This window comes from Neolamprologus brichardi, chromosome 3, assembly GCF_056152115.1.
Source record: "Neolamprologus brichardi isolate AB-2024 chromosome 3, ASM5615211v1, whole genome shotgun sequence".
NCBI classification, from domain to species: Eukaryota; Metazoa; Chordata; class Actinopteri; order Cichliformes; family Cichlidae; genus Neolamprologus; species Neolamprologus brichardi.
This window is the reverse complement of record NC_142106.1, coordinates 34,835,771-34,951,862: the sequence shown is the minus strand read 5'-3', so window position 1 is coordinate 34,951,862 and position 116,092 is coordinate 34,835,771. Positions and strand designations below refer to the sequence as shown.

At 42.6% G+C, this 116,092-nt stretch overlaps 2 protein-coding genes across 2 annotated transcripts; both read right to left on the bottom strand.

Annotated features, from left to right (window-relative positions):
* Nucleotides 1–9,460: 9,460 nt before the first annotated feature.
* zgc:194930 (uncharacterized) lies at nt 9,461–36,416 on the bottom strand. Its single transcript, XM_006801776.2, has 3 exons — nt 36,159–36,416; nt 17,635–17,687; nt 9,461–11,336 (listed from the first exon to the last, which is right to left on the bottom strand). Exons 2-3 carry the CDS (start codon nt 17,664–17,666, stop codon nt 10,619–10,621), a joined length of 750 nt encoding a protein of 249 aa, XP_006801839.1. The 5' UTR covers nt 17,667–17,687; nt 36,159–36,416; the 3' UTR covers nt 9,461–10,618.
* A 5,358-nt stretch (nt 36,417–41,774) lies between these two features.
* On the bottom strand, nt 41,775–98,405 carry nwd2 (NACHT and WD repeat domain containing 2). Its single transcript, XM_006801721.2, has 8 exons — nt 97,919–98,405; nt 97,080–97,251; nt 84,719–84,807; nt 72,938–73,054; nt 58,019–58,222; nt 56,588–56,738; nt 54,159–54,748; nt 41,775–49,374 (listed from the first exon to the last, which is right to left on the bottom strand). Exons 2-8 carry the CDS (start codon nt 97,228–97,230, stop codon nt 45,478–45,480), a joined length of 5,199 nt encoding a protein of 1,732 aa, XP_006801784.1. The 5' UTR covers nt 97,231–97,251; nt 97,919–98,405; the 3' UTR covers nt 41,775–45,477.
* Between the last annotated feature and the right edge of the window lie 17,687 nt (nt 98,406–116,092).

The window sequence follows — 116,092 nt, the reverse complement described above, 5'->3', positions numbered from 1 at the left end:
AACCCGGGGAGAAGCTGAACTACTGAAGGATGTGTTAAGTTATTCTTTTTACCCCATAAAGACATTTTATAAGCTCTCCTATACCTTTTAATGATAACGTCTGACACCTCAGTGTGCAACAATAAAGATGTAGTTTGATGACATTTAGAATAGTTTCCAAGGGTCGCTGCAGAGGCAGAGAACACTCTCGCTATCTTCTGATGAAGATGAACTTCAAAGGTTATTCCTAGAAGATCTTAAACAGAAATAAAGGTTGTAAATTTTTTACTTTTTCTACGATTACCACGTAACAGCTGATTTATGTGGTGGTTTAAGCACATTTTAAAGGGTAATTCCACTAGTTGTAGACATAAAAGTTTGTTTGCCTACTTGCGCAAAGTTGTCCCTGATGTTGTCGGTGTGACGTCATCTTTCAGTTTTCAGACCGTGACGAAAACCAAAAAGTTCCATCCCTCCCCAGAGTGGAGAGCCATGCAGATGTGTCACCCATTTCATTTTTTATTTATTTATTTTTTTAAACATGCATGCACTTTTTGTTCTTGATATTATGGGTCTGTCTTTTTCCCTCAATGTACAAAGACAAAAATAAAATCGACTAACACATTTTAAAGCATGAAGTCGCCTCTTTTTGTGTTGCCCTGCACTGCATCGCCGCCGCATTGCAATGATTAAAGCCAGTGTCCGCTGACCTGCAGGCTGACTTCTCCCTCCCCTTCCCTCGTGCGACTGAACCATCCGTCTTCATATCCTATTCTGTCTCATTTCCTTCTTTGCTCACTGCCCCTCTCTCTCTCTCTTTTTCGGCGCCGTAATGAAAAGATGATTTGTCTTATTCATCTCAAGGAGGTAGTCTGTCGACCTCCGGCTCTCTATCATATTATTTCCACATAATGGAGATGAGATGGAGATGGAGGGGTGTTTTGAGCACTAGACGGAGGATTAACAATGCCCGACTCCTTTTTTTTTTTTTTTTTTGTCTCCTCTTGACCTTCTGAGTCTTATCGGGTTAGGTCATGCAAAAAAGGCACAAAGGATGCCCGAGCTGGTGACCTTAAAAGAAAGGGCACAAGAGAGCTGAGGAAAAAGATACAAATCTGTTAATTCAGGTTATAACTTCACTCCGAACAACAGCCAGGATGTGATTAAACGAGGCTTCTGGGTGACACGTTGTTGCCGCTCGACAGCGCTGGATTGACGACTGACTTTCTGGCTGTTGACAGCGACCGGAGATGTTTACAGTGTGGTTGTGGGAAGGAACTAGAGTCATGGCTCAAAGCTATCCCGCCCTTGATAAACGCAAAGCACAAAGATGCCTTCAGAGTTAAACCTGTCAGGAAGGTTGTGCATGACGGTGCAAAATGCGAGTAAGCTGCACAAGAGCGCAAATATGGACTCCTGTTGCATGTGTGTTTACTTTTGCTATTAGAGTCGAGGTTCGGTCTCTGCGAGGTTTTCACACCAACAAAACAAACAAAAAAAGGAAATCTCCTAATTAGGTATTCAAATAAGAGAGTAAAGGTAATAATGCTGCTCTGATATGTCTTTTCTGCATGACTTCATGAGCGGTAAATTTATCTTAGGCGCTGAATTATTCAGGCCTCCGGGCGACAGGGCTCCCATGCTGATGCCAGGCTAAGTGCCCTACATCTTATCTTTGTCTCTGGCTATCAGCCAAGAGGACGGAGCTCAGGGGGGAGAAACTTCTTTTATTTCCTTTCCTTTTTAAAAAAATTTTGGGGGGAAACAGATGGGACTAAAGGGAGGAAGTCACGTCGATGTTTCACAGCGTTTGAACTGCATCAGGGCTTTAACTTTAAAAAGATGATTCAACTGTCTTCATAAGTGTGCAGATGGCAGAAATGACCATTTGAAACTTCAGAGCTGTTTAAATGCACAGAAAGTGGAAAAAAAAACATTAATGCTCCAATATATCATTCCAGTATCTGAATCATCAAATATATCAGCGAGATGACAGCCGCTGATGTGAAGATCAAGTCTTCAAAATATAGTTGGAAAAGCTGAAAGACGGTTCAGTTGTTTGGGTTTGTTATTATAAATACTCACCAGCCACTTTAGATATTTGCAGGTTATCTAAATAATCAGCCAATCACATGAAAACAATTCAGTACATTTAGGTTTGTAGACATGATCAAGACAACCTGCTGAAGTTCAAGCCAAGAATCTCAAAGGGGACTAAAGGTGATTTATGTTGATCGTTGTTCACAGACAGGCTGGTCTGCTGGGTTTTTCCCACACAACCATCTCAAAGGTTTTTTAAGAGAATATGAGAAAAAGAGAAAATATCCAGTGAGCGGCAGGTGTGTGGGTGAAAATGTCTTCTTGATGTTAGAGTTTAGAGGAGAAAGGCTGATGGGAATGCAGCAGTAACTCAAATATCCACTCATTACATCCAAAGTATGCAGAAGAGCATCTTTGAATGGACTACAGCAGCAGAAGACCACACTTAGGGCCACTCCTGTCAGCTACGAAAGGGAAACCAAAGCTACATTTAACACAGAATCACCAGAATTCGACAACAGAAGATTAGAAAAATGTTGCCTTAATTTCTGTTGTGACATTCAGATGGGAGGGTCAGAATCTGAAAGCATGGATCCATCCTGATGTTTATGAACAGTTCAGGCTGCTGCTGGTGTGATGGTGTGGGGGATGTTTTCTTGGCACGCTTTGGGCCTCTTAGGACTAACTGAGCATCATTCAAACACCACAGCCTACCTGAGTATTGCTGATGACCCCATCCCTTTATGACCACAGTGTACACATCGTCTGATGTCTCCTTGTAGCAGGAGACCAGTAGAGCCGATCCAGTAGAGCACCGTGGGGAACAAGTGGTGGAGCAGGAGGTTCATATCATGGATGTGAAGCAGGCAAATCTGCAGCTACTGTGTGATGCCGTCATGCCGTTATGTCAACATGGTCCAAATTCTCAGAGGATTGTTTCCAGCACCTTGTTGAATCTGTATATCTGAATAATTAAGGACGCCAAAGAGGGTCAAACATGGTAGTAGCAAGGTGTCGGTAAGAAAGTGTGCGGTGAGTGTAGAACAGCGGTCCCCGACCTTTTTTGCACCACGGACCGGTTTATGCCCAACAATATTTTCACGGACCGGCCTTTAAGGTGTTGCAGATAAATACAACAAAATAAAACTAGTACCGGTACCAAAAAAATAAGATTTATTCATAACACACATGAAACGACCCAGAAAAATCGAGTAAACGACAAAAACGATATCAAAATAACGCTAAAAACCAATAAAAACCCTGAAAACCATACATTTCACACTCGAACCTCAACTCTCGGGGCCCGGTACCAAACGACTCACGGACCGGTACTGGTCCGTGGCCCGGGGGTTGGGGACCGCTGGTGTAGAGGACAAAAAAAAAAGCCAGATTTTTTTTTAATTTCCAACAGTTTCTACAAGTAAATCAGCTGCTTTTTAAGAAATAAAAACCTAAAGCTGGAAAACCTTACATTGGATCTCTTTATGAAAACCTCCAGGTTGGTTTTCTAATGAAAGAGTTCATATTTAACTTTGGTGAAACATTAGCAGGTTTCCCAGGATGGGGGGAGGTGGAGTATTTTTGGGCTGTTTTCTCAGACGTTTAAAAGGTTAAAGATTACATTCAGTGTTGACACTAATTTAGCAGGTTTATAGTTTGTTCACTGGGTTTCCAAGAGCGTGGGAGGATAAATCAACAGACTCCCAGCTGGATGACCGACGAAATCCTACCTTAACAAAAGCGAGACCAAAAAAGAGAAAATTCCTCTTTGTGCTGTTTAGTGCGGCTCCAGAAACACTCATTGTGCTTGTAGCTGCTGATAAGTAAAGCACATCTAACTTTTGTTTAAACTCTTATCTCGACTCATGTTCATACAAGCCTAAAGACGGAAAGAATAAAACCTTCAAACCGTGAAACAAACATGAACGATGCTTTTATTTTGTCCAGTGCATTTTCCTTTAAGCTAATACTAAATACAACAATAGCAACAGTTTTTTCTCTTTACTGCGAGGTGGATATTTTCTCTTTAAGTATAAATTTTCCTCTGAGATGAGGAAGTGTGTTTGTGTGCCGCAATAAAGGCTGACATCATTAACGCCAACAGAGCCTTGAGAAAAACAAACACGCTAACTGAGCGCGCACACCTCAGGGACTCTACAGCCGGCTGCCTAATGGACCTGATAAAAACAACGCAGAGGAATCCGACACGCCGGTGCTTTTTATTTGTCCGCACTCGCTGTGTGGATGTACAGCACAAATTAACTCGTTGTGAAGCTACTTTTGAGCCATTATCTCGAGTCGCTCTGATGACAGGGAAGAGACGGTGAACACTACAGAGATGCGAGCTTGGCTTACAGCGTGTAGAAGACTAGGTGGTAGAAAAGTGACGTTCATTCATAGAAATTAACAACAATTATTTATGGTTCTGGAGGAGAAGTTCAAAAACAGGCTCCACGAAAAAGACTTTTTTCTTTCTGCTCCTGCTAAATGGGAGAAAAGACCTTCATCGGGATGAATGTTTGACTAAAGGAAAACCATTGAATGCACCTGCCTCTGCTTTACAGGCAGATGGGAAATGTTGTTCACAAAGTGTAAATGCACATGTGCAAAACAGGAGATATACCTGTAATAAAAAAATGTATGTCTTGGCCCTGAGAGGTCAAACACACCAGCAACTAGAAAAGACAATAGCAGGAAGCTAATAGTAAACTTGTTTTGCTGTTATATACAGCAAGAATCATGTGACATGTTGTGTTTTCTAAGGTTTTTGTCCAACTTGGGTTATGTTTTTCTCGCTTTTGTGGCTTTTTTCTATTTGCTGACATCTAATTAAGTTGCAGTGCGTTTGACCTCTCAGGGCCGCTGTGCTGTTTTCTTGAAAATAATCTTTTTAACTCCTAATAACAAACCAGACAGTATTGGAAAGGATCCTGTGTAGTAACTATGTGGTTGACTTTGTGGACGTGGACGACTGGAGAAACATGAAGTCACTCCTGTTGTACTTCTCTGAAGTCCAATACGTAGGCTGCATGCATAGTTTGTGTGTTGTCAGTGTAGATTACCCACCTTGACCTTTTGAAGCTGAACACAAAGAGCAAAAGGTGGATCTGACTGAAACTGAGGACACTGCACAGTCGCTGGCTAACAACTTGAAAATGAACCTTCGTTAACAATGAGTGTACATCCCAAAACGTTGATTCTGCTCCTCTGGACGTAGCGTTTTCAGTCAGAGAAACGTTTTGTCAGTCAAACAAGTGATGAACAGAATCAACCTTTTGGGATTTACTTAGCTGGATGACTGAGCATACATCAAGACAAATGAGTGTGCACACATTCAGCCTCCTTTTTTGACTCAAACAGGGCGATTTGACAGCATTTTATTCAGTTTTGAAACTGCTGATTGAGTCAATGAAATCCTCTGAACAAGAGATGCACCAGGAAGTCATTTGTAGTCATTCACTGGCCATCCTTTGCATACAGTCTGTAGCCCAGATATCCAGATAACCAGCTGCAGCTGTCTCGATTGGGACTTCCTGTTCTGCCCTCTGCTCGTAGCTGTGGATATGCTTATTTAAAGCCTGTTAAACCGAAACTAGAAAGCTTCCTGAACCAAAGATCAACAGATTGTACGAGGAAATACATGCATACGCATACAAATGTTGCTTTGTTTTTAGTTTTTAATTTTTGCAAGAGCAAAAAAAAAAAAAGATTTAGAAATCTAGTAATTGCTAAAGACTGGAGAATTTAAAAAAAAAAAGATGATTTTAGTAGTTTTGAGATGGTCACTACATTTAAAAAAGTAAAAGCATGGATGTGGAATAAAACAAGCAGTGCGTTAGAAGTTAATTTGGTCCATCGCTGATCCAAAGGATGATATAAGTACATAATCCTGTTATTAAGGAGATGAGTCAGTCTCAGTGAGAAAACTCAGAACTATGCCCTTCATAAAGTCCTGTTTATGTTTGCTTGTTTTTATCCTGATTATCTTTTTTACTTTTTGCTTATGTGTTAAAAGATTTGGATTTCCAACTATAGGTGAACTTGGAAATTTTGGGATATTATGAAATGGGAAAAGTTCATAGGATCCTAGGAGCTCTCACTAAAAACTGTTTCGATGAGAGAAATGATCAGGTTGAAATTCACAAACTGCGCGCTTGACTTGTAGATGGAGGTGATGTTAAACTTACTGAAAGGAGCACTTACTGTGGAGAGCTGGCTGGTCAACATAAATCTAAAGCAGTTCTCCTCCTCTGCTCCGATGTCATGTGATTTTTGTTTGCTTTCCAACACCTCAAAGGCTTCTACCCTCCTCTGCTCGTCGATGCCTCTTCTCAGCTGACAGCAGCTCACATGTTCCCTTTCTGCACAAACAATAACACGTAGCTTGTGCTGATGTTACGCTCGCCGATAAGAGTTGCTCACACCGACACGTGTCTCTTTTCAAACTTCGTGCTCTGCTGTTTGTGTGCAGGTAAAGCCTCAGCTGTTATTTATCTGCCTGTGCAGTGTATAATCTACCTTTCTGTGTATCCTTGAACCGAGTGAAAGGATCAAAGTGAGGCGGTGACGCACTAGGCGAGCTCAGCTCTGATGGAAAGATGAGTCACTGGTTTGATTAAGCAGATCCTGCTGTCATCACGCTGCACGGGAACATTTTTTGTCTTTAATGTCTTTGATCGTAACGTTGAGAAGCAGGGTGTACGTTCAGAAGTTCATAAAGAAAACGGCTCTTTTTGATTTCTTAAAAACAACAACAACTCAAAACAGCCCGCCAACGAGCTTTTGTGCTCATTTATGCTCCGCTTGTGATTTCACCTGGTAGCTGAACAGCCGCCCACTGCAATACACAAATTATGTTGTCCATGGGGGGAAAAGTAAAAATAAAAACATAACAGGCTGTACTGTTCGCTCGCTCCGAGGCATTTTTGGATCAAAGCTTTGGCTAAACTGTGAATGCATTCGCACACAGGCCTCAGTGTGGATTGTAGTCTGGTAGTCTATCCCGCTGAGGTGCAGCACGCCGTATGTGACATGAAACCGCCTCTGGTCTTCTGTGGTTTTCCTGCAACGTCTCAAACTCAGCGGTGAGTGGGACGTGCTAAGGGATTTTAGTGAAAAGTCAGAGAGGGAGAGATAGAGTCTGAAAGACCCACGGGATCGTGGTGAGCGGGTAAAAAACTAGCGACGTGCTAACAGCAACTTCACCTGCTCGAAACAGGCGTATCTTAATAAACCAATGAATTTAAAAGTTGAACATTTCATGTAAAACCAATGAACTAGCCAGAAATCCAAAGGTTTAAATAAAGAGCCCACTATAACACGAAGAGGAGCACAGAGGGATGAAGATGGAAAGGCGGCGGCTGAGAGTAGATAAATCACCAAAGAAAGAGCTATTTTGGGCGGCTCTGTTCCACCTCTTGTGCTCACACAGACACCGAGAGCCTCTCAGTCAGCCAGTCGATCAGGATTATTGGCTGCTGTGGAAGTTCCTGAGGTGTGTACGTGAGCTGTGTGGGGTTCAAGCAAACACCCACAGGTGTTCATTAGCCGAGGCCCCGAGGCCCTGGACGCTGCCCGCTGAGGCTCTAACTGCTGCGATGGCGAGGTTTAAACACCCGAGTCCCACGGTGATCACACTTATTATGAAGACGGGAGCGAAGCGGCATTCATAAACAAACGCTTAGATGTTGTGGTGAATGGCGAACACCGAAAAGTGACTTTAAAAATGTGTTCGGTATGTCATCTGTTCGTCACTGGTATACGTTTATTGGATGTTTTAATTGTGTAACAGAATTGGTGCGGAGGAAAATCACGAGTAGTGACTGGAGCAGTATTTTTCCATGCCCTTAGGTTGGCAAAAAACTGCCTCCTTAGGGAAACGACCACTTTCCCTTTGGCAACCAAGCTGTTATCTGGCAAGTCTTCTGACATAAGAAGAGCTTCTGTGAGGATGATTTTATGTCTTATTTTGTGAGCATTCGGTGATGGAGAATATTTTTGAAAGAACTGAGCTGTTTGAACTGTCGGTCCCCAGCAGAGCAGTTTTTAACATCATAGTTAGAAACCTGCTGGGTTACTTACAGGAGCTGTGCTACTTGTGTTACGCCTGTAAAATTACAGCCACTGGACTATTCATTTACAACTTTTGAATACTAGACCCTAAAGGGAAATTACAGTTCATTCCACTACAGTCAGGATCTGGAATTAAATAAAAATAACTTGTTTTTAGTGCTCAGAATCATCACGGGGACAAGAAGCTAGTGCTCATCACATATTTGCATAGATTTCTATGTAAAAGTTAGATCACACCTCAGTCACACTAGACTAAAAATAGGACGGCAACTTCCTTGTGACTAGGACAGAAATGGTGGTTTCCCCGTGAGTGTGTTTAATTTCTTTTGCATACGACGACAACAACAAAAAGTTTCACAGGTCCAGTATGCATCAGTCCTCTTTGCAACTGCTTTCGATTGCTAGACCATGACACCCATCGGGAGGTGGGAGGCAACCTGTGGGGTCCTGTCTGCAATCACATTGGAGAAGATCTACAAATAACTGCAGAATAATTTATAAACAGCCAGATTACCAACATGCTGCAATCAATCTGAGGCAGTCGACACTGATGAGCACAACTTATATTCCTATATAGATGCACAGTTAACAAGTGCCTTTGTCAGACTGACTCCGTTTTATTCCTGTTTTACTCATGGCCATTGATCAGTGGTTGTTGATCAATGGTCATGAGATTTTGCATAATTATATTGAAGGAACTGACCTCCCAGCCCATTGTTCCTTCAGTGGGCATCGACTTTTGAATCAGAATCAACTTTTGGAGAACACAGCAGAGTCATTTTCAGACATTCATTCACTCAAAGTCCAAAAGTCTGCTTGCTGCTAATCTCAGTAGCGTTTGGCTCTTTCTCTGTCCAGAGATCTGCAGATGCAGGTCAAGGAGGGGCAGCCACAACAGATGAGGCCTCCACAGGAAAGCAGAGGCTTACTTTGACATGCAGGAATCTACTGTAGCGGAATATTTATCCTTTATTAAACCAGCAGCACGCTGAGTGCAAGCGGGGCTTTAATTCAGGCACATTAAAGTAGCAGTTATTTGTTTGTATTCTTTAAAATTTAATGTCTGCAACAGGAAGTTGTGAAACTTTAAATACTGTGATTATCCATTTACATTGTTGTTAACGTAGCGATTACAAGAAGTTCAAGTACTGAACTTGTTTAGTTTATAATTCTATAAACGTTCAATCAACATGCAGATCTCTCCAGGTCCAAAAACTCCGTGAGAGAAAGATAAAATCTTATGACTATGTCCTCTTTCAGCTAGCTGTCAAGTGTAGCGTTAAATCCACAAGATACACAAATTAGACACAATTTTTCAAGTACTTTTATTTTAATTTATAATACAAACAAATAGAAATCATTTGGCAGCCAAACCATGACTGAAATGGGGGCAAATAGGGAAAATAAAATTAAAACAACTGATCAGAACAGCTTATTTATTATTTGTGATTAATCAACATTACTTGAGTGTGGTTCCAAAACCAAAGTACTGATAAAGATAGCTATAAGACCTTCGAGAGCTGGATTTGGCTTACATTTGTATGAGATTCAGTGAATAGAGACAGAAGCGTGTACTTGGTTATGGAGCTATGGTGAACACTGAGCAGCCATCGGGGAGGCTGGAGTTAAAAAAAGCACTCTGTACTGCCGCCCAGCCTCAGTTAGGTCATCACCGAGCTGAGCTAACGTCACAGGCTGGACGAGAAGCGCAAAGCCTTAAAGTGGAATAAAAATTAAAAGTAAAAAGCTAAGAGGGTGAAGCTATGACCCCTCTGAGGTTCACTCAGCAGCAGTTTGACCTTAGCTGATCTTACATTCACATTGACTAGAATAAATGGTCTTGTTTATGAAATGTTTTCACACAGTCATAACGTGCATAATAGCGACGATCAGCGAATGAATAAGCCTCGATTAAAAGACTGCTCCTCATCCTTCATTTACGGAATATTCAGTAGATCAATTTTAGAAAGCAGTGAGATTTTATAAATAACAGCAGAACAAAATATAAGGAACAAAACCATGATGACCTCTGATTATCCACGTGCTCGGTTCCTGTACAGGCTATGGCAGGGACTGTGTTTGCAGAAGAAACACTAAGATCCAAACATGATAAAAGCAACATGTGGTGTATCGCTAACTGTGTGTGTGTGTGTGTGTGTGGACGAGGCAAAGCAGGGAGCGAGCACATCCAGGCTTATTGGGACTGTGCGGAGTGTTGGGTGCACTGCAGGTCAAACTCAGCGTGCACTCTGACGTCTCTTTGGTTGTGGCTTCATGCAAAACTTGCAGCTTTGAAAATGTAGCCTCCTTCACAAGGCACACATTATCTTCTGTCAGTATAACCACAGCTTAAAAAAATATCCAAGGGTTCAAAAATATAGCTTTGTTGTAAACAGAGTTTCCATTCATTCCCGTGTTCTTAGATATGAGCGTTATTCTCCAGAAGCGTGGCAACGTCTCATCGTGGTTTCGATGCTCTTTTGAGTCCTCAGAGTTTTTTTATGTGGTGGGTGAGCGCATTCGCCCTTCACTCATAGTCCTCTCCTGCCGTGGCGGCCTCCAGAGCAGCGAGAGCCTCTGCCACCATCAAGTCCGTGACGCTCTGCACCTCCTGCTCCTCGTCCTCGCTCTTTGACACCGAGATCCCGCTCTCCATCGTGGAGACGTCGGGAGTCTTTGTCAGCGTGAGCTCGTCCCTCGTGCCCCCTGAGGACAAGCTGGTGTTGCTGGTTTGGATGTCCACTGACAAGACGCTGCCCTCGTCCCCCGTGTCACACAGGTACTCCGGGGTCCCTCCCACACCCTCGTCTATCTCGTCTGCTGAAAGCTCTGTGCTGCTGAGCCGGTGCTCGGAGCTGGTCCACCCGTTACTCGTCGCCTGGCTCCTCTGGATCTCGTAATTCTCTACGCTGGGGTACACGGGCACCTGGCTCAGACCTTTTTCCTGCGTCATCCATTGCTGCCCCACCCCTTGTGGCTGGATGATGTAGAGCCCTCCCTCTGTCGGTGGTATACTCCCCTGACGGTGTAGTCTTTGGTTGACATGGTTGTTGTCAACTTCTAGTTTTAGTGTGCTCTCATTGGACTTGCTGTAAGCCATGTTATGAAAGCCATGCTTCTGCTTGGCCTCACCATAAAGGTCCCTGTTTGGGGCCCCGCCCGGGCGGCGATGGGGCTGGTAGAGCGAGCTGCCTGTGGAGTCGCTCTTCCTCACGTCCACTGGAGCTGAGGGGTCGTAGACGTAGCTGTGAGAGAGCAAGACCAGAAAAGTCACTGCTAGAGTTACAATGATCATAGACTGCTCAAAAAAATATAACTACAACTTGATCATGAGGGTAAAGAACATGCTCAGGTAAAGTTCAGGGGTATCAGTCTTTATTGTTAGGAAGGAGAAACCACTGAAACCACTTCACCTGTAAATCACTTTGCAGAGGAAACAAGACAAGCCCCAAAAGCGAATGGCACATCAGTATGCATAACTGCAGGGAGGTTCGCTTTGTCTTAATGCTATGGAGGCTATACAGTCAGGCGCGGAGAGCTGGACATGGCCGCAGAAGGGCATCAAACCCATCAGCAGGACCAGTGTCTGCTCTTTTGTGTAAACAGAAGCAGGAGGAGCACTGACAGAGCCTTTCTGACCAAACAGACTCCATGAGGGAGGCATGAAGTCCCCTTTAATAGGATGTATGCTCAGATTAGCATGATACAGCTCAACTGGCATCCCCCAACCCAGTCATGCTGGGTTATGCTGCAGGCAGCAGCACGTTCGCCACGGCATCTCCAGACTTTTTCACTTCTGTGCTCGGTGTGAACCTGCTGTCGTCCGTGGAGAGCGCAGCAACCACACCTGGCTGTTCAAAGCCAATGAGTCAGTCGGTAGAAAGTTGGCTTAACAGGAGTGGTGAGGGAAGCAACATGGCTTGTTTTGGACATGTCAGGGAATTAATAACACAAAGCTAATAAATATGCTAATAATAATTTCACATTAAAAGCACAGGTGAAAGGATGGAAGTACTGCCTAGTCAATCAACCATTTTGAAGCCTGACAGATGAAGGCTGATGGTAAACTTGAACAAGTGTAAACAGTACAGTATCTCGGTCTGACACGAAGTGCTGTAGAAGTATTAAATATAAATTTGTACTTAGGAACAGTACTTGCGTGTACTTTAGTGAGCTGCTTTTTGCCGCTGGGTTTTAAATTGCTAATGTGACAAACTAAGTGTTTTAAAGAGGTCACTGTGGGCTACAGACACACGTGAGAGACATCTTTTGTAAACCTTCAACGACTAGATGTAGTGAAAACACACCCCACAGTATTTAAAATGCAAGCTCACATTCAGTGTCATTTTAACTTCTTATTTAAGCACAGATGACTTCTGACTGCTACAAACTGAAGATGAATTTCAAACTTCTAGAAGAGTGACTCCTCGTTTTTAGCCTGCGGATCACCATGGCGACAGACGAAGAGGGCTTTCCGTCAGTCTGACGGGGCTCCTCGGGTCAGATGTGCCGACGACCACATACTGTACACTGACAATGACAAGGGTACTTTATTGTGCGGCCGCTGCACATTTTCAAATCCAATGTGATGTCCGGGGCGTGCATGCTCTCGATGTTTACAGAGGCTGCCTAGAGCCTCAGCGGCGGTAAGTTCTGCACTGCTCTTGTAAATGTCAGATATATTATGCAGAGCGTTGTAGGAAGGAAATGTGCACAGGCCTGACTGCACTCTTCTTTTGGGTTTAAAATGTTTGTACTCCCTTTTACTTCCAGATGTTGGTTTATGAGAGGCGAACAGTGGAAGACACAGATGTTTAGTCTTTCTGTTTGACTGTAAGCTTAAAGCTAACCTTAGCATAAAAGAAGTGTTTCTTATACAATTAGCTTCCATTCAAATAACACATCAGGCTGAAAAGTAAAATGAAGAAATTGTTTTAGGGGAAATAATGTTTGCTTTCTAAAGGTTAGCTCGGCCGGAGGATGCTACTTTAAGGTCTGTCTGTTCAGTACGAAGGTAAAGTCACAAGGCAATTAGCCTAGCTTAGCTTAAAAAGCAAAACCCAAGTTAAACAGTCAATTAGGCCAACTTCAGAGACCACAGTAAACAAATTCCTCACAAATCAAAGCAGTCGCTTTAAATTAAGTATAAAGTAAATTAAATTTAACTATAATCAAATGTTTTTTTTGCTAATGCTAGATTTTACAAGATGCTAACTGTTAGCTAACTTCTTATATGCAAGGAAATGTATTATTATGAATTTTATTCCAAGTACATACAAATAAAGTCAAGTGTTTTAGAAAAACCTTTTTGTTTTAGAAAAAGGTGCTCAATTGGCTCTTTGGGATGAGTGATACTGAGTTAAACAGTGACATTGTGACAAATCAATTTAACGAGTGTCTGTTTTCAATCAGAATAAGAAAATGCCATGAAAAGTAACACCGACGCATTACATCGCCCTTATGTGTCGCTGCCTCATTTGATGTTTCTGCTGAACCTCTGCTCTCACCTGCTTTGTTATCCCTGCTGTGAAATGACTTTCACTGTGTACATGGCAGCGATACGCGTGGCCAGAGATTCGTTGATGTCGTCCCAATTCCTCAAAAGATGCTAGAGGTCAGCAAAGGTCTGAGACTAATTAAAGCTCATTTATGGCACAGTAAGTATCCCCTCGCGGACATAACAACAACCTGATACCTCCACTTTGAAGGATGTTCTTACAAGGACACGAGACGAAGTAGTAAACGCAGTACAAGTACAAGACGGCTTGCTATCACACGCTCACGCACACGCCTCGACAGGTATTACAAGTGTTGGCGAGGGTGGGGGGTTTGCGGTGGGGATGGCGCAACAGTCTGTCAGACATCGCCTGCTGCGAGCAGCTTGTGTTTTTCACGCCCATATTTTCTTCATTTCATGTGTTTTTTCCTCCACCCCGCCAGCCTCCATCTTTCACCTCTCCAGGAGCTCCTGTTCCAAAACAACCTCCTCCTCCTCGCGTCTCCTTCAGCGTCACCGTTGTGTAGCTGCAGCTCACTAATCTTCTACAGCTTCGCACTTGACTTCTCCTTCATTTCAGCATCTTCCCTCAAGCTTTTCTCACCTCCCGCCTGCTTCGTCTTAAGTTGTCATGTTCACTTGTCTCTGTTTTTTTTTTAAAATCTAACCCTCCTTTGGCTTCACTTTTCACTGTTCAGTATTCAACATGAGCTCGAGAAGTCCTTAGAATTAAGAAGATAACTTTCAAACGTGCAGATCGATTAAATTGCAGCATTCTGTCTTCCCTCCCAGTACGCAGACACACAAAGCCACCTGCCTACGCGGTTACAGTCACACACACATGCGCTCACCCACCGACTTAAGCACCTCTCTCTCACCCTGCATCCTTTCCTTCTGTCTCCCCTCTCAGTGGAAAGCTGAGAAAATGAATGTTTTCCATTTCTTTTGCTCCTGGGCAGCACCGCTGCCAAGGTGAAATTTGAGGTGTACTTTCAGAAAAGTGAGAGATGCACAGGGCGTTTTACTACAGAAAAAAATATAATTCATAAAGCTGGACAAAAAGACTTGCGGGGGGGACAACAGGACGCCTATCACCTGAGAGCAAAACTAAATAAATGACACATTGCTCCAACTTTCTGGTTTTGGTCTTTTGCTGGAGTGGACGGACCAAAAAAAAATAAGAGGCAACATATTCTTTGCATACATGTTGCTCAAGTTGATTCTTCAGGGCGCTCGCTTTAGAGCCGATGGCAATCATTCACAGGCAGTTCAGTGATTAGACACGTGCACAAGCACAATACTACTTTCCCTCATGTGCTACAGAAATTTAAGCTGATTGCATCTGTTCTGAAATACAATGGTGCAGAGGTGCCTATAGATTTTATGCCAGTGAAACCATTAGAGCTGTGATGAACATCCTAATCTTTTCAATGTGAGGCACTTTGTCCTCTTAAGTGGATGAGAACTTCCACCTTGCACTGTGAAGTTCAAAGGAAATACTCCAGCGAAGGGTTCGCAAAAGGTGCACTCCCAAGATACCCCGATCAAAGATTTCTCCATTCATGCCGACTCCATCTACCACAATAAGTCGGACTTGTTTGTGATTGTTCCTCTTAGATTTGATGCATCACTCCTACTGCTGATCCAGTAATCTAAAGGCCCAGCCATGCCAGCCCCCCTCCCCAATCCTGTTAATCCCAGAAATGTGACACTCCAGACAATTACAGAGGAATGCGTGCTTGTCACAAGCATTCACATATGTATCTTTTGACATGGGAAAGACAAAAAAAAAAACAGCTGTGTAGCGGGATTATGACTCTGGTATGTGAATAGCTGTGTGCACATTCATTAATCTGCAATCAAGGCCTTGTTTCTCTGCCCTATTCTGTCTCCTCGATTGCCTCACAAAGCACGGTGATGTTGAGCCCTGACAATGATGTCGTGTAGGCTTTAATGACTAGGCAGCCCTGCAAAAAATAAATTAAAAAATACAGTAACATGGAGGTGAAGGCTATCGGCATATCGACTCACAGTTTGTACTAAGTATCCACATGGGGCTTGCAAAGCAGACGTATTATAAATAGGCCTCTCACTATCGCCATGAAACAGACAAGAAATCATTAAGTGGCCAAGAAGACATTAGAAGTGGCACTGACGAGTAACATTGGGAAATCAACAGTGAGAGGTTGTTATTGAGGAGCTGTTTAATGGGTCTCCATATACCTCTAGAGTGAGTAAAAAATTAATACTGTATTTTTTGGACCATAAGGCACATTAAGTGAAACAAAACAGTCAGACAAGTCAAACTTTACTCAACTCATTCTTCTTGCTTCCTCCACTTCCCTACCATTGATTCATTAATGTTGAATTCTCTCGCAGCTGCTCTATTCCCATGTTGTTGCAGTATATTAATAACTAACCTCGTATTGTGGATGAATAATCTCAGTTGTTCTCCCGACTGAAGTTTGGTCCGTTTACAGCATCCTGCCAAGCGATTGCATTTGTCTCTAACCATCAGGAAACCTCACATTAACTTTTGTCGAGTGGAAAGAAGTTAGCGTTCATCCTCCAGTTTTACTGTGCTAATGTTATGCTAACATAGCTGTGTCACTAGCAATCACGTAGCACATCATTATACACCAGCTAGTCCAACTTCAGTAACCCTGCAAACATCGCTGCTGTTTAGTTTTCTGTCTTTATTTATGTTGGAACTGACAGCAGAGCTGTACGTTTGAATTTTTTCTGAAATCTCTCAGTCAGAACATGCTGTATCATGTTTAGGTGGAAGCTAGCGAGCTAACTTCCGGCTAACTTCTAACTCCGCTAAATTGAATAAATTCTGTTTTCATGGATGCCTGGATGTTAAACTTAATTGTTACACCTGGTAGAGCAGCAACACTGATCATTTTATTACAGATGAAATAATTTAGACAGTTTTAACTCTCAGTGATGCTGCAGTGTTCGTTTGACTTTGGGACCTGAAGCGGACTGAGTTTTGGACCCAGATTACTCCGTGAGGCTCCTGACTACGGTAGCCATAATGCTCCGACAATTTATCAAGCGGCGCGGCTCCGTAGCTTAGCAAGCTTACTAAAACAGTTTTTGACAGATTTTTGATCGCCATGTATCAAGTAAAATTGGTTCAAGGTCAGTAAGCACAACCAGAATTCATACATAAGGCACACCGGATTATTAGGCGCACTGTCGATTTTTGAGAAAATTAAAGTATTTTAAGTGTGCCTTATAGTGCGGAAAATACGGTATATCATATATGTGGGGGTTGTTTTCCTAGCTGTTCTGCAAGAAAAGATCAGGCAATCCCCGTTCAGCTAGCGGTTACACCAAGACAGAGTGAGGAAAAAAGTGGGAGACAATTATCTGAGTGAGCATTTTATATAGCTATAAATACAGCTAAAAATCACAGCGCAGGCATGATTAACTTGTAAATAGGGATTCTTTTAAGTGATACTGCAGTTGTGAAACCTGACTTTATAACCCCAGATGAAAACCTTGAACATTGATCAACCCTTTTAATAAACGGAAACAATCAGCTTTAAGATAAAATGTACCCACTGGAAAACCCTGTGCCAACACCAAACTCTGTCTAAAATAACATTTTGGCCTATTCCAAAATCAAAACTCCTCTTTTTACTTTAGTCAAATCATCTTTTTGGGAAGAAAAACAAATTCCTACTTGTATGAAAGTCTTTTAGTTTTGTAGCTGCATGACACTACTTATAAACCCTTAGCAAACTCAAAGTGACCCAACAGGTAAATATGGAGGTGGTGTGACATCTTTATATAGTTTTCTTGTAATTCTTTACACACAGCCCTTCCTGGTAGAGCAACCCTTCCTCTTTCTCCCCCCTCCTCCCTCCTCCTTTTCTCCGTAACAAGAGTTCTTGAGGGAGTTCTTCTTGATTACTGTGGGGTTTTACTGAGCATCAGTGTTGTGACAATATACAAAAAGGACGATGATTGCGTAAGACGGAGAAGTGGCGCACAAAGAAAAGAACAGACACACAACAAGAGGAAACACTTCTCACCTTTTAATCATCCGGCAGCATTGGCACCCCATTTGGCTAGCTGTGTCGTGGAGCTGCAGAGAGACATGAACAAAGTTATCAAAGTTTAATCGCACAAACACCCTTCAACTAAACTGAGCACGCAAACTCTCAGGTGTCAAAACGTGCACAGATCGTTTTCACCGCAAGGAAAGGTTGCAGTTTACTGTACTGGACACACACGCACACACGCACACTGCTGTGGATTGGACCGTTTACCACCTCTGACATACCGATGGGTTTAGGAACCAGAGCTTTTTCAGGGCTCTCCTGAAGATTTCACCCCATCACTCAAGTTTTTTTTGCCTTGCCCTTGCTTTTGGATGCTATTAGAACATCGGCATGAAAACTCTGTCTGCCTGAAGTGCCGATAGAGATGTTATTGCCATTTATCACTGTTGTGTGAGTGTGTTGTACCTATGTGCAGGATGAGAGTGACCTTTTCTCTCCTGGTGGTATGTTTCTTCAGGCTTTGGCATTTCATTGCCTGGGTAAATAATTAATCACCGAGTCTTGAACGGGCTTGTCTGAACGTGAAGGAGAGAGGCAGAGATCGAGGGAGGTAGAGGACACCCTGTCTCTTTGGCGAGGAAAAGGAAAGGCTGCGTGGCCACCTGAGAAAACAACTTCTCTTCCTAACCTTACCTCTCTGACCTTGCTGCGCTTTATTTTTGGTTCTAGCTGACTCCTTCAATCAGAATAAGCTCCACGAGTGTAATGTGGTGACAGAAATTATAGGGTGACACTGGCACAGAGACACATTGTCAACAAGGAATTAATTATAGGGGATAATGTCTTTGTCATTGCTGAAGAGAAAATTGTACACCATATCATGATGTTAGGGAGTAACATAAAAACACTGCTGGACTTCATTTAAACGATCTGTCTGGTGTTATAAATATCACGCGACAGGCTGGAGACCTGTCCGGGGTCTACCCCGCCTCCCTATGATAGCTGGGATAGACTCTAGCGCCATCCCGGGACCCTGAATTGGATAAGTGGAAGAGAATGGATGGATGGATGTTCCTGTTCAGCTTGGAAACCTCTGAGTAATTTTTGTAAACACAGAAAAAAAAGATAAATAATTTAACATGTACAGTAGATGCAGTTCATATAATTGGACTTAGATGGAGGTAAACTTAAATGAGTTGGTGGGATTCAGCTAAATAAGTTGGAAGTAGGCCTCATTGAAGCAACCACTTGATCCACTTTTACTGCTGTAATGGCAGCAATTCAAGGTTCCTGTTCTCAGCATTACTATGTGATAACATAGTATAACATAACATGATTACTCATCAACTCCAGGGATATCATTATTCATTATGTATTCAACGCCAAAACATTCTGCTATTCTTAGAGGAAACGTCCCTGAACGGGAAACCATAAAAAGATGTGGCATGAGGTCACCTGGCTAGGAGTTAGGCCCAGACTGGCAATTGTTTCTGACCTCAAAGTCTATCGTCCATTGGTTTGCAAAATAACTGCAATCTTATAATGAACGCAGAGACACTGCCAACACTTTGCAATCAGTCTGAGTTGGTCTGTGTCGATGAGCACAACTCATCTGCAACGCGCCTCTTTACAACAGGAGACTCGACTTAGCCGGTTGCCAACTGGTTGTATTCTGGTAGTGGTTTCAGATGCTGACGTCATTATGCTGTTCATTATAGAATCACAGATACCTTCGTGTAACTTTTACTTTCTCTATAAAGATTTTGCATCTTTGCTCAGGTAAATCTAAAGAGCGCGTGGGTGTTTGGGCTTTTAGTGATGGAGAAAAATGGGTGGTGCTGGATTTATAACCCAAGACAAAACCAGAGCATCGCTGTGAAATTAAATGCAGCACAGTAGTTTTAGTTTTACCTCAGTTATCTTGTTTTTATACATTAAAAGAAAGCTGAAAATAAAATCTGACTAATCACTCAGCACTAGTAGACGACCAACCTACAACAAGCATCACACTGGGATCAATTTATTGTTGTGCTGCGGTCATTTTATGATTTGTTCACCATTAGAAACCAGCGCAACTTATGGAACACATGCACGTGCCACCGCTCGGGCAATCTGTACCCATTACTCCTGAGTATTTTTAAGCTGCAGTAAGACCAGGCTTGTATGATGTAAAAGATCACAGGTGCTGTGGGACTCGATACATCTTTGTTCATAGTCCTGAAGGAAATGAGCCAAGACCTCAGGTGGACTCTGTTTGGGGTATTGCTTTGAAAAATGCTTGTGGGACCGGCAAATTTGCTTCTCGTGTTGGATCGATTGAAGAAAAGCAAACAAGGGTGTGTTGATTTATATAATGGTACAAGCTGCCATACAAGCAAGGCTATCACTCCATCACGGCTGGGTCACTCCTTTTTTTCATTCCCCCACCCCGTTTTTTAAGCATGCAAGCCGGCATTATTTGTGGAAAAGCAACAAAGCATGACTTAGCTCTCCCAAGACGTCTAATTATCCTCCTACAGGTCTGCTGCTGTGTGCAAAGACATATAAAGAATCCAGAGCCAGAGGCGGGTGTACGCACTGAGCACGCAGGAAAAAAAACCCAACATAAACCTCAGCATGCACACAGAATCAATCTCAGTAGCACGCTCTCATCTCAGAGTGGCCTCTGTCCTCTTCTCTCACGATTTGAGGTGGGCTTGACTTTAACATGGCTGAAGCAAACTCCTCAGCAGCAATTCATCTACATTTTCATGGGGACCTCTGACACATTCGCAGCTACTTATGAGAAAGCCAAGGGGGTGCAAAACGCTGAGTGCAATTCATAGCGGCAGAGAGGCCCAGCGGTTCGACAGGCTGCGCTTTAAATAGAGGACCCCGTTTCACACACTGTTGCTCTGGCGAGCACCCGCCCTGCCGAAGTGTCCCTTATCTTCTGGAAGGGGAGTGAGAGAAGAGGTAATTTCCCAGCGGGTTTCAGGAACTATCGCATTAATGGAGAGCCGAAGTCACTAGGAGCCGACTTTTACAATTACAAGTCACATTCAGGCAGGTCAATAATCATCTGACAAGCTCCTGCTCTCAACCCACCGATCGCTCAGGCTGCTGTGCAGCCTTCTCCCTCCTCCTCCTCCTGTTTTCTTGTTGTGCCGTGACATTTCTTTCCTTGTGCATTATGTATATTCCACATCTCAGAGACTTGTGTCTGCTGATTTCTGCTCTGTATGCCCTCGAGGATGTTTTAATGTGCTGCAGTCTTACAGGCTGCTGGGACTCTTTAGGGAGCATCCTCAAACTCGGGGCCTCCTCTGCCAAATACTGTATCTGTGCAATAAGTGGTCCTAAACCCTTTTGCATAATTGCATCTGTCTCAATTGTTAGAAATTCATTATGTCTATGAATAACTTTAGCACATTCTTGGCACCTCGTTTTCACTCCAGATTAAAAACAACAAAAAACACAACAATGTGGGAGCACATGGATTATAAAGTGCTGTGACAGTGGACTAATTAAGGTAATTACTAACTTCAATTTGACTCACTCCTCTGTGTTTTTCTTTATTAAAAAAATAAATAAAAGCCATATGTGGTAAAATGAAGATTTCAAACATATTTCAGTCAAAAGATCTTTTTTTTAACTGAACAAACAACAAGTGTTACCGTCCCTTGGCTTTGCGCCGTTTCGGATTCTTGTTTGACATTACTGAGTCTCTGATTACTGTTTTACTTCATGGTTATTCTAATGATGAAGGTGTGGTTTAAACATTCACCTAGTACGTAAAAAAGAAAAAAAATGCCAGATCACATGTCTCCCCCCCAGGATTGACCTGGAATTTAAAAATTAATTTCATTAAATACTAGATAGATAGTTTAGGTGAACGACTGTGTTAACTTTACATGTTGATGTTGGTAACCAGCTTTGTGTGACCCCTGTATGCTAAACTTGCTTTATAGTACCGGGCCTGGAGATTTTTTTGGTTCCTGTTTGGAGCCTTTTGCTGTTTAATAACAGGGGTTAATTATGGCGTCTTGTTTACATCGTGTTTTTTTGTATATTCTGGCCCAACCCTGTACAAACAGAAGGATAATTCAAGCAGATAATCCCATTTGAGAAACTGAAAGATGTATTTTTTCTTCTTCTTTACCTTTATCAGTCAGGATGTTTATGGTTTTGTTCCCTGACTGTCCAAAAGAGAAGCGTCACATATTACCTACTATATCTGACATTTCCCTACAACAGTGTTTATACACAGAGGGCTAATGTTTCATCGCTAGACAAAATCTGCTTACGCCAAATATTTGAATATGAACAAGGCAAAGTCTCCAAACAGAGCATTAAATGCTAATACTGCTGATACTTACTGCATGCTAAGTTTTTTGTACAATTGCATAACTTAATTCTGCTTTTTTGATCTGCTGCTCAAAAGATAATAATTTCCATTAAGTGCAATATTAAATTCACCACAAAGACAGGACAGCACAAGATCTCAAAAATATTTAGCCCTGCAGTCAATCTCATGACTTTCCCTCTCATGTGTCAAATCATGGGAATTGGAATAGGAAAACCTGAGAGCGTGATGCATGCCACACTATTTTTATGAGTATTATTTTATAAACTTGTGGCCATGGTGAGTCCAAACATTTTTTTATACTCCTATAGTTTGGTAACCTATAATCAAATACAATTACTCTGGTTTTGAGATGAGTTTTTATGAGAAGCCACACAAAACATAAAACATCCGAATCATTTAAAAAAAAAAAAACAACCTCAAATTAAGGTTTACAGTAGGTTATGTAAACTACTGAGGAAAGATGTTGAAATAAAGATTCAAACAAACAGTAGAAATTCTGACTATTTCTGTTTATTCTCTCCAGAGGAAACATACACCTGAGGGCCAGGTGCCTGTATATTTTGCTGTGTTTTGGTTTACATCCTGGGAGGACACACCGTCAGGCGGAATGACTAATGGCTGGCTGCCTTGGTCGGAAAAAGCTGTTTTGCATCAGAATGGAGTTGGGTTGCAAATTTGCAAGGCAAAAACTGGTTCTAGGTTGTGTCAGTGCTGACAATGTGATTGTAGTGTTACCTGCCTCTGGCTACTCCTTCTGCTGCTGGTCAGCACAAACGGCTCGCAGTCAGAGGGGAACTAGTCCTGCCGGCCAGAGATGACACAAATGCTTCTTAAAGCGGCAAAGGGCCGATGAGAAACTCAACGGTTACGTCACAGCTCCGATAACTAAGAGACATCAGCATTAAAGCCCAAGACAACTCCCAAAACCCCGGCTTACAGAAAACGACTAGACAAACACGATTAACAGGGCAGGCTCTTGTATGTTCAGGCTCCTCGGTGTCTAGTTGCCATGCTGTGTTTGCAGAGTAAATAGGCACTGATACGCAGGGAGAAGGGAACAAGTGCAGTGCACATCCGTGAGTTCCCATCACTATTATGTGTTATAAGATCAACCTTTGGTAAAGCAAATCGATTGTTTTTAACGTGGTGCACGTGACGGGCAGTCAGAGAGTCGATTCGACTGTTTTTCTTTTTTATGCAAAGATTTTGTGTATGTGAAAGTTGTCACTCGAAAAAGGATCGCCCGTCTCTTCTTCTCAAGGTTTAAGAAACTTTACGGCACGACTGAGGCCACGCTTTGGCTTCAGGGTCAGCCGAGGGCACTGGATTCATCTGGGAGGTGTGGGAACGACCAGCAACAAACACCAAGTCACTAAAGACAGGAACAGAGGTCAGACTGATGACCCAGCAACTCAAAGATACGCCCTCTTACTACACAAGCAACCGCTACCACAGTCACCTGTTCACACGCCGTGCAACATGTCTTTAAAAATGTTGAGCTAGAAATGAAAAATAGTGTTTCATGTTAGATAATGATTCCCTCCCATAAACAACACAAAGGACTGATTTTACAATATAGTTCAGGAGGAGCTATAATCATGATCTTCGTCTTTTTGGTGTTTAAAAAAGGTCAGTGCTAAAGAGCCAATCACTAACCAGGGTTAAACAGTGGAAAACGCAGCAAGTTATTTAGCCGCTATCGAGCTCAACTGTTGCCGTTTTAGACTATTTAAGGTTAGAATAAGCTGGCAAACGGCCATGTTGATTTCAATATTCACATCAATATGACCATGCTGTTTTAAAACTCCTTGATGTATATAAATATATCTGTGTGGTTATTTACAGAAGAGATTCCTAAGTGTCAATTTTACAACTGTAGTTTCTAGAAAATTCTTCAAATATTTTATTTTTGTCTTCAAATGAAATAAAACTGTGGTTAGCACTGTGACACCTTCATAGCAAGAAGGTTCCTGGTTTGAATACCAACATTGGCTGGGGCCTTCCTGTGTGTAATTTGCATGTTCTTCATGCCTTTGTGCCTCTGGGCTTAGTCTCACAGTCATGCAAGCAAGACATGCATGTCAGGTTAACTAAAATGTTAAAATGTGACTGGTGGTCAGCTGGCTCCAAAACCAAGTCAATCCCCACAGACTCGCAGGTTAAAATGCAGCAGAAAATGTGTTTATGGTCTAGTAGAAAAGTTAGTTTTCCTCTGTATAGCTTGTTACACCCTTTATTAATATTCATACAACTCATTTGTTTAAATTTAAATATTAAATTATAATAACTGATGCGTGGATGCTTTGGCTCAAAAATATGTGCAGCCACTGGTTGTTGTAGCTTTGAGTCATACAAGTATCTGAGATGGACCTCGAAATCTAGCTTTTTTTGTTGTTTTGCACCAATTTTCATTAATTTATTTGAAGAATAATCTGACTTGGTGTGCACTAAGAGTCCTTATACTTTTTTTTTTTTTTTTTTTTTTTAATAGTGAATGTTAGGTAATACTACTAAGCACGTGTCTTTGACTGTTGGCTTCAAATGAACCCCCGATACTCAAAATGCAAGAGCCGAAGTTTCCAAGCAAGAGTTCAAAAAGTAATAGGGAGGGTCTGTTCGTCTTTTCTATACATGTCCAAAACACACGAGCAGCATGAGAAGTACAAGTGATGGAGCTGAGGTACAAGCCCATCTGTAACGAGCCTTTAAACCCTCCACCAGGCTTTACAGTTAGTAACAGACTCATTTCAGAACATCCAAATGACCAATCATGTTCTCCTGGAGACTTTCCAAACTCATAATGAGACTGACGATTCAATCTGTGCATCAAATGACTATCATTCATTCAGATATTTGCCATTGTTGGCTGGCAATAATAGTCCTTTATCTGCTCTCTGGGCCACTCAATAGATTATATATTGCTCCTGTTTTTTATGATAGGGAAGATCGTCGGACAATTACTGAAGGGGAGAGATATTTCAGCTCAGGCAGCTTGGCTGGGCTCCCATTTTTTTCGCTTTCTGGGTTTTCTTCAGGGGAAATTGAAACATTTCATCTTGGAGAAACAGGTGCAATAAAGGTGAGATTGCTGTAGAGTGTCCTCTAAATGTGGAATGGATTGAAATCCAGGGGATACCTGAAGAACTGGCAGGCAGAGCCATTTGTGAAGGGTTGCTGGAGGTGGAAAAATCTAATCTGGAAAGATGAGGCTTGAAATAATTCTTCCTACAGAAAGAGTCGGGTTAAAGGTGATTTGACCTGTTCAGAGTTTTGTTTGGAAACGGAAGGTATCGTCTGTGGGTGGAGGAGTTATTTTTATAATAACACGAGATGAGTGGTTGATACAACAACTGAAAAGGTGACTTGTACTCTCTGTATATAGGGCAGCAATACAGCAGGTACCTTGATTACTTGGGTAAAAACAGCTAATACAATTTTAAACCAGTCAAGTCAGGAGTTAGAGATGAACTCTAAATGTCTGTTTTCATTCCAGCATTTATAAAAGAAGTAAATAATTACAACTCAAAAGTTTCAAGGGGCAGAAACACTAACATTACAAAGTTTACAAGCAGATGAGAAATAACATGAATGTTGATTTAATTTGATCTGATAACTCATTGCTCACGAGTCACACAGGCCTAGAGACCGGCTGGCGACTGTTAGGCAGCCATTGATACTGCTTTCTGTCCAGTTGGTGAGCAGTTGCTGGTAGTCCTTAGCTGAAACTGGTTGCACAGAGGTTCAGAGTGCTGCACTGAAAAACTCCTTGTGGAAGATAACTTGTCTGCAAACCTTCACCAACTGCTCATCGAGGAGTAGTGAAACCTGTAAGTGCAACACAGGCCAAAAACAGAGACAGTTTACCTTCACGAAAAAACATTTGAAACATGTTTGTTTCAAGTGCGTTCAACATTTCCAGTTTGCATAACGGGGAAAACATATTTTAGTGACCAGAGTTTGCCAGCTGGTAGCCGATCCACCGCCAGTCGATCGCTAAGCCTACGTGATGGAGGCATAATAAGTATAACCAAATTCACAACATATCTTATAATGTTTTAATGAATACTGTAGAATTGGTATGTTGCTAAGATATACAGGAAGCTTACAGCAACTCAGTTACATTTCATTCCGGAACCTTTTTCTTTAACAAATGAGGAACATTTTTTAGAAACAGCTACCAGATCAAATCATTGTTTCCATGTCTTAGTTTTTATTTGAATTGCACTATGCTATACGAGAGGCTCAATAAAATTTCATTTGAATGCTATTTCCACGTTAAAATCATCAGATGTGTTTAATACTATAAGACACAAACTTTAAAAGACAGACATGCAAAGGTGTCACTGTTGCTGAAACCCTACCTCAAAACACAAAAACCTCTTTGAGATAACCTTCCTTGAGTGTCATATATCTGATACCATCAGTTTATAACGTAGGGCTGAAATCCATCCACAAATCGTTTCTGTTTCAATGAGAGTTTAGTTGCTGCTCCAAATATTACACATACCAACACTATAGCCCTAAATACTGGTAGACAAGGGTTGGATACCAGAACAGGGAGCTGGAATAACAATAGGGGTTTGCTAATAGGCAAAGTAAACACCCTGTTTGCTTCTCTGCTGACAGTCTTTGAACAAAAATTCACAAAGGTACTGCCTGAGGTGCAGATATGAATATTTCTAAGGAAGGTTTCTAATGAACGCTCCAACAAAGAGGCCGAGTCTTTTACAGACAACATGCTTCTGTTGCTGTGTGAGTCCAGTCATCTGATAGAGCTCTGAAAAGTTTGCCTTATGTAACCTGTGTGTCACATTATAAAATCATAATATAATAATAATAATAATCTTGACACTTGCTCCGGGCTAGTTGAGTGTTTCTGTGCATTTAGGCTCAGTGAGAAGGGCGATCGTGTTCATGCTGGTGACACTGGTAAGGTGTGGTGATGGGAAAAGTGGGCCAACTGGTCTGACATTTATCTCTCTGACTGTTATTTCAGTTTCTTGTTTATTTTCTCTGTCTGCAGTGGATGTTGTCATTGTGCGCATTTCCATCACTACGATCCACGTATCCACGCCGCATGTTTTTCTCCTTTACTTTCACATGTGTAATAAAAGTAAACGATTATTTTATTATTTAGTGTATATATGAATGTCTCTCTATTTGTACTTCAAAATGTTGGAAACATTCATCTAAACTCAGAAGTCAACTGTGATGTTTTAATTCAGGGGTGTCATACATGGCAGCTTTTCCTATTGATTAGACCTCCTTCAGGGCCAATTATACTACAAAGTAATTAAGTATAGATGAACAATAAAATGACAGAAAAAGTTCCAGTTTCTTCCCTAGAGAAATGTTTTTTACACTGGTTCTTTTTAAATTTTTCACCAAACTTTTACCAAATCTGTTTTTAGGTTCTCTGATAGCTCACTTGGTTGAGCAGGTGACCCATGTGCTGAAAAGCTGTAGGGCAGCTGCATGTCATTCCCCTGTGCCCTGTCCTTGGTTTCCTGCCTAATAAAGGCTTAAAAAGCAATTTTATTGGATTTGACTGATGAGTTTTTATTTCTTGGATTGCGATGACCTTAAACACGGCTTGTACAGTTACAGCTCACACCCTGTTCAATGAGGCAGGCGTTTTAAAATAAAATGCTGATATGAAACAAGACAGCCACCCAGGTGTGAGTTGGCCTAAGGGGCCGGGGCATGGGACAGATATTCTTAGGTTTTACTTTCAAATATCAACAGAGACATTTAAAAACAAATGTTTTCACTTCTAAACAAATACAGGGCAACATTTGTTAGGTTTTCATCAGACAAATCGCAACAGCTCATTTCACATCATCCAATTAAATCTGAGTATACATGTCATGGTTCAGAGGTTGTTCAGCAGAGGAGTTAAACTTTTTTCTAACATTTACACCAGAAAAAGCCAGAGCTGAGAATTTCTGCTTGTTTTATATCTCCTTGAAAGCACGGTTGATTTCTATCTGGATTTCTTGATTAACCTATACAAGGATGCTGCATTCAAGAGCGTCTGTGGCCTTCGGCCTTGAGCTGATGTCATCAGATGGTGCCCAACTTTCCCTGGGTGTTTTGACCCTTTACTGTGACACCCTCCAGTTGGCGACTCAGCAGTGGTGGCCAAATCACTGCCAACCACCCCCAGGCTTCCAGCACTCCTCCTTCCATTTATACCAAACCAACAAAGGCTCTTTCTGCTGCTTCCCCAATCATGCACATAGTTGTATTTTGCTTATTCCATGAAACTCCGAGTGCAGGGAGCACCGCGCTGTGGATGCGGACTGGGAAACTTCTGCGGAAACAGCCACGGTTGCCACCTTTTGTCTGTACAAACCTGGAGGTCGTCTTGATATTTTAGGCTCTGCCTTTCATACGCTTCACAACCTTCACAACCACAAGCTGCTTAGACAGCTCTGTCCAGACGACTATGTCAGACTTGTCTGGATGATCATGTTCCATCTTACCAAGTTAATGATAAGCCAATAAAATTACAGCTCTCTCTGTTGATAGAAGTCAATGTAGCATCTTTCTCTCTCACCTATATGACAGTAATCATTCAAATAAGATGTTCTTTGTTTAATTACACTTTGGATCTCATGTTTACGTGAAAACAACAATGATATATCGGTCACTGTTCCCTCAACTTACAGACGTGCCCTGTAATAAACAGAAGCAGTTTGGTGATTTGGATGTTTGAGTGTTTTAAACTCTGGAAATATAAACTATGTCAGCTTGTATGCAGGAGTGTGGCTCTATTCATTCAGTGAGTGAGTGAGAGTGCCACAGAGCAGCTGAAACCCACCAAAAATGATACTGCCTGTGGACACTGAATGAATATCAGGGTATTCATATATTTGCGTATAGCTCTAAAGGAAATGTGTGACAGTGTGGCTGTTTTAATCAGTACACACGGGCACAGATAGAGAAGCTCTCTGGACATGCTGATTCAGTGTGGACAGTGTGTCAAAACCAAAACACCAGCAGCCATTTGCTGCAACCGCTCTTCCCGAACACAAAAAGCAAGAGATCTCAGAGGGATCGAGACAGGAGGAGTGCGGTCCTGTCATAAGACTGGACTGCTCATGACAACTGTGACTGCAGTGTCACCCTCGCTTTGGCAGTTTGAGCAGGTGTGGGGCAGTGAGATAAAAATGGCCATTTTATCACCTGAACTTTCAAGCTTCAGTCTGTGACATGAGATCATTTCCTTGCTGTAAAGCAGAATAACTCGTTAACTCAAATAGATGAATTTAAAATGTATACACAATATGGGTGCACCTGCTCGTTAACATAATTATCTTATCAGCAAATCACATGGCAGCAACTCAGTGCATTTAGACAGGTAGACATGGTTGAGACGACCTCATGAAATTCAACCTGAGCATCAGAAAGATGAAGAAAGGTTTGAGCTGATCTGAAGGCAACAATAACAAATAACCACTCGTTACATATTAAGACATGCAGAAGAGCATCTCTGAAGGAGGGGCAGCAGAAGACCACACCTGGTGCCACTCCTGTCAGCTAAGAATAGGAAACTTAGACTACAATTCTCTGATGTTCAAAGCATGAATCAAACCTGCCCTGTATCAGCAGTTCAGGCTGCTGCTGGTGTAATGCTGTGGGGGATAGTTCGTTGGCACACTTTGGACCCCTTATCGCCAACTGAGCATCGTGGCTTTTATGACCACAGTGTACCCATCTTCTGATGGCTGCTTCCAGCAGGATAACGGTTCATGTCACAAAACTCAGATCATCTCAAACTGGTTTCTTCAACATGATGATGAGATCACGGTGCTCAAAAGGCTGTGACGGCTTTAAATAAAATAAAAAAAAAACAATATCTCTGATAAGTAATGAACTAGTCATAATGGCACTAAAGCCGAAATAAGAACCACCTTGTAGATTTGGAGACTTAACCATCCTGTCAGATACCTGTATCACACACATTAGAGTTAAACTAAACTAAACTAAATTAAACCGGATCAACAACTGATTCCATTTTGCTGAGCTGCGAAGCTGCTGGCTTTTATCACACACATATGCGTGCACGCCTTAAAACAAACATACTCCCAAAGCAATACTGAAAACAAAGCAATTATTGACTGGATTTCCTCGTAATCACCAGCGACTGTTGTCACCCTCTGCATTTCCCCGCTGAAAGGAAACTGTAGCCTTCGATAAGGTGGTCAATTTAGGTCTCTTATCTGCTCGGAGGCTTTTAAAATCAAGCTGAAATGTCAATACGCTATTTTAAAGTCGGTGTAGTGTCCCATGGCTTTATCCTGCTTTTCATAACTTGCTATACAACGAAGATGAGATAACCTTGCACACCTGATAATGCTTCCCACAGAACTTTTGAGCATTTCATCAGTATTTTCTGCAGCTCGCACAAAGACGGGAAGAACTCTTCAATGTGTGGCACGAGACAGACAGAGTCTCTCCTTCAAAGTGACACTCTGGATTTTGTGTGTTTGACAAGTGAGCTCGGCTAGCTGACGCTGAGGTGGCTGATTTGAATGAGCCAGGTGTGATTAGGTGAGTGTATCCATGGTGAGTTGTCAGGGCAACCCATTTGCGTGAAGTCATTCCTCATTAGCGGACAATCTCGGGCATTCTTTTCACGTTAAACTCCACGTGCGGCCTGCTGTGTAAACAAGTGCGTGCACGATCACACAACGTGTTAGCGGTGTGTCATTGCAAAATATGAAAATATCTCCTCTAATTTTAGCTGCGAGTGCATGCGTGTGTGTTTGCGCATGTGTAATATGATGTGCTGTGTACAAACATCCTTTTTGTGATGGCCTTGGGCGGCAGTCTGATGAAAACAAGTCCTGTCTCCTCTCTAATACCCAGCAGCCCACACTGATCAATAGCTCTCCCTTCGCCTCGCTCTCTCATACTGCGCACAGACCTGCTGCTGTTTTTCCTCCCGTGGATCCTCCTGACCCAGGAGCCCTCCACAGCGCTTTAGCAAGTAAACAAGCCCACGAAGAGCCTGAGAAGAGTTCAGTTTTAAATAACGCACAGCCAGCCAGGCAGAACTGAATTTAAAGAAGTTCAGCTAATAAAAAAGTGGACCAAGCCCTGCAGCTAATATGAAGTGTTTTCATTTTCCCCACGGTGATGTCTTCAGATGTTATTCTTTTATCTGTAAACCACTACCAACCATAAAGTCAAGTTTTCACACTTTTTATTTACTTGGTTAAATCACAATAATCATTTGCCTGCTACCAAAACAGCTGCAGATGATTTTTTAAATCTGTTTTCATTAAGCGTTTCCCTGTCTCCTGATCTCTTTCTATGAATTTAGAACAGAAATAAACCTCTCAACTTCAAGGTGGTTGTTACACCTATAGGCCATTTGCTCGAGTCCAAATCAGTTGATGAGTTTCAAGTGAACTAGAAGGCGTCACTGCAAACCACGAGAGAACATTCTGTCTGCTTACTGGCCAGATGTGTACAAGGTCAGAGCAGGAAGAGCTTATACTGGAAGAAGGTGCTGTGTTCTGGACTATTGAACAATATGGAAGATGTACTACAGACATTCTCTGCTACATCCCAGAATGCAAAGCATACCTGGCTGCAGGAAGGTGTTAAGCTCAAACATGTGTACACCTAGTAGTTAGTAGTAACCCTCCTGGGGTTCGTTTGGACCCAGACTGCAAAAACCTCCTCTCAGCTGTCACTCTCTACACCCGAGTGCGACTACAGTGTTCACATCTGCATAAACCAACTGCACCATGGTGCACAACAGGAACACTTGAAGTGCTCTTTTTCTTTTGACTGATTTTTAAGTTGTTTTGTGTAGAAAAGTGAGAATTTCCTGGTGCCCAAGGTGACCCACTGTGGGTCAAACAAAACAAGTTAATAATTAAAAAGCAGGGACTGGCACATGTGGGATTTGTGGAGCTCCTGCTGCTGCTCCGTTCAGGTCCTGTGCCGGCGTTTTTGCCCTCTCCGTTCCTCGCAATCCTTCCATTTGTGTTATCATCATTTGCTTTTCGCGTGCACGATATCTCATATACTTGTGAGCTCGTGCAGGCACCCCTTTTAACCACTAATATGGACTTGGACATATTTAAAGTGACCAAGCAGTTGATTAATTATTCAGTATAATGAAGTATAATGAATCGTGGTCTTTGCAGCAGCCCGAAGTATCATCTTGAAATTAATTAATCAAAGCAAAACAGATAATTTTTCTAATAAATTTAAATGAATGTAAAATGCACACTGGTTCGTGTTTTCTTGATGATTGCTGACCTTAAAAAGAAGTCAAACATTTGAATAAAAATAACCCTCTTCTATAAAGAAAATAAAGGCCAGATGCACATCCAGTGACAGGGCGTTCAAAGGAAAGTCAGATTTACACAATAAATGTTAATGATAAACCAAAAACAAACAGACCACAAAGTACACAAACACTGCACTGCCTGCTATGGAACAAAGTTTTGCTGTATAGCTACTCTGACAATAAAGTCTTATCTCCTGAAGGCCAGATTTACATCAATGGTTTATTCATCACAGGGTCACTATCATTAAAGTAAAGGCTTCAGATCATCAGCTAGCAGGTAATAATAGATCAGCACGCTTTTATTTTGACTGTATAGTGGCAGAGCATGACAAACTGGCCTTACATAGTCCTGATACTCCCAAAATGTTCTTTCACTCACTGAACTTTAAGTGCTGCCAATGATCCTGATGACCCTTTTGATGGATTCTCTAAGGGCGTTTTCACACCTACAGTTAATTTACTGTGGTCTGAATCGGAAAAGAAAAAACTCCAAGTGAACAAAAACACATCACTTCAAACCTCGTGATCTTGGACAGTTAGTTAGCTCATTGGTCGGAAGCATAACAAAAGTAAAAACAGGAAGAAAGCAGTGTGGCCTGGTGGATAACGCAGCGAATTCTCATTAATTTTACGGCCAGTTGCTAGCCCATACTGACCGTGCATGTTCATTTATGTAGTCAGAAGGACTTTTTTATTACATCAGAAGTTAGCACGCTAGCTTCTATGCAAAGACGATATGCCAAGTTCTCTCTGAGAGATTTCTAAAATCTGCTAATACTTTAGACTTGAATAAAGACAGAAAACTGAACATCAGCAACTTTGGAGGGATATTGAGGTTGGGCTAGGTGCTATTTAATTGTGTGGTACTTGGTGGCTAGCTACAGAGCTAGTTAGGATAATATAAACACATTAGCACAGGGGTAGGGAACGTTAGTCCTCGAGAGCCGGTGTCCTGCTGGTTTTAGATCTCACCCTGGGTCACCACACCTGACTCAAATGATTAGGTCATTACCAGGCTTCTGGAGAACTTCAAGACATGTTGAGGAGCTAATTTAGCCATTTAAATCAGCTGTGTTGGATCAAGGACACATCTAAAAGCTGCAGGACACCGGCTCTCGAGGCCTGGAGTTCCCTACCCCTGCATTTAGCAGAATGAAGATGGAGGATGAACATTAAATTTGTTTCCCTCAGTAAAAGTCAATTTGAAGGACCCTGACAGTGAGCCACAAATTAAATCATATGGCAGGAAAAAGACGGCAAAAACTGAACCAACTTCAATCAAAAGAATGGTCGAGATGATCCATCCACAACATGAGGTTAGTCATCAATATGCTACTGCGTGGTCTGGATGACTCACTATGAAAAATTCCAGATCCTAAGCTTCGTATATCCACTCAAAATCTTAGTTAGGCTCAGAGTGATTTGTTTCTGAAGGGTTCAAATATTTGGTGCCTGTCACATCGCGAGCCGGGCTGTAGTTACATGGTGGGGTTTTAAAACATGACCTTAAAAATGTGCTGCGCATGAACAGGTAAAGTTGAAAAACAGAAAGGCCGAGAAAAACCACAGATTATTTTTAGAGACTTGTTTATATTAAATAAAACACGATAAAAGCCTCAATTAACGCAGTAGGAGCCTGGACACAGAAGCACGGTTGACACCTCATCACTTAACAAGTAGGCGGTACCCTGCCACGTCCCAGAACGCAAAGGTGTTTAAATTATACTTGTACACCTCAGTCCACAGCTTAGTGCAACTTCCGTGTTCACACCTGCACATATAAACCACACAGAGGGGGAAGAAAGAACCGGAATTCGATTTAAACAGACTGAACTTCAAAGGTGCGAAAACACGAAGAAAGTGAAAATTTTCACTGAACCTACACAGACTAAATTCCACTATTGCCACCATTAAAACATGCTTAGGTCAATCAGAACATGACTAACACCATTCTAAGAAACCTAAATTAATGTTTTTTAAAAATGTACTGATTTCACAATCGGTGGATGTCGAATATGCAGGTCGTCTATGACTCAGCAGCCCTACATTCACTGCCTCGTACAGTACGTCAGCCTTTATACGCTGAAGGCTTTTCATGTTGGTTTAAGCCTTTTCCCCTTCTTATTCTGGTCATTTTAGTGCTGCACCTCTTTGTTCTGTTATCTTATTGGGCTTTTAGTGATTTCTCTGCTCGTACACTTCAACACATCCAAGTAAAAGAGACACATTACCTGTGCCAGCTATTTTCTACACTGTAATGTAAACAGCAGCACTGAGTTGTTCTCATGTATGTGTCCTGATCCTGCAGCACAAAGCAAACTAGACCTGGGGCGAATGGTATTTGCATGCACTTTAAATGTCTGGGTTTGTGTAATAAGCTGCCACAGGGTTGAGTCAGCCACTAAAGGCAATGGGCTAATACAAACCACTGTTGATGGTAAATCACCAGCCAAGGCGTGGTGACTCGATCCTGCCTCACTCCACCAGTCTCCACGCTAATTTTTAGGGACATTATTTTACTCAACAAAGAAAATACTTTGAAAAGTTAAAGGAGCTTTTAGGGGTGGAGCTCACACACCTGAACATTTTGCACCTTGCTGTAATCGATGGCTTTCTTTATCAACAAATCTGTGGAATAATTTGCACAAAACTGCAAGTTGAAGGAATCTTGAAAGCGACTTAAGAGTCTTTAAAAAAAATACAAAATCACCACCAGGGGGCGACTTGTCTGGTTCTGAGAAACATTTTTGGTTGTCTAGGAGGAAGAAAAATCCCTTGCTTTCCTTTATTTGTGACTTTCATGATGGGTTTATGGTCTCAGTTGTGAGGTTTAGGTCATATTATGGTCACTTTTAAAGTCAAAAAATGCTCATCGGAAAGCTACTTGCCAAGATGGCGACAACTGGAGGCTTTCCAAGGTGACTTCCATAACCACTGGGTGATGTCACAGCGGGCCCCATCCATCTTTTATACTCTCTATAATAATCTAAACGCCATCACTGACATATAACAGCTGTACACGAGGGCACGGACCCAGAAACAAAGTCTCCATTGACCCTGGGTTCACTGAGCCAGCGTGTTAGATGTGCAAACACAGCCCAAGGCCATGTACATGAGTGAGTGAGTGAGTGAGTGTGTGTGTGTGTGTTCCTCTACCTGTCTACTCCAATTCAACAAACCTCAATAACAACAGTTTTCAACACTCTCATTCAGTTCACCTGAACATGACCAAAGCGCTCAGGGTGTTATGGAAATGTTTAGCCTGGCTTACATCCACCGAAGTATGCTTTAAATTTGAATTACAAACACTGTAGTTAAACTTCTTACACCCACATGCCAGGAAAAGACAGACAGATAATAAGAACAAGAATAATAACTATTTTTATTATTATAATTATTATAAAGGTTTTTCATAAATGGTGAGGGCTACATTGGGAAAATATCTTATAAAAGATTATATGAGATACATATATTTACTTTAGTTGTTTTAGCGCAGTAGGTTAAAGAGTCCTACGTGCAGCAGGTGCACTCACACCTCCACTGTCACTGTAAAAAATGCCTCACGTTGTAGCTATGCTAATCAAAATACTCTAAAACCCTGTGTGTGTTTTAAACTTTAAAGTTTGTTTTGCTGTGGCACAGCACGACTGTAACACACTTTTATTTTATTTTATTTTATTTTATTTGTGCCTGTGTTCTGTCTGCTGTGCTTTCTGATGTGGACACTTGCGCCATATGGCTGACATCACAGCACCGGTCCACCTGTTGACGGTGAACAACCGTCAAACAGCACTTTAATAACATCTCAGCAACACTTTTCAAATTCAGCTTTTTCAAACTCACTGTAAGCAGCAAACGAAGATTAGAAATAAAACAAACACTGTTTCAACCTACCTGTCTTGGTGAGCGAAGGTGTGGCACTTTGCCCCAGGTAATCAAAAATGCACGGATGTCATTTATCTAGCTTCTCTTCCGGTCCTTTTTTTTTTTTTTTAAAGTCACTGAGTTAAAGTTAAAAACTCAGGTAAGAAAATTAAGAGTCCGGACGACATGGTGAGCAACAGCTGCTTTCCTTAGTTTGGTTTGTTGTGTTGAGTCGCTGAAGAGTTTCCCCCTCGGTGACTCCTCAGTCCCATGTCTCCGGTGCGGGCAGGAGCGCGCTGATGGGGAGTTACTCCGGGAAACTAGTGGACCAAAGCGGAGCTACTTCCTGTTACACCCTTCACAGTAAAAGCTACAAAGCAACGGTCACTTTGCTAACTTGATTTTAATTTTATTTAATTTATTATAATAAAAAGACATAAAAGAGCTGCAACTATCTGCATATATAATGTTGAGTGATTGTATCCCACCTCATTAATTTACGTTCAGCTTCTTATAGCGTCTTTTTATCAGCTTTATTTTTATAGTTAATTCGGCTTCTTATATTTTGTAGTGTTTACCTTAGAGAGGTGTATATTGTATTTTATTTTATTGAGGTCTTGTAAAACCTATTTATTATTGGTAATTTTAGAGTAATTGTCATAATTGATGGATTACAAGAAAATGACACGAGATTTCCTAACATTTCGATTAAAGAAAGTATTCTTATATTTTTTAAAAAAAATATATCTATAAATTGGCATAGTGATTTCTTTCAGTGTCTTTTTTTAGCACTAATTTCCCTCCCTTGTTTTTGATTTAAATATCTATTTGCATGCCTGCCTTTGCATTTTTTTACACACGCTGACGTCAGTTTTTAAACATGCCCATAAAAGCAGTATTTGACCCCTGAAACAGTGTCTCAAGATCAAAACTTTTAAAATTAGAACACGTAAATAAAATAACTTTAGTAATGATATATTCACTATATACATGTATAATGTTTTGTGGATTGTGAATCTGTTGCCAGATAGCATATTTTCAAAATTGGAAATACATTTTCTTCTATTTTCCTTCTTCTTAATCCTCTCTTTCTTATCATTCCCATAATTCTTTTTCTTCTAGTTTTGACAGTTTATTAATTTACCTTTAAATAAAGACTCATAAAATAACAAGAATTATTTGCTTTAAGAGATCACAATCATGAACATATTGTAGTGATAAAGGCTATGTACTTCTGTTAAAAAGCACAGCATCACTGTAATTCAGATTAGTACCAGAATAAAGTCACCTCTGTTCAGATCATAACAGACATATTGATATCTGGCACAGTGGCTTAAGTTTGTATGAAGCTTTAATGAAGTGGCTCTAATCTGTGGGTGAAGGAATTAAAACTGAGTGGAATGAATGTGATTTACGTTTAATGTGACTTCCTGTCTTGACCACCTAACCCACGACCAGCTTGACAAGCCACCACCTGACCACAGTTGATCATATGACTTGGAAGTGATTAGAGTTGAGACTCCCTCTCCCCTTAAAGCAGCCTGGCAAATATCCAGAAAAGAAAGAAAAAGGAAGAAGTGCACTTCCTGGATGAGTTTGGCTTAAAAGTAACTCTCACATTACTTATTATTGTGCAAATGAATGAAATCTTAACTTTTTTTAGAGGAAATCTCAGGAAAATAACAACAAGAATGTATATGTGTGTTGGTCTGGATCCTTAAGCGACACTCTTATTAAATATTGATTTATTAGCAGGATGGACGAGCAACTTTTTACGGGACAAATTACTTTCCTGATAATGACATGCAACTAAAAAAAAGGTTTGAGTGTTTACAGATGCACAAAGTAAGTTCATCCTTGAAGGGATCAAAGGAAAAACTTTTTTTTAAAAAAACTTCATTGGAGCTGTGTTACAAAAGAAAGTAATGTAATAACAGGAACAAAGGGTCTTTTGGGTGTTCTCCTTTAATTGTGGAACAAGGCTTAAGTGGCAGCAGTCTAGTGTGTGTGTTTGTGTGTGTGTGTGTGCGCTTTTGGAAAAGAAAAACTTGGAGGCATTTTTCCACTCTGGCAGCTTTTGACAGGGTGACATCTAACATTCCGGTAAAGAGACAAAACATGACAACAATGTTACGCATTGGATGCAAAGTAGTCCCCTCCTAGACATTTTCAAAGATACAGCCTGTGGTGCCGCATAAATACTTTCCGTCTGTTTTCACTCCACTGCTTCCTTTCTGTTTTCTATGTTTAACTTTCATTCTTGAGCAGAATGAAGGTTTCATGCAGACGAAGGATGGACGGAGACTTTAAGTTGCTGAAAAAATACAAGTCGATAGTTTAAAGAATTTGGGGACATGAGTTCATTCATTATGCTGTATGGATCAGATGTATCTGCTAAATATGAAGCTGAACCGTAAAGAACTTCTTGTCATGTTTACACCTTTTTATTTCTTTAAAAAGTTTGATGCAGGCCGATTAATATCATTGCTGTGCTTCTTCTGTGTTGTTATTTTGTCATGGGGTTCTGAGAGATTCTCTTCTCAATGGACACTTTGATAGATACCCTTGTTCAACTGCTTGTTAATGCAAATGTCTAATCAGCCAAACACATAGCAATAAGTCAGTGCTTTTAGGTATGGTCAAGATGACGTGCTGAAGTTCAAACCGAGCATCAGAATGGGTGATTTAAGTTGCTTTATTAGTGCTGGTGTTCAAAAAACTGGTGATCTTCTGGCATTTTCCCACCCAACCATCTCTGTTTATAGAGAATGGTCTGAGAAAGAGGAAATATCCAGTGAGGGGCGGTTCTCTGGGAGAAAATACCTTGTTGATGTCAGAGGTCAGAGCAGAACGGCCAGACTGCTTTGAGCTGATAGGAATGAGACAGTCGAATAACCACTCCTATGCAGAGGAGCATCTGTGAATGCACAACATGTTGAACTCTGAAGCTGATTGGTTACAAAAAGCAGAAGACCACACGCTGCTCCTGTTAGCTAGGGAGAGAAAACTTGAAGCTACAGTTTGCACAGATTCAGCAAAATTGGACAACAGAAGTTTAGAAAAATGTCGCCTGGTCTGTTGAGTCTCAATTTCTGCTGCAACATCCAGGTAGAGTAAAGATTTGGCAACATGAAAGCATGGATCCATTCTGACTTGTATTAATGGTTCAGGCTGCTCGTGGTGTAAGGGTGTAGCCATGTTGTGATGGCTGCTGCCAGCAGGATAGCACGCTAAGTCACAAAAGTCAAACTGGTTTCTTAAACAGGACAATGAGTTCTCTGTACTTAAGTAACCTCCACAGTCACCAGATCCAACAGAGCATGTTTGTGCTGGGCTCACTGTTTGCAGACGGGAAGACTGGCATTAAAGATGATGCTATCATGTCAACGTGGACCAAAATCCCTGAACGTTTCCAGCATCTTGTTGAATCTATGCCACAAAGAATGAAGGTAGTCCTGAAGGAAAAAGGTCCCAACCCACTACTACCAAGATACACCTAAGACATGTATTTCTCTCAACTTTCAAATACTTTACGTAACATTTAAATGCCTATATTCTTACAGCAAGATTTTGTTTTAACCTAAAAAAAATACTTATGTTTCATTGCGTTTCTAAAATAGCTCATGCCACGCTATTAAAACTGTTCCACCACCTTTAGTATCTGCGTAAAAAGCTACTAAATGTGGTCCGATGTTTTTCTCCCTTGCTGTTTCCAAGGTCAAGGATTCAGCTTTGGGCTTTCTAAAGGCAAATATTCATGGTTTCAGAAACCCCGACTTTGTGGTCTTGACCTTTTCTCCTGCCAAAACAACAACACTTATTAAAGCTTAGTCACTTCTGCAGTTTCAGAAAGCTTTGATCCCATGTCAAACACTGTTGAATATCCTCATTGTTGGGCGTGACGTGTCAGTCTGCAGAAACGTACATGGACTTTGACATGAACTGAGTCACGGCTAGACCAGCGTTTGCCTCCTAAATTTTGTCACTGATCCAACTGATATAAAGCAAGAAAACAGAAGAAAAATAAGAACAATTAGTAAATGAAGATCGCTGTCCACCCCATATAATGTCTGACTTTCTCTTCTGTGATCACATCAACTCTCCCCTAAATGCTGCAGCACACGGCAGACACTGTAATCTCTTTAACCTGTCACGAGCAAACAGCTCCTCGAACATCTCCCATTTCCAGCTGTTCACCTGGAATGGAAACAGAGGTGCAGACTCGGAGAGGAGCACCTTCCTCACACGTCTCTGCTCCCGGCGTGCTTCAGAGGAACTAGGTCAGGGCTTGTTGGTAGTTGTAACTGAAGTTTGGCGCTTCTGCAACGGGCTGATGAGAGGAGAGAATACGAGATAATGAGAGATGAGCGGTCGCGCTCCATTGATGGGATTCATCGTAACTCTCCTCGCAGATACAATATTTGCCCGCAACTGGCACAAAATTGATGTGATCTCCCTGTGCAAACACCCCGTATTTGGCGAAAAGCTTTTAGTTAGGCAAATACAAAGCATCTTACAACCATAGGATTCAGGTTTTTTTTCTCTCTTTTCTTTTTAAGCAGAGTTTGCTTAAATTTCAGGTGCCCGTGGGGTTAAAGTGTTTAGTTGTGGCTGGTTTATCTGGTGTGCCACAGTGTACCTGTAGGGAGGGGGAGAGGGGAAGATATGGGTGAGTCACAGGCTTTCCCATCACAGGAAATACAGGTCACACTTGAAAAAATACAAGGATGACAAAAAGGAGGGCTCAATGCTGCTGACAGTGAAGTGGCTATTTATAGGGCTGGGCAAATAAAAGGTAATGACAAACTGTATCTACTGTAGGACACACATGCATGCACGCGCACACATCGGTGCACCATGTGACCTGCAGAGACCTCCCACTGAACAAACAAAGTGGTGTAATTATAGGCCTGTGTGGCTCTGCAGGTGGAATGTGCTAGCGATAGTCAAGCCCTTGTTGTCCTAATGACTGGAAGCAGCCCCAACAGCCAACAGACATGAGCTCACCGTCATTACAATAGGAGGCGTGGCCAAGCCTGTGACTGCTGTGGACCTGATGTTGCTGTGGAGACAGGACACACACACACAAAGTCACACACACGGATCTGCTTAGAGTTAGACCACTGGGAAATTAAAATGGTAGCCCAAAGCAACAGGATTTTATTGGCTAATCACGGGTTGATCCTGGATGTGTTTACGGTGCAGGTTTGTGTGCATGTGCAGGGCAGCGTACAGGTGCACCGCACACGCTTCGCCTAATTACAATGACAACGTCAGCCGGCGTTGGAGAGATATTCGCCACGCTTGTCTGGCATTGGGCATCGTGTGCAGAAGAGCAATTACTGACCTATCAAATGATTTTACAGCTCGGTTCCGTGTGTGTGTGTTTAAGGCTGTCAGCTCTGTCAATGTTTTCTGGCTCTCCGGGGGAAAAAAAAACCAAACCTTCATGAATTTCCTGTTTCACAGCATGCTCTGCAACTTCATTTACAGCACTTCAGGAATGAGCTGAGCAGAGAATCTCTCGACACACAAGAAGAACGCTTTCATTTCTAAAAGAAGAAACTCGATGACAATGTGGTCCAGCAACCTCTAGTTGCAGAAGGAAAAACGAAAGAAAAGGCCAGAGGCGGTGGCAGCGTGGAGGCAAAAAGTGAACCATTTTATTACATTAAAATTTTCATACAAACAATGCATACACACTAGGTTCATATTGCTTCAGACATAAGTTTCTTTTTCTCTTTGAATTTCCAGTTAAACAACTCTGTAACAAAATGTAAGTACAACATTTATGAAAATATAAATCTCTAAACAGGTAAGTCAGTCCTGACGATAAGAATACATAGAAACATTCATTACCAGTATGTCAACTATGAGTTGCAAACATGTAAGTTATTAAAAGTCATTCAAGTTACTTAACATACAATAATACCATTTTACTGGCTTCCATATGGACACATTCAAATATACTCTTAAACTGGCATTCCGATATATTTTATATTTTATTTTTTTTAAACTTCTTTAGCAAAGATAGCAAGTTTTTCTCTATCATAAACATAATCACAGTCGAACACTGAAACAATTTGGTAACAATATAATTACAGTACAAGCCTCAGAAACAACAAAAGTAAATCACAAACTATAATCGGGACTTTGGCAAATTACTTGAAAGAATATCTTTTTTTAAAGTCTTGAGTCGGAGGGAAATAAAGTGTTTTAAAGCTTGGTGCTGCTACTTAGTTTGAAATTATCCAAGGGCCTTTATCTTAACTCTTCAAAACTGGTAAACATAGAATAAGATGGAATAGCCCTTTAAAAAGTATATGTCAAAGTGAGAGTGTGTGTTTTTTGTTTCTGTCATGCCTCGGTAAAGTTTGGACTCACCACAGCTCAACACTGCTTGAGACAAATTCAATTACAGTCATGCTTTGAAAAGAGAAAAAAGAAAAACCACCCATGGCACCTGCAAGGTACGAGCTCAAAGATGTTCCAATATTCCTTCAGACTGTCAGCTGATCTCAACAGTTTTAACATGTCATAATGTTATCAGGGTTCCATTTATCGAGCAAGGGTCAAAAAGATCAGAGAGAGACACGAATGTTTAAAGATGGCCGTGCTTCCCACCTCTCCAACGAGCTGCAGCAGAAGCTGGAAATACGCTACGTGGACGAAAGTACTGAGCCAGCAACACGCTACAGCGACGGGAGCTGCTCAGCCATGCAAACCCATGCGAAGAAGCTCCCAGCACACAGTTTTTGTGCCGACGTTAATGCCAGAGGAGGTTTGGAGCTCAATTAACAACCATGCTTTTTATTGTTAGGTAGTCTGCCACTTCCTGCCTGTGCTGCTGGGGTTCCCTAAACTCCTCATTCCCGCCCACACTTACAACTGATGGTCTAATATCTAGGAAGTTTTACAGATTTTTTGAAACAGTGGAATCCTACTACAGCACCACACTCAAATTCAGTGAGCTCTTCAAGACTCAATCTTTCATAAATGCTGAAAATTAAGAGCTGCTGTCCAATACTTTTGTGTGTGCTCTCTCAGAATGATCCAGAGCTGTTGCTCATATTGGCACTCAAGACTGAGCCATAAAGTTGTGCAAACTTAGTAAAAGCAAAGTCACTAAACTTTGTAACTGCTGTTGCAGGTGATCACTGAAAATGGGCATAATTTGATGGATCAGCTGATTCTCTTCTGACCATCCTATGTGCAAAATTCAATAAGTGGCTCCATAGTGTGGTACTTTACACTTTTTTCTAACAAGCGAAAGACCCCTAGTTTGATCCTGGGAGGAGACAAAAATGCCTCAGCGGTTGCCAGTATAAAAATCTGCCAAATCAAATATGTGGAACTACACGCTGGGACCCCGTTTGAATAAAGGAGTGGCTGAAAGTAGCCTTCAGTTAGGGTGTGCTATTGCATCTGCAAGATTCTTTGCAACCCACTATTGGCCAACTCTGTTTAATGCCACTGGTGCTCAGTCTGCTCTGTTAAGGTGTTGCTGCTCCCCTCCCTGCTTTCAACATACGGGTTGGAAGGTCCCAGGCACCTTGGACCACATAAAAGTTACTGCAGACAGGATACAAATCCCATTTTGGCTGAAGTGGCTTCAACAGGATTAAAGTAATGGGTCTCTCTCCACTTACTTAGATAAGGGGTTGGTCTTGTTAGCACTTGTTTTAAGGGCCCGGAGGTGTTAGCAAGATGGCTGCTGAGTGGTGAGATTTTCTCCTAGAATGACTTTAATAGAGCTCAGAAACAATTTAGAAATCACCTTCTGAAAAGTTGTGGAAAAAAAACACAGCATGACAACTAAAGTTGGTGAATGTGTAAGAAAAATGTAACGGTGTCAACGTGGCACGCAATTTGAAATAAATGCAGGAAGTCCAACTTAAAAATGTACATTTAAAATGTAACTTCTGCTTTACATCTGTGCTGAAATATCCACCACAAGATACATTTTTCCTCCACATTCACAATCTTCAGTGTCTTGTCCAAAGTTTTTACACAGGGTGACAAACAATGTCAAATACCGACCCATATTTAATACCACTGATTACCAAAGCTGTTCCACTATGACGTCAGCTGCTAAAACGACAGCATCGACATTTGTAATGATACCAGGCACATATGAAGAGACTAGCATTTCAAGTGAGCCCGCTGTAGCCTGCAAGTGCCTGAATAGCTTGTGTCTTTCTGTAGATAAATCTTAAGACAAACCTAGATCACTTTCAACAATTTATACGTCTCATATGAATAAATCTAATAATTTCTCACAAAAACCACTTATAAAGTGCTTCCACCTACAGCCTACACTTCTAAATATATTCACACGGCCGAGCTGTTTCAGAGAAACATTGGGCTAATCACTCTTTTCTTTAACACTGAAACACTTGAACAAACGCCACTAAGCCTAAAGCAAATACACTGGTTAAGGCGTGAATGTGCATGGTGCTATGCTACTTTTATGCTCAATAGTGGTGTTTCCCTTAAAAAACGAACAGCAGACAAACTGATGGAACTGCAGGCAAATTCACATCCAATTTACGTAAACTGTTCCAAGAAATTTCTACAACTATCGTTACAGAGAGCAATGCCTTCCATCTCCCGCGTTGTTGACCAGTACACTGATCGTTCACATCTGGCGTCAATGCAAGTATTATGCAACGGTGCGTAGACTGTGTGTACAAATTCCCTGCATTTTCATAAATCTTGTAATCTGCACATAAAGAACATTTTAAATTCCAGGCACTCACTTTGATTGCATTAAGCACAACATAACTTTTTTGTTTAGTTTTTTTAAGGACAAATTGCAGCAGCCAAAAAGAGACATGTACATATGTTCATAGTTCTTCCATTTTGTACAGTACAGCCTGATATTAATACAAACATGAATATACTCTTTTACGAACAACAGTATGGCTTAATGTGCACAATATAAATAAAGATATGGTAGGATGATAGTGGCTAAGATCACTGGAATGGCTTTGTAAATGTTTGAACGAGACTTCTGAATCATAACTTTGTTCTTCAAATGCAAAAGGACACATAATGGCAAACTAATACTTCACACGATTTACATGTGTTTTCTTTTGAAAAAACAGTATCTTTTTTCTAACAGTCTTAATGCGTAAAACAAAGTGTGTCGTAAGTTGGAAGTAATTCATACATAACTTGAGTGCAGCGATAAAAACCGGTCGGCCCATTAACTACCCATAGGGCTGACATCTGCAGCTGAATCACGTGGCTGTAAACAAGAATCAACTGCGACCCCAGAGATTCTAAGCTTTGTCGCCTGTCTCTGCCCTCCCACCTTAGCTCCTCCCACTCCTCTGTTCTCCACCTGTCACTGCAGCAGTTCAGTCTTTTTCGTAGGTGTTGTCGACTCACCTTCTCCAGAGTCGGACACGTTGATGGGGCTGTCCCTGGAAAAGACCTCTGTTGACTCTCTCCAAATGCAGTCGGCAACAGTCTTAAAGGAATGATTGCTGCATTTGGGACGGACCTTCTGAGAGGCATTGTTGACAATCTGGCGGCTGTTGGAGGTGGCTATCTTTATTTTGAGGGCAGCATCCACACGATCCACTACTGTGTACGTGCCAATGCTGCCATCCTCAAAGCCGATGATGATGTTTAGTGCTCGCTGGGAGAGAGACAGGAAGGTGGGGGTCTTGTAAAGCGAGCATGTGCCAATGCTCTTGCCATCGGCAAGGCGCATCACGATCAGGTTGGACACAACGCCCGCGTCGTCGTCTTCGTCACAGTTCCGGAAACATATGTATACAAGGTAACGCCCATCTCTTGATAACTTCTGACGCCAAATTATACCGGCGGCATGAACAAGCCTGAGCTTCCCACTGTGAAGGTCCAAGACGTTAATATTCTCGTCACCTTTGGAGACAATCCCTAATTTCCCGTTGGGTGAGATTTGAAAGTCCTCTAGATTTTTGAGGAAATTGGCTGGCAACTGGACTCTCCTGCAAACGGACTCATCTGCAACGCTCCAGATGAAGACTGTCTCGGTGGACGTGATGAAGACTACACAGTCAGGGCAGTCGGGAATGAGTTTGAAGTTGACAATGGTAATGCCATCATCGCAGACAAACTTCTTTGATACGCTGCCTGACCACAGGCTGACAGCGAGAAGCTTGTTTTTTGACGTTCCCACAAGGAAAGTGTTCGCTGTGGTGATGAGTGCATTCTGGAGGGTAACTAAGATGTTGCAGACTTTGTGCCCCGTAGCAAGCCTCCACACTCTGGAGGCATTCTGCTCACAAAGGGACACCACAAACTGGTCATTGTGCGTAATTAACAATTGTGATATTCTCTGTCCATTGATGCGGAAGATGTTTTCTCCTGTGTTGGTTTGCCAGACATACTGACTGGACTTGTCATCCGAAGTCACCATGAGATCCCCTGAGGAGGTTAGGACACAGTTCTCTACTATGCCCTCGTGCTTAAAGACTGTCTCAATGAAGCCAGTGCTAAAGTTCCACTTGTGGACAGCTTCTGAGCCGTCCATGGTAAACACATAGTCCTCTCTGCCAGACAGCTGCAAGGTCTGGATCTTCTTCCCTGTTTTGTCAATGTTGGACATGGCGGTGATGATATCAATGTCCCAAACAGACAGAACTCCACTGCTGGCAACTGAAAGGAGCAAGTTGTGGTGGATTGATTTGATGAGTTTCACGATAGCCCCTGAGATCTCAATCAGGCTAGCCATGCACTGTCCACTGTCTCTCCTCCAGACAAAGATAGAGGAGGTATTTTCCATGGAGGCCACAATGCTTTGGCCATTCTTGGAGAGTACAGCAGCAACAAAGCGTTCACTACGTTTGGCTTTAAACTTTTCTACCATCTTCCATACTTTTGTGTCCAGCACCTCTATACTTCGAGCCTTGCAAATGAGAATGGAACGTTGGTCTTCCGCTAACTCAATGCCCACTACTTCGGTCTCATCCCCTCTACAATCATAATCCTCCATCAGCTTCGGGTTAGTGACCTCTTTGGTGTTCCACACGGACAAACTGCCTTCATTGTCAATCATCACCATTTGGCTGAGAGTGTCGAGTACAAGAATGGACTTGACAAACCCTCCAGAAAACTCAGACGTCACAGTGGCCAACTTGTCACCATTTCCAAGATGAAAGATGGAGACCGTGTTGAGGTACTGGCCACAGAAGGCATACATTCCATCTGGCGAGCACTGGACACAAGTCACCTCATACCAGCAGTGGAACTGGTACAAAGGCCAACCATAGAGGAGGTCAATGACGTTCACATCTTTACTAGCCTCAAGCCATGCCAAAGCATGATGGGTAGATAAAGTAAAACCGTTAATGAAAGCAACGCCACCAGTGATGCCAGCATGCTTGGATCCCTTGATTTCAACTTCAGATAAAAGGCAGGACTTGTGATTATCATAGATGAGCAGTGTGTTTTTAGTTGTGGCCACAACCAGATACTTCTCATCAGAGGTTAACCTGATTCCCAGCACAACAGATCTGGCTGTGTCGATCTGCCGTAGAAGTTGCCTGCTCTCTACATCCCAGGTGCTGACAGATCCATCTTCCAGTGCTACAAGGACTATGTTTGGGGCTAGAGTGGGCAGGATCTCCACAATCTGCATGTAGCTGGAGCAAAGAGGAAGCCTCTCTGGACTGTAAGTAACATCCATAGAGGAGTGGAGAGGCACAATAGAGCAGTACTTTGGGCCATCTTTGTCACACTCCAGAAGGAGGTGTCTGAGTTTAGGCAGGGAGGTGACAACTGGCAGAAGTCTTTGCTGCAGCTCTGCAGACAGCGACGCCGGATTCTTCAGCACTTTTACTTTGATGCTACGGAGAGTTGTGGCTAAAAACTTCAGCTCTTTCTCTTGGGTGTAACTGTAAGCTAGGTCAATGTCTGTTAGAGCCTTTTCAAACTGGCCAATCTTGATCATTGTGTAGAGCCAGCTGAAGTTCATTATGACACCAAACATGAGGTCATCTGTACGCCCACTCCTGGTAAGGTGGTAAACCAGCTCTGTCATTTTTCTGTGGTTGACAAAGAAAATGTCAGGCTCCAAAAGGTTGCACTGGAACACCCAAGGTTGTTCAGGAGTCTGTCTGTCATAGGAGTACTTATCAGAAGATGTCTTTTCATGGGACTGCTGATGGTGAGGGTTTTTGTGATGAGAAATGTTCAAGGAAGTGAAATGGTTGTTATCATAGGTAAAGATCTTCTTTCTGCCCCCTGACCATGCCCCTAGAAAATACTCAGCTAAGAGGCTATGCATCTGATGCACGTCCTCCTCATTGCTAAGGTACAGCTTCTGGGCAATAAGGTGCAGGTGCCTATTGGCCCAGACCATCAAAGTGACGTTCCGTACCTGACGTTCCACCAGATACCCCTCAAGCTCCTCTCTGAGCTTCGCAATCAAGTCATAGGCGATTCTCAATGGGTTTTTGAGGTAAGTTGCCACAATGACATCACCAAGAACTATGTTATCAAGGGACAGGATATCTTCCAGCTCAACTTCAGTTAGCCCAGCCTTGGCCATGGTGATATACCCTAGTGCTCTGAAGACAAATCGTTGGCCCAACTTGTTTTCCACAGAGTAGAACAACTGCTCTATGCTTTCGTGCACCGTCGAACAGAGCGACTTATCGTCCACATCTTTATGTGACCTCCAGTGAACTACTTCCCTGTAGATGAGGTTAACAAACATTGGCAAGGTACACTTGGCAAGTGCCTCATTGACATAGATCTGTTGGCCTGAGGTGACCTTTCTCTTCACCCCCAGCAGTTGCTGCTTTAATGTCTGACTGCAGACTTTGCGGTCTCTCTGGATTAATTCAACGTAATACCCCTCATCATGGATGAGGTGGCGAAGCTTCTGCAGGATGCCGTGTTTATTGGGCAACGTTGACACCACAATGCGGACCGTCCGAGGGAGGTGGATGGGGAGCCACCACAGCTTGCGAGCTTCATCGGCTTCAGAGAGCTGCTCCAGGGCATCTAGGACAATGACCAAGGGCCTGTGGAATGACGGTTCCCCTAAGAGGTTGATCAGGAGTTCCTTCATCTCCTGAATCTTGTTAGGCAAAAAGTGAATCAGGCAGCGGTAGTTTAATGCAATCTGTTCACAGATGCTCTGGAGGAGGGTTCGTAGGTCTGTGGAGAGCTGGCTGGAGCCGATATAACGAACAATGACCACTGGGTCGCTTTCAGGGCCCATCTCTTTCTGCAGCCACGTGTAGGCCTGAAAAACAGCATTGACAGATTATTACTGTGGATAAATCCAACATGCAAACCATTTTTAATCATTTTCTAGTTACTGGACATGTGTAATGTGTAACACTCAGTTAAAATATTCTGTGAATGAGAGCTACTCTAGTTTTGAAGCTATAGTGATCTTATAATTTCAGTCATGAATTCATTAAATGGCCCAGAAGAGATTTCATTTGACATTAAAAATGTTAACTGACATATTCAGGGCAACACGAAGACACTCCACATTTGACTTTCAGTGAGTTTGAGAGAGAGGGAGAGAAAAAGACAGACACACACAGACAGATTCGGTTTACTGCGTATTTAAAATGTTATGTTTTACATGTGTTTGCATCTCCATTCCTCATTCTGCGGGTAAGGAATGTGAGCAGACGCTGAATTTATAAAACTGTAAATATCAAAGACCAAACATATGTGTAGAAAAATCATTTAACATTTTTCCTCAAACAGTGTCTGGCACCTTTATTTAACTCAGCAGGCAGAAGATAACAGCCTTTATTCTCAGGCAGGTTTACATTAGAGCACGGCTTTTGTTTCTAAGACCTTCTGTTTGAATAGTATACTGTCAAATACAAAGTCTCAGTTTCCTGTGCTCAAAGATAAATATTTTTTAAAGTTACTGCATGACGCTAGCTGTACTTCAGCACATTATAATGATAGACATCATCACAACAGGCTGTCTTTGTGCACAATCGGTTTATTTTAGCAACGCTGCGTTCAAGGTGTCCAGGCTTTTATTACCAACATAGAAGTAAAAAAAATATGAGTTTAAAGGACTTGAAATGCAATAAAACAGCAAACTCATAACACTGTAGAAAATGTTTAAAAGCTTTGCTTCTGCAAACCTGGAACACCAGGTCAGTGCTGGGTGTTTATATGGTAATGTAAAGAGCCTACAATAATACAGAGAAATTATAAATAATCACATAACTCCCTACGAGCAAGCACTTGTTGACAGGGAGAAGAAAAAACTCCCTTTTAACAGGAAAACTTGCAGCAGAACCAGGATCAAGGAGAGGTGACATTCTGCTGCAAATGGTATTAACTGTGCACGCTTCTCGCTCACAGCTGTAATCACATGACTGACTTACATCAATGAAAGAAGACAGTTAACAGTAACACAGAAACTGTTCAGCAGAGCAAACAGCATGGCACACAAAATAAAGGATTTCTAACACTAGGAACTGCACATTTACAAACTTTCACCACTCAACTGTACGCAAGGTAATGTCAGTGAGCCAGGCAACACAGCGGTGTGTTAGCAGCTATGAGGAGCTATGTACACACAGATGCAGGATGAACAAAAGAGAGCAGCACACACACACACACACATAGAGAACCTGGGCACCAGGTGAGACAATGACAATGTGTTTCTCAAGGCTAACAGGCGTTTTCGTGATAGCAAAATAATCCGTTCTGTGAACTTATATAAAAGAGTTAATTTCTTATTGTTTCGGCTGTGTAGATTTTTCCAACTGCAAACCTATATAAAGGGCAACTTCATTGTTATACTCTTCGTTGGTGTTTGTTTCACATGTTACATTTCAGTAAGAGTATAACAACCATGTCCCAATGTCCCAAATGAAAACGTGTCAGCAAATTCCTCTCTTTTAACCCTTCGCCATAACCTTCAACACTGCTCAGTCGTCCTGGCGTGCACTGACCCTGCGTGTAGTTACATGTCCCGGGAAGTGCATGTCAGGTTACGTGGAAGGTTACGGCGTAGGTTTAAAAGGGGTTTCCAGTTCCATGTCCAACTGGAATGAGTCTAAATCGGCTGTTACAGGTTTGAAACGTGACACTGACGACGAGGTGCCTTCAGCCTGCATTCTTCTTAATGGTCACCAGGGGGCGAGAGCTGAAGAAGAAAGACTGTAAAGAAGTCTATGAGAAAGCGGCCAATCCAGTCTTTGATTATCCAGGATATGCTCATTGGCTAACAAGGTGATTGATAGAACTGAAGAAGCTTCTCGGATGAGAGGTGAAATGTCTTCAAGTAACTTAAAGAAGTCCAGACGCTTTTCTTTGCAAGCTCCTTTGACTACGATGACCTGGATGACTGAGAACCTTCACAGACAAGGTGATTGATAAGTGATTAACCAATGAGCACGCTGTTTCACTGTCATATCCACGCCTGACTTTTAAAATACCAATCAGACAGCGGGGAAAATGTTGAAAAAACAGGACTTCTGTAACCACTGAGCGTAGCTACATCCATCTTAATTACAACCAACTAATATAGCACATACATAAAATGCAACATAACCGCAACAGAAACACCACAGAACTATAAAACGCACATTTGTTTTGAAAGTGACTTGATTATAAATGTGCATAACTTTAATTAACCCAATCCTTAAGTACACTAAATGCTGACGATTATCACGAGCCGCAAACTCAGCAGCCTCTAAAGACTCATTTCTGCATAGCCAGTAATCTCTAACTGTGCCAAAGCAGCCATTCCACTGTTAGGAACCCATTACCTATTGCTGTGTATTACGCTATTAAAGTCCCCTTAACGGCTAGTTTAATTTATCATCCGATATATTTATCTTTATTCTGCAATTGTGTGTGGTTTGTGTGATGATATGAAAATCTGTTTTATTTCCTCGCACATCTGTTATCATCATAAAACACGACCGAGGCCTAAAGCTACTCTGAGATTTAAGCTCCAAATAAAAAATCCAGTCTTTGTCATTTCATTCTTTTCAGCTACTTCCTTAAAGTGTGCAAAGAAAATCAGTATTACTAGAAATAACACTTAATAAAACAGTCCAAACTCTAACACCAGTGTAGGTGTGTAGGATATTTTGACTGGGACTGGCTAAACACTACATTACACATCAAAGACATGGTTAAATAGATATGCAGTGCACCTCATCTTCAGATGGAAATGAAGATTGTGTGCTGGCTGCCCGGGTCTTCTCCACCACAGATGCTTTACGGAGAAGCAGGGTAATAAAATATGCTATTTAGAGGAAATAGCTGACGGTTATTAAATAATCATTTGTAGCGTTTACATTTCCGCTAAATTGTTTCGTAATAAAAATGCTCTTCTCTCCACAAACAAACCACAGTGTGGAGGAACACAGATCTATATTTTCCAGCAGACCCAGCTTTGCCTAAGCTTGGATTCAAATGAAACAAACCTAACAGGCCCAGTGTGAGTCGTGCACACCGGACTCGAGTGGCTGCAAGCTTCTACACCTTATTAAGCTCCTTGAATCTAACAGCATCCCTTTCTCATCAACCCCAGGCCCGCCGAACAGTTCAAATACATTTATTTTCTTACTAATTTGCTGTAAGTGACTGGAGACTAATACACGGGTTAATGCTGAAGTTCAAACTGAGCATTGTTGTTGGTACCAGAGATGCTGGTGTGAGTATTCCATAAACTGCCGATCTGCTGGGATTTTTGCACTAACCGTCTCTAGATTTAGAGAGAAAGATCTCTGTGCGAAAACGCCTTGTTGACATCAAAGGTCATCAGAGAAAGAGCAGACTGCTTTAAGCTGATAGGAAGGCAACAATAAGTCAAATAACCTCTCGTTACAGCTAAGATATGCAGAAAAACACCTGCGAATCCCAGAAGCAGATGAGCTGTGGCAGCAGAAAACCACACTGAGTGCCTCTCCTGTCAGCTAAGAACAGGAAACTGAGGGTAACATTTGAAAAAAGATTCACCAAAACTGGAAAATAGAAGATTGTAAAAATGTTGCCTGATCTCGTGAGTCTCGATTTCTGCCGCAACTTTCAGATGTTGGGCCAGAATTTGGTGTAAACAACGTGAAAGCAGTTCAGGCTTGCGGTGGTGTGATTGTGTATGACCACAGTGTACCATCTTCTGATGGCAACACAATCATCTCAAACTGGTGTCCTGAACACGACGAGTTCACTGTACTCGGACGGCGTCCACAGTCACCAGATCGTAGAAAACAGATAAGCAGTCCTATAGCAGTTAATGCTAAAACTGCTAATGATTAAAACTGTAGTTAAATTATTTAGAACCATAGATCGTATTAATGTTGCTGTTTAAACTGCAGCTTCTTCTTACACCCTCCCACTCATCCTTTTACTTTTAAGTTTAAAACTTTTCCTGTCGTCTCCCGGAAATCTTTACCGCTGAACTTTAGGCTTTCATCATCATTTTGTTGCACCTTGTAACATTTTTATACCACCTCTATAGCTCAGCTTTTGGGCAAATACTTGAATGGTGCTTAAAATAAATATGAGGTTTATTACAAAGGTTGGACAGGAGGGGTGGATGAGTGGGTGTCTGCTGTGTGATCTTGGCTACAGTGTGATCTTAATGTAGCCGGGCGGCCAGATGGCACACAAAAGCCGGAGAGTGAACAGAGAGTAGGGTGCGTGTGCACAAAGAGAAGTCCACACACACACACATTGGCTTCCACTGAACAATAAATGTACCCATTGCAACTGTTTTAATAAGCAAACTTTCCAGAAGTTCCACACAGATGTAGGCAAACGTGTACACACGCAGTTGCATGGCTTCGTGGGAAATTAGAAGCATGTGCATGGTGATGGACTGCCTCTTGGCAGACACACAGATGGTCAAGCAAGCGTTTGATGAGAAGAGATGAATAGTCGCACGCCCCCTCATGCTCTGTTGTACAAAGATGGACACATGCTTGGATCAGACAGACGAGCGCAAACGCACAGCAAGAGCCAAAATGAGAGGAAAACTGAGACGTGGGTGGCACAAAAAAAGACGAAGTTACCGCCTGCATGCCTCACCTGTTTTGCCACCTCAGACAGCAGCAGCGTCTTTCCGGTGCAGGGTCCCCCGTACACCACTAGAGGGCTCGTCCTGCTCCCCTTAGATGGCATCAGATACTCCTGCACGTAATCCAGAGACTCGGTCTTGTACTCGTAGAGGGCTGCGTAGGACTTACAGAGGGACAGGTGCTGCAGGATCTCGTCGTACAGTGGGTCAGACTCCGTGTCAAAGTTCTGCTGGACCGTGGCCTGGATGATGTCCACCATGTCCTCGTAGAACTGCTTGCACAGACCTTCTACATAGTGGCTTTCCACTTCTTGGGAGTAGCCTAACTTCATGTCGCAGTGGGTGACCGAAGAATAGACGCGGAGATTGGAGGCGGCCACAACCGTGGGGATGAACTCATCCCGCACCTTCAGGAGGCGTTCGTAGGCCTCCTGGTTGCGCATGACCCGATCGCTGCTGACCACGATGTCCATGTAGCGAGCCATGTCAGGGAGTTTGGCGAAGCGGTCAAAGTTGGAGATCTTGCGAATGTAGCAGACACATTTCCTGAGAAAGGCAGGCGTTTGTTTCCCAAGGGCAAAGTCTAATTCATCCTCCAAGGCTGAAAGAAGAAAAAAGACTTTTTTTAATTGATCATATTCGAGTAGCACACAAAACCCACGAGCAACCTGCAAAGGTAAAAATTCATGACATGACACGAGCAGAACGGAACAGGTTTAAGGAGCTTTTAGCCTCCCGTTATATTTCTCTTGAATCTTATTCACAAGAAGGTTTGTAAAAATCATACAATGCAGCTTTACTGAACTGTATCACAGGCTCGCCCACAAAGAGCCTGACTGAAACTCTGCTTTCAGCTGAGCTCACAGGGCAGTCTGCTAATGACGGAGGGGAAGAGACAAAGAGAGAAAGGAATGCTGGGAGTTCTGGGAGACGGCACAACTTCCTCCACAGACTCTTCAATTAAAGTGCATAAAGCTAGAAGCTTCCTTGTTATCTAAAATGATAAAACTCTAAGCGACACTCCTTAATTAGCTTGTATTATTCCCGATTTCCACAATTTAAACGACTAAATTGTGCCTGGTTGATAAGACTGTCATTAAAGTGTCATTAGTAGTGTGTTGCTTGCACTGTGACAGCATCAGAAAAGAAAAGCAGATGGACCGCCTTTTATAGAGGTGACTTTTAATACAGAGAGAGTCAGAAAATTAGATGCAACTTCAGCAAGTTGTAATGTTTTTAATTTCTTATTTTATTCATTTTAAACATGCACGAGGAAATATGGCTGCCCTGAGAGTTCATTTAGATTCATATTCTATTACTCCGAAAAACACCATGGTTGGAGACTGCAGCTGCAACTGACCAGAGCGGCTGCTGCAACTTTGTGCACTTAACTCGCAATCCTTGCCTTTGAAATAACTGCTTCTGAGACGGGGACCAGGTCTGCACCACTTGCAGTCAGTTGCTGCCTTCGAAGCAACTTTGATGCATCAAAGTGGCAATAAATAAGAAACAATCAGAAGCCAGTCTCTAGTATTCAGTCGATTTCTGATTGAACGCAGTCACGTTATCAACTGTGTGAAATCTGCTTGTGATGAATGAAATGCAAAAATCTGTTGCCGTCGACTTACAACCAGGGCAAGTGCCACCACATACATCTCCATTTAGACACACCCCTGCTGCTATGGGGCACAGACAACACAGAAAACAGATAATAATAATAATAAATAATAATAAAAAGTTGTGAAAGGCAACCATCAGCTTCTTTTTGATTAAAAGAAGGTTGTCTGACACTGCGACACGCTGCTTGGATAAATAACTCGGAAGAGAAGCGAATATGTGATCGATCAATCACTGTCGTCCGCTGAGGTGACTCTGATAGATCCTGATTGCATCTCATCTCTTGTTATCAATTTAGTTACAAGGTGACAGGCTCACTTATTAAATATATGGCCTTTGCTGTGTGATTTTCTGTTCCCTACAAAGGTTAATGTTGTTTTTATTCCAGCCAGTTGCAACCTTGGCATATAAGTGTTCTTTAATTGGGTATTTTATGTTGTGCGCATAAAACAACAACTTTTTAATTTATTGATTAGGAATAAACTCACTGTGTGTTTTATTTACTGTAGCAATCGAGGCTGCGACCAACAAACTTTTTTCATTATTGAAGAATTGTAAGGAGAAATTAGCTGGCTTTTATTGTAACATCATTGTAACAACCCCAAGCCGACTTTTTAAAACTTGAAAACATCCAGCGAGCTATCACAGAAGAAACAAATCAATTTTTTAAAATCTAAAATTCCAATAATTTTCAAAAACCAAATGAAAAGCCAGAAAGATAAAAGTGAGCAGCAGTCCAGCAGACAGAGAGACGTGATCCTACTTGAAAAGAAGGTACCGAGAAAAGTATGACACGAAAAGAAAAAGCAGACGTGAAATTTACCAGAGCAAAGGAATTTCTTGGCCTGAGCGCTCTTCATGGTCCCTTTCTCTTGCAGCTGCAGCACCGCCGTTCGGAAGATCCTCTTGATCTCCTCTGACACGTTCCTCCAGGCCTTGTCGTTCTTGGTCTTGACTGCGCTGCTTGACTCCATCTAAGCAGAAGAGGGGGCAGAGAGAGGACAGTCTGACTGCACAGCACGGACTCTTACCATGTACGGAGCGAGTGCTGTCACTTGCTTCTGTGCAAGAAGACTGCAAATATGTGCAGCGACACAGGAAACATTCAAGCGTTTCATATGAAACAAGCTCATCATAAAACTGACTTTAGCTCCTCTCCCTTTAGGTTCATTTTATTCCGATTGGTTGACACATGCAAACAGAAGGTTTGAAGAAAAGGGGGTGGGGCTTCTTTGCTCATAAAGATGAACATATTAGAGCTATTCCTCTAACTGAGAGTCACTCGAAAACTGTCTACAAAGAAGCATGGATGGTCTGAAGAGATTGCTTGGACTTATTATATATGCCTCACTAGTACATGATTAGACCCTGTTTTGCCTTCAGAACTGCTTTAATTCTTCATGGCACAGATTCAACGAGGTCCTGGAAACATTCCTCAGAGATTTTTGTCCATACTGACACCTTTGGGATCACACAGCTCCCATTCATCCCAAAAATGCTCTACTGGACTGAGATCTGATCACTGTGGAGATCATTTGAGTACAGTGAACTCATTGTCATGTTCAAAAAACCAGTGTGAGACATTCTGAGCTTTGTGTTATCAGAAGATGGGTTCACTTTGGTCATAAAGGGTTGGACATGGTCAGAAACAATACCTGGCTGTAGGCTGTGCTGTTTAAACGTTGCTCAGACTTTCAGATTTTTCCATGTTCAAAGTACCTAAAATGATCTTTCTTCCTCATTCTGATGCTCAGGTTGAAGTTTTTGACCCTACAAATATCTGTGTTAAAAAATGTGTGACGAAGTGTACCTAAAAAAGTGGCCGGTGTGTTTATATATGACTGCGAGTAAGGAAACGCAAAACGACTGGCTCTCTTTAATGCTTAAATCTTGAATTTTCTCTGTGATTATTTTTATCATCACAAAGTCTTTCACAGCACTTTTTTTTTTACTTCAGCGAAGCTCAAGGGAACATCAAGATGGTGTACTTAAGAAAACTGAGGCGTACTACCTCTTGAAAGTTAAAGGCAGACCTTGGACGTTTTATTTAAAATAAATGTTGCTAACAGATTCTTTAAGTGGCTTTTCAGGCTGATTTGCAAGGATGTGAAACATTTAAAAAGACAAAGTTCACTCATTGACCTCAAAGAAGAGCTGCTCTTCTTCTATTTAATTCATTCCACACAAAAATCAAGGACACGAACGGCTCGAGCCTCCTGTTAGTGTGTGAGTGCGATTGAAGCTCTGGACTCACAGAGTTCTGGTAGTTCTTGAGCATTTGGGCTTTGGGTTTGAGGTAGTATGCGGGTGGCACCGAGTTTTCATCCCTGCAGTACCACTCTTCCAGGATGTGTGTGTCCAGCCCCGCCTCCACCGCTGCATCCAAGATCATCTCAAACTCCGCCGATTCCACCTCCCCCGGCACTCGGATGCTGCCGTACTTTTCTCCCACCAGACCCTGATGGAAAGAGAAAGGAAGGAGAGAAAGGAAGAGGGCGTGCAAGGTGAGAAGGAGAGGCGGGAAATGCGTCTCGTCGCGACAGTTTCGGGGGCTCTATTTTTTGGATCAGTGGCGCGGGGTGAATGGCAAAGTCAATGATGCGCACAGCGTGACTTATTTAAAGCAATTTCAGAGCCACGGGCGCACACGCGGTGCGGTGGGCACATCAAGCAGCCACTTTGTGACGGCAGGGATGTAACTGCCGCTGCAATCCCCACTCCCGTGCGCACCGTGCTGAGCGATGACAGCTTTATCGAGGATGGAAATTGCTTTACGCGACAGTTACAGTAAGGAAATGATGCGCCTCTTTTCCCCACAAAGAAATCTTTAGGGTTCAGAAATAATGCTCACGAAAAGTTATTCACTATCACACAAATATCACAACATACAGCACTGTGAAAGAGAAACCTTTAGTTTACAGGAGACACAAGCTTTCCACCAGTTATTTATTTTATTAGTTACTGTTTGCTTAGCACTTCATACATGAGCCAGAAACACTCAAGACATTAAAAAAGCAGGTAAAGAACCATGAAAATGTCCTAATACTGTTTCACCTGTTCTGCTGACTTCTATACACTTATGTTCCCTAACAAGTCTGTCTTTTGTCCGATCTTCCTCACCTCACCCCCAACCAGTCGCAGCAGATGGGTCTGGTTCAGTCAGAGCTTTCTTCTGGTTAAAAGGGAGTTTTTGCCTCCCACTGTTGCCAAGCGCTTGCTCACAGGTGGCTGCCTGATTTTTGGGCTTTCTCTATGTTATTGTAGGATCTTTAACTTACATTTTGAGACCTCTGCTGTTGCAATTTGGCACTATTTTAATAAAACCTTTTTCAATTTATGAATGGATCCAAACGAGGTTAAAAAGGTAAATGGACTGGTTCTTATTTAGTGCCTTCTTACTATACATCATGCCTCATTAACAAGCATTTTTTTTCACAAGGAGCGATTTGGGTTTCGGTTTCTTGCCTATGGGTACTTTAGTATACAGACTAGAGCAAATCGTCAACCTTCTGATAAGTAGATGAGTTGCTTTACCTCCTGAGCATCGGTCAAGGCAGTGACTTTGAGTTGACTACTCATGTTTGTGTGTGTTCAGATGCTTGTTAATGCACATATGAGCTAATTACATGGCAGCAACTTGATGTTTTCAGCTGCTATATTGATGCTATATGCTAACCTGTCAGGTTGACTGATGATTACACCATGAGGTGGATAAGCAGGATACGCTTTTACCCACAGAGCTCAGAAATTTTTTTCGTGACAACTCAATCAAATTTTTGTCTTTTTACTCAAACAAAAATACTTTTTTACTTGTTATGCCAACCAAGTGCTAGCAACATGTTACTAATGAAGTGGCCGGCAGGTATGCATTATTTTCTCTTCATGCTGTAGAGAGGTGCAGACAGGCAACCCCTGGGAGTGATCTGTATTGCAGTGGGTGGGCAGTACAAAATGAATACCGTTGCAGTATTTTTAATATTTCCTAAACCTATGCTAACACGATGACATGAGAAAAATACACTTCAAATTCTTTTGGTGCCTGTTAAACAGTATTGTACGTGTCCAGAGGCAGGTTTCTGCACGCAAGCATGAAAACGAAAGTGCTCCGACTCTCCTGCAGGCACAAACACAGACCTGTCTGCATCCTGCTTTCAAACTGAAACCAACCCGGTGGCTAACATGCAAACATTCTTATATATTATGGAAATATATACACCTGAATGTATGTCATTTGAAGAGGGAAATAAGGCATGAAGCTGCCATATTACACGACCAATGGTCATTTTTCAGGAGTTTGCAGAGGCATCTGATTTAGGCTTCAGCTTCATGCAAATAAGCAGCTGCCAACTCGGCCCTTGTTGCTCGAAACTCAGTGTATAAGGCATGGTGAGGTAGATGTTTTTATTATAATACCTGTTCTGATTTTTCCTGAATCTTACCTCTGACATGTGCTTTCAATACAGTAACAATTAAAATGACTTAAAAACGGAACATTTTCAGAGGTTAGCGCTGTTGCCTTACAGCAGGGAATGGTCTGGGTTTAAATCCACCATCTGGCTGGACTGCGTTTGTGTGGTTTTACCACCTTAGGTATTCAGGTTTCCTTTCAGAATCCAAAGAGATGCAGGCTGTACCCCGTCTCCTGCTGTCTCCGTGCAGCTGGAATAGGCTCCAGCCCACCTGCAACCATGAGGGTGATCGAAGTCAAATAAAGCAGAGTGCACCCTTAAACATAAGCGACGATCTGAAGAAACAGATTTGTTCTGCTGGTGCACAAAAACATTTGAATGACAAGCGGCTGTAAAATGCACAGACATGGGCCAAATTTTCTAATTCTCAGTAATAAGCAGTATTAGGGAAAATAAGCAGATTTGCTTTTCATATAGAGCAGACGGGGCTGTTTTGAAGGAAAGGAACTGAATGCACTAATTAAAGGGAAGTGTGCCGATTTTGAAGTTAGGATTGTGAAATTGAATTTGTGTGCTATAAGTAAAGGTTATTATCACCACCATCATACGCCAAGCCAATACCCACAATCTCATCCACAATCTTCTAAATCAGATGCAAGAACGTGCAAAGAGTGGATGAATAATTAGGCGGCATCGAATCAAATCACAGCCTCTTCATCCCGCTATTATCTCGAACTCCGCGTGGCATATCTGCCAAGAGTTCCAGTGAGCCGTTGAGCTTTCCGTCAGCTTTGGAGTGACAGCACATTCAATACCACTAGAAATCCTCTGGGCCATTTTCTGGCACCTTTCTCGCTGCTCTCTATCAGCCTCATCTGAGGACAATGAGAGCAAAAATAAATAAGACACTAGAAGAAATCCTTTGTAAAACCAGCTGATCTTTACTCCCCGTGTCATGACACAGACCGTGCGAGGTACAAGCCAAATGACAGCGAGCTCCGATGAGCGGGAAAGCCACGGCGACAGTACACCCCGCTCTTCAATGACGATTCAAAGCCGTTCCACGCTGGACTTCTTGTTCTCTTGCCAGTTGCAGTGGGAGCAGATGCAGAGAACGATCAGATCAGTAGGACGGCCTACCGTCGCCTGTGTGAGATTCATTTACATTCAACCAGTTTTGTGTCCATATAGAGAGCGTTTGTTTGAACGTACAAGATGGTTGTGTCAGTTGCTTCGGAGGAGGAGGTGTGCCGTGTTTGAGTGCAACAGCAGATTAAAGATGGTGCTCTGGCAACAAAAAGCAAAGCTAAGGGCTTTTATGAAACAACAGGCTTAGCGCTACTGTGACTTTATTTCCAATAAAGCAAGAAGCCTGTTAAGACAAGAATGCCAATGTAAGAGCAAAATAAGTGCCAGGCAAATTTAAAAGACAGACACAATACAAGCAAGAAATGTCAGGAGAAGGCTGGGATTCCCCCCGTGTGCGCGACTCCCCGCCTGCTCTTCCTGCCAAAATAAAGAGTTTCACAGAAAAGTAGGGCAGGCTGCTCGCTATCTTCAGTTGTGTCATGAGCTGGATTCAAGCCCAAAATGTTTCAAGTAACGGATGAACTATTTGGCTCAGAGTGCTCCAAATAAGAGAGAATGAAGAAACCCATGTGGTTTCTTGTCTTTTTTAACATTTGCACTCCAAAAACAAAGACAAAAATATCGCATTTTCTTTTGTTACTTAAACCAACAAACAGCCTGAAACCTCGCTGAGATCAATGTGATAAAACAGGTTTTGTGTTCTGTATAAGCAGCAACATCTGAGACTGAGCTACTGAGACAGCATGAAGATACAAGTGCAGGAAGGAAGTGTGCAAACTTTCAGCCACCAAACTGGATCTGTGCTCTGGTGTTGGCGCCTTTTGGAAAGATTTTCACTGCCCTTTGACCTCTTCGTTAGGAACACTGGGTTGGACCCAAGTTTGCGCCTTCAGAGCTGTTTTAATTCTTTATGGTTCAACGAGGTGTTCCAAACGTCCCAGATTCCAGGTTCATGTTGACATGTGTTTCTTATCCTGATCGAAGCAGCGATCAGAAAACAGGTACACTCTGTTCATAAAAGGATGGACATGGTTAGCAACAATATTTAGGTGTTTAAATGATGCTCTGCTGATACTAAGGGGCCCAAAGGGTGCCAATAAACCCCCCCCCACACACACATACCATTACACCACAACACTTGTTGTTTACACCAAATTCTGATCCTACAATTTGAATGTCGCAACACAAATCAAGACTCATCAGATCAAACAATGTCCTGTGAGCCCACCAAAGCTGAGGCCTTAGCGTCCTGTTTTTTAGCTGACAGCAGTCGCACTCGGAGCGGTCTTCTGCCTTAAGGTTCAATGTGTGTCCAGAGATGCTCTTCTGCATTTAGGTTACTCTTTCTTTCCTGTCAGTATGAAGCATTCTGGTCACTTTCAGACCTTTTTCTTTAAACCATAGAGATGGTCATGAGGGATCATTCTGATGCTTAGTTTGAACTGCAGCAGGTCGTCTTGACCATGTCTACATGTCGAAATGCACTGAGATGTTATGTGATTGGTTCATTAGATATTTATTCCAATGAGCAGTTGAACAGGTGTACCTAATAAGGTGGCTAAAGTTTTTCCTTTTTCTCAGAAGGAACTGTCCAGTGGGTTTGTACAGAACTAAAACAACACTCAAACCAACTGATGATCACGTTTTCCTTTTTAAAGTGATCTTGTTGGGGTCCCTTGAAGATTTTATAAATTTAACTCTTTGTCTGATTGACAAACGCTGTGAGAATCTGTTTTTCTCATGCAGTGAGTCTATTTGCTTTAATAACTAATTTAATCTGGAGGTTAAATTTGTATTTCAGCATTTGTATTTTCAAACATATTTAAAAAATGTAAAAGTCTTGGATAGCACTGCCTATTCTTGTATATCAGATTGAGTTTAAAGTAGCCTGGCTCTATTGTAGCAGCAAGTACAACAGAGTAGAATACAGTGGATGTGCTCTAATGAACTATAATAATAATAATAATAATAATAATAATAATGATGATAAGTGCTCCCATTGATCTTAGAATGAATGGCTATTGGTTGTCTTTGTAGTTAAGCTAGCTGATGGCTTTCTTCAGAGCCAAAAGAAACACAGATGTTCTTCCACTCCTCCAAACTCTATATTGAACTCACCTCTTGCTACAGCACCATACACGCTGCTCAGGCACATGGAGAAAGCCACAGAGTTCAACAGTTATCCACATTGGGGACACTCAGGTGGGCAGTGACCATTTTGATCCAGCCATTTTTTTTTTACTTTATGTAAGATCAATCTATTTCAGAATCAAACAGCCTCCCGAGGAGCGACTGTTTAGGTGCAGCTTAGATCTTCCAGGAACCTGCGAACACTGAAATGCCCTGCAGGTCACCTCATCTGCCTACCTCAGATGACCTTCTGTGACTCACGGCACTGCAGTGATGTGTCGGAGAGGATGGAGGCACTGGGCTGAGCTATAGTAATACTGAGTGTGTGTGTGTGTGTGTGCGCGCGTGCATGTGTGTGTGAGAGAGAGCTAGAGAGAGGAGAGAACAGTCACTCTCCAAGTTGCTGACAAAGTCTCTGTCAGTAACTGTGTGCATGCACGTGTGTGTGTGTGTGTGTGTGTGTGTGTGTGTGTGTGTGTGTGTGTGTGTGTGTGTGTGTGTGTGTGTGTGTGTGTGTAGAGATGGGGATTAGGATGAAACCATCTGATGTTTCCTATCAAGATTACAAAATCAGGTGTTCAGATGCCTACACAGACGCTCACACCAATCCACCCGTCTGTCACTTCTGTCACCCACTTAGCTTACTCAAGTCAAACTGTAAATGAAGAAACAAATTGCAAATATTGTCCGGGTGGCTTTAACACCCGTGTCTTAGCCGGAGAGCAGACGCGCAATGGTGGATTACTGCTTAGAAGCTGACAACTTCCTTCTTGTGTGTGTGAGTGTGTCACTCCATACGCTAGTCTTTTGAGAGAAGTTACTTCTTATTACACTTTAGGAGGTGCAGAAAACACATGAAGCTCAAGTGGCAATAGCAAAGCACACAGTGGCCAAATGGCAGTGCCAACTCTGCCTCCCTCCCTCTTTCTCTACTCTGTTTTTTTTATCCTTGAAAGGGGGGGGGGGGGGGGGGTGATGGTAAGGGGCTATATACTCTGACTAAGTGCACTTTATCTGATGAGCCAGCTGAGAGAGGCAGCAAAGATTTTGTGCACAGCTACAGTATGAATTAGCAAATCAATCACTCACACGGTCAATTAATCAATGAAACACACAGTCAACTGTTCGGGTATTTGCTGCATAAGCCTTTGCACAGCAGAGGGAAATATGGCTCTGAACAGAAGCAGATGATGAGAGAGAAAAACGTCTTTTTCTGACACAGAGAGCTGTGTTACATCTCACTATGTGCAAACTGGAGCCTATCAGCATGTAGTATGTGCCAATCGTCACGGTAATTTTGCAAGAAATTAGTTTTGCACCATCATTTTGACTTCACTAGAACAGAACTTGATTTGTGTATTTGTGTATTATCCATGTCATACTGTTTCTTGGTGCAGTCGCCTTCTCCTCTGATTCATCCATTTATTTCTTCTGACTGGCTGTCCTAAATAGATAGAATAAACCAAAGATCCAGCCTTTAGAGCTTATATATGACGCCAATGCAGAAGTGCAAACACAGCATTTTTTTCTAGGATCTACTTGAGACTGGCTCCAAAAGGACTCCTGTGTTACAGCATGAAAAAGCATCTTTGGGGCTTAAAAATAGTTTTGGCTTCCTGGAGTGGGGTGAATTTTTTTTTATAGCCCATCGATCCATTACTGAGTGACTGATAGGTCTTCTAACACAGGCAGCTGAGACTCCACGACTTGGATTGGACTTCTTCAATGTGAGTATGCTGTTTGTTATATTTGGAGCACAATTAACGTATTATCTAACGAATGTTATGATGTTGCATCCACCCAACATGTTTGTGCTTTTTATGGGGGAGTGAAATTCTTGTATTTTTATTAGTTGCTTAGCACTAATCTGATGTGCATCTCTATGCATTGCACATATGCAGTTTATAAATCCAGTTTGATAGCCCAGCTAAACAGCACCAGCTGATCAGGGCACTCAACTCTCTCATCCATGTATGAAACTTTTAAATGCAGATTTCGAAGTACATGTATGATACGCTAGTATATAATATGAAATATGGTAAGTAAATCCAAATGCACAAGTGCCTTAAACCTGCCTTTTTTAAATTCACTTAATTCACACCCCTGCAGTACCTTTGCAGCCCACCAGGGGCCCGGGCCCACACTTTGGGTTTCACTGGTCTGGGAAAATGGCCCGCTGACTCTGTGAACACTTCCTGCAGAGTTTATGATCCATCTTGTAAATTTGGGTCATTCTGAGTGTCAGAAAGGAGGGTTGTCCAGGATGTGCTCATTGGCTAATGATTTGATTAACAAGTCATTAGCGAATGAGTGGGTGGGTTCACATTCAGATCCGCCCCCTCACTTGTTACAATATTGATACGCCAAGAGGAAAAAAATAATCTCATCTAATGAGGCTTCAAAAATATGACTTCATTAATGGCCTGGTGACAGTCTATAGTATGAGCAACAGGAGGGCGGAGCTTCTTTGCAACCTGTGTGTTTCTGTGTATTTAGGGTATTTACTTCCTTTGACATCAAACAGAGCAACGAGTGAAGAAAACTGCCTCAAACTCAGCATTTAAAGCCGTCTGAAGGCTGAGCTTTGCACATGGGAGGTCTTCTTTAAATGAACACTGGAACAATATTTCAGTCCCACATGTGTTTTCCTGCTGCTTTAAGAAGCCCCTAAAATATATCCTAATTACTCCTGCATGAGTAATGCATTGTATAAAAAAACTGCAGCACCCATTTGAAATTTATGAGCCTTTTATAAAAATGAAACTCCATATCTGTGGCATGATTTTTTTTTAAGATTTGCAGCTGAGTGGGAACAAATGCGTTCAGGAGAGTAAGAAAATATATCCAGATGGACTAAAATAACAGTAGATGATCTGGATTTTGAATTGAAGTATAAGATAAAGAAATAAAAGGTCAAGAAATGTTCCCACCACTTGAAAAGCATTTGATTTTCTGAAGCTGTGAGGAGCAGCTTATCAGTGCAGTCAAGAGCTGGGCAGGTTTAATACTAGTATGCATCCTGACCCTCAGTACAAACACTCTGTGGCCAAAACTTGCTTAGAATAAGCGCGTCGGATGGATTTGCATAAACACTTCACACTGTCCAAGAAGCTACGCTTGAATCGGAGCAATCTTTCCACAAGCATGAAGACACAATTTCCAGTATCATTGAAGAAAAGAGGTCTGGGATATCGTATTAGCGCTTACATCATGTTAACTGAATGGAGGAGAAGCAGTGGGAAACAAACGCGAGCTACAGTATCCTCAACTATCCTCTTACATCCAGTAAAGCTGCTGTGCGGGCAGCAGAGCAGGAACAGTTTGCTGATACGTGTCCTTGAGGCGATCGTCAAGTTTTAGTTTTAGTTTAGTTTTTTTGTAACGGGGGGAAATCTGAGACCACTGGAGAGCGGAGGACAAGAAAAGAAAAAGGAAAAGGAAAAAAAAAAGTCATGGCTCATTGTCATGCTTAATCTCCGGGTCAGTGACACCATCACCATGCCAACCCCTACCATCGCCATGGAGACCAGCTTTATTGCATCGACAGGTTAGAGAAAAGCCCCTCGTAGCCAGGTGTGTGTGTGTCTGTTTCACAGCGCCGCACTGCCACCTGTCTTGTGTTGAGTTGTGCATTTTGAGTGACGCTCGCTGCAAGTGACTGAAAGACTGACACATCCAATAACAAAGCTGGTTATATAACAGTCGAGCCTGTCTTATGAAGTGAGGCGACTCCAAATCTAGATGGCTGCACATTCTCTGGTGTTTCTCTCGCTAACACGTGCGGTGCTGTGAAAAACGTATTTGTCTAACTGACATGTTTCAGATCATCAAACACATTTTAAATACAAAACGCAGTTTTTTAAATCATGTCTTCATTTCTTAAGGGAAAAAGAGATCCAATCGTACCTGGCCATGTGTGGAAGTAACTGCCCGCCCTTGTTATATCATGAATTAACTGTGATTAGCTGCATTTTTTTTGACACACACAGGCCTGATTACTTTAAACCTGCTGAATCACCTCAACAGAACCTGTGTGATGATGTGAAGCAGGCTGAAAGCTGTTCCCAAAAAGCAACATCACGCCACGATCTAAAGAAGCAGCTGAGAAACAAAGTCACTGACATCTATCAGTCTGTGTTATAAACAGGTGATGCTTGTGTGTGACAGGCGATGCAGCTTTGCTGACGTTACTTAAAGCTGATGGTGGGAGGGGCTAAGATGATAGAAAGGCAGGAAATGAGGAGGCATGTCATCCTAATTAAAAACAGCCTGCATGTGGCTGTATCCCAATTCAGGGTCTGCAGCCTTAAAGTACACAGCCTCAACCGTCCTCAAGGGCCGCGTACTCAAAGACCATTAAGGCCGGAAGTGCGAGGCTTGTGAGATGGGACGGTCTAGCCTCCTTCGCGCTGCTCAGGTTGCCTAGCAACCATGATACTAACAGCTGGAAACGTTTCATACAGCTTTGTTTGACAGAAATGAAGGAGAAAATTTTTTGTTCATTTGTTTGTTTGTTTCTACATGAGCTTTGATCATTCTCTGTAAGATTAAGGTCAGCTATTGAACGGAGTATATTTTAAAGTGAAGGCTTTAAAACCAAGTTAGTACAAACGTCACTAATGTCACATAACTTTGCCGACATGTGGCCAACAGTAATGTTTTAATGTTCTTCATTATTAAACATTTGCACATAAATAAGTGACATAATATTCAGTACTTACTTAAAGTTTACTCTTCCGGTGCCCCTCATCCGCTGTTTTTTTCCGGCAAAATTATCCACACCCACTGCCGCGCTATGCATTTTGGGATATGTTGGGCCACGAAGTCTACACCGCCACATCCTTAAAATTCAGGGAAATGAAGGACGCATTTAAGGGCCGCATTTCGAGCAGCCTTTGGATTGGGACAGCCTTCGTCGCGTCGCTGTGATGTAATCGGCCTTAAAATGCGGCCTTTAAGGCTGCAGACCCTGAATTGGGATACAGCCTGTGTGTGCTGCAGCTGGGACACCTGCACCTCATCATCTCGTCAGTGAAAGCTGTGATGCCAGACTGAAGCTCTCAGCCCACCTTCATTTCGCTTCTTTCCTTTCCATCCACAGTTACACGTCTGCCTGTTCGGCTCCTTCTTCAGCCACACGCTCCTGCCAGGTTCACCGCCATTCCCCACTCCCGTTCCCACCTGCTTCAGGCTCCAGCCATCATCAGTCTTTCCATACCAGCCACATCTCCAAGAGTCTTTTACAGTAAACATCCTAAAAGGCTTCTGCTTCTGGGTCCAATTACTTCATTTATTTTCCAATTTTATTTTGCTAATTTACTGTCACTAAGACTTCTATTCAATTCAAACAGTTGCCTCAAGGCACTTTATAATATAAAATAAAGACCCTACAATAATACAGAGAAAATCTCAACAATGAGACGACCTTCTTTGAGAAAGCGCTTTGGTACGGAGCCCCACAAGGGACATGGGAGAGAAAAAATGAAGATGAACTTTTGCAAGATAGTTTTAAGATTACTCTTTCTTACTCTAAGTAGCTGCCGCCATTGTTGGAAACTTGAATTGGCTGGGCTATGAATTATGGAATAGGTTGAAGAACGAAGGATACACCGACCCATCCATCAAATTCGGGGTTAATGAAGGACGCATTTGGAGTGGCCTTCAAATTGGAACAGCCTTTGTCGCCTGGCTGTGACGTAATCGACCTTCAAATGCGACCTGCGAAGGATGTGGCCTGTTTTGCAAGATCTCTCAGAAGTTAATCTTTATTTTTTTTCTCCAATGTCCTTTGCGGGGCTCTGTACTTTGGCGACAGTGGGATCCTTTTAACTTCACCTTACAATGTAAAATACCTTGAGCCAATTACTGTTGTGTTTCACTACAGCACTAAAATTGAACTAAACGGAAACTTGACAGCAGAACTCTGTAAGGTTGTGGCTTGTTCTGCTGAAAACTTCACATATTGTAAGAGAACAAACGTGGATCTTTACCTTATAGTATAAAGCACCTTGAGGCAACCGTTGCTGTGATTTGAATGTGAACATGTTCCCATCTCAGTAGCACAATATTGCAGTAGTTTAGTTAGTGCATGCAATAGTGTCGTGGTTACTGCATTCACTGGGCACAGATCAGTCAGGAATGGCTTGAAAGCTGCCAAACAAACCATGCAGCGCTACCCGCTGTGACGACCCCTTGTGGCAAGAGAGAAAATGAACGTTTTTGTTTCAGTTATTAGAAGCGAGATATGTTAGACAAGGTGTCAAAGCTGTGAGTTAGAATCTGAGTACAGCACAGCATGGAAGCGTATGTAGAGAGCCATGTACGTACCAAACAAAGTGTAAAAGGTTTCCTGTTGTTTCACAGATCCTCTGTAGCAGCAAGAAACACACCTACACTACACGTCAATCCTTTCCCTCTGTTCCCTCTGTAGTGTCTGCATGCAGAAAAAAAAATGTAGCTTTTCATAGTTTATTCCTTCATCTCTTTCCTTTCTTCTGGCCATCCCTCCTCTCTGGTCGATGCACTGGGCTCTGTGACAGTCATTGTGGGCTGCATACCCGGCAGACCTGTCTGTCTTTGAAGTCTCCTCTTACTGCCACGTGTTTGTGTGTGTGTGTGTTAGCTGGGGTGACACTTGGACAGCCCCTGAGAAGGTCTGAAGATAGTACATGTGTCTGGAAACCACGAGAGACTGCGGCTGAGTTTGCAAGGATGTAAAACACACAAAAAAATAAGATAAATAAACGTAAAGGATGCAAAATGAGAAAACGGAATCCACACACAGCCTCACATCCTTAAAACCTACGACCTACCTTGTTGTTGAAACAACAAGACCTTAAATTCTGTTGACATGCTTCCCATCCTCACATATATATCTAGGTCTACCGCCCTGTAAAAATAAACGGGACTCCAGAGACAGCTCAGACAACCCAGAACTGTCATAAATGAGGATCCAAGTCCCAGATCAAAGGGTCCGCCGCCGCCACTTTGAGCTCCCCAGTCCTGGAAACGGGGCCGCCATCGCGCCCGAACGGCCTGTGTGGTGACGACAGGGAGCCGCGCTGCAGGGAGCGCAGCAGCTGGCTTTGACAAGTCTGAATGGGACTTAATCCTGTGGAGGTATTGCGGACTCCTCGGCATAAATACATTCACCACGGGGAGCGCAGGACTAGAATATTCTATTAAAGATTTAAGCAGCCAGATGGGGGAGGATGTGTGCGTGCTTGTGTACGGGTGTGTGGAACAGTCTCGATCACCCAAAGTTAGAAAACACCCGAAGTGATTCTCAGTCTCCCTCAGGTCACTGTGCTCTGTTTGCAACTTCCTGTGAGGGTGTTTGTTTGTACGCTTGAAAGTGGGATAGAAGAAGAAAGGTGGATTGGAGACAGAACAAAGAGGTGTGTGTGTGTGTGTGTGTGTGTGTGCACCTGTGTCTACTTTCCCTGAGTGTGCAGTGTGGTGTTGCTCGGAGGTCAGTCGGGGTTAAATTGGTGAAATTGCAGCAGGGACGGAGAGCGGAGAGGCCGAGGGGAATGAATGAAATCAGTGCGGCGTGTTCAACACTACGACCAACACCGGGCAGCGGCACAAAGAGGAGGTTGTGCCACTTCCTTTTAAATCGCATGTGATCATTTTAGGCCAGTTTAGCCTGATTGGGCTGTCGCTACATCACAGAAACATTAGGAAACGCTGCAACAGAGTGCCGGGAGAAAAGATATCGCAAGAAGTGCACTTGCATAGAAATCTTTGAGCTTGCAAACTGTTGCATATCCACTCAAACCGCTTACAATGGTTACAGCAGCGTCACTCATGCTTCAAGGTGCTACTCTCTGCAACCACTGCTAATACAGCACTTCATCCAAAAACTCATGGTGGAGTAAATGCTGTGGCATGGGCAAGCAGCACCACCAGTGGAACCAGGTCACTAGTGTTTATTGATGGTATATTTGGTATATAAGGTATATTTGTGGATGTTCTGTGGATCTCAACCAAACTTTTGAGTTATAGAAGACAAAACTGAAGGCAGAGACCTCCAGACAAGCAGCAACTGCAGGTGTCTGCAGTAAAGGCCTAGCAGAGCATCTCAAGAGAGGAAACACAGCATTTAGTGATGTCCACAGCTTCTAGACTTCAGGCAATCACTGACTGGAAAACATTTTCAAACAAGTATTAAAACCAATCCTCATGTTTAAGATAGCGAATCTGTCCAGTTACTTTTGAGCATCTGAAAAAGGGCAGCTACGTATAAAAATGGCTGCAATTTTAACATTTTAACATGGTAGCCTGTGGAGGCTGATGTGCACTTAGTGGACTTTTGAGGAACTGCACACTTCAACTGCAAAGGCTTCATTTTTCAGCTCCAAAAAAAAGCTTGACTCTGGTTTCTTACTTACTTCCTCAGCTGGGCCGAGGTCGGTTTACGTTCAAGAAAACTGATGAGTTAGGAGTCTCGATGCCATATTAAGAACTATTAAATATACTGTATCCGTCCAGCGAATGAAATTTCCCCATGCGGCATTAGGTGTCTTGTTTTAATCAGCTGGAGGAAGTGCTCGAAATAAGTAGCCTCACTCCACTGGATACGAGGTACAATGAATCTGAGATGTAGTGAAATGTGTTTGTGACAGACGGCGATGACAACAGCTGAATTAGAATAGCAGTAGGCAGCAGTGCGTGGACAATAGGAGAAGAAGGAAATACATCCCGAGGATGGGGATTATTCCCCATAGAGACCAGCGCTCCTGCTACACCCATAATGCATTATGTCTCCCTGTGATCTCTCACCTCAATTTCAACCTCTAGAAACGGATCTGTTCCATTTGAATAATTCACCATCAATTTCTCTTCCTGTCGTCTTCCTCGGTGCAGTCCTGTCTCCATCCTTTCCTCCTTGGGCCTGGGTTTTTTTCCTTTTTATGTGACCTAAAATTATCTAAAAAAAGATCACTGAACTGTCAAGCGTAAAGATGTATCACGCCATTCTCTCTCCTTCCAGACATCTTCACATCTTTAAGTTTGCATTGAGCTTCCAGCGCTAATACAATCGCCATTTGTGGGAAATACTTTCATATCATTCATGCTGACAGGCGACAGCATTTTTGTTACTTTGGTGAGGTAGTTTTATTTTTGTTAGCATTCAAATGCTATTCTCTGAAAGGAGGATGGCCCCTTTAACAACTGTACACGCTGAAAAACAGAAAAAAGGCGGACCGCGTATTGTCGTATTGTCCGCTGTCAAACAGAATAAACATGCACACGCATTGCTTGCACACACACTGCACACAAAAGCTGCACAAAGGGATTTCGAAGGTTCGTCAAAGTCTTTGTTTCAGCACAAAGACAGGTCTAAAAGTAAAATGCGATTTCACTCAAAGGCACGTGAGCCCAAAAACAGCCCAGTTTTAATCCCACATCAGAGGCAAGTGAGGAAATCGAATAACAGTCGCAGAAGGAAACGCTTTCTTCACAGAGTTTTGTACTTATTGTGTAAACACAAAGTCAACAGATCATTAAAAAGGATAAGCTACGCAGTGCAAGATACTCACGACAAAGCACGGTCCAGCCGAGGTCTTCAGACATTCCTCCAGGAGTTTCATTCTGAGTCGCTGCAGCTCTGGACTGTCCCACTCCTCTGGATCGACCCCCCAGTACAGGTCCACCACCTGAACACGCAAACAAGCAATTCTCAGTTTTAATAAGACAAATTAGAGACATGCAGAATCATTATTTTTCTGGAAATTGTGCCTTGCAGCATCTTAATACTTTTTAATTCATTACCAGTTTAGGCAAAATATATTAATATTCCCATCTGCACTCATTTAAATTCGGTGCTACTTTTGGAGCTACAGTTAGCATGGCTCATGTCTCAATAGCTTGTAGAACCACCTTCAGCAGCAATGATTTTATCAGTGTGTCACATGTGGAGGATTTTTAGCCCACTTTACAGCGCTGCTGCCTCAGTTCATTGAAGTTGCATTTCAGTCACGCTGAGGTCTGGACTTTGACAGCAGTTTGATTCTTTTCTTTTTCAGCCATTCTGTTGCAGATTTGCTGTTGTGCTTGGGCTCGTTGTCCTGTTGCATGACCCAGTTTCAGCTCTAGCTGTGGGACAGATGACCTCACATTTGACTCTAGAAAACACTGGTGTACAGAGGAGTATATGGTCAATTCAATGACTGCAAAATGCTGAGATCCTGTGGCTGCAGAACAAGCCCACTCCTCCACCACTGTGCTGACAGTTGGTATACGGTGTTTATTCTGTAATGCTGTTCCTGGCTTTCGACAAATATGGCGCCGTGCATTACGGCCAAACGTCCTCACTTTAGTCTCGTCCGTTCTAAAGGACGTTGTTTCAGATGTCTTGTTGCTTGTTTAGATGCAAATGTGCAAACCTAAAATGTGCTGCCAAGTTCTTCTTGGGGTGTTTTTCACACCTGCAGAGTTTCGTCAGTTTGAATCAAAGTCAGGTTTGATTTCCCCTTTGTGAACACAGTAATTACACCTGGGTGTGGACCAAAACAATCACACAAAGACTCTGTAGAGGGGGTGGTAGTGGCCCGGTACCCGAGCTCTAGAGCGGTCTGTTTATGGTGTGAATTTGATTTGAGCCGACTACCAGGTGTACGCTAAACGCCTACCGTACACAGGTATGCTTCACTTTCTGGGATGCACCAGAGTACTATAGATGTGCAGAGTATACAAATCGTCAGTATGGGCTAGCAACTAACCATAAAATTAATGTAAATTCTCTCTGTATTTATTATGTCACCCACAAACAAAAGAAACTAAACCAAAGCTACAACTTTACAAACGCATCAACATCATGAGTTCGACCATCCGAGTGCCAAAATGTATGCTTTAATAAAGGTGCTCACAATTACTGATGATCAGTTATGTGTATTTCTTAATTCCTATGGAAGCAGTAAGGGTGTAGTTTTTAACAGAAAACCTTTCAGAAGAGAGCAGGACACAACAGCAACAATTATGATGCCACATCAAACAGAGTGGGTTGCAAAGCAGCTTGCAGTGGTAAATGAGCCATCAGCTGAGGCGGGCTGGCACTAAGCTCCATCATCATTATCTAACATCCTATAGCTTACTTAAACTAATCTCATAATCAGTCTCCATAAGAAAAGAATAAATAATTCACTGAAGCTTTCTCCTTTTCTTTTAAAAAATTAAAACTATGGATCTCGTGCTGTAGCTGTAGCTGGAGAATATTTGCAGATCCCAGAAGCCTCTCTGTTTGGCAATAATTTAAAAACTTACAGAATGGTCAGTTTCTGTGGACACACTGAAGCATAATAAGCTTAGCCGTATAAAACGGAGGAAATCATTTAAACAAAGTAGTAATGTATTCACGGAAATTTAAGGAAAACTGATGCCAAGTTTTGTCATTTCACAAAAGGGACCACGTATAATTAAACAAAGCAAAACGGCTCAAAAGGGGATCAGCGGGCTTAAAGTCTGCAAATCAGTTGAACCAAAGCCAGTACTTTCTTTAAACACACACACCTGCTTGCTGTCAATGAAACCCACTACACCAGTCACACACACACTCATCCTCCCTCAACACATTTGTCACAAGTTTTGGCAGTTGAGACAAATCCAACTATAAACACGCCGCAGGGAGGATTTCTCAGTAGATGAGGGAAGGCTGAGGGAACGCCTGTATAAATGTGAGTGTGTGTCTCCAACACGATGCTGCTGGTTCAGGGCTCACCAACTACCATCTTCCTGAAATCAGCCCGCTGGATTGGGCCTGACTTGTGAAGACTCAAGAATAATGGATGGATGGATGGCTACACATGATAGCCTTTTACTACTTGGAGCTCACGTTTCAGCAGCCTTATTGTATGAGCATCATCCCATGATTCTTCCCTCTTCTGCTGCTCGTAACTAGCTGTTTTTCCAGACTGACTGCATGCTTGCTGAGCGTAAGGAGCAAAAAGGAGGTTTTTCAGAGGGTTGAGATGAAGCCAAAGTGATACAGCATCGCTGCTGTCTTCCTTCATGCTCTGCTGCTCACCACACTTGCTAGTTCAAATGAGTTTAGCCTGGCACAATGACTGACACATCCGCAGCTTGGCAGAGAACAGCAGTGACTGGCAGGCCTATATAACTGGACAGCAAGGAAATTGAGAGTGTGGGACAGTCTGGGATATATTCGCTTCTCCCATTATTGGTAAGAGCAGCAGGAGGGCTGGAACTACGCCTCAGCTCATCTGCTTGATTGTTGTGCACCTGAGAGCAGCTGTATTACTGTGAAAGGCGACAGCTGTCAACAGCATATTTATTTCTTCCACAGCCTCAGGCAGGCAAATATTATCATGTGAAAACAAGCCAGTTGCTCTAACCACTCAAGTTTAAGATGCTATAACCAGAGAATATCTTCTTTTTTTGTTTTAGCTAGATGGTAAATAAACAGACTGTACACGAAAGATGGAAACTGCTTCCCATGTTGAAGCTAGTAGCCTTGAATATGCTTTCTATCTAATGACCAGCAGGAGGCACATCTTCTGGTTAAAAAGAGAAACGTTTGCAAAGAAGTCTATAAACTCCAACGCTCTATTTTGTAAGTGATGGTCTTATTTAAATTAACAGACATAATAAAGGGGGTTTAAAAGTTAGCTCTTTTGCTGTTTGGCAAGTTTCCCCCTATGATTGTGCAGTGTTTGTTTAGTTTGTAAGAGCTGCGAGAGTAACATCCTCCTCTCTGCCTCTTAATGCTCTCTGGTCGCTATGGGAACGCGTAAATATTTATTTCAAAATAAGACACACAACTACAACACGGGAAAGACCCAGGGAAACCGAGTTAACGATAAAAACCCTGAAAACCATAAATTTCACACCTGAGCTTCAACTCTTGCAACCCGGTACCAAACGACTCCAGGGTTTGGGGACCGCCGGTATAAAACAAGGATGTAGATTTTGGGTTGGAAATCTGAAGCCAACAAGGAAGTACCTTAAACCTGCATTATATCAGAGACCACCAGACTGCGATTGAAACCCAACCCTCTTCATCACAATACAATTCCTTAAAAAACGCTAACCACGAATGTCCAAGTCCATCTTTTAAAAACAGTTTATGACAAAAAGACAAATTAATTTGGCACCACTTGCATAAACATAAATAACTGTGGCTTTCGTTAGATGAAGACCCCTTTACCTTTTCCTCAACTACCAGAAGACTATAAGTTGAAAGAAAGAAAAAAAAACAGGAAAAAAAACCCCTATCCCACTCGTTAGTGGGAACACATGATTAGCATCCGTCGAGTTGGCCTGTTGTGTAAAACTCATCACTTGGCATCATCAGTCACTGCGTATCAATGCCACTAATCTACTTCCCATGGCCGTGTGCGGGGGATGGCAATCGTCCGCGTGTTGACAAAGACCGGAGGGAAGAGGAATAAAGTGAGATGAGCGCCCCTGATTACGATAGGTTTCTACTGGGCTTCAGCAGGTGATTGGGGAGGATGCACTGTAATTAAAAGCTAAATGACGGCATTAGTCATATCTGTTCACTGCGTGCATGTGCGTGGGGGAGGATATACTGATTAAATTTGCCCCGTCACCTGCCGCGCTTCACCGGAGTACAGAGGGATGGGGAGAAACAACAAAAACAGTCAGGGGGAATGTTGATCCAAAACAGGCAAGGACACGTAAATGAAGTTAAGAGGGAAAGCAGTTGGCTGGGGGAATAGTTATGAAGGCTTATTGGGTTAGATGAAGAAAGCTTCCAGTGGGACTGGATTTGGCTGGAACCGTTTCACAGTTTTCATGTGTCTTTTCGCCCTCCTTCTCGCTTTTTCTTTTATGCCAACTTTGTCTTTGCCGTTCCTCTCTCTGATAGCTTTCCCTCTCCCCACGCTTTCCCTAAACTAGAGTGGTGGGGGTGCCGTTGCTTACGTAAGAGATGGAGCAGCTTCTGCTAAGCAGCTTTCTAATGCCCTTGGAAGGCGTTTGCCCGTGGCGGGTCAAGAGCAGGAGAAGCCTTTTTTTTCTCTTTTTTAATGTACTGAATGTCGGACTATTAGACTTTGGGATTATGCAGGAAAAGCAGGAAAAAAAGGGCCTGTAATCAAAAACCCCACCAAAAGAAGCACTCTCAGGCTAAAGAAAAAAACAAGGGTAAAAATAGATACAGTTCTAACATAAATATGTGTTAAGCTCTGTGCTGCAGGCAGTTTTATTAAGAATATGTAGTAAATCTCTAAGAATGTTTGATGAATACCGGCCCATTTTGGAAAGCTCAGGTTTAGCACCCAGTGCATACCCAAATATACATTTCTTGCAGTGATTTAAACACAAAGTGGCCACCTAAGGGGCGATGGGGTTAAGCAGAGATTTTGACTTTTATGTTAGCTCTCTTAATGCCGTGGTTACTTTCTTATTTTAGCAATGATAAGAGGTTAAACTCTCGACTCTAAAGGCTAAAGCTGTCAATAATGAAGGCAGAGAGAAGATGACTTTGAGGAAAACCTGTCAAGCACTGACACACCGGGGTAATTTGGGCACAGTGTTTCAGATGTTGCAGCTCAGCCACCGAGAGCTGTCAAAAGTGTGAGGTAATAAGATCAGCAGCAGAAGAGAGAGTGGGCTTTTAGCAAAAATGGCTGGGGAAGATGTATATTTTATGGCAGAGGGTTCTGCACAGTGCACTCCGAGGATGCCAGTTTCCTCAAACAAAATCACATTTCTTCTTATTAAGAGGCTGTCGAACTCTGCGCTGGGACCAGCGTTCCTAATGCGAGATGAGGTTTGTTTGCTTAATGGCGTCCACAACAGATGGAAGTGCTTGAGAGCTAAATGAGAGCGGGCGCAGCTTGGGAAGCTCCTCAAACCAATAAGCAAAACCCAAAAGAAGGCCTGTTGACCAACGTGGGTGTACTGTGGAGTCGTAAACAAAGGATCCATTTATGCCAGCTGGCCTGCGCGCGCTGCTGTGAATGAGAATAAGTCTGCTTCTTGTAAGTAAATACATTTCCATCAGGTCACCTATCATGAAAAGCTATTTATATTCGGCAGCGGCCTCCGTGCCTGAAGGCGGGGGGAGAGGAGAAGCAACAGATGTGACAGGATGAAACGCAGGAGGAACAGGATGAAAGCCAGGAGCTGGGTTGCAAAGCTGCTTGCAGAGGTGCAGCAATTGTGGGCCAGCTGAATGCACCGATGTGCCTCCGTTTCTAAAACTTGTCTGAAAGTGTGCAGTTGCCTCTTCTGGGAGGTTCAAACTTGAACCACAAAGCAAAACATCTGAAATTAAATTATTATTCCTGCAGCTAATCTCGCCTGTGGGATTCCTCAGTCTTTATCCTTTTGATTGTGGAGTCAGGATACCTGGCTCGGGAACTCGTATGCTATGAGTGAGGACAAAGAATATGCTTCTCATGAATACTTCTCATCTTTTTTAGACGCCCCATGGCCCAATCAATGTGGAAATTTCTGCAGACGGCAAAGAAACAGTTATGCAAAACATAAGCAGTTTGAGATGAATTAAAGTGTTTCAGAGACTGTATATCCCGGGGCATACAAGCTGTTTTGCATTTTAACCACTCATAAACCTGACAGCACAGACTCGGCAAGTCAACTCTAAAGGTGTAAACACACCGCTTGCGCTTGTGGGAACCAGTTGCTCTGAGTCTATTCATTTCTCTAATCGAGGAAACATTGTCCAGAGAACATCATCTGGGTAACATCGCTCTTTTAATTAATTTATTTTTTGCGTCTCTTAGTCAGGCTGGCCACCGGCTATAAGAAGGCTGAGGTGAGCTGAAACCTCCCGACGATTAGGAGTGCAGGAGATTAAGCGTAGGTGTTGCTGGATGGCATTTGGAAAGCAAATGTGAGCAGCTTATATGTAGTGATTCGTGTAAATATGCAACGTCTTAATCATCATCACGCAAATATTAGAATAAGGTCTGTGCTTTCGTGATTACAGCCCACCCTCACTTATTTTTCTGTCCATCAAATTTCCCACAAACACTCTCCTCTGAAGCATCTGACAGCAGCAAACATACAACCGTCGTGGCGGAGGTAACGAGGGGTCCTCTGTTTGTGGAGTGAATAGTTCTCTATGTGACTGGAGCTGTGTTTTATATTTGATTCTGATTATCTTTGTCGGTTGTCGTATCGGTCCTGTGGGGGCTGTTTGTTGGTATGCTGACATGTTTCCGTTAGAGATTAAAGAGATGTGAACGGAGATGGCGGCCTGCTGCCCACGTGTGAGGGCACAAAATCTGGAAATACTGGCATCCAGGTAAACAGACGGAGAGTGATAAATAAACCAGAAGTCCTGCTATACTTATAGGCTTTTTGAATTGCTTTTTATTACCAGAGTTTCGGTGGGAAGACACGGAAGGAACGTGATGAAATGTCTCCCGGGAAATCGCTTCTGTCCAATTTTACCTGCGTTTTCCCGCAAACTCGTGCACGGAAGCAGATTTAAAAAAAACGTTTAAGCGTGTGACATATTTTGAGAGCACTACATCTTTTCCGAAGAAGCCAAATTGACAGCCCCACCCCTCGTTTTAGCATAATAGAATGCATGAATAGGCTTTTTAATCATCGTGGAACGTCGTCTCACCCCTCATCTCGTCTCTCGTCGTGCCGCTTGTGTTGGGAGATGTAAAAGCCGTCAGAGTGACAGCCGCTGAGCAGATTTGCGCAGCTGTGGCCAGAAAACTTTTATTGGAATTGCACTGAGTGAGTGTCTGTCTGTGTGCGTGTGTGTTTGTGTGTGTGTTTGTGAGTGTGAGAGAGACGGCCAGTAAGTTTGGCAACCACATTATTAACAGAACCGCTTCCACTGGCCTCGAGATTCAGTTTGACTTCAGTCTGTGGGAGGAAGCGATTGTATTGTTACATGATTTATGAGACTAACAAATGCAAGATGGGTTGGAAGTAAGGGGGCTGGGTATTTTAGAGCAGCACGAGATGAGAAATTGACAATAAAAACTGGACTAAGGAGCAAATCTATAGGCTAATCAATGTGGTAGGAGGAACCGGTCGATAACGGCGAGGAGGACTCACTTATGACCCCAACAATAACACTGTGGTGTTTTCCCTTTTTCTTAAAATGGCTTTTGTGGAGATTTTGTGAGCCTCTAACATCAGATCCCCACTGAACCAATCCGAACTAAAGCAGAACACTGTAACCTTATGGAGGCAGGCTTGGATTGCTCAGCATTAATTTTGATTTCGGCATGTCTAATAAGCTGGAAAGTGTGTGCAGTGTAGCCATCAACGCCTGTTTGTTCACCAGAAAAGCTTATTATTGTCAAGTGCTGCAAATGACCCGTCTTTTAAAATCAACTCTCTTAATATGTTAGAGCACTAAGTATATAGAAGTATATTTGTTAGCAGCAGACAACATATAAGCATGAGCAGCTTCACTAAAATATAAAACAAGGGGACATTAGAACTCTATTAAGATGCAAGAAATCAGAGCTACCAATATATTTATAATCCATCTATTTTGCTGGTGGACAGTATAAAGGATGGGTGTAGCACTGTGATGTCATCCATTGGTTTGGGAGTGAAAAGTGTCCTCGTATGGATGAAAGGGTGGAGAAGTCATTTATCAGCTAGTTTGGTTAAAAAGCTGCATTTATAAACTGCATGAATGCAAAGCTAAGGCTACGTCCACACGTACACGGGTGTTTTTATAAACAGAGATTTTCCGTTTTAGCTTTTTTTAAAAATCCCGTCCACACATGCAGTTTTGAAAAAATATCTCCGTCCACATGTAAAGGCTAAAAACGAAATGTTGGCCAATCAGAAGTCTAGAAGCCTGGGATGGAAAGAGTAAGCAGGGTTTTGTACCCTCACAAAACCTTAAGTACTTCTGGAAAGTGTTTGTTTTTCTGACGCCTCTGTCTTTCTAAATGGAGGAACAGTAACTGCATAAGTGTGTAAAAACTGCAGATAGTCAGATTAACCGCCGCTGTAGAAATTTAACCCCTGTAAACAATAACATCGCGTGCAGCATGGCGTAAAAAAAATGGCGCACACCTTTCACGTTGCGTGAGTAAATCTCCGTTTTTCTCGTCCATTCCTAAACGCAAAAACTGAGTTTTCGAAAATCTCCACCCTGCAAGGAGTCTTTAAAAATCTCCGTGACCCAAAACGCCGTTTACGTGTGGACAGAGCCAGCCTCAAGTGGCCATTTAAGGAACTGCAGTTTTTGCTACTTCTTTGTTTCTTTGCTTGCAAGCACAAGTCGTGCTCTGTTGTCGCTCCAGCAGGTCATGCATCTCTCAGTTTTTGCAACCTTGCTTGTTTGCTACTGTAGCTATTTTTTAAAATAGACAAGCTTGAGGCGAGACTGTACAGGCATTTATACGATGCCCATATGGCACCGAACTCCTGGTGGAAGATCTGCAACGGTGCTGGGAAAGATTTGACAACTGACCAAAATGTCGTAACAGTGACTATAAATGGACGCGGCTGCGTGATGATGTCACATTGGTGCAAAAGCAACAAATGTGTTGAGCATAAATGAACCACAACACTGGCAATTCATGTAAAAAAAAAGTGATCACACACACATACATATGGGAGATGAAAGAGAGAGAGAGCAGGAAACACTGGGAATAAAAATGGTTAAAAAGGGATCATGGCGCCTCATCCCCCCGCTGCTGCTGAGCGTTGATTGAATGAGGACGCGGCCCTCGGCCCCTGGGCTGGATTTCCGTGCCCTATCCCCCCCGCATCTCCTCAAATCCATCCTCCATCAGGTTCTGGATAGAAACTGAGTCAAGTGCTGAGGGACCTGGGAGAACTGGGTTTTGCCAACCTGGCATAGTACACGTGTGTCAGTGTGCGCCAGCGGAGAAACAAAACGCGTGTGAAAGGGGAGGCGGGATTATGCATAAATTACAAATCAAAGCAAAAGAAAAGAGAAATGGAAAAAATGTCTTCGTCCTACAAAATACTGTGTGGAAATCATGTATGGTTTCACACGTGAAAGACGTCCTCGCCACAACATTGTATCTACTAGTAAAAATCATGATCAGGCTCCAGTTTTATCCAAGGTGTTCTCACATGGTGTGGGTGAAGTTGAGGTGTGGGGGGTTTGGTTGAGGAGGAGGATGAGCAGCGTAAGTGAGTCATAGTATTAACTCCCAGGCCTTCTGCTTAATCACAGCGAGCTGAATCACCAGACAGACACGTGGCCACGGATACCGGAGCCAAAACGTCTCTGCAACACTTTGCTTCTTTTATCTCGTAATTCTCCGTCACGTCCAGTCATCTCAGAGATGCTTGTAATACTGGAAACTTGTGTAATTCATGTAAGGTTACTCAGCTCGCCGTAGGGTTAATTGTACTGTATATTCAATGTAGGTTTTTCTCCCAATACTGTGCTGTGTACTTTGCTACAACAGTGTAATGAATTTGTCTGTGGTTGAGCACATATAACACAGAATTTGGGAGAAAAAGTGCTCTAATGAATTCAGTAATCACAGAAGACTGTGAGCTAAATAACAGCTGATGTTTAAAACATGCAAATTTCCTAAAGGCAAGGAGTCTTCATTCCATGTTTGGAGGAGGCTTGCTTCTAAATTAGCAGTCACGTATCGCACCTGTGAGGCGTGTCTATGGTTCACTACAAACTGTGACATGGTCAAATGCCGTCTTTGCAAATAAATCAAGTTAAACAAATGTAGTGTAAATCAAGTAAATGCTGTAGTGCCATTTTTAGAGCATTTCACCTTGCTGTACATCACTACAACCTTTATATCTCAAATTGTATTAATGTGTATATAATAAGTCCATTGTAAATAAACAACTTAAAAGGACAATAAACCATAAAAATATTAAAAATCTTTTTTTTAAGTTGACATGCATCCAGCAGTTTTAGCTAACAAGCTAATATGCAACTAGCATGTTTTGCTAGCAATTAAATGTTTTTATCAATACTTGTAGCTAACATTTTTAATTACTGACCATTTTAAGAAATAGTTCCCAATGTTGTATTCATACTGTTAGCTAGTTATTTTACCTGTCAGAATATTTAGCTAAAGTTTTCACTTTATCTATACTGTAAGACAAAAATACAAACAAACCTTATCAACAGCTTACATGCTACTAGCTAACAATTTTGAACATTAATCCCGCTTTAAGCTTGCTGCTACTTCAATCATGTATGCGTTCCTCTCTACTTCATATTACTTTCTTTTAGTTAAAATTCATGTGCAAACTTGTTCAGGGCCCCTGAATTCTTTATGTACTGTGGTCCATTCTGCTGCTCCCTTATTTCCCAAGGGTTCGCCACAGTGGATGGATCCACATATTTGATTTGGCACAGATTTCACACCAGATGCCCTCCCTGACGCATCCATCCCATTTATCCAGGCTCGGGACCGGCACCAGGAGTACACCAGCTTGCAAACCCCTGAGGCTGGGATTGTGCCTTCTCTTTCCCTTGCAAGGCGAATGTTTTAACCATTACACCATGGAGCCACTGAATTCTTAATGTACTATGGGTTTTTAATCATAGGCCACATTTAATATCCATTTCTCTGGGGTGGTCATTTTAAGTTTTATGATTAGAAATGATAAAATTTAAAACAAATGATAATTCATTATGGCGCCACATAGTAGTTTGCTTCCATAACCCCACTGACAATGAGAACATTAAAAGAGGATCTGGAAGTACCACAATCACGATACCCAAGTGTCTGAACAACTCTTATGCATACAGGGGGAGATAACCTAAACACATATGTACCAAGTCTTTCAGATGGTATGTGCTTGGAGCTGTTTTGATCCAAACATTCCTGGCGTGAAATGAGAATTAGCTACCGAAACTCCGCTGATTACCGTTCTCTAAAACAATTCATGGGTCATAAGCCCCCTCACCGGAAACAAATCTCCACAAATCCTTCCAGGAACAATCTGAGGCAGCACACCTGGATTTGTTAAGCAAACAAAACTCTGATAGGAATCTTTCTGTGAACACTGATGCTAATTTGCAATGCAAATGATCTCGATCAGTGGACACCGCAGGGAGAATGCAGCCGTCCTCTGACAACAACAAAGGGAAAGCCCTTGCATCATGCTGCCTTATCCATAGCTAGATTTGTGCCAGCCTTCACCGATGGAAACCTTATCTCTGCTGGCCTTCTGTCCGCTTAAAGGGACGGGCGCCTCTGCTAGCAGCTCCGGGGTTCCCTCCAGGCACCTTAAAGCTGTGTAAGCTATGATGTAAATATGAAAGCACTAATGCTCTGGAAGTCACAAGAATCTGCAGCTGTTAGAAGGTGAAACGTAAAAAGAATAAATCAACGTTAGAAAGAAAGAGAAAGGAGAAAGCAGCCATTTACCTGGAATTCAATTCCATAATTCTCCCTGCAGAAGTCTCGTAGTTTGGGATAGACGTGCTCCTTCAGCGCGTTCCTCTCCGCCTCTGTGTCTAAAAATAAAAAAATGGATAAAATATTAAGAGGTGCACATTAAACCGTTTTTCACGCAATCTAATGAGCTCCACGCCTGCGCTTCTGACTGCAAAAAGAAAAGTGAAAATAATAATTTATTGTTGGGGATTTTTCCAGAAAACCATCACTTATTTCTCAAATGCATACAAAAAAATTAGCCATTAATAATTACTATAATCTGCTTAATAACAATTCATATTTCTGCAAATCTGCCTCCACGCTGCCACAGTTTAGAACAGGGATACGTATTTAACGTTAATTGAATCTGGCTGTTACTTTTCTTATTCAACAAGTCGTCCTGCGAGCTGAGGGTCATGTATGTTTTTAAATTCCCTCTTTTATTCATCCAGGAGTTCAGAATCCCTAACAAGGAACAATTTTATCTGCTTCTGTTTTGGTGCCAACCAAGGGTCACCAAGGTCACAAGTTTTGCGACTGTCCTTTACACAGCTGACAAAATCCTTTCACAGACGTAAGGTTTCAGCAGCTTGCAAAGTACTCTAAAAAATCTATATATTAGGTGTCACTTTAGCAATTTAGCATCTGAGTCTGAAAATTGAAGCTAATCCATTTAAGATCCTTAAACGCGACACGTAACATATTACGCTATGTGACATATTTTCGGGATGTTACGCTTTCAGCCACTCAAACATTGGAAAAAAGGAGGAAACATGAGAACCGTTTGGACTCAATCTGCACGTGTACATGTATTTTACTTTAATTGCTTTGGAAAACACTACCTAACACCATTCAGGTCATGGTTAGGGTTAGGGCTGGAATACACAGCTGGAACGTCTGTTACCGCCGGGAGCGTCATTCTATTGGATTCCATCCACAATCGGGCGCGTATCATAGAGACGCGGTTACCTTTCGCCTTCCCGTGGGACGCCTCGGGACGTGACAAATTGTCGGCATGTTACGCGTCGGGAATGAGAATGCTCTGCAAAACTGCCGCTTTTTCCTACGGCCAGCAGGGGGCGACTGCTCTGCTTACACCATAGGTGTCAAACTCTGGCCCGCGGGCAGCCATACCAAATTACTATCAGAGCTGGCCTACTGGTATTATACAGCTAATATATATAGTGTTTAGTATTAAGCTTTGCTTGTTCCATATTCTGTTTTTCAGCAAAACTTGTTTGAGTCCATAAGAAAAGATTCATTCTTATATCTAGAGGAAGATTTTTTTTTTCAATAAATATTAATGTTAGCCCGCGACTTTGTTCCAGTTTTGAACTTTGGCCCACTGTGTATTTGAGTTTGACACCCCTGACTTACACAAACAAGTCAGTCAATATAAGTATGACAAAAAAGAGTTTTCACTTGATGTCTGAGCTGAGTAAACATTTTCCTTCAGAGTTTGAAGTCTTTACTCAAACATGATGTTCATGCTATGTTCACATTTAGAGGAAACAGTAAGAGTTTTCTCGAGGGCGTGGTCACCTAGTCAACAACAAGCAGCTAACGTACACGGGTTCCTCGTATCCTTAAAATCAGCCAGATTCCCTCCAACCAATGGATGAATGGATGATGTCATGATCTTATGTCCATCTTTTATATACAGTCTATGCAACACGCATATGCAGGGCTTAACAGATTTATTAGACCAACTGTCATAATCTCTCATAAACCTAAAAAAAACCAAACGTGTTACTGTTTACTCAGAAAATAAACCGCATTCATGTTCTTACACTCAAATTTGAGCCGCCACATTCGACGTCTCTGAGAAGTCAGAAATTAATCAAGCACAACATTCAACCACAGAAACCAATTTTCCTGTTCAAGAACACGAGTAAATAGCTGTGTTTTGACACCTTGATCAAAAAGTAATAACGTGTTTGACTATTTTTTCTGCTTCTTTGTAAAGCAGATTTTAAATTGATAAGAAGAATTGTTCTTTAGCATTAAAGACATCATTTAATTTACAGAGCTTGTGCATAATGCTGGATTAATCATTACAGAAAGAAAAGAAGATTTCAGTTATTTCCAATACTGTTAATTTCAGGCAGCTGTGGTATAAATCTCACTGGGACTGATAGTTTCACCTGTCAGCTCAAATTCAGCCAGTGTGTCAATGTGTATGTAACTCTCAAATGTGTACCTCACCTTTCTTTTGTTTTTACACCTATAAAAACATGATTAGCTAGAAGAGCCAGCAGTGTTCACACTCTTGAAGAATGTGGGATTATCCAGAATTACACAGGCAGTGATCATATTGGACAGTCAGTGTCACAGAGCGAGTGCCCAACGGCTTGTTTTTGTGTCCCACTTTCTTTCCTCCTCTCCCCTCTTTTTCACTCTCTACCAAATGGTTACTGTAATTCATTTGGACAGGCCCAGCCTCTTTCTCCCTCTCTTTATCTGAAGGGTGTGGACGGATAGTTAAAAACAGAATATGCCCAACAGAGAGGCCCTGTGTGACCGAGTAGCCGGCTCGAACACGCGCGCATATGCGGGCACGCGCGCACATGCGGGCACGCGCGCACACATGGTGGGTAAACAGCCCTTCAGCTGCTAACTGTGTCATATGCAGCACGAGTAGAGGAGCCCACAAATTTCGTCTGACGTATCTATCTCTCATCTATCTTTAGTAAGGCTTCGGGCCGTGACCGTACATGTATCTGCCCACAGCTAACCCAGCAAAATGTCAGCTCGAAAAACCGAACGGCTGTAATCGTATGCAAATTAAATAAATGGCAGTTGCTGCATCAAAGGAGCGCTCATCTCATTCCATCAGCGATACGTTTGACAACAATAAACGTGTAATAGTTTACAGTGACAAGAATTGGGGGGGATGAGGGGGTCACAGCAGAGGGAAAACAGCTGAATTTGTGGATTTTGGCCTGTCGTGTGCTCGGGACGACGCGGAAGTCCAATCCAAATCTGCATCTCGCTCGACCTGACAGACTAAACTGTGTTGTTGTTTGTTTTTGTGCTGATAACAGTGAGATGCCTTCCTCTCCCCCTCCTCCTCTCTCTCTTTCTTTCTTTTTATTTATTTTTTTGTGGGATGATGATGAGTTATGGCAGCCTGATGTATGTGTGTCTGCGCTCCCACGTGCAAAGGGACAAAGACTAGATCCTTCACTCGCCCGCGTTCTCGCTCCGTGTGTGCTTGTGTGTGTCCCTCCCTACAATTTTCCAATCTGCTCATTTCAATAGCACCGACCAATCTATCTTTCCTTTCACATATGTCCTGTCAACTTGCTTTATTTTCCTTTCTAGCTTCCCTTTCTCCCCTCTCCCTTGTCCTTTTGGGTAACGAATGGGCAGTCAGTTGAACACAGAAAAGCAGCCAAATGTCCCCGACGCTTTCCCTGCTCTTTTTTTTATCATTTCTTTCATCCTGACTTATTTTAAGCATTAAAAAAAATAGAAAATAACAGGAATATCCATCAGAAGTCCAAGATGATGGCGTCAAATTGCTTGTTTTGTCCAAACAACCGTCAAACGCCCAACTGGCTTGATTGAAAAATGATACAAAAGCCACACTTTGGAAAGCTGCAACGCTCGGTATTAAAATCTCCACATTTCCCTCTATAGTTGGTTATGCTTGACTTTGCTTCTGCTGGTCATTCATTCCTCCAGATGGCGGTCACTCTACAGCTGCCCTCTCTGAGTCTCATCAACAAGGCTCTGACAAAGCAATCACTCTGCTCTCATCAAGCTTCACTCCAGAGGCACTCGGTATACACAACTGCTTTGGGGATCTTTGATTAAAAGAGAGAGAGCGTTGTCCACAAGACGGGTGTCTCAGCAAACAGTAGAGTGGACAGAGCGGTCATCCTCACTGTCATGACGATGTATGTGTCTGTGTGTGCGTTTCTGATGTGATTTAAGGGTTTAAGGGCCAGGTTTAATCTGTCGCTCAGATTTCTGCCGGATACCACAGAGGTCAGTGGAATTTAATATATTCAGGAGAAACTCAGACTCACTGCTGCTTTGGAGGATCTACAATGTATCAGTGCTTCCATTCACCTTCACTGTACTGGAGCAGAGAAAGAAAGTCTGACAGACACAGTGAAGACAATTACGGTCCTTTTTTGTCATCTTTGGTTCTGCAGGCTGACCTAATATGCTCATTTCCAGCTCCATTTGTATATATTTTTAAACTACACTAGAGTAGTTTTTAAAAAGTAGTGATAATAAGTATCCTTTGTTTGGAGATGCTGCCAGGTGAAAGCCTCTTCTCTCTGAAGAGAACATGGCAGCGTGGCTTAGCTTTGCAAAGTTGCATCTCAACAAAGCTCAAGACTTGTGGAACAATGTCCTTTAGACAGATGAGACCACATTAACCCTAATGCACAGGGCTATGTTTGGTGAAAACAAGGTATAGCATATCAGCACAAAGACCTCGTACCAACTGTGAAGCACGGTGGTGGAGGGGTCATGATTTGCGCTTGTTTTACCTCCACAGGCTTTGAGTCGACCATGAATTTGTCTGATTACCAAAGTACTCCAGAGTCTTCTGTGCGGCAGGTACAGTCTGTCCAAAACTGGGTCATACAACAGGACAATGACCCAAAGCACACCTGCAAGGTGCTGCTATGCTCCAATCAAAGTCCTCAAGGTGACTGAAATGCTTAACCACACACTTCAATGGTCTGAAGAACACAGTAAAGAAGAGTGAGCTAGAATTCCTCTGCAATGGTGAAAGAGGCTGATAAAAGTCATGCAGAACTCTTAATTCAAATTATTGCTGCTAAAGCACAAGACTTGTGGAACAACAGGTGATCGTGGCTCAAGAGTTCGTCTTGTAATCGGAAGGTTGCCGGTTTGAGCCCCGGCTCCGACAGTCTCGGTCGTTGTGTCCTTGGGCAAGACACTTCACCCGTTGCCTACTGGTGGTGGTCAGAGGGCCCGTTGGCGCCAGTGTCCGGCAGCCTCGCCTCTGTCAGTGCGCCCCAGGACAGCTGTGGCTACAATGTAGCTTGCCATCACCAGTGTGTGAATGGGTGGATGACTGAATGTAGTGTAAAGCGCTTTGGGGTCCTTAGGGACCAAGTAAAGCACTATACAAATACAGACCATTTACCATTTAAAGGTGGTTTTACAAGTTACTGAATCTTATAATGTAAAAAAAATAATGACATGGCACAAAACAGAATGGTGACCTAACCAGGGCGTACCCAGCACCCCCGTGACCCCGAGTGGTTAGGCGGAAGAAAATGGATGGATCTGTTAAGGATCACGTGTTTTTATTATTATCTTCTAATATGTAAAACCTTAGAATTTTATGGGGTTTACATTTTCACAAACGCCTCTCGGTCATACGCATACATGAACAAGATGGTGATTCATAACAATCATGCATCTGCACATATCCTCACTTTAATTCTTCTTTAACAAAATAAAGTCTGCGTAGAATGTCATCATACCGCATTAAGGTCACTGATTGGGCTGATCAGTATCTGTTCTCTGATGACATCATGAGCTTCTGAAAAGTCAATTTATGACGTTTTTAGTTGGACAGTTTAGTTCGACTGTATGTTGTGAATAATGACCAAAAGTTGGAGTCAGATAAAAACTGAAGCACAGATGTTTTCTATGATGATACTGTGGATTGTGTCTATTTGGACGTAATGACACGAACACAGACGAGCGACACAACAAACTGTGGTTTAGGGTTTACACTTAGACTTCGACTGGATGGTGATGCAATGGGCTAAAAAATGAAAGCATTTCCTTCTCAGGCTGTTCGCTGTACCACACAAGCGTCAACTGCGGAAAAGTAAACGCATAGTCAGTGAGCAAATCAATACCGAGTGACCTGGAAGATACTGAAGGCAAATTGTGGCTGTGTAAATCGGCCATCCATAAAGGCCAGATGTTCCTGCATTCCCTGAGCACAAGGAGACCGAATCGGGATGTAGGAAAACCCGCCAGAGGTTACCGCGGCCCCTCCACCCGCGCTTGATGATGCGCATCCAGGGAAAACAGCAATGTACAGTAATGGATGGTACCTCGGTATTGGATGTAACCGTGACTAGAGGACTCCCCACGGTCTCTCTGCCAGCAACTTAATTTGCATTTGATTTAATATCCACAACAGTGACCGCATGCACAACCGGTCTACCCAACATGAAAATGTTCATTTTGTAACATCTGTGCTTGCAGCTGTTCACTCAAAAGCCACTCGTGTGGGGCAGTTAGGGCTTGACATGTTCGCATTCGTGCCGTAATGCACAACCTTTTACAGCTATGTTGCAGCGAGCCGCAACAAGCGGAGAATTTCAACATCTCACAGGCTCTCCTCCGTGTAGAAGATGGCAGTAACCATGGACACGGCATGCTACCTTGTAATTCATGGAAGTTTCAGACTAATATCTTGCCTCCTCGCTGAGACTCACTCAGCTCTCTGGTTAACCCCTTAAGCACCAGGGCTGAAGAATACCCAGAAATTCAGCCCCAAAGACTGAAAAGCTGTCGAAATTACCAACACTGGGCTCAGATCAGCCGGCCCAGAGTTCCATTCGCATGTGAATTAAAGAGCAAATAAACACCTTTTATACCAATGAGTCACAAATTTCTAATGTTAGTGCACCTGTTTCAGTCTCATCTGAAAAATTACCAAATTTTAGACAACAAAAATAAGCACAACAAATGTTCCAAACATTTTAGTCACAGTAATATCAGGTGGAAACCCTCTGTGACCCTCTAAAAATAGAGCCAGGTTGCATTATTACACATTTTATCCATGGCGGACGGGGTAAGGTTTCCTGAGTTATTGTGGCGCTCCACGTGTTAGTGGGTGGAGATGACTTCCTGGATGTTTTTGCTTGTTTTGTAACATCAGCAGATGTGGAGGATGTCGACGCTCCTTTTATATAATGTGCAATCAGACGCCTATTGGGCTCGTTTACATTTGCTTTGGATTTTTAAAGTACTGTTTATTCAGACTCGTTTATTCCGGCTTACAGTGTTTACATCTACTTTATACCAACATTTTCTAATCTTAGCATTCATTTGAATCCTGAAAGTATCCGTTTTAGGCGACTTGCATGCAGTATGACCTTTGTGAAGACAACTGCAGTGTATTTACTGAGTGCTTGAAGGAACTATAGAGGAAGACCAACAGCTAGGTTTGCTATTCTATGCAGAGTGTAAGCTTTGTATGTGCAGCTGGACCATGACCTCATGGACTGACGATGGTCACAGGATCGCCAGCAGCTTCCCAATCAAGGTGAAGTTTTTCTATCAGTTCCATTAAAGCTATATTAAAATAATTATAAGAGTCATATTAAAAGCAATCTACCTCATGTCAGTATCTCTGCATATAACTCCAAGTAAAATCAGAGAAAGAGTATCTCCATCTCTTCATTTGACTTTCAGTTAGAACTTAATGTAACCGTGTGCGTGCAGAGACACTGGTTTATCTCCTCTCATCAACTGTTTTTCTACCAGGTGTTTGTATTTGTTGGTGAAAGACTCGGCTGTGTCTGAGGAGAGAGGGGTCAAGCATCTCTGTGTTGAGTCATCTTAAGCTGCAGGCTCCACTCCTGGTGACCGAACAGGTCAGCAGAACTATAAGCTTACAGAAAAAAACAGGTATAAAGGAGCAAAAAGGCAAATTTTATGTCTATATGATATCCCGCCATTGATCATTACTAATTTTGGCACGCTAAATTGTTCAACCGTGTCTGTGAATGAGGCTCATCATCATGGAACAAATTAAACTCCCAGGTGTGCGCCTCCTCTTGCTCCTGCTGTGTGGAGAGTCTGCCTTATGGAGGGTGCGCAGTGCCAATTAAACCCTCCCCGGAGCTGCCCCAGTGTGTCAGTTATTGGCAGTCTAACACGGGATGATAGGACAACGTAACTACGGAAACGATCTACTAACTTTACCTTACAGTATAATGCTGCCACCTGTTTGGCTGTCATTATCTCACTATTTTAGTGTTCTTTCTTTAATAATATCCATTTCCTTATCCAGTTCAGAGTCATGGTGGTTGGGGCGTGGGAGGGGGGTACACCCTGGACAGGTTGTCAGGACTAACAGAGAGACAGACGCTCATATTCACACCTGGTGTACATTTAGACTCACCAAGTGTTGGAGCTGCAGGCTTTTCTCCACGTTCCCATTTCTGCTTTGTAGTTTATGTATGTGACTCCCTTTGCATGCATGGATGCTACTGTGACAGCTATCCTGAGGATGAACGCTGGCTGCAGGTGATTAATCATTTCAGGATTGTCTGTCATGTTGCTGAACTTTAACACTGTTGTCAGCCACATAAACCTGGAAACCAAGCACACTATATAGACAAAAAGTACTGCGTTACCTACACTTTACACCAAAAGGAGGTCATGAAAACCTGTGCCATGCTCTGCTGACATCCCGAAATATGTACAAAAGCGGCCGTGATACAGCTTCAACTCCTGGATCGAACCATGAAATTCTCCCTGCTGCTGCCTTCTCCTGATAACTGGATGAACCCAGAATCTCAGTTTTTTCCTTTGCTTGCTTAGAAACATCAGGACCTGCTCATCATCACTTGATGTCGACTCTGCATGTTTTTTGAGGAGGAATTTTTTGCAAAATCATAAAATTTGAAATTGAAAAATTTAGAATTTTTTTCACAATGTATTTGATGCCTTGAATTCAAATGTTACAGAACTGAGACTTTACACACGGCAGCATGGAACTGTCCAAAGTCTGATCAGCAGTATTTAAGGCCTGCTTCACTAAGTTGACTGTGAGGTTAATGAGGTAGTGGGACGTGATCCATCCTGATTTTGCGAGTTGAGTCGGACTTCAATCAAAAAAAAGAAGAAAAAAAAGTGTAACAAAGCACCAACATTTACAGTTTTCAACTGTATTCACAAATGACGGTAAATTACTGTAAAAAATGTTCCCGTCTTTTAAAGTGTCTTTTTTCCTTTCTTCCTTTTACTTTGATCAGTTTGGAAAGTTGCCTTTCTCTACTTAGTCCATCAGTAAGTTTAAATAACTGGAAGTCAATCTGACTCAGAAACCATTAGCAAATTTAAAATATCTCTCAAGACGCACAAAAACCATTTACTGGGGCGTGCTAGTTTCAGTGTGAAATTGAAAAGCGCCCCGTCTCTGTCTCTGAAGTGCAGTTTATGTGCGCATTCACACACAAACACAAAGATTGGCTTATTTAATATAAACCGATTACAAGTCGCATCTGTTTTCCAGGAATTATGGGAACACGTTGCTTCCTTTCATCGCCATCACTCCTGACAAAATATTTTACAGTGCGTTCCATGAAATGGCTCCAACACCCAGGGAGTTAGACGGGCATGACAGGGCAGCTGCAGAATTTGTCAGAACAACGTTCCCGGAGGGAGGTTGCCGAACTGCTCCGCAGCACTCTGGAAAATTCAGAGAAGAGGTCACTGAAAAGCTGCTGCCAAACTAGTCAGCGTGAGCTCCCTTTCTACCCTCAGGAGGAAAGCAGACGCCACAAGAGGGTAAAAACCGCCTCGGCGGCACGTGTCATAAACTCGCCGCGTAATGGGGTTGGGCTCGTCCCGAAACTCCGGCACTTGCCGGGCCCAGGAGGAGCAGTTCACTGAACAAAAGCCACCCTCTCCACCTGCCATCTCCCTGCAGCTCCTGCCTGCCGATCCCTCCCACTCTCTCTCTTTTGTTTCCTTTCACCAGACTCAATCCCAAAAAATTAGGAGAGAATTAGGGAGAATTTTTTTTTTAAGGAAATCTGCGCTCAGAAGCCGCAAAACAAGCTGAAAAGAAAGTTAAATAGAGCCGGCTGGAACACTGGGAATAATTGCAAGGTGAAATGTAATATAATTAGGGGTCTCTGTGGTGACATGCTATAGCCTTGATGGTGGCGCGTTGAAGGTTTAGGTGATTTCATGCATCGTATCCCTAAAGGCCCGGTGCCTTTTATCAACTTTAAACAGCTTAAGTGATGTGATAGCTTGCATACAAATACCTCGCTATAGTGCGTACCCAGTAACAGAGCCCCTGGGGTGACTAGAGCAAGGTAATGGAGTTGTATTGATATGTTCATATGAATCGAGACACACAAAGATGGGCCGGTAAGATGGGCCAAAGATTTCTCTTTGGTTTGTTGCCGCCGTCTGACTACTGGCAAGAACAGATAGTGGGGGTTTTAATTGATCGGCTGTACCCACACACACAGACCCACCTGAGCCAAGATTCATTAAAATCCACAGGAGGAGGGATTTCTTTGCTGTACACTGTGGCAAGGACGTGAATACCTCTATAGAGTCTGTATCACCGCACTGGCGAGTAAACTTTCTGCAGTGATCTTGTGCTCTTTTTCTAAATTACTGCTCAAATTGAGTGTCGTGCCCCTTTTTAGGCGATGTAAACAAACACAGCAGAGGTCCGCGAGGGCGAACGCACCGGAGACCGTGCTCTGCGGTCATCTGTGGCTTTCTGATTAAGGTGCATCAGGGTCATTGTATTCAGCAGAGCCTACACCGTAACACACGTTGCAAGTGTGTGTGTCTGTGTATATATAAGTCAAAGCAGAGATCCCCGGATCATCAGGCGCAATAAAACCAAGCAGTTACACTTTTACGACAGCGAGGTGATCACTTCCAACAGCGCCGTTCCCCTTTCTAGTGTCTGACATTACAAATAGTAAATCTATTGCGTTACATGCAGCATATATTTCGCTAACTGTTACCAAGGGAAAGATTGAGTGAGTCCACCTGACCATCGACTCCTGCATGTGGAAGCAGAGCTCATCTTCCCATATCTGAATGCAGCTCAGACAAAGGGCTGCAAACTTGACCTTTGTCTGAGTTTCCAGCCTCAAGCCCGACTTGCTTTTTCCGTACATGATGAGTTGCGGAAAAATGACGTAAAAGCGCGATGTCGACGTGCAATAATGCACAACGGCTGTCTGAATGCACGTACAGTCGTGTGAAGTGCAGTAAATAAATGCATGGATAGCCCCCTCTAGTGAACATGCAGAAAGAAGCTCTGCAGTCAGGCTGTGGGCTGACCTGGGTGACATCCACTAATAACAGCCTTTCTTTTATGCTTTCCTTGCATGCAGCGCCTGCAGACATAAACAAGAAAGTTTAAAAGTATGGGAAAGTACCTGAGAACAGTACGAGCGTTTTATGTAAGTGATAATGTGGCTAATTGCCTGACCTCTGACCAAAGAAACCAAAAGAAACGCACAGAACTGCTGTTTTATTTGACCGAGGTGAGGCTGAGGGAGAATCGGCTGTGCCTCTGCACCTCTACGGCTTCATTACTAGAAGCTGGATACCAGGCATCTCGAAACAGCAGCTCATAATTAGCTGTCTTCGTGCCTCGGGCTAAGATGCGGTCTTTCCATTAGTGCGATCGGTGTGAAAAGAACTCCTCAGAACGTCCCCCTCATCCTTATTTTCAATCCACGTGTAGACTGGAGCGTTAAATTCGTGCTGAGGCGGGACGGTTTAAACATCTGACTCAGCTACAGGTGGCTAAACAATGCCAGACTTTTCAGCGGTGAGAGGCCATTACGGTGCAATAATCCATGGTCAGCTCATTCAGGTTTTTCTGGGCTCCAGAGCAATTTTGCTCAGTGAGGGAAGGCAAATGACAGTGACGTATCGACAAAGGCAAACTCTCTCTTTAAATCCTTGGCATGCCCTGCTTCTCTCCTCCACTCTCCCGCCATCCCTTTCTCTCGTAGCCTACTCTACTTCCCTTGCCTTGTTTACTCCAGTTTTGCTGAGCCTATTTTTACCCCCTTACCCAAAGGGCATATTCAAATACAGAGCTGCAACTGGGTGTCTCCCTCACGACCCGACTGTCTTGCACTCTGCTAGGTTGAAAGCAGTCTGCTCTATATTGCATCAGTGACATACACAATTTCACTTGAGTCAGAGTTGTCACATGGCCTAATGTAACCTCATCTGAGACGTCGCCAGCCGCTAAAGTAAGCCGGTCTTTAAATGTCGCAGCTTGTGGCTCAATCTGAGAGTCCTGACCCGTCTTTCCAAAGGAGACCTGAATCAATAGTGGATCACAGGACCGCGAGCTTCAAAGCGGCGGAGCTGCACAAGCCTCTTGCTGCACTTTTGAGACGCTGTCTTGAAATGAGCGTGGCTGATTTCACCCAGAAATTCTTTTTAAGCCAGAGTACAGCTCCAGACATGAAGAATATGGTGAAATACTCGAGAGCATTGTGTCACTGTGAGGGTGCACGGGCTTCAAAAGAGGGAGACGTAGAGGAGGAGGAGGAAGGGGTGGTCGGTAGGAAGGCAGAGAGGGGGGGTGTCACGCTGACACTCTTACCGTCGGGGTTGGCACAGATGAAGACCCGGACACTGCGGCCGGTGGGGACGTGGTGCGGCGGCAGGGCGTTGATGTTGCCGCTGATGGCCGCCCTGCGCAGCGCAGACTCCCGCGGGCAGGGCTGCCTGCTCCCCACTCCCGACGGCCACATAGGAGGCGACTTCCAGCGTGGCTGTACACACGCACAGAAAGGAGGGAGGGAGGGAGGAGGGCATGTTAGCACGGCCAGGGACCCACAGGCAGGCACATGGAAAACACATGCATGTTTGCGCGCAGATTCACCTGATCCATCCACACACACACACACACACACACACACACGCATGCAGGGAGCGTTAATTATGGCAAAGGCATGGAGCTGTGTCTAATAGCTGTTTGCTATTATTTTATTATTATTATTTGCTACTAAGTTTGACCACCTTTACAGGCACTGGTATGGCATGAACCCTAATTAGTCTTAAGGTGGTTTTGCTTACTTAAAATACTCTAAAATCTATTTATAAAACATGATCTAGCAGTCTACCGTGTCATAGTCATAACGTCCATGCTTCTCTCACACACACGCACACACACACCAATCAAGTTAGGATGGATCTGTCAAATCTTCTCCAAACACAGGTATGAGACTGAATGTGTTTGTTATTGCATTCGTGTAGTAGGGGTATAATAATAGGATATTACGCACAGACTACTACCGTCATGGTGCATGCGTAATTTGTATACATGTCCTTGGACGCATTCATGAATTTTCATGCCACTGTGGGACAAACAGACAAACAAGAACGAGACGATACAAAACTCGCATGGACGAACAAGGCAAGCATCAGTCGTGTTCCCACCCCAGAGAAGATGCTTGTGAAAGGCGAATAACCGCTAACAATGGTTATTCCGCCGGGAGCAGATGTGAAGTCGCCGGTTTTCCGGAGTTGGTCTATCCTGAAATCTTTGTTTCAAAGACGGAAAACCTCAAAAAGAAAAAAATAGACAACAAAAAGGCGGGAGGGGGGAAAAAGTTGGGTAGTCCACTACTGATTACTACATCAAATCCTCTTAAGAATCAGACAACTACAACCACTTAGAGGCACCGCATCCACAGAGAGTACTTGACTACTAGTGATGCTGGAGACAGGCACAACAACAGGATACTTCTTGTTGCTCACATTCATTCGCTTCATTTCGTGGCTTCCGAAAATATCCAAGCGTCGAGGGCGGTAAAGGCAAGATAAAAACGCCCATCAGAGTTGCCGTGACTGCGAGACGACGTAGAGAGACGGTAAAACGGACGCCGTGTGCCGGAGTACTCCCTTTGGCATCCTGCTGTCTCTGCGAGCCGACCGAGCTCTGAGAGGCACAGGGAGCGCGAAGCCGGACAAAATAAGAGCGCGGCTACCGGTGGATATTTTCAAAATAAAGCCACAGCCTTTACTCATGTCGCTTTTCAAGGGTCTACCAAGAAGTTTAGACTTCGTTAAACGTAGGGATATAATTATTTCCCATATCGTATGTTTGTTAAGCAAAGAAATATGCACAGCTTTCAGCTCAGTACTCACCTAGCCTTCGTTCCGTGAAGTTGCGCTTTTATGTTGAAAGTGAGAACTTCAATTCCGGTAGTGCCCCAGCTTTTAACGTCTGACTTGACGGCGGTGACAGACGAGAGAAGCTCTGCTGGATGCTCTTTTTCCACTGTCTCCCTCCACTCCAGTGGACGGACTGGTGCTCCCTCAGTCTCTATTAAGATTGCAGTGGACCGCGAAGTCAGCAGTGTGCTGCCGTAAATGACGTTACAACTCTTTAAAACAGTCACGACGCAAATAAAGTAACGAGCAGCGACGTTACATTTACCCAGAAGCCCTTAGTGGTAGGCTTTTATTTATTTATTTTTAACCCAGTAGACGTCAAGTAAAGTTTAAGTGCCTATTTAAATTAATTCTATTGTAACATCTCGTCATTGTATTTTGACTTTTTTTTCACCATATCTTATAACTTAGCCCAACTTTATGGCCTTAAATTAACATTTTAATTAAATGCTATATTACTTTTTTTTTTTTTGAGTAACAGGTACTTGAAAGCCCCTTTTTTCCAAGCATGGAGGAGGCAGCAGCCAGAGGAGAATGAGAAAGAGGAGTGGTTTGAATTAATTGCTTTATCGATAAATGTACCTCTGCTCTGCAGCCTCTGGTTATTCGTGCTGGAAGTTTAAGTGCATTGGATTTGTACTAAACGGAATTGATTACTGTGCTGTTCTTGTGAGGTGGGTGGATTGGGGGGTGGGGGGGAGACGCTGAACCATATATTTTTCTCTCCCTTCTCAGTCTCGGTGTTGAAGCATTTCTCTGAACCTGTGTGATGAACAGTATGTCTGTTGCTCGGAGCTGCACAAATGCTTTTGAATTACGGTCCCACACAAGAAGAAAAAAGGCCTGTGGATGTATAATATCCATGGCTACAATTTTATATAGGAGTTTAAGCATATTACTAACCTTTAAGATGTCTACATGGATCCATATCATAAGTAATGGAAACAAAGGAAAGATTAAATCTTTTAGCAGCCAGTTATACAGACAAATTCACAATGAGATTAAAAAACAAAATAGCTCCTTTACCTTATGCTTGGTTGATTCCTAAGCCTAGGCAGAGCAGGTTACAATGAATGCAAACATCAAATTAAATACATTATCCTCATACATTAAATAATCAGCTTCTATGTGACTTACTTACAGCTGCAGGTCTCGAGGATGATTCAGTCTCTGACGGCTCGTGCCGACCCATTTGAGGCAGCCTGCAGGGCATCCAGCTCACACCAGAACAAAACAGATTCCGGAAAAGCACAAGTGGAGCACCGGAGACCGGAGCCTTGTTCCCAACAGCGGTGTGACCTTTCTTTACTTGGTTGTTCCGCTTCCTCTTATCAGTCAGTTAATCATGAGCGCACCTGCGCTGGATTAACGTACCACAGTCTTTCCAAAAGACTTCACACAGCTGGTTGGGCGAAATGTGATGTGGCAGGCCAAAAACAGGGTTTCTGCACATGCACAGAAGTTAAGCGCCATTTGGAAGGAGCTCTAAGAGTGAAAAACAACAGCATAATGTGCGGTATGTTCCAGGGCTGCTGTCCAGCTCTGTCTCCTTAAATCATTTAGTATCGCTCCCTGGTTTGGTGCCCCTGAGAGTGAGCAAACACCTTTGGGTGTGTTTGAGCATGTTAGTGCATTCATGCGCAGACACAGTAACGGCAAGTCGCTGGGTTTGTAGCCATGTGCTTCTCCTCGTGTTCCCGCTCCTCAAACCTTGGACCACTCTGAGCGAATGTGAGTCACCGTTGTGACGAGATGCGATGTGTCACCTGGGAGACACGCAGGCGAACAAGATAGACACTAGCTGTTCACTTGGCGCAGGTCCACACGCACACCAGCTTTTAAAATGGCTGGTGATGGATGGTTGTTTCTTTAAAAACAGCTGGAAAGAAGCAAGGGGAGTGGGAGTCAGGGAGGCAGTTGGGAATGTCTATTTCTGTAAGCTACCCACTGGCACCACTACATTAACTCCTTAATTGAAATCCTCACTCTGGATTTATTTTCTTTTTTAGGTAGCTGACTCAGAGATCAAGGGTGTAAGTGAACAAGAGGAAATTGTAACTTCATATATTCATGTATAGATTAAGAAGAGCAAATTGCCTCTCAAAATCCAATACTCCCTGTGAACGCTGCAAATAAAATCTTAAAGGAAAAAAATAGGATAAATGTACAAATGACCAATTCATCTCCATTTCTTTTTAAAAAGGAAAAATAAATAAAACACCAAGGTCTCAAAACACTAGAAAGTTATGCTGGCTTCACATGCCGGACCACAGCCACAGAAGGCAAGTGATGCTTGGTGACTTGAAGCGACTACGACCACTGGCCACGTGAAATTGGCAGGACCCAAATATGCTTTTCTCAACTTCCAGGCGAGTGTTTAAAGCGACTACGAATCAGAGCACAGGTTAGCATTGACTAACATATGACCTTGCTGTCCATACTTTAGAGTGTTACCTAGGTAACCAGAGCTTGGAATGTCCACAAGTTACCAGCGGCCAACTTCAAAGTGAAAACAAGGAGTTGCTGCAACCTACCACCTGAGCTAATCTGTGGCATTTTGTCCACATAGGTCGACACTGTTTATATTCTGCAGCTTTCTGTTATACTTGTACTGGAAATGGTACCGAACCGGGCTTAATGCCATTATAATTTACCAACACTTGTTCAACAACAAAAAGGATCAAAGGATTATCCTGAAGTGTCTGTACGAAATCTTGTGGCAATTTATCCATAGTTGCTGAATTATGTCAGTGTGCTGAGTGGCATGCTTTTCCTTTCAGATAAACAGAATATACAGTAGCCAATATGGGAACTCGCTCCAATAAATACGTCTCTTCACATAATCAAAAAGCCAGAAGACTCAATTAAATCTGGAATATCAAAAGATGTTCATGGATCCCTTGAAATGCTGTGAAAACTGTTCCTGTGATTTTCCCTTGACAAGTCCTTGAATCCCCCAGTCTGCTTCTGGGAAAGCATTCTCATGTTACCATGCACTGTGACCCCACCTTATTTTGTTGCTTAGTGTTCATTTCCATAAAGTGTTGAATGAATTTGTATGAGCAGAGATATTGCCTGTGTGATCACAGTTCCCTTTAAACTAGCGCTTTCATGAAAGCCTCCCTTCCGCCACCCCTTGCAGAATTTGCATAGAAAGAAAGCTCATTTCTGTAATTTTATTTACATGTTCAGGTGTTTCTGTAGTGTATAAATAATGGGGTACTTTTCTGAGTTCCTGACTTCCATTTCAAGCTTGTCGAAGGAACAGATGCGGCTTAACAATTTATTTATGCAAAGCAGATTAACTTTGGCACCTTCCGAATCACTGGGTTTATTCATGAGTGAAAAAATCTCCACAATCGATAAACAAGAGCTGCTATTCCAGCTTTGATTGTGATGCATTAAATGATTTGGCCTCTCTGAGCATTAGATTTTTCTTCTGTGGGAGGATCTGTCCACCAGCCTTTATATTCAGACATGCAATGGGTCTTTTCTCATGATAAAAATGAGGCATATTCGCAGGATGTAGCTGAATGAAAATGCAACAGTGCTGGCTTAGAGCGACTCAGTCATAATCCCGCTTTTAGCCAAGACAGGATCCCAATCACAGCTCGACAGCAATGTCCCTCACTGTTCCACTATTTAACCTGAAAAACACTGCGGTGACAGGCAATGCCCCCCCCACCACCAGCACCCACCCGAATCAATATATGAAATCAGTAAATCGCTGGGAGTTTTAAAAAGTTGACCTTTTTCAGTCGCAACCAGTTCAAATACCAAGAAAAACACTGATCTCTATCATGGTACTGAATAAAAGACGTCTTTTATAAGCTGCAATAATCCAGAAAGATAGCACATAAAGATGAAGCAGGGCGTTTGCTCCAGGGCTTTGCATCAGACTGGCCTTCTTAGATGTAGTTAACATTTCTTATAGAATATATTTTAACTTTTTTTCCCTAAACCTAAGCAAGGTGTAACTGAAAACTACAAATAACATTAGAGAAAAGATGCTTTCTGCCCTATAGCTAATGCCCTATAGCTAGCACCTTTCTGGTGAAGCATTAGCTAACGACATGGTGAGCATTTAAGCTGTTTAACAAATTGTATATACTATAAGCACTTTATTATTATAAACGACAAATGTATCACTAATAGATGCATTATCTTGAGTAATTGCTCGACTCCATTTTTTAGAAATCTCGGAAAAAATATAAGTATATAAACAGTCTGTGTATATATGAGAAGTTTTAAAGCTAGCAGATTTAAAAGTATGACAGAAAGGTGCTTTGACCTTAGGGTCAGTGTGGTAACAAGGTTGCAATTATGTGGCTATTGTGCTAATACTTGGATAGTTTATGATATGTTTACGGTGTTTATAATTTTGCTTTTGCTAGTTTAGCATGCTAATGCTCGCTAATTAGCACAAACTGATCAAGAGCAGACTTGCAGTTTCTTTAAAAGAAAAAAAACATAATACAAGAAAATGCTCTTCAAAGTAAGTCACTTTAACTGTACAATGTTGTACACAGCAGCCGTGGTGCATCACTGATATCCTGATATCAACAACCAGGCCTGTGTTTGACACAGAACAGCAATATTTCAAGGAGTTTTGAGCTATAAAGCTCGATGCTCTGAATTCCTTTCTTTTCTCTTTTAGTTAGTTAACGGTAGTTTTGGCTGTGGTGCATAGGGGTTTAAAAAGTTTAATGCCCGGCCACAGTGTTATCTCTGCTGTCAAGAGCATGTCAAATGCTAAAGGTGGAAGTCACTTTCTGATTTTATTGCTGTTTGCACTATAGATTAGATATTTCGAAATTCAGGGCTAAAGATTAGAGGGAGAAAAGATGTATCTCTGGTGGGGATAAAAACACTATAGCAGAGGTGGGACAAGTAAACCACAGAGGGTGGGATCCGCACCAAGTACTCTATTACTGAAGATGCAAAACCCCCGGCAACTCAGTTATCTCAGTTTATTCTGCAAAGATTAGCAGCCAGATTTTTTTGGAGCCAAACTAGTGAATCTTGAAGACTTGTAGCCAAATTCAAACAGACTTTTGCACAACATGTACATATCTCCTCCTACTCCTCCTGCTAACTTCCCTTGGAGTGTGAATCCTCCACCACAATAAGCATCAGCCAAGGCACTGTAGTTATATTTGGTCACTGGGAGGGTGAGATGCAATTTGGCTATGTTTGCAAAACCTCAATGCCAAACTACAGTTATTCATCTGTATTTATAGCCATATCAACTGAGCCACCTTTCATCGCTCACCAATTAGCAGGTGTTTGTGCTCCTGCTCTGACCTTTGCTATCATTTGGACCTATTTTTGTTTTTTTAATTTCTTTTAAGTGTGACTGAAGGTGTAATGACTGAAATGGAGTCTTAAACACACAAACACACCGTACACAACACATAGATGCATATGCTTGCTTCCGTCGCGTAATGCTCATGCTCACAGGAATACAGTGCTTGCAGATATGGACACATAGATTCACAAATGTGTGTATACCCGTGCACAGACGTGCATAAGCAGGAATACCCACACAGAAAAAAGGTTCAGTAGCCATGTTTAGCTGCGGAGCCTTTAGATGGAAATTAACACTTTAGAATTAGATGAAGACGGATCAACATGGAAATTAGCTTCCTCCTGTTTTGCAGCGAAAGCTTGGCTATGATTTGATTGCTTTAAAATATTCCTCTTTACTCAGTCTGCTGTTCAGGAGCTCACTAGTATTACAATTGCACAGCATTGGATATGACTGCAAGTGCATAAATACGCATATACAGAGTGAGATTTATTGGTTGGAGAACATTTTGTTCTGTTCTCTTAATGGACGCACTTGAATGTGCAAACTTAAATCCACTAATAAACATATTCTTGCTCTGATGCGTAATGTTATTATTTAAAATTGTAATTCACTGGAAAATCCTAGTTTATATTTGCTTGTGGCTTTACACTATATCATCTAATTTTAGTGAAAGATACAGCTCACCTTTGTGAGCTGATTAGGCTTCTTTTCACAGGAGGAAGAGCAGAGGTTTAAATGATCAAATTAATAACGGCCGACCCTCATTAAGATGCGCTGTTGCCAGGAGGTCCGAACTTTAAGTTCTTGTGAAGTGTACTGACATCCCTCTAAACTGGGATTAGCTGGAACAGAGCCTCTGTTTATGTCAGAGTATCTCCTGTGAAAAGACTAGTGATCACTCCCTGCTGCAGTCATTCAGACCCAATTATGTGCATGATATTGACGCTGCTTTGGTCCAAGTTTTGCAACTTTTCAGTCTCATATTTCTACGTGTGTGATACTACATCTGCACTCGTTGCCTGAATCACAAAGAAATTTCATATTTGCCTGGAATTTTTAACTAATTAACTGTTTCCCGTGTGTCCTTGTGCACTTTACTGGAAAACAAATGATTTGCCAGCAAGTCTATAGCTTCAAATAGATGCAGCAAATTATGCAATCAATCTTGTGTTCAGCACATGCTGAGACGGCTCTGGCACTGGAAGCTGCACTCGGTCCTGCTGCAGAGATGCCAAAACAAGTCCTTGGCATTCACAATCTTGTATTTTTCTAAGATAAAATTTTTTTGTGCATTGCAGTGATTTGGTCGCTTTGAATGGAGGTTTTATTGATGCAGAATCAACGACAGTAGAGCAGACTGGCCCCAGAACCTGTGCTGGTTGAGTGAGTATGGGTCGTGCGATGGTTTCCTCTTTAGATCAGACCTCACGGAGATGTTTTTTTTATTTTCTTTGCTTCCTGAAATTACTGAATAGAGGGGTTTGGAGTGAAACCTGTGAGGAGGTGGCAAAAACAAAGTGTGTGAGGGAACCACTGGGCAATCTAGCTTGAGTAATGTTAAATGAAGTTGCTGTTTCTCTCTCCACAATTTAAACTGTCAGGCTGCCAAGCGCAGGGACGGCTGTAATGGCTACATATCGGCTAATGCGGAAAGAACACAGCCCTCTGCTCTGTCTGTCATTAAGCCGCTTTCTTTAACTAACAGCGGGTGGGGGGCAAATAAAAGACCATAAAAAACCCTTGAAACTGCAAATGGGAGATCAATCCACTAAACAGATGATTCTCAGGTTTCTCGTCATGCACAACAGAAACAATACTTGCATGTTGCATGTTTGCATTATTTATGTGCAAAGCAGGAGCAGAAACACAGCTGCTTTAACACGTCAGATCCAATAAGGGATCAGACTTGCATGCATTTGCTTTAGGAGATGCAGTCAAGCAGGAGGTATGCATTGTGTGCAAAAATGGCGGCAGCATCGAGAAACATGAAAGGATGTTCCCCCAACAATAAATAAATTAGAGCAATAAGGAGCAGCACATGTGGGTGAAATTAACAGGGAGACAGTGACAGATAAAAAGTGACAGATCAAACAGCGATCCATAATACAGAGAGATCCTTACAGCTTTTGTTGTGATCGGCGAGCGAACACATTGTGCCACATGCCTCATGATTTCAAAGAAATAAGCTTATGGAAGCAGATTCCCTGACGCTCCCATTGTCCTGCTGATAGAAAACAAAAAGAGTAAACAGCCTGTCAAACTTGAGAAGAGGAAACAATAGCTGGAGTAATAACAGCGCCTCTTCCGCGCTTTGTTCGGCATGCTTGGTGAAGGCGTGACAGCAGCATGGACGTAACCTATTGTCACATTAATCTAAGGATGATGGGTAGCCTGCGACCTGTGCTTCCTTGTCACATGGGATTAATATGATGTCAGGACAGGAAATATGAACCTCCATCCGGTGGTAATTAGTTGTGTCAGCTGCTTCCTGAAGAACTACTTCAGAAAGAAAAGTGTTGGGACTGTTGCAGATTTGTCAGGTGCAAGTCTCCTGTTCCACCTCATCCGAAAGGTGCTTTACTGGATTGACTGGTTGTGTTCAAGAAACCAGTGTGAGATGATTTGAGGTTTCCTAAAGTTATTCTTCAGGAATCAGCTGATGGCAGGATGGATCCTTGCTTTCAAGTTTACACCAAATTCTGACGTTACCATCCTCATATCACACGGCAATCGAGACTCATCAGACCAGACAACATCTTTGCAATCTTCTAGTGTCCGATTTTGGTCAGCCTGTTTGAATTGTAGCCTCAGTAGACGTATCTAGTGTGGTCTTCTGCTGCTTCAAGGTTAGACCTGCTGTATGTTCAGACTGCAATAAGTGGAGATTCAAGTTATCGTTGCCTTTCAGCTCAAAGCAGTCCGACCGTTGTCCTCTGGCCTCTGCTTCAGCAGCTTGTCTCAACCATATGTAATTGCCTAAATGCATTGAGTTGCTGCCATGTGATTGGCTGATTTGGTATTTGTGTTAATGAGCAGTTGAACCCAATAATGTGACTGGTTATTGAATATGGTGGCATTTCTGTATACCCAATAAAACCTACAAATTTAACATTAATGCTCCAGCAGTATATCTTCATGGATATCTAGCTGCTGAAATGCTGATATCCACCTGATAGTTCATGGGTCATATATTTCATATATATGTGAAGAGAGGTGTCGTGTATCTGGAAATGAAACCGATGAGTGTGTAAAGCCAAAGCAATTAGATGAAAGATGCTAAAATGCCTCATAACTCTCTTTTCTACTTAACAAAATCATCAGTGTTTGTTCCCTTGATATTATTGATATGTACCAGTGCAGCTGATCCCGTGGGTTGCGTGATCATGTGGGAAAACCTGGAGCATCTTTCAGTGGTGCCCGGTGGCTGATTCATTCAGATTGACATCATGCGTAGTGCACTGTGGTGTAATTAAGGTTAAAGATGTACAGTTTCTCTCTTACATCAGTGCTTTAAATTGGTAGAAATAAAATGCTACTGTTTTCTTAGGAGTCAGAGTGAGTTGTTTAAATTGTGACATCTGTGGGTGTATTTCTGCTATGATGAGTCTCCACCGTATGCGTGTCTTGGTGCCGACAGAGAGAGGATAACCCTCCCCCGCTTGAACCTATTCTGTGTATGCGCTTTGAAACTGTGTGTGCGCACAGGTGAACGCGGCATTCCACCGAAAAACAAGAAAAATAAAGACAAATTTGAGTCTATTGTTTGAAATCCCCCATCGTTTCTCATCTAGCAGCGAAACCGTTTCGTCTTTCAAGTCAAAGCAGTGTTTACAGCTGCAGCGTGGTTTTCTTTGAGTTTAAATAATAATGGTGTTAAAGACAGCCTCTGTGAAACCTGTTACATGCACATACATTTAAAATTTCTATTATTACACCTGAGTGTTTACACAGAAGAGTTCATTCAGGTTGACAGAGATGCTGCTGTGTGAACGAGATCATGAGAAGGCTGCAAGAGGCGAACGGCTCATATGAATTCATCTCATGGTCGTCCCCCACCCTGGTTCAATAAATGAGCTCACATGTGCAATGGTGCTCTCTGTCTCATATGATTTTATCCCTATTCATGTCGCAGCTTTGCTGTCCGCTGGGTGGAAGAGCCCGGCAAAACCTGCAGGGATTCAATTGAGTGTTGGAGGTCACGGTAACGGAAATAACAATGTGCATTGATTCCAGCTGCAGACAATCAACGAGCTTCACACCACTTCCAAATTAAACAAAACATTTGAATTGCTGCCATTTACTTCTAATCTTTCTCTGATAGTGTAATAAAATAGTAATAAGACAAATCTAATTTAAATTTGTCACATTTAATTCAATTCAGTACGGCGATATTTTGCATCTACAGTGGGGCAAAAAAGTATTTAGTCAGCCACCGATTGTGCAAGTTCCCCCACTTAAAATGATGACAGAGGTCAGTAATTTGCACCAGAGGTACACTTCAACTGTGAGAGACAGAATGTGAAAAAAAAATCCATGAATTCACATGGTAGGATTTGTAAAGAATTTATTCGTAAATCAGGGTGGAAAATAAGTATTTGGTCACCTCAAACAAGGAAAATCCCTGGCTCTCACAGACCTGTAACGTCTTCTGTAAGAAGCTTTTCTGTCCCCCACTCGTTACCTGTATGAATGGCACCTGTTTGACCTCATCATCTGTATAAAAGACACCTGTCCACAGCCTCAACCAGTCAGACTCCAAACTCCGCCATGGCCAAGACCAAAGAGCTTTCGAAGGACACCAGGAAAAGAATTGTAGACCTGCACCAGACTGGGAAGAGTGAATCTACAATAGGCAAGCAGCTTGGTGTGAAAAAATCAACTGTGGGAGCAATCATCAGAAAATGGAAGACATACAAGACCACTGATAATCTCCCTCGATCTGGGGCTCCACGCAAGATCTCATCCCGTGGGGTCAAAATGATCATGAGAACGGTGAGCAAAGATCCCAGAACCACACGGGGGGACCTGGTGAATGACCTGCAGAGAGCTGGGACCAAAGTAACAAAGGTCACCATCAGTAACACACTACAACGTCAGGGAATCAAATCCCGCAGTGCCAGACGTGTTCCGCTGCTGAAGCCAGTGCATGTCCAGGCCCGTCTGAAGTTTGCCAGAGAGCACATGGATGATACAGCAGAGGATTGGGATAATGTCATGTGGTCAGATGAAACCAAAGTAGAACTTTTTGGTATAAACTCAACTCGTCGTGTTTGGAGGAAGAAGAATACCGAGTTGCATCCCAAGAACACCATACCTACTGTGAAGCATGGGGGTGGAAACATCATGCTATGGGGCTGTTTTTCTGCCAAGGGGACAGGACGACTGATCCGTGTTAAGGACAGAATGAATGGGGCCAAGTATCGTGAGATTTTGAGCCAAAACCTCCTTCCATCAGTGAGAACTTTGAAGATGAAACGAGGCTGGGTCTTCCAACATGACAATGATCCAAAACACACCGCCCGGGCAACAAAGGAGTGGCTCCGTAAGAAGCATTTGAAAGTCCTGGAGTGGCCTAGCCAGTCTCCAGACCTCAACCCCATAGAAAATCTGTGGCGGGAGTTGAAAGTCCGTGTTGCTCGGCGACAGCCCCAAAACATCACTGCTCTTGAGAAGATCTGCATGGAGGAATGGGCCAAAATACCAGCTACTGTGTGTGCAAACCTGGTAAAGACCTATAGTAAACGTTTGACCTCTGTTATTGCCAACAAAGGTTATGTTACAAAGTATTGAGTTGTATTTTTGTTATTGACCAAATACTTATTTTCCACCCTGATTTACGAATAAATTCTTTACAAATCCTACCATGTGAATTCATGGATTTTTTTTTCACATTCTGTCTCTCACAGTTGAAGTGTACCTCTGGTGCAAATTACTGACCTCTGTCATCATTTTAAGTGGGGGAACTTGCACAATCGGTGGCTGACTAAATACTTTTTTGCCCCACTGTATATCAAAATATTCTCGAGGTGGTTTGCATTGTAAGATAAAGACACCACGATATTAGGGGGAAAACATCAGCGATCAGATGATCCACTTTAAGCAAGCTCTTGGCAGTTGGGGGCGGGTTGTAAAAACTCCCTTTTAATCAGCTGTGGATGACAAAAAAAGAGCACTGGTTAAGTATGGTTAGGGAAAGATGAAGGTTTGGATAAAAACACAACAGTATCCTGGTTTTAAAACACTTCATGAAATAAAAATGAGAACAGGCCAGCTTTTATTACCTGCATTCTTTGCCATGCCCACCAGGGGGCGACTCCTCTGGCTGCTAAACCAAGCTAGATTTTATTGTTGATGGTCAATGGTAACATCATTGTCCCCTATGGGAATTTGCAGCATGTCCACCTAGCAAACAACACATAGCTTGTTCAGCACTTTAACACGTAACATGCTAAGTCTGAGATGTACCTCATGATTTTCTCTGAGCACTGCAGGGTCAGACCTTGGGGTAAATTTGCTGGGATGTTCACTACACTCAATGCTCCAGACCTGCAAACTGACAGAACTGCTTTAACACAGGTTCTCACTCCCGCTGATAATCTGATAATCAAGTGAATACTGAAAGGTATACTGTTGATTACTTGTGTACAATAGTTTGGCCCATCACCCATCGTGGGTTTTGTTCTTTTTTTGAAGTCAAAGTAACATTTCATGGTATGTGTTTGCATGTTTCAAACATCCTTTTACTTTTTTCATGCATAAAAGTACTTTTCTACTAAGGTGAGGCTCTGTAGTATGACATATGCAGCAGATTTCTCTGCGAGCAGGAGAAGCTTCAAACTCAGTTGTGTGCATTCAGGTAGACAAAGCCTTCCGTGTGTCTGGTAATCACTCACTTTATCCACAGAGGGGAAAAACAGTAAGCAGAGAATTCCAATGACCGGCAGGGAAACGCTGATTAAAAAATGAACACGAGTAAGTAAATGGGCTTTGATGTCGCTGCTCTTCAAAGATAGTCTTGCCTCTAGGGTGCGCGACCCTCCACTGTAACTCAGCTCTGCTCAAAAATGACAGGAAGTCTTCGCTATATTTTCTTTCCTGTTTTCTTCTTCTGCTCTTTTTACCAACATAAATCTTTGAAACATTTTTCTTCTTCTTCTCAGTGTGTGTGTGTATGTACAGCAGCTTGAATGAGACTGAAAGAAATGCATGTGAAATATGTCGGAGAGGATTGGGCTCTGATCCCCGGCCCTCCCCTGCTGATCCTGGCTGGTTCTGTTCATCGGATTTAGGCTCCTCTGTACCATTCTGTAATGATTACAACCTTCTCCCTGGTTAAACTTGAAACCTTAGCAATAGAAGAGCTTTAACCCTCTCCAGGCAGACGTTGCAGATTTGCAACAGTTAAGACCTAACAACCTGATTACCCCACATACAAATTTTTAGATTTATAGATATTACATAGTTTTTTTTACTCAGAAGTACCACTGCAGGACTTAGTTGTACATTAGCAACAAAAAACTTAATTTGGGCCTGAGAGGGTTAAGTGCAAATTTAGTCTTAACCTTCTTGCAGTGTAACAAAGTTTGAGTCATTTTTATTCAGTTTTCTTGTTGTTGTTGCGTGTAGATGCAGTTTGCGTTGGGATCTGGGTGATTTCGAACAAATCGCTCGGCCATTTCCCCTCAGTGAACGTTAAAGTGACTCACAAATGGCAGATCTCTTGATTAATAATCTAGCTGCCTGTCGTGTTGCAGATGATGTGTGAGCGGTGCAGAATAATGCATGCCATCCTGTGATTGTAAATGATCAAAAGCTCCTTCTTTTTTTTCTGATGCGTGCAGTGCAGTGACAAGTTTCCTTCCTGAAACTCTAAAAATTCCCTACAGTTGAGGCGTGAGGGCTTTGATATTCTGCTCTCCAAGAACTGCTGAATAATGGACGTATGCTTTCACGGAGCTCATGGGCCGATATTTTCACACGCAGTTTCACTTTTGTGGCTCTGGGGCTTCTTTGTTTTCCAGTGGTGTCATCTGAATGACAGGTAAGGAAGACTTTGCATCTTCTAAAATATTTAAGTGCACTTTAACATGGAATATTTTAAAACCTGGCATGCTCTTTAAAGAAGTTGCGTAGCAAAGGCAGCACATCCTGCAAGAAGTGGCCTGACTGGCTCTAGATCTGGGAGCAAAGTTTGATTTTCACAGAGGTTCCAGCTTGGGAATTCCCTCTTTAATAACCTGCTAACACAGCTGACATATCAGTTAAAAAGCCTCTAATTAAAGTCCCTATATCAGGATCCACTCATTCATTGCTGTCAAAGAGCACTACTCAGATGAGACGTCTTTTTTCAAGTGAGAATCTGACTTTTTGCCTCTGCAAGTCTATTAACAGGACTCACCTGTCTTTTGTAGCTCGGGCCTCGAAATAGTGCAGCTCCACTGCTGCACGGTGTAGATGTAAACATCTTTCTAGCTGTCAGACAGAGTGGGCTAATTGTTAGGGAGAAACAGATGGTGCACCAAAGCTCCGACAAAAAGGAGAAAATTGTTAAACCTGAGAAAAATGCTTTATTTTTCTGTTTGAGCTGCCATTAAAGTGGAAGGAAAACAGCGAGCAAGCCGAGTGAAGCGGCTTCAGTTGGAGAGATGTTTGAAAGGGCCGTTTGGCTCATCGGCAGGCATTTTTGGAGTGAAATAGATTGAGAGCGAGATGAAATAAAGGCATCACTGCAAATAAGGAAGACGATAGGGAAGTAGGGTGGGAGGCGTGGCAGATTGGTGTGGGAGGCAGCGCCACGAGTGCCTGTTTCTACCTTTGTGCTTCCTTCATTCATGTCGGGACCACTGAGGCAGAATGCTAAGCTAATGAGCTCCCGCAGGAGAGCGCCAGTTTGGCACACTGACAGACTACCCTGTATCCCGGCTCAGCTTTAGCTTTAGCTTACCACGGCAAACATCACAGCTGCACAGGCCCTCAGACCCTCTTCAGTTCTCTCAGTTACACATAAAGATGCCTCTGCTTCATATATACACACATTTATGCTTGCATGTTTATTCCTATCTCTGGCAGCAGTTGCCCAAAGGAAAAACACAGGTACATCTCTGACAAATTTAATTGTCTTTCTAATCTAATTTTGCTTTTCTGCTCGGTCGTCTGCCAAAGTATTAATCACGCTTAGCACACCTGGCTGTGTGCGCTCAGACAGACGCAGGCAAACATGCTCCCAGTCACACACTGAGCTGTGCCGAACAAAGACCAGAATTAATTGTAATTTGCTTCCAAAGACCAGCGACAACCACGTGGAAGCATATTCATCTGAGAGCGCCGGCTGCTTGAAGAAAATTCTTTAACCTGTAGCAAAGACCTGATTACTTTAAACCACCTCGGTCATTTTCTGCTAACAAGTGAGCAGGTTTTGTTATTGGCTGACTTACTGGATCTATATTATCAACTGAATGCTGTCCAGGAGCCCATCAGGGTGCACTCGTGCTTTACTTTTATTTACTTTTGGTTTCCTGAGAGATTTTTGTACCCAGCGGCTGTGAAGCGAGTCTGATGGGGAACAAATCTTAATGCTGATGGTGTCATTTTTCTGTGTGCACTACTCCATGATTGTTAGTTATTCCCACGGCTCTGGTGCCGGCCTGCCTTTCTCTGTGTCTCTAGCTGTTCCTTTAATAGACAGTATAAACAATGGTTGTAACTACATGTAATGTAAGCCACTGATTTGTGGCCTTTCCGTGCTGATCCTGGCTGGTTCTGTTCATCGGATTTTCTCCACTGTCGTTAGCAAACGACGGGTCAGTCACAAGTTGCGAGCCGATAAGGAGATCCTGGAAAATCCTGCTGTAAAATGGACTTCATGTTTTATTCAAGGTGGCCTGAAATGCACGTCTGACAAAAGTGCTTACTGAGTTCAGGTCTGAGGGTTGTTTTCCAATAGTTCCACTGGCACTTTGCACCCACCAGGTATCGCCTCCTGATGGCCATTAGAAAGAATGCAGCTTTACGAAGTTACTGTCTCGTCATTATTTTTCAGACGTGAAAGCTACGTCGATTTTTTTCCACTGTTGATGTCCCCCCTGTTGATTCTCATTCACAGTATCTGAATGAGTGCATTAAAAATGATAGGTTATGTTTTATGTATCGCACCGTGCCGCAATCAGCTGCAGCTGGCCACGACATAGCAAATGCCCACCTGTCTACCCTCCACTCATCACAGGTGTAGCAACTCTGGGACAGACATTTTTGGGCCCTGACTGCCACGTTGTACCCATCTCACATTCTTTCTGTCTGTCTCGCTCTCTCTTAGTGCAGTGCAGCATATAACCTCAGCATATAGAAATGATCAGCATTATAAACAGCATCCTTCCAGTTTTTGATATCAGCACCCTGGACAACACCTGCAGCCAGAGGTTGGGAAATAGAAACATTTATCTAAGCTTTTGCTACGAGCACGATTTTTTCCATTTAGACTACCAAAAGCCCCAAAAACAGATTCGGCTTTGCTCAAGTAACATAAACACAGCTGTAGAGAGAGGCCCATTAAGCACAGGTCACCACAGACCGACTGGATGGGTCACCGTATAACAAGCACACTTATTTATTGAATTCCTGCTTTATAAACATTTGTGCATTTGTATATACCACATGCACATATAAATTACAGTATGAGTGCATATTTAAGCGATATTCTAAGTGCTAATAATCAGTTTTTTGTTTTTTTGTTTTTTTACAGAAAAACAAACTAAACTACTCATCCTTCATCTTTTGAGCTTTTCCTTCAGAAAAGTCATCGACAGCACTGCTCAAATGCAAAGGGCTTTGAAACATCTTAACATACTTACATTTACTTTCAATTAAATGTTGTGCAAATATGCTGGGATAATTTGATAATTGTGTTGACTGGGCCCCTTGTCCTAGATAAACAGTCATGCATCTTTTTTATTTAGAAAAAAGTTTATTTCACAACCTAACAAACGTTTAAATAAATTCCAGTTTAAAATATAATAAAATGATTATTATCTCAAATAATAAATGCGTGGACGGTCATATTTTTGCTTTTGGATGTCATGGAAACCCTGGATTTTACACATTCACATTCCCAGATTGACCTCTACTCAGTCACGCTGCTAACTCGTGTTGTTTTAGCCAGTAACTCAGATAAGGTAGTATTTTTTACTCAGTGTTTTGTTATAAATCAGGACTTTGTAGTTTAATCTGTAGGGAGATAATTGAGAGAGAGGAGTATGCCCTTGCCTTTGGTTTGGGTGATACACCGCTGCTCTGATTAGACAGCAGAGAAGACCATGGAGGAGCGTCTGGAGACACAAGGCTGACGTATGGAGGAGAAGCACGCTGGATCTCAGGGCTGCTCTCAAACGTAGCAAATGAAGATGGATTCCACGGGGATGTGGCTGCGTATATGTGTGTGTGCCTGAAAGTGTGTGTGTCCAGAAGAGAGTGAGATGAAAGTGAAATCTACTTATAAAGCTGTCAACATGATAGAGTGTGTTTGTGCATTTGTATAAGCAGAGAAGGCATACACTATAAAGATGTTTACAGAGAATTTGTGGATACTCAACATTAATTTTGAATTTTTATTTGCTCTGTGTGCGTGTAGGTGTGTGTGTTTGCACAAAGTGCATTTGTGTAAACCTCAAGGTCTGAGGCGGAGCACCGAGCTTGCGTCTGCCAGCGTCGTGCAGCAGTTTGAGGAGTCGTCGTTGTTTTGCCGGAGAGTCATTTGGATTGAATTGATAAGAAGGCCTAGCTGCCGCTTCAGCTGGTTGCCATGCCGACGTGTCTTCCACGGAGAAAGAAACGGTGCCTCAGGTAGCTCTCCTGAGAGAAGCCGTCGTGTGCGTGTGTGTGTGTGCATCGGATCCCTGAAATGTTTGTGATCGATTTTAAACCAATGCTCTCGTCGGTTTATTTCATGGACATCACAAGTGACATAAAAATAAACTCCCCGGCACCCCGTGTGTGCTTTTACACATTTCTGCGCGCAACAGCATGCGCGCATCTACACTCGATCACCTTTTAAGGTGTTTTGGAACATCTGGACCTGCCACTCAAACCATCTCCTGAGCGCAGGTAACATCTGCACATGCCACTAGCCATCC

Bases quoted from the DNA above. Each gene is read 5' to 3' on its own strand.
- zgc:194930 (XM_006801776.2), bottom strand. From the start codon at position 17,666: ATGGGGTGCCAATGCTGCCGGATGATTAAAAG. The intron at 11,337-17,634 runs GTGAGAAGTGTT...GCTCTCTCACAG, and splicing joins TGCTGCCGGATGATTAAAAG to CTACGTCTACGACCCCTCAG.
- nwd2 (XM_006801721.2), bottom strand. From the start codon at position 97,230: ATGTGGCCGTCGGGAGTGGGGAGCAGGCAGCCCTGCCCGCGGGAGTCT. The intron at 84,808-97,079 runs GTAAGAGTGTCA...TTTTATTTTTAG, and splicing joins CATCTGTGCCAACCCCGACG to ACACAGAGGCGGAGAGGAAC. The intron at 73,055-84,718 runs GTAAATGGCTGC...TTGCGTGTTCAG, and splicing joins ATTATGGAATTGAATTCCAG to GTGGTGGACCTGTACTGGGG.